This window comes from Carcharhinus amblyrhynchos, chromosome 22 (genome assembly GCF_965287045.1).
Source record: "Carcharhinus amblyrhynchos chromosome 22, sCarAmb.v2.hapA, whole genome shotgun sequence".
Taxonomy (NCBI): Eukaryota; Metazoa; Chordata; class Chondrichthyes; order Carcharhiniformes; family Carcharhinidae; genus Carcharhinus; species Carcharhinus amblyrhynchos.
Window position 1 is genome coordinate 47,052,002 of NC_137345.1, and position 144,179 is coordinate 47,196,180.

At 43.7% G+C, this 144,179-nt stretch overlaps 3 protein-coding genes across 7 annotated transcripts in view; 1 reads left to right on the forward strand and 2 right to left on the reverse strand.

Moving 5' to 3' along the window:
- Nucleotides 1-2,433: 2,433 nt before the first annotated feature.
- On the reverse strand, nt 2,434-36,687 carry fance (FA complementation group E). Of its 3 annotated transcripts, none has more exons than XM_080210270.1 (11): nt 36,660-36,687; nt 29,735-29,947; nt 25,115-25,760; nt 22,972-23,016; nt 21,618-21,671; nt 16,384-16,527; nt 14,435-14,558; nt 12,458-12,533; nt 7,534-7,600; nt 7,029-7,154; nt 2,434-2,862 (listed from the first exon to the last, which is right to left on the reverse strand). In XM_080210270.1, exons 2-11 carry the CDS (start codon nt 29,941-29,943, stop codon nt 2,746-2,748), a joined length of 1,608 nt encoding a protein of 535 aa, XP_080066396.1. In that variant the 5' UTR covers nt 29,944-29,947; nt 36,660-36,687; the 3' UTR covers nt 2,434-2,745. The 3 variants fall into 3 exon arrangements, with proteins under 3 accessions (XP_080066396.1, XP_080066397.1, XP_080066398.1); XM_080210271.1 differs by having other exon boundaries at nt 36,618-36,677; XM_080210272.1 differs by lacking the exon at nt 36,660-36,687 and adding an exon at nt 33,102-33,125.
- A 16,608-nt stretch (nt 36,688-53,295) lies between these two features.
- Nucleotides 53,296-83,360, reverse strand: LOC145357123 (NADH-cytochrome b5 reductase 1-like). Its single transcript, XM_080210273.1, has 9 exons — nt 83,243-83,360; nt 71,971-72,120; nt 71,810-71,882; nt 70,222-70,328; nt 66,820-66,949; nt 60,772-60,855; nt 57,769-57,854; nt 55,989-56,088; nt 53,296-54,766 (listed from the first exon to the last, which is right to left on the reverse strand). Exons 1-9 carry the CDS (start codon nt 83,255-83,257, stop codon nt 54,594-54,596), a joined length of 918 nt encoding a protein of 305 aa, XP_080066399.1. The 5' UTR covers nt 83,258-83,360; the 3' UTR covers nt 53,296-54,593.
- A 29,481-nt stretch (nt 83,361-112,841) lies between these two features.
- LOC145357125 (tetraspanin-18B-like) overlaps nt 112,842-144,179 on the forward strand; it is a 127,078-nt gene continuing 95,740 nt past the window's right edge. For 2 of the 3 annotated variants that reach the window (XM_080210280.1, XM_080210283.1), the window contains exon 1: nt 139,809-139,921. The gene's annotated coding sequence lies outside the window, so the exon portion shown is untranslated. Of the gene's footprint in view, nt 112,946-139,808; nt 139,922-144,179 lie in introns of those variants that run through there. The other variant, XM_080210281.1, reaches the window with a different exon arrangement.

Consider the following 144,179-nt stretch of genomic DNA (forward strand, 5'->3'; position numbering starts at 1 on the left):
CTGTGTGCAGTTTTGGGCGCCGCACCTGCGCAAAGATATTTTGGCCTTGGAGGAAGTGCAGAGGAGGTTTACTAGGCTGATACCGGAGTTGAGGGGGTTGAGCTATGAGGAAAGGCTGAATAAACTGGGCTTGTACTTGTTAGAGTTTAGAAGAATGAGGGGAGATCTCATTGAGACGTATAAGATGATGAATGGGATGGATAGGATAGAGGTGGAGAGACTCTTCCTGCTCAAAAAAGACAGTACGACTAGGGGGCACAGCCTCAAAATAAAAGGGGGGCGGTTTAGAACGGAGTTGAGGAGGAACTTCTTCACTCAAAGGGTGGTGAATCTCTGGAATTCTCTGCCCGTTGAAGTGGTGGAGGCTGCCTCGCTAAATATTTTTAAGACGCGGGTTGATGGGTTTTTGATAAGAGAGGGGATTAAGGGTTATGGGGAGAGGGCGGGAAAGTGGAACTGAGCAGCGACAGATCAGCCATGATCTTATTGAATGGCGGGGCAGGCTCGAAGGGCTAGATGGCCTACTCCTGCTCCTATTTCTTATGAAAGACATGTTGGTTAGGTGCTTTGGCTATGCCAAATTCTCCCTCAGTGCACCTGAACAGGCACCAAAGTGTGATGACTAGGAAACTTTCACAGTAACTTCATTGCACTATTAATAGAAACCTACTTGTGACATTAATAAACTTAAAACATTCCCCCTTGTTCATTGGTCAAGGCATTATTCTGGGCAGTGTATCTTGGTGCAGGCCTTTCCAATTCTGAGATTTGTGATCCTGCAATCCAATCTTCTCACTTTGACCAAGCTCTGGAACACCTAACTTCATCTCTGTGGCGTGTCAAAATGTTTGGTGACGCTTTTGTGATGTATCTTGGTGTATTTAATTGTGGAAAAAGAGCCATAAAATTACACTCAGTTGAATGGTGACAGGTCTTGCACCTGCTCCACCTGCATTGATGCTATAACTATAAATGTTACATTCAGACTGAGTCATTTTCTACTGCCAGAGGTACTGCTAACTGGTACTTTTTGAAGTCACAACCCTGGGTATGTTACAGTTTGGATGTACTTCTGAGGCTAAGGCTCTGGTTAGATCCTATTTGGAACATTGAGAGCAGTTTTGGGCCCCATATCTAAGGAAGGATGTGCTGACCTTGGAAAGGGGCCAGAGAAAGTTCATGAAAATGATCCCTGGAATAAAGAGCTTGTTGTATGAGGAACAGTTGAGGACTTTGGGTCTGTACTTGGACTTTAGGATGAGAGGGGATTCTATTGAAACTCGCAGGATACTGTGAGGCCTGGAAAGAGTGGATGTGGAGAGGATGTTTCCACTAATAGGTAAACCTAGAACCAGAGGGCATAAATCTCAGGTTAAAGGGCGGATCCTTTAAAACAGATGAAGAATTTCTTCAGCCACAGTGGTGAATCAGAAACTCTTTGCTGCAGAAGGCTGTGGAGGCCAGGTCATTGAGTGCCTTTAAGACAGAGGTAAATAGTTTCTTGACTTGATAAGGGGAGCAGGGGTTATGGAGAAAAGGCAGGAGAATGGGGATGAGAAAAATAGCCACGATTGAATGGTAGAGCAGATTCGATGGGCTGAGTGGCCTAACTCTGCTCATGGTCTCAGGATAGACAAGTGGAAATCTGCAGAAATTCAACCCTTAAATAAAAATCAAAGCCTTCAGGATCCATCCTCTGCACTATTATAATCCTTTAGTCCTAGGTTATACTGAGCATAATGGAAATGCAATTTGTTAATATAAAAATTTCAAATTGAAATGAAATGTGTTTCCTCTGATATCAAAACGTGCCTTTCTTTCATCACATTAGTACTTCTAGGTGAAATTTGAGGGTTAAATTTTGCACATACTGTTATTTCTTAGGGGGTTAGGAATGACATCTACACCAGAATTCTACTGTCTCACCCACCATGGAATTGGAACATGCAAGAGGTGAACAGTGGAAATGTTCATTGACCTCATTTTCCAGTCTCGGGTTGCGTGAAGTTGTAAAGTCCTGCTTCTTGTTTTTGGAAGGGCTTTAGCACAGCACAAATTATCTGCTAATGTCAGATTTAATGATCTGCAACCAGCACTGTCTCTAAAGGGTTAACAGCTAATGTACATCAATAGCCAAAGCACTTGGCTCTTGGAGGCTCATGCATATCTGTTGCTGTGTATTGTTAAATGATTGGAAGTTCTCAGATACTTTGGATGGAATTTTCCCATCCCACCCACCACGGGAATCATAGTGGGCAGGGCACAGACCGTGTAAAGGTCTACTGACCTCCAGCGGGATTTTCTGGTCTTGAGGTGAGTGTGGCTGGGAAATCTCACCCCATGTTTCCAATGCTCTCTGTCAAACACAGCCAGGCACTGTTTCTGATATTGCTTTGACCACCTTCAAAAGTACTCATTGACCATACAAACAAATGATGGAATGTGCTTTAGTTCCAGACGAAGTACAATTCATTAGCATAGGAACTTGCAGCAACATCAAGTGGTGAAAAGGTGCAACTACAGATGTGGTGAAATAGACAGTAACATACCTTCATCAGATTGCATATTTTTAGATACGTTAAACAATGCTATAGTGTCATAGTCCTCAACTTTATCCTGTACTTTATTCTGATAATCTTCACCCATTTCAATTCTTACTCTGGTTCTGAAGTATGTACTCCAATCAAATTGGATGTGTAATAAATATCTAGTCACAACCCCTCTCCACATCCCATGTTTGTGTCCTCAGAAAACACTTCCTGTTGTGGTGATGTGCTTTAGTGCTGCCTGCATCGACTTCTTCAGAAATGTCTTGTGTGATGTCAGGGCACAGGACAGCATGTTCTTGTGTGCAGGTGTTATCTGGAAAAAGAAACCAAAAAAAATCAATGTCTCCAAATCATTTCTTCAATTGGTTCCCTATTAGCTTTCGAAAAGGAATCTGATGGATCTGTGTTGACAGTGGTGGGGCTGGAGAGACCTTTAAAGCCTGTCCTCACCTGACAGGTACATGTTCTAACTGGGATCACTGGATAATTAGAAGTGGAAACCACACAACAGCTATTGTGAGAAAAGAACTAATTCAGTTGCAGAAGTTAGTTAGATTTAGTTTTTAGTTGTGGAGCAGTTTATTGTACAAAATAATCTCAGGAGCCCCAGTCCAGAATGATTGTTTATTAGCAAAGATGTTCACGAGGCAGGGTGTTTACTATCCCAAATAATGTTTTCCTTATCTCCCTTCAGCTCCTTGTAGTGTCTTCCCTGCTTCTGCCAGGCTCAGCCTTGCACAGTTAGCTAATTCAGGCTACCTAAATATTACATAGTCTCCAGGCATACTAGCTACTGCTACCCTGAAGATGTCTTGTATCTACTGCTACTGCTTAGGCATGCGTGCATTCAGCTGGCCACAGCAGCATGTTAGATGGGTGATGTTTTTACCCTCAGTGTGGAATGTCACTGAACTTTTCTAATACTTTGCTATATAGTTTTCAAAGCCTCCTAAAAAGTCTTCTGTGAGTTACCATTCCTTTTGATTGATTGTAATCCTTTCACTCTTAAATCCCTTAACAAAACCATGACTGCTGTTTGCCCAATAAATCATTGTAATAGTCCATATTCCATTTTATTAGTCTCCCTCTTACAGTCCGAAGTTAAATAAGTTTGGCTAACACCAGTCAAATTGTTCAGAGAAACCAGGCCAGAACAGAAGCAGGAATGTCCCTAACAGCCCTGTGTATGCTTCCAGCTCCTGTTCCACCCACTCACTCTTTATCAGAAATCCACTCAATAATGGAGCACCCACAAGCCTGTGGGGTAAAGATTCACACTAAAATTAAAGCTAAATTCTGCAGGTGCTGGAAATCAGAAATAACAGGAAATGCAGGAACAATTCAGCAGGTTTGGCTGCATCTAGAGACAGAAATAGTCAGTGTTCCAAATCAGTATGATTTCTACAGAGCTGAAACGTTAACTCTGTTTCTTGCTCCACAGGTGAAGAGTTTTTCCAGCATTTTCAATCTGCATCACTAAAGATACACAGTCCCAAGTGAAGAAACCTCTTGTCCACTCAGTCCTTGCACATGACACCTTATTGAATACTTTTTGGAAACCCAAGTATACAATATCGACTGATTCTCATCTACCTACTCCACTACTTTCCTCTCTCCAAGCGATGTCCTCGTGTTTGAAAAGTACAAGAGGCAGAGCCAAGCACTACTTGAATGGTTCAAGGTATTGAACCCATACCACTGGTGGTGTTAAGCACCACTTTCTTTCATAAAACCACACAGACTCTGCATGTTCATTATATCTTCAGAACATTGAAGATGGATAAGCGATGGGAGACATGCGCCAGGACCCTGCAAGTGAATTGCCTGGAAGTTTGATCTAACAATGGGCTGATTCCCTGTGGCCCTCCATGAACATCTTCAACCTTGAGCTCAGCCTCAAGCCATATGTGTGGGAGCCATATGTGTGGGAGCCATATGTGTGGGACCCATCTGTATTAACCGGTAAGTGTTAGGACACTTGAAAGCCTAGTCTAACAACTGGGTAAGATCGCATCCAATTCCAAACTGACCACCTGCTGAGATTTTTATGGAACTTTTTTTATAGAATGTTCAGGATCATTTTTTAAAATGTTTATTTAGCACCAAAATGTTTTGATGATTTAATCGATTAACCTCAGTGAGCTCTCCTTTTCTATCTGTGTACTGTGTTTTGCAGCAGCAGGGACCCTGGTTCGATTCCCAGCTTGGGTGACTGTCTGTGTGGAGTTTGCACTTTCTCCCCGTGTCTGCATGGGTTTCCTCCCACAATCCAAAAGACATGCTTGGTTAGTTGCATTGGCCATGCTAAATTCTCCCTTGCTGTACCCGAACAGGCGCCGGAGTGTGGCACCTAGGGGATTTTCACAGTAACTTCATTGCAGTGTTAATGGAAGCCTACGTGTGACACTGATAAATCAGCTTTAATGTAATTGACTTCATTTAAGTTGAAATTTCTTGTTATGGACCAGTGAGTGTTGCTCTCAAGCTTAATATGGAATTCAATTGTATTATGATCACTTTTCCCAGAGGATCTTTTGCTACGAGATTATAATCATCCCTGCCTCATTATACAACAACAGATCTAAAGCAGTTTTATCCCTGGTTGGTTCAAAGTATTCTGCAACCGCACTTTGCCAATCTGATTAGTTATTTTCTTAATGTTATAAATGCTATATTTGTGTAGGAATGTCTTTTAATCGCTATCAGACCAGTCTTTTTTATGATGGTTAGTATCTGCTTGGGAACAGTGCCCACCATTCAGAAGGTCAACACTTAAAACAGATTATATATTAGCCAAACATAGTAATTAGTCAACCATTTGTATTCACATCACTTGAAAAGTTTCCATTTCTTAAATGCTGTTTAATTGGCCAGAAACTGTTTACTTACTGATGATATTGTCTGGGTGGAGTCTACACAAAAAACTGAGGAGTGTTTTCTTAAAAGTTTATTTCAATTTATATCACCATGCGTAATAATCCAGGAAGCTGAACTGAAGTGCCCCAGTTGTGTGTTTGGGTTGCCAAAATAGAATCCCACAGTGCAAATGGAGGGCACTCCAAAACATCTTACCCAGGCCTCCCCCCTCGCCCCAGCCCTAATCCTTGTAACCCCAACACATTTAGCATGACCAATCCACCTAACCTGCACATTTTTGGACTGTGGGAGGAAACCGGAGCACCCGGAGGAAACTCACACAGACACGGGGAGAATGTGCAAACTCTACACAGTCACTCGAGGCCAGAATTGAACCCGAATCCCTGGCGCTGTGAGGCAGAAGTGCTAACCACTCTGTCACCCTTAATGGTCATCCTATTCCTGCAGTTTTCTGATGGCTGCAGCTAGGGTAAGATTGGAGCTTGGGATGTTTGGTCAAGTGTAGGATCTGACAATGAGCAAGTGCATTCAAGGAGCATTTCAAAAGAAGAAAAAAAATCATATGGCAGCAAAGATTCCTTAAGCACTTAGCCTGCACAATTATCTGGTTGAGTACATTGATTGCCATGACTACGAAGTTAATATTTCATCTCAACAATGCAACCCTTGGATTATAGTATTAAATTAATACAGAACATTAAACACAGGAATCTAAATTTGTCAGTGCTGCAGAACTGTGGGCATGGTGGCACAATGGTTAGTACAAATACCTCACAGCGCCAGGGACCAATTTCGATTCCGGCCTTGGGTTACCATTTGTGCAGAGTTTGCACATTCTCCCCGTGTCTGTGTGGGTTTCCTCTGGGTGCAGGTTAGGTGGATTGGCCAGGCTAAATTGTGCCTTAGGGTGGAATTTTCCAGCTGTACTCGTCCCAACATCAGAAAATCCCACCTGAGGTCAATGGACCATTGCATGATCCGCTTTCACCCACTACAATCCCACGGCGGGTAGGATGTGAAAATTCTGCCCTTAGTGTCCAAAGATATGTAGATTAGGTGGATTAGCCATGATAAATGCAAGGGGTGACAAGGATAGGGTGTTTGGGAGGGTGACTCTTTTGAAGAGTCAGCACAGAGTCAATGGGCCAAATGGCCTACTTCAGCAGTTCTATGTCCAGAATGGTGGGTTTTGTTCAGTCACAAAGATGTTTCTCCATCCCAGGTGATTTTCTGGCCTTGGGTATCAGACACATTATTCAGTGGTCTCTGTTGTATATCCCAAAACCAAGTAAATAGCAAGAAAGCTAATGCAATCAATCACCAAACTCAAACATTTCAATTTTGAATGCCCAGCTTGGCTGGTAATGAGTAGGCAGCCATGTGCCTGCATTGCTACAGTTCATAATAGTTGCCACCTCCGCTACCGCCCCACTTCAATCCTGGCAGGAAGGCCTTGAGGGGGAAAGAGGGGTCAGCAGGGAATCAGCTGACTATCGCATTGCCCCCACCCCAACTCTCTTGAAAAATAAACCTGCTGCCAAAGTCCCACCTGCCCCCTGCCCCCACCCACACACACACCCCGTGCTGAGTTGTGATACTCACGTAGATCTGGTACTTTGTAAGTACAGCCAGGACCACTTTGGCATATTTCACAGACTTGCTGAAAACTTCTGCATGCTGGCTCAGCTTTTGAACAAACTGCTCAAATATTTCAGACGTCACTTCCACCTATTAAGCAAAACAGAACGATAATTGTTTCAATAGCAAACTGACTCCTTCAGCCAACACCATCAAAACACAATATCTGGTCATTTATTTATTGCTGGACTTGAGATTCTGCAATGTTGGTGCTGTATTGGTTACAAAACAGTGACTGCAATAAGGAAAAGTAACCTCTTCTGTATAAAGCAACTCTGAATACCTTCGTGGAAGTGTAAGAGTTTCATAAACTTTATTTCAATAAGTGATGAGCCATTTCAGAAGGACTGGATTGTTGTATTAAGTTGCCCCCCCAGAGCTTTATTTCAGGCCATCAGATTAGAAATGTTGCTCAGTTAAACTACACAGTGTTGTGTGGTGCCTCCAACTTGCCGTTACCATCACTCACCTTCCTCTCAAGTAATGCATGGACCACGGAAAGTATTTCCTCACTCCACATGATGGACAAGATGTGCCTGTAAGTATTTCACAATAATTAATAGGAAGAGCCAACACACAAAAATAAAATCCCAAAAGATGATCCTCTTTGTGATTTTTATAAATGACCTGGATGAGGAAGTGGAGGGATGGGTTGGTAAGTTTGCCGATGACACAAAGGTTGGAGGTGTTGTGGATAGTTTGGAGGGATGTCAGAAGTTGCAACAAGGCACAGATAGGATGCAAGACTGGGCGGAGAAGTGGCAGATGGACTTCAACCCGGATAAGCATCTGGTGGTTCATTTTGGCAGGTCAAATGGGATAATGGAATATAATATTAAGAATAAGACTCTTCGCAGTGTGGAAGATCAGAAGGATCTTGGGGTCCGGGTTCACAGGACTCTCAAATCAGCTTCACAGGTAGAGGATGTGGTTAAGGAGGTGTATGGTGTACTGGCCTTCATTAATCGAGGGATTGAGTTTAGGAGTCAGGAGGTAATGCTGCAGCTTATAAGACCATTGTCAGACCCCACTTCAGTACTGTGCTCAGCTCTGGTCGCCTTACAGCAAGGATGTGGAAGCCATAGAAAGGGTGCAAAGGAGATTTACAAGGATATTACCTGGACTGGGTGACATGCCTTATGAGGATAGGTTGAGAGAGGTCGGTCTTTTCTCCTTAGAGAGATGAAGAATGAGAGGTGACCTGATAGAGGTGTATAAGATGTTGAGAGGTATTGATTGAGTAGACTCTCAGAGGCTTTTTCCCAGGGCTAAAATGGCTGCCACAAGAGGACATAGGTTTAGGGCGCTAAGGAGTAGGTACAGACGAGATGTCAGGGGTGAGTTTTTCACTCAGAGGGTGGTGGGTGCATGGAATCAGTTGCTGACGGTGGTGGTGGAGGTGGATTCAAAAGGGTCTTTGAAGAGACTTTTGGATGAGTATATGGGACTTAGTAAGATAGAGGGTTATAGGTAAGCCTAGTAGGTAGGGATATGTTCGGCACAACTTGTGGGCCGAAGGGCCTGTTTGTGCTGTAGTTTTTCTATGTTCTTTCACCCTCAAAGTTCAATCTTCTCCCTGCTTTACAGCCCTAGCACAGATTGTATTCTGCTTTCTATATAAATATTACATGCCTTGTCTTCACAACAAGCGATGAACTGATAGTGCAAATAGAAATTACTAAGTGCAATCAAATAGTTATTACAGAGACATGGCTGCAGGATGACAGAGATTGGGATCTGATGTTGAAGCGTATGTGACATTTAGGGAGATCAAGAGGTTGAGGGGTGGCACTGTTAATCACTTAGCAAAATAGAGTTCAGGAAACCAGGATATACAAGTGGATTAGTGGTTTGGGTTGAGATGAGAAATAATAAAAGAAGTCACTTGGAGTGGTATACAGGCTCTTCATTGTAACTGCACAGTAGGACAGAGAGTATAAGAGATAATGAGAGATTGGCTGAAAGGTAGAGCGATAATCATGGGGGTTTTTAATCTACATTTAGACTGGAAAAATCAAAGGTGATGGAGATGGGGGATGGGAGTTTCCAGTCATACTTGCCCTAAGACTGGAAAATACTGCCTGAAGATTAACAGACTTTTGCATAGTCTGTGTCGCACCAGCTACGATTCCCGTGGCGGGCAGTTTGACCCTGGAGTTCATAAAAGGTTTTTACAATAGTCCCTTAGAACAGCATGTTCTGCAGCCAACCAGCAAGCAGGCAATGCTAGGCCTGGTCATAGAGGTTTACAGCATGGAAACAGGCCCTTCGGCCCAACTTGTCCATTCTCCCCCCATTTTAAACCCCTAAGCTAGTCCCAATTGCCTGTGTTTGGCCCATATCCCTCTATACTCATCTTATCCATGTAACTGTCTAAGTGCTTTTTAAAAAGCAAAATTGTACCTGCCTCTAATACTACCTCTGGCAGCTTGTTCCAGACACTCACCAACCTCTGTGTGAAAAAATTGCCCCTCTGGACATTTTTGTGTCCCCTCTCACCTTAAACTTCTGCCCTCTAGTTTTAGACTCCCCTACCTTTGGGAAAAGATGTTGACTATCTAGCTGATCTGTGCCTCTCATTATTTTATAAACCTCTACAAGATCACCCCTAAGCTTCCAATGCTCCAGAGAAAAAAGTCCCAGACTTTCCAGTCTCTCCTTATAACTCAAACCACCAAGTCCAGGTAGCAGCCTAGTAAATCTTCTCTGCACTCTTTCTACTGAATTATATCTGTTCTATAATAAGGTGACCTGGACTGTACACATTATTCCAAGTGTGGCCTTAACAATATTTTGTACAACTTCAACAAGACGTCTCAACTCCTGTATTCAATGTTCTGACCAATGAAACCAACCATGCCGAATGCCTTCTTCACTCTGTCCACCTATGAACCTGTACCCCTCGATCTCTGTGTTCTGTAACTCTCCCCAACGCCCTACCATTAACTGAGTAAGTCCTGCCCTGGTTCAATCACCCAAAATGCATCGCCTCACATTTATCTAAATTAAACTCCATCTGCCATTCGTCAGCCCACTGGTCCAATTGATCAAGCTACCATTGAAATCCTAGATAACCTTCTTCACTGTCCACTATGTCACCAATCTTGGTGTCATCTGCAAACTTACTTACCATGCCCACTAAGTTCTCATTCAAATAATTAATATAAATGACAAATAACAGTGGACCCAGCACCAAACTCTGAGGCACACCACTGGTCACAGGCCTCTAGTTTGAAAAACAACCCTCTACAATCACCTGTCTTCTGTCATCGAGCCAATTTTGTATCCATTTAGATACCTCACCCTGGATCTCGTGAGATTTAACCTTATGCAACAACCTATGATGTGGTACCTTGTCAAAGGCCTTGTAAAGTTCACGAACACAACATCTGCCTTCATCTACCTTCTTGGTTACCCCTTCAAAATATTCAATCAAATTTGCAAGACATGATTTTCTACTCATAAAGCCATGCTGACTGGCCCTAATTCTTGACTCTCTAAATGCTTGTAGTTCCTGTCTCTCAAAATACCTCCTGACAACTTACCCACTACAGACGCGAGGCTCACTGGCCTGTAGTTCCCAGGCTTTTCCCTGCAGTCCTTCTTAAACAAAGGCACAACATTTGCCACTCTCCAATCTTCAGTCACCTCACCCGTGACTTTCAATGATTCAAATATCTCTGGTAGAGAACCCACAATTCCTCCCTAGCCTCCCACAATGTCCTGGAATACACTTCATCAAGTCTCGGGGATTTATCTACCTTGATGCGCTTTAAGACTTCCAGCAGCTCCTTTTCTGTAATATGTACACTCCTCAATAGATCACTATTTACTTCTCCAAGTTCCCTAACATCCATGCTTTTCTTAATAGTAAATACCTGGTAAAAACTTCATAATGGAGTTACTCCAAGATAGCAGTGATCATAATAGGATTGAATTTTACATTCAGTTTGAGGGAGAAGAGTATGTGCAAGACTAGTATTTTAAACTTAAATAAGGTAAATTACAAGAGCATGAACATAGAGCTAACTAAAGTGAACCAGGAAATTAGGTTAAGGGACCAGTCAGAACAGATGCAATGGCAAACATTTAAAGGTTTTTTTTAAGAATGCACAGAATAAATAAATTCCGAAGAGAAAGATTTACCGTCCGTGGTTAACAAAAAAAGTTAAGGACAGTATATTTAAAGAAAAAGCAGGTCAGGAGATTGGACAGAATGTAAAGAACAGCAAAGAATGATAAAGTTAAAAATTAGAGAATGAGTGAAAGATAAAAATATAAAAATAGAAAGAGTTTCTGTAGATATTTAAAAAAAAACTAACAAAATGAGTACTGATCCTAAAGAAAATGCAACTGGGTAATTGATAATGGAAAGTAGGAAATTAGTAGCTGTACCGTGTTAGTATCTGTTCTAACAAGAGACAATGAACATGGGAGGACATGAGGGGTTGATATACTACTGGTTAGAAATATAGCTATTATAATTGTGTCTGGAAGGTAATAGATAAATAGAAAGAAATAAGTGCTTGATGATATTATAATTAGGTCAACATGCATAAATTGTAATTGGACAACTATACACTTATGCTTACATTATGAGGGGCATCTTCAGGATGGCCACCTTAACTAGTGGAGTGCCACAGAGATCAGTGCCAGAGCCACAATTATTTACAATATACATTAATGACTTGGATGAGGGAGATGAATGTATTATTGTCAAGTTTCCAGATGACACAATCAGAGATGGGAAGGCAAGTGGTGAGGACACAAAGAGTCAACAGAGGGATTTAGGCAAGTTAAGTAAGTGGCTGAAAACATGGCAAACGGAATACGATGTAGGAAAATGTGAAGTTATGCATGTTAGAAGAATAAAGGAGCTGAATATTATTTGAAATTATTTAAATAGAGGAATACTGCAGAGACCTGCAGCTCAGAGGGATCTGGGAGTCCTCATGATAAATCATAAAAAGCTAGCACGCAAGTTCAGATAATCGGGAAGACAAATGAAATGTTGGCTTTAATTTCAAAAGGAATGGAGTATGTACAAGGCATTAGTTAGACCACACTCGGAATTGCGTGGAGAGTTTTGGTCCCCTTATCTAAGGGAAGATATATCAACAGAGAGTCTTTTATGAGGAAAGGTTGAGTAGAAGAACTGTACTTACTGGAGTTAAGAATGAGAGCAACCTTATTGAGACATACAGAATTCTCAGGGGACTTGACAAGGTAAATGCAATTAAAATCGGAAATGCTCAAGAGAATGTTGGTTTTTACAGAATGTGAAATATTTTATTTAATTACATGCATGGATAGTTTCAAATATGTTCTGAGAGAGAGGAATATACATGATATACATGCAATGTAAACTTTAATTATCAATAGAGTAACTCAACCCAAAAGTCACTGTTAGATGTTCTGGTTCAAGGCAGTCTTCTGTAAGTCTGCAAATCAGCTCCACTTGAATATATCCTGTAAAGAACACAGAAACATAAAACTTTAGGCAAAAGCATTTAACAAATACTGTATTTCATTACAATGTGAGATACACAACAAAACTTTATAGTTACTGATGAGGTGATCAAGACTGAAACTTCTTTCTCCCTCCATGGATGCTGCCAGACCCGCTGAGTCTATCCAGAATTTGCTGTTTTTAATGACAGAGATAACGTTTTGAGTCTGTATAACTTCTTTAGAGCTGGAGAGTGGTAGAAATCTGATGGATTATATAGAGGGAGAAGGGGTTGAAGAAGGTGGAGCAGAATAGAAGGTCTGGGAAAGCAAGACTAAAGAACAAGTGATGGATGGCCCCGTGGCACAGAGCAGTTGCATTGAGACAAACAAAAAGGGGTCAAGCTAAAAGTTCATTCTAAATTTGTTGGAATCACTGTTGAGTTGTATAGCCTCAAACTCAATATTAAATTCAACTATTTTAAACTGTGAATTTTGTCCTCCATCTTGATCTTTTCATCTGTTTGTCTCAATGCAAACTGCACCCCACTCCCTTACAGGACCATCTGTCTCTTGTTCTTCTGCTTTGCTTTCACTGAGCACTAACATTTGTTCTATTAACACATTCTGCTATCTTACCATTCTGGCACTATCAGCACCTTATTTAGTCTTTAATGCTACCATTAACACCCCATTTGTCTTGTGCTAATGACATCTTTGTCAATCTCACCTTAGCTCTCACCTATCCCTAACCTTCTATTCTGTTCCATCCTCTCCAACTACATAATTCATCACATTTCTACCCCATTTTAACTCTGAAGAAGTCATATGGACTCAATGTTTCCCTCTCCACAGATGTTGCCAGATCTGCAGAGCTTATCCAGCATTTTCAGTTTTTATTTCAGATTTCCAGCACCTGCAGTATTTTGCTTTTACATTAGTGAAATCTGTCATAATGCACAGGGTGGAAAGATACAGATATCTTAGCTGGACATCAGCGGAGTTTCAGAAAGAAGGTTTCCAAGTAAGATGAGGAAAGATTCAACAATGAGGAAAGACGCATGCTCTGATTGTTAACTGCAGTGACACTGTAAACACATCCTTTAGACGGAATTTAACATTGATACAACACTACAGCACAATGCAACCCTTAATGTGCCAACCCGAAGTACATTTCAACACCACCTAGTTACTGACTTAAGAGCAGAATCATTGTAGAGATGTTACTTCAGCAGATTTTACATTTATAACTGGTGACACAGATCATTTTACAGATTGCAACTTCAATTGTATTAGATTATTGAATTTGAAGATAACAGCAGCAGCCTATTGATATACAGTGGGTTTCTTTCAGAAGATCATATTTTGAGATACAATGTACGAGTAACTTGAGAAAAAATGTATACATGCAGTGTGCTTCCTATAGAACAAACAGGTGATATTGGACCTACAATCCCCTAAAATTTGCTTTGTTGCAGATTTACATTTGCTTCATGTGTCTAGGTGTGTTGTAGACTAATAAGAGATTGAATGCTGTTTGGATGATTATATTATGTGACTGTCAGGATGGTAGCAAGTGAAATAGATGGACACTCGTCATCTCCCATCCATCAATTTCTATGTACTGCTCACGTGTCTTGTTCCACAGAGTACAGATTCCCAGCCACAATCATGCAGACGCAAGGTGTAGATCAGTGCAGTGATAAACTGACTAGTCTTTCTGAATGGGAAAATTTTGACGGCAAATATCAGGTTGTTGTGCAGTTCGAAAGCGGAAAAGAAATAGAGGAGTAAAATAATTTAAGCAAGGACCATCAGTTCATGTGTGACTAAGGTCGGGGCTATTTTACTCATTCTCAGTCAAACCAATGACAACAGTCCTCATCAGTACATCTCCTGTAGTCTTTCAAATCTGACCATACCTATGTCTGGAGTTTGAAGGAGGGGTCCAATCAGAGCATTGCAGGCTGGACGTGCATATTTCTTGCAAAATGAAGTGATGGCAGCCATTAGAAAACGCGAGGCAGGCTCCGTCAACGAGAGTACCTAGATACACAATCCATTTGGTTATTTCTTATTTAACCCCCCACCTTTACCGATAAAGGCCGTGCCCTTTTGCAAAACATGATTTGACAGTTTCTGGTGCCTCATCTACTGCCTTTCATCATGTGTCAGTACAGAAAATGGGTGCAGATGTGCTATTTGACAGTAGAAGGCATCACCGTGCTGCATCCCTCTCCTCGTCACACTTTCAGCAGGGGATCACTGGATAGCAATGGAGATATCTAATGTTAAACTGATTGCAGTCAATTAATGCTCAGTGGCAATGACCTGGAACTTGCTGCCACAGAAGCAGAGATGATCAACGGTCTCAAAAGGAGAATGGATGAGCACTTGAGGGAATAAACTTACAGGCTACAGGGAGAGACAGAGGAATGGGAATGACTGGTTTGTTACACAGAGAATAGGCACTAACTGGATGGGCCGAAGGCCGTGCTTTAGTGGTGTAGAGCACTTATTATTTAAATAGAGAAGGATTTCAGAAAGCTGCAGCACAGAGAGATTGGAGATCCTAATGCTTAAATCACACAAAGCTAACACTAAAGTTCAGCAGGGAAGGCAAATGGAACGTTGGCCTTTATTTCAAAGGGAATGGCATATAAAAATAGGGAAGTCTTGCTGAAACTTTACAAGGCACTAGGAGAAAATACCTCGAATACTGTGAACAGATATGGTTTCTTCATCTAAGGAACAACATACTGGCACTGGAGGCAATCCAGAAAAGGTTCACAAAGTTGTTCCTGGACATGTAGGGATTTTCTCATGAGGAGAAGTTGAGTAGGTTGAGCCTCATTGGTGTTTAGATGAATGAGAGGCGACCTTATTGAGACATTTAGGATTCTCAGGGGCTTGACAAGGTAAATGCTGAGAAGTTGCTTCCCCTTGCGTGACAGTCTAGAACCAAGAAGGCATAAACTCAGAGGAAGAAGGTGGCCTATTTCAAACAGAGGTGAGGAGGAATTTCTTCTCTGAGAGTAATGAATCTGTGGAATTATTAACCAAAGAGAACTACAGAGGCTGGGTTGGTTAAGTATGTTCAAGGATGAGATAATCAGATTTTTAATCAGTAAAGGAGCGAAGGGTTATGGGGATAAGGTGGGAAAGTGGAGTTGAGGATTATCACATCAGATCAGTCATGATTTTGTTGAATGGTGCAGCAGACTTGATGGGCTGAATGGTTCTATTTCTGCTCTTATGTCTTATGGTCTCTTATTTGTAAAAACTAAGGAATCTTTATGGTTCAGTTAAACACTACCTTAATCACCTGAGCCGAAAGGAGAGCTATACATCATTTTTATCAGTACACATATATACATAAATCTAAATCTTCACTGCCCCTGCATGGAATCTAATACTTTGGAAGTTAGCCCAAGACAACACTCAACTGGTGCAGTACCCTAGTCTTGCTGTGAGACACCATTAATACATATATAAACTGTAGTGTCAGAGGTAGGACAAATCAAATATTAAAATTAGTTTCAACTTGATCCCACCCTCATTAGAGAAATTGGAACAGAGAAAACTTCTTTGGAACCACTATTCCCCTGGCTCCTTCTCACTCACTCTCTCCATTTGCAGGATTTCCTGCTGGGTCTAACACAGGAACCGCAATATGTCTGCCCATACCTAACCTTATTTAATGTTTCCTTGTCATTTGTATTCTCACAATCTCTGGTGTCTAATGTTGCTTGTAACGAAAGGAGCCAATTCAGGTTTCAGTGGCTAAAAGGGGGATACACTCAAAGTGGAGGAGCTGGGAGAGGGAAAACAAAACAGCGATCGCAAATGATGTTGCACCGAATGATCATACCCTTGTCAAGAAGAGGTTCCGAGTGAGGACAGTCGCATTACTGTAACTGAGATCAGATGACAAGGAGATCAGTCTGTTGCAGGCCAGGGGCAGAAGGTGTTCTGGGAGTTTGGACAGCCGCAACAATGAGCATAGTTTCTCCAGCTACAAGGAATGTAATGTGCAAATTAATTATTGAAAACCTTAAGAACAAAGATAAAAATTTACAGATTTATCACTGGAAAGATATACACACTGTGGTATTTCACTTTGCTGAACAAATGTAACCTGGAAATCCTGCTAATATGCTCAGTCAAACAAAGTCTGCACTGTCGCAATTCTGAAACTAACCCTGTGCTTCCATTCCATTCACTTGCTTACACAGAAATAATTGAATTGGGTTATGCAACATGTTTTCAAATTCAAATTAATTATCACAATAGATTAATTATCAAAATCAATCAGATGGAAAATTAAATCCTGATCATTTTTTCTTAAACATTAAGCACATAAAAAGCATTGGCTCTTTGACAAACCACACACTGTGGTCCCAATCTGCCAAACTGTAGATTTGGAATGGGTCTTTAAATTATTTTTGGATATACGTGTATGTCTGTGTGTGTGTGTGTGTGTGTGCGCGTGCGCACGCGAGGGAACTGGAGCAGGAGCTGGATGACCTCCGGATCATTCGGGAGAATGAGGAGTTTATAGATAGTAACTTCAGGGAGTAGTTAAGCCAAAGGCACAGAGCACAGGTAATTGGGTTACCATCAGGCGAGGGAAGGGGAAAGGGCAGGCAAAGCAGGGTTCCCCTGTGGCCATTCCTCTCCACAATAGGTATACCAATTTGGATACTGTTGTGCAGGATGCTTTACTTGGGACAAGCTGTGGCAGCCGGATCTCTGTCACTGAGTCTGTTTCTGCAGCGCAGAAGGGAGGGTGGAAGAAGAGGAGAGCGGTAGTGATAGGGGACTCGATAATCAGAGGTACAGACAGGAGGTTCTGTGGTCATGACAAAGACTCCCAGGTGCCAGGGTCAGGGATATCTCTGATTGCGTGCACAGCATTCTGAAGTGGGAGGGTGATCAGCCAGATGTCATGGTACGCATCACTACCAATGACGTAGGAAGGAAGAATGAGGAGGTCCTGAAGAGTGAATATAGAGAGCTTGGTATAAAGCTGAAAAGCAGGACCCCGAGAGCAGTAATCTCAGGATTACTACCTGTGCCACGTGCCAGTGAGGGTAAGGGTGGAATGCTCGGACGGATGAACACGTGGCTGAGGAACTGGTGTAGGGGGCAGGGTTTCAGATTTCTAGATCGTTAGGACCTCTTCTGGGGCAGATGGGACCTGTACAAGAGAGACGGTTTACACCTAAACTACAAGGGGACCAATATACTTGCGGGGAGGTTTGCTAGTGTTATTGGGGAGGGTTTAAACTAGATTTGCAGGGAGATGGGAACCAGAGTGCCAGAGCAGATAGTGGAGCAGGGGTGAAAATAAATGATAAATAATAATTAATAATAAATTAATAATTCATGCAAAATCACAAATAGAAGGGTTGTGTGTGGTGGTAATAATCTTCTGAGGTGTGTCTATTTTAATGCCAGGAATATTGTGGGGAAGGCAGATGAGTTGAGGGCGTGGATTGACACGTGGAATTATGACATTATAGCCATTAGGGAAACTTGGCTACAGGAGCGACAGACTGGAGGGGCTGATTGTGGACAAGTCCCCAGGACCGGATGGAATGCATCCGAGGGTTCTGAAAGAAATGGCGGAGGTGTTAGTGGATGCCTTGGTGGTTATTTTCCAGACGTCGCTGGATTCCGGGGAAGTGCCGGATGATTGGAAAACGGCTAATGTTACGCCGTTGTTTAAGAAGGGTGCCAGGCAAAAGGCGGGGAATTATAGGCTGGTTAGTTTAACATCTGTGGTAGGTAAAATGTTAGAATCTGTCATTAAGGAGGAAATTGCGAGGCATCTTGAAGGGAATTGCTTGATAGAGCAGATGCAGCACGGTTTCATTAAAGGGAAGTCGTGTCTGACAAATTTACTGGAGTTCTATGAGGATGTGTCTAGGGCGGTGGATAAAGGAGAGCCGGTGGATGTGGTCTTTCTAGATTTTCAGAAGGCGTTTGACAAAGTACCTCACAAGAGGTTATTGCAGAAGGTCGAGGGACATGGAGTTGGGGGTAGGGTGTTAGCGTGGATAGAGGATTGGTTGTCAAATAGGAGGCAGAGAGTGGGGGTCAACGGGTGCTATTCGGATTGGCGGATGGTGACTAGTGGAGTGCCCCAGGGGTCGGTGCTGGGGCCTCAGCTTTTTACCATTTATATAGATGATCTGGAGGAGGGAACCGAGTGTAGGGTGTCAAAATTTGCTGATGACACCAAGATTGGAGGGACAGCAAATTGTGCAGAGGGCGTGGAGAGTCTGCAGAAGGATCTAGATAGGCTGGGCGAATGGGCCAGGAAATGGCAAATGGAATTTAATGTTGGCAAGTGTGAGGTGGTCCACTTTGGTAGGAAGAATGGTAGGAAGGACTATTACTTACGGGGCGAAAAACTGCAGCAGGCGACGGTGCAGAGGGACCTCGGGGTCCTTGTGCATGAGTCGCAAAAACCCAGCTTGCAGGTGCAGCAGGTGGTCAGGAAGACGAATGGGATGCTGGCCTTCATAGCGAGGGGGATTGAATATAAAAGTAGGGAGGTCTTGCTGCAGCTGTATAGGGCATTGGCGAGGCCGCAGCTGGAGTACTGTGTGCAGTTTTGGGCGCCACACCTGCGCAAAGATATTTTGGCCTTGGAGGGAGTGCAGAGGAGGTTTACTAGGCTGATGCCGGAGTTGAGGGGGTTGAGCTATGAGGAGAGGCTGAATAAACTAGGCTTGTACTCGTTAGAGTTTAGAAGAATGAGGGGAGATCTCATTGAGACGTATAAGATGATGAATGGGATGGTTAGGATAGAGGTGGAGAGACTCTTCCCGCTCAAAAAAGACAGTAGGACTAGGGGGCACAGCCTCAAGATAAAAGAGGGGCGGTTTAGAACGGAGTTGAGGAGGAACTTCTTCACTCAAAGGGTGGTGAATCTCTGGAATTCTCTGCCTGTTGAAGTGGTGGAGGCTGCCTCGCTAAATATTTTTAAGACGCGGGTTGATGGGTTTTTGATAAGAGAGGGGATTAAGGGTTATGGGGAGAGGGTGGGAAAGTGGAACTGAGCAGCGACAGATCAGCCATGATCTTATTGAATGGCGGGGCAGGCTCGAAGGGCTAGACGGCCTACTTCTGCTCCTATTTCTTATGTTCTTATGAGGGGCAGGGATGGCAGCTCAATGTTCCAGGGTTCCAGACGTGATAGAGGCAGAGGGATAAAGGGTGGGGGGGAGGGGTGGCATCGCTAGTCAGGGAAGATGTTGCAGCAATGCTCAGGCAGGACAGATTAGAGAGCTTGTCTACCGAGGCCAAGTAGGTGGAGCTGAGAAACAGGAAAGGTATGACCACATTAACGCAGTTGTATTATAGACCACCCAATAGTCAGTGAGAATTGGAAGAACAAATCTGCAGAGAGATAGCAGCCAGCTGCAGGGAACATAAAGTTGTGATTGTAGGGAATTTTAATTTTCCAAATATAGATTGGGACTCCCATACTGTTAAAGGTGTAGACGGGTTGGAGTTTGTAAAATGTGTTCAGGAAAATTTTCTGAATCAATATATAGAGATATCAGCTAGAGAGGATGCAATATTAGATTTCCTATTAGGAAATGAGTTAGACAAGTGCCGGAAGTGTGCGTAGGGGAACACTTTGGTTCCAGTAATCATAACGCCATTAGTTTCAACTTGATCATGGATAAAGATAGATCTGGTCCTCGGGTTGAGGTTCTAAACTGGAAAAAGGCCAAATTTTAAGAAATGAGAAAGGATCTAAAAAGTGTGGACTGGGACAGGCTGTTCTCTGGCAAGGATGTGATTGGTACGTGGGAGGCCCTCAAAGGAGAAATTTTGAGAGTACAGAGTTTGTATGTTCCTGTCAGGATTAAAGGCAAAGTGAATAAGAATAAGGAACCTTGGTTCTTGAGGGATGTTGGAACTCTGATAAAGAAGAGAGATGTATGACATGTACAGGCAACATGGAATAAATAAGATGCTTGAGGAATATAAAAAGTGCAAGAAACTACTTTGCACTTTGGAAGGACAAACCAACATGGAACATGCAAGGTAAATGGTAGGACATTGAAGAGTGCAGTAGAACAGAGGATCTGGGAATACAGATACATAATTCCCTAAAAGTGGCATCACAGGTAGATAGGATCGTAAAGAGGGCTTTTGGTACATTGGCCTTTATAAATCAAAGTATTGAGTATAAGAGTTGGAATGTTATGGTGAGGTTGTATAAGACATTGGTGAGGTTGAATTTAGAGCAGTTTTGGTCACTTAATTACAGGAAGGATATTAATAAGGTTGAAAGAGTGCACAGAAGATTTACAAGGATGCTGCCGGGACTTGGGAAACTGAGTTACTGAGAAAGGTTGAATAGGTCCGAACTTTATTCCCTGGAGCATAGAAGAATGAGGGGGGGATTTGACAGAGGTGTATAAATTATGATGGGTATAGATAGAGTGAATGCAAGCAGGCCTTTTCCACTGAGGCTAGGGGAGAAAAAAACTAGAAGACATGGGTTAAGGGTGAAAAGGGGAAAGTTTAAAGGGAACATTAGGAGGAGGCTTCTTCACACAGAGAGTGGTGGGAGTGTGGAATGAGCTGCCAGATGAAGTGGTGAAAGTGGGCTCACTTTTAACATTTAAAAAAAACTGGGACAGGTAAATGGATGAGAGGGGTGTGGAGGGATATGATCCAGCTGCAGGTCAGTGGGACTAGGCAGAAAAATGGTTCGGCACAGCCAAGAAGGGCCAAAAGGCCTATTTCTGTGCTGTAGTGTTCTATGGTTCTATGTCCACATATGGACCAAAGCTGTGATGAAGTTTGGAACTGTGTAGGCCTAACAGAACCCAAACTGAGCTCTGCTGAGCAGGTTATTGCTGAGCAAATGCCCATTCTAAGCACTGTCATGTTAAATACCTGTGAGGCCCCAATTATAACCGGGGCCAGGAAAGCATCTCCTGAGTAGCGAGGAGTTTGACCCTATCATAGTTTCCCCAAAACAGAAGGTCTAGGCTGGTGAGACCTGGCAGAATACTAATTCAGCAAAGACAATGTGAAATGCAGTTGTAATAGGGTGAAACACTTTGGTCCTACCTGGCTTGGATCACATTCATTCAAGATATCTAGTTCTTGAGATGTCCCCAACTTCTGAAAGGAGAGGAGAGTAAAAAAAAATCATTAGGAGTAGCTTACAGAGTGCAACAACCACTTGATTTTTCGATTTGCAAACTGTTACAAACTATTAATTTGATTTCAGAAATAAATCAGGGTCATAACTAGGTTGCAATTAACAGGACAGCAGAATTCATTTATCAGGCCCAATTGCAAAAGAACTTTCACAGATAGAGAAGCAAATAAAAATACATCTGCACCTGGCGAGCAACTGGCTCTAATGTTCAACGCTCCCTTCTCCACTTCAACTGATGAGACATCATATAACTATAGCGCTTAATTCACATCATCAACTTTGTTTACATTGTTAGGCATCCCAGCAACCAGACATAGCTTCATAACTGGGAGAGGAAACTCCTTCCCTTCTCCCCTGTGTACTCTATGACCAGTATGTTTTGTCTGTATAGCTTGCATGAAACACTACTTTTCACTGCATATCAATACATGTGATAATAATAAATCAATTCAGCTCAGAGAAAAGCAAATGTAACCCAGATAACAAGTGAGAAAATGCTGGAAGATCTCAGCAGGTCTGGCAGCATCTGTAAGGACAGAAAAGAGTTGATGTTTCAAGACCAGTCAACTCTTCAAAGCTTTGACAGAAGGTCATCTAGACTCGAAATATCAGCTCTTTTCTCTCCTTACAGATGCTGCCAGACCTGCTGAGATTTTCTAGCATTTTCTCTTTTGGTTTCAGATTCCAGCATCCACAGTAATTTGCTTGTAACCCAGATAATCCCAGAACTGAATGGATGGGGAGGCATAATCCATTGAAAAACCCAATAGTTCTATGGGGAATACGTTAGCAGCATGTGTGGTGTCTTCTCCATCATCCTGGTTCATGGAACAAAGAACAACACAGCACAGGAAACAGGCCCTTCGGCCCACTGAGCCCGCGCTGCCATCTTAACAATGTGTTTTTCCTCCTCCACCCTTGACCTGTGTCTATGCTTATGCTAACCATTGGAAGGAGTGTGTCCTGAACTCACTTGTCTAGTTTAATTATTGGAAAAGCTAAATACATTGCATGTTTCTGCTGCTGGATGGCACGAACCATGAATGGGTCCCAAGATGAATGATATGAACAATCACAGTAGTAAAAGGTTATTTTCTGTCTAGTACTAATCTGACAGATGAGCCGGCTTTACTTTCTCAAAGTTGAAGCACTGTTGCACGTGGCCAATTAAACTGGAGACTCTAGAAAGTTTCTGTGTACAATTTGAATACAGCCTCCTCCAATTCGAGCAATTTTTTAAGAAGTTAACAGAACACTTACATCTGAGTCAGCCTCAAACAGATCCCTCAGTCTGGATACTGAAGACTTAAAAAAAACAGAATATACATCAATCAGCAGCTTTAGTAACTTGGAGACAAAATCAGCAAGGTTTGCTCTCTCAAATACCCCAGGTAATGATCTCCCATCTCTTTAAATAAGGGGCTCCAATTGATTCCTAAGCCCTTAGCTCTCCCTCCCTGGGGATTACTAGTCTCCATTTTAAGTACGATTTGATGTTTCTTACATCTAAATGTAACGTTTTTCAGTACGTAATTACACTAGTGAATCTCCTTTGATTGCACAGGGAGCTGGAGGAAACGTACATGTTTCAGCCTGTGAAGGACAAATACAGCGAAGTCCTTTTACAGCGTTGCCTCCGGAGCAAATGACAACGATGTGGAGATGCCGACGTTGGACTGGGGTAAGCACAGTAAGAAGTCTCACAATACCAGGTTAAAGTCCAACAGGTTTATCTGGTAGCACAAACCACAAGCTTTTGGAGCACTGTCTCTTCATCAGGTGAGTGGGAGTTGCATTCACAAACAGGACACACATAGACACAAACTTAATTTACAAGATAATGGTTAATCCAATTCTTACCGTGCAAATGACAATAACAGAACTTTGCACACTGAATTCAATGTAATATTCAGTGTTACTAGCTCAAGTATCTTGAGATATTAATAGAGATTTAATCTATTTACAACATTCAAGGGTAAGGTGAAAAGGCAGGGGAATGGCATTAAGTAATGTTCTTGTTTGAAGAGCCAGTGCAGACATGATGAGCCAAATGGCCTCCTTTTTTAAATTCATGGGACATGGGCATTGCTGGCTGGTCAGCACTTATTGCCCATCCCTAGTCACCTGAGGGCAGTTCACATGTAGGCCAGACCAGATAACGACAGCAGATTTCCTCCCCTAAAGGACATTGGTGAACCAGATGGGTTTTTCTGACAATCGACAATGGTTTCATGGTCATCAGTAGATTCTTAATTCCAGAGTTTTTTTAATTGAGTTCAGGTTTCGAACCTGGGTCTCCAGAACATTAGCTAAGTTTCTGGATTAGTGGTCTAGTGATAATACCACTAGGCCGTCGCCTTCCCTTAAACCAATGAAACCTGGAAAACCAGCAGGTCCTGACAAAGTTCCAGCCAAGCTTATCCGACTCTTTACCTATGTGTTTAGTGTTCTATTATACAACATCTTCATTACTTCATTCACTGAGGGAGATGCTCTATATCAACAGGAGCAAACAATGGCTCCAGTGCCCAAAGCAACAAGTAACTCTGGCAAACTACGTCCCATTGCTTTGGCAGACCATTTTCCCAAGATTGTGGAGCAGTTCATGACTAAGTGGCTCCTATGGTAGCCAGGCTGGAAGATTGGCAGTGGTTACTGTTATGAACTTGTTTTGTAAAAAACAATGATAAGCTGGGAACAACCAAAACATTAATACAACAGGTTTTACAAAGGCTTTCAGCAGGGGTGATCGTAAAGTGATGATTAAACACACGAGATTGCTGAAGAAAGGAGACATGTAAAAGTTTTTTTGCCTTGCATTCACTTAGCGTGAAGACCAGAATAAGGTGGAAAAAACTGCATGTGAAGAGAATACTGATTGGTTGATAAGTGGATTCTGATTGGCACAGGCATTGCAATGATGAATGCAGCAGTTGATAGTGACAGCACTGATGGTGTACTGCAGCACTGAAGGAATGCTGCAGTACAGGCCAAACAGTGCTGGAACACGTCTTGAATATAAAATCTTCTGACTCAGTCGAAAGCTTCATCATTGCACTAAACTGATGCTTCAAAATTGAGGAGCTAGATGGAAGGAAAGGAACTTTGGGTTATCTTCCATCCTCCTTCTCTCCCTCCCAGCTTATGCGTCTGCCTTTCCTTCCTATTGCAGTATATCAAAGATAACAACATTGTTTGTATTCTGAGAGTGACCAATCAAAGGCCTCTGCACGTCAGTCTGAAAAATGTGTATTTCCAAAATGTTAACACCAACTTTTAAAAAATCCAACTGTATAAGGGGCTAGAGAGATAAATTGCACAACACCGGATGAAATAAATCATACGTACAATTTGCAGTGAACTGCTTCTGTCCAACATACAACTGGATAAAGGTGATGTGTACCTTGATATGCTCTGGCAAATCAAGACTTTTCTCTGTGTTGAGAGGTGATTTCTGTTCCACCTCAACATCCAACTTGTTTTGTACTTGTGGACAGATAATTTGCTCATGTTCCAAACTCCCAGGCATTGTGGTGAGATCTTGCTTCTCGGTGCCAATAAGGGAGTTGGAACAGACGTCCTGTGTCAATTTGATTTTCTTTGTTGCACTTTGCTCACCATCTAAAGGAGATGCATCTTTCCTGAACATCTTCCGTTTTTTAGGGTTCTCTGTTAACACTGACTGGTCTTCCATATCTTCACGGAAGTCATTACTGTCACTCTTCTCTTGTTGACTAAAGTACCACCCAAACCTTTTCCCAGAATCTGAGTGCTCTTCAGAACCCCCACCTAACTTCTGGCAGAGGCTCTTCAATCGCTGCTCAGATTGCTCTGTACGTAAACGAGGCACCAAATGACACAGTCCCCCTTCCACATCCTGCTCCAGGACATCCATTAATTCCTGTGTCCAGAGATCAGCATCTGGGTTTTGCCTCAGCTGTATGATGAGGTGACGCAGACAGTCTTTAGGCACAACAGAATTCCCCAGGTGAAGAAATGATAAAAGATTTCTTCTGACCATCACTGGTAAAAGATAAAACAGTGGTTTTCTAAAAGAGAGCAAACAATAAAATCATTAGAACTTGGCTGTGAGTCATAGCATTATTACCACAATTTCTCTCAAACTCTAACATTTTTAGACATAACCCCAGTATACCTTGTTGCCTTTTGCAGAAACATTGGAAATGCCAGAGGATATCACTTACCCTATTTATAATTTATAGCCCAGCCAGTATTCCATATTTTAATTACATATCACTGACATAGGATAAGCAGAAGTGATGGGAGGGCACTTTCGTTTCTGGGACTTGAGTTCAAATGAAAATTGCACTGATCACTGAGAGCCTGGCCTATTGGCTACCTGTACAAAATGACTACTGATAATCTCGATCTAGTTTCAAATGAATAATGAAGTGACTTAAGAATTAAAACAAGGCTGGAAGAGCAGCCATTCAGTGCAATACCACACAGACAAGGTCAAAGACACCTTTAATCAGTTCCACATTGTAAGTAAATGCACTGCTATTGTGGGATTAAACCTTACAGACAAAGAACTTCCAGGTTCCGGTCCCGATCCCAACTGAGTTAGCTGATCTCATGATGGAGAGGTGTTGTGGGGGATCCACATGAAGGATTGGGAATCTGTCAGGGTACTCTACCTAACCCACAGTGATCAGTGCTGGCCATACATTCATATCAGTCATATCTAAAAGTGGGGTTGGCTCAGCTGGTATGCTTGATCGCCCTCGCCGTTCAAATTCAAACAAGAAGAATCAATTTGGGAAATTCAGAAGATGGCCACCGACAATAAAATTGTATTCCAGTGTGAGTCAGCACGATAAAGGCAGAATTCTGAAACTCATTTAGCCATTGCGTTTCTAGTTAGCCACCATTAGCCATGTAGGCTTTGGGATTCATGGCCAAAGAGTTGGCTTCAATCTTCCAATTCGCTTCTCCTTTTCTTTTACTTACTCTTTTGTGACATGTGAACATCAATGGCAAGACCAGCATTTGTTACTCATCACTAATTTTCCCAAAAGGTTGCTGGTGGGCTATGTTCTAGAACTTTTTTCTTTATTCATTTATGGGACATGGGAGTCGCTGGCTGGCTGGCTGGCCGGCCAGCATTTATTGCCCATCCCTAGTTGCCCTTGAGAAGGTGGTGGGTGAGCTGCCTTCTTGAATCGCTGCAGTCCATGTTCTGTGAGTTGGCCCACAATGCCGTGAGGGAGGGAATTCCAGGATTTTGACCCAGCGACTGCAAAGGAACAGCGATATATTTCCAAGTCAGGATGGTGAGTGGCTTGGACGAGAACTTGCAGGTGGTGGTGTTCCCATTTATCTGCTGCTCTTGTCCTTCTAGATGGAGCTGGTCATGGGTTTGGAAGGTGCTATCTAAGGATCTTTGGTGAATTGCTACAGTGCATCTTGTAGATATTACACACTGCTGCTACTGAGCGTCGGTAGTGGAGGGATTGAATTTTTGTAGATGTGGTACCAATCAAGCAGGCTGCTTTATCCTGGATGGTGTAAAGTTTCTTGAGTGTTGTTGGAGCTGCACCCATCCAGGCAAGTGGGAAGTATTCCATCACACTCCTGACTTACGCACTGCAGTTAGTCGATAGGTTCTGGGGAGTCAGGAGGTGAGTTACTCACCTCAGTATTCCTAGCCTCTGACCTGCTCTTGTAGCCACAGTGTTTATGTGGTGAGTCCAGTTCAGTTTCTGGTCAATGGTAACCCCAAGAATGTTGACAGTGGGGGATTCAGTGATGGTTACACCATTGCATGTTAAAGAGCGGTGGTTGGAGAGTCTCTTATTGGTGATAGTCATTGCCTGGCATTTGTGTGGCACAAATATTACTTGCCACTTGTCGGCCCAAGCCTGGATATTGTTCAGTTCTTGTTGCATATGAACATGGACTGCTTAAGTATCTGAGGAGTCTCGAATGGTCAATGTGCTGTAGGTACACCCACAGTACAGTTCAGGATTTTGACCCAGTGACAGTGAAGGAATATATTTCCAAAGACAGGATTGTGTGTGGCTTGCAGGTGGTAGTGTTCCCATGTACCTGCTGATCTTGTCCTTCCAGATGGCAGAAGTTACAGGTTTGGAAACGCTGTTGACGGAAGCTTAGCAAGTTGCTGCAGGGCTTCTTGTGGATGTACAAACTGCCACCACTGTGCATCAGTATTGGAGGCAGTGAGTGTTTAAAGTAGTGGATGGGGTGTGGCTGCTTTGTCCTGGATGGTGTCAAGCTTCTTGGGTGTTGCTGGAGCTGCATTCATCATGGCAAGCGGAGAGTATTCCAGCACACACCTGACTTTTGACTTGTAGATGTTGGATGGACTTTGAGGGATCAGGAGCTGAATTAGTTGCTGCTGGATTCCCAGCCTCTGATTTTGCTACGTATAGTGTTTTTACTATTCATAGATACAGCAATTTACATTTCTATAGCATTGTCACATCATAAGACGGAGGCGATAGCCTAGTAGGATTATCACTAGACTATTAATCCAGTAACTCAGCTAATGTTCTGGGGACCTGGGTTTGAATTCCGCCACAGCAGATGCTGGAATTTGAATTCAATTAAAAATATCTGGAATGAAGAATCTACTGGTGATCATCAAACCAGTGTTGATTGTCAGAAAAACCCATCTGGTTCACTAATGTCCTTTAGGAAAGGAAATCTTCCTTACCTGGTCTGGCCTACATGAGACTCCAGACCCACAACAATGTGGTTGACTCTCCACTACCCTCCAAGGGTGACTATGGATGGGCAATAAATGCTGGCCAGCCAGCAACACCCATGTCCCATGAATGAATAAAAAATAAATAAATCTGAGTCCATGAGGCAAAAACACAATAGACATCAAATAGGCTCAGGCAACTACAAAGACGATGGTCCCTAACAAATATAGAAAATCACAAAGAATCACTGAGAGACAGAAAGGCATTAACAATTCAAGGAGAGAATTAATATTACAATATATATTTTATGGATCTCCTCAAAGTTGAGTCAACAGCAGATGTCCAAGAACAAGTCAGTACCCATCTTGTCCTCTTGGCAAACATGTGGGTAAATGACACGGAGGGAAAAACTGAAGACAAAAAGAAAGACTTGAAATCAAAAGTTCAGGGAAAAAAACTTGCATGCATGGCACCTTTCAGGGAAAATACAAATTTGAATTGTAGTCATCATCCTAGGCAAAGCTGGCATTTTGTGCACAGCAAGATCCCAAAACAGCAATTTTTTTGTTTAATGGTTCAGGTTGAGGGATGAATATTATTCAAGATCCCTGCTCTTTAAAAGCACCAGCAAATCTTTTACATCCACATTAAAGGAGAGCTAAGGCCTCGGTTTAAAGACTGACCTTAAAGATGATATATTAAAGAATGTACTTCTGCATTTATATTTCCATATAAAGGAAACCCAGCAGACACGGGGAGAATGTGCAAACTCCCTGGCATATGAGGCAGCAGTGCTAACCACTGTGCCACCCCCATAGCACTTTTGAAGTGTAGTCACTCTTATAATGTAGGAAACATGGCAGCCATTACATTTACAGCAAACTCCCTCAAGTATTACTGTGATCATTACCAGACAATGTTTTCTGATTGAGGGATAAACATGGGGCTGGACATCAGGGATAACTCTCCGTTCTTTTTCAAAGTAATACTTTAGCATTTTTTACATCCATCTGAGACATCACACAGAGCCTTGTTTTAATGTACTTTCCAAAAGACAGTACCACTGTACTCCCTCTGTACTGCACTGGATTGTCAGCCTAGGTTATTGTACTCCAGTTCTGGAATGGTTCTTCAGCCCACAACTTTCTAACATATCGGCAAGAATGTTATCAACTGGCTGACAAGCCTGCGCTAGGTCAAATCTTTCATGTGAAGCTTAAACACTATCCATGTGCATGGAACTATAATTTCAAAGTTTGGAAAAAATGTAGGGGAGTAAATTTTACTAAACGTGCCTCACATTTGGTAGAAATGGTCACAATTAAAGTTCTTACAGACTAAGCGTTTGTGCCTTCCCTTCCAATGACGGCTCAGGCTGACACAGTGTCTCGGTAAAGGTTCTCCAATGGAGAGGTTGCTTTGATTGGAGACGATGCAGAATGTGAAAGGCAGCAGTAGCTCCCGATACACCCATGGTCAGTGTGTGAAGCAGGATTTGGAATGGTTTCTCAAACTGCTCCAGCAGCTCCTTATAGCCCTTCATGCTCCTAAAAAGGTCAGAGATAAGAAACAAGGTACTGATTTAAAATTATGTTGTACATGACAGCATTTTAAAATATCTTCCTCACAAACTACTGTTCTCCCATCTCCTCCACGATAATCCTCAACACTGGTGCCCCACATGGCCGTGTCCTCAGCCCCCTACTATACTCCTTACTATACTTCCTACACACCAATAACTGTGAGGCCATATTCCCCTTCAACACAATTTTCAAGTTTCCTGACGACACCACTATAGTGGGTTGGATCTCAACAATGATGAGATAGAGTGCAGGAATGAGATAGAGAATCTGGTGAACTGGTTCAACGATAATAATCTCTCCCTCAATGTCAACAAAGGAAATTGTCATCAACTTCAGGAAGCATAGTGGAGGACATGCCCCTGTCTACATCAAAGGGGATGAAGTAGAAAGGGTCGAGAACTTCAAGTTTTTAATTGTGCAGATCACCAACCACCTGCCCTGGTTCCCCCACGCTGACACTATAGTTAAGAAAGCCCACCAATGTCTCTACTTTCTCAGAAGACTATAGAAATTTGGCATGTAGCTACGACTCTCACCATAGAAAGCATTCTTTTTGGTTGAATCACAATTTGATACGGCTCCTGCTCTGCCCAAGACTACAGGAACTACAAAAGGTTGTGAGTGTAGCCCCAACCATCACATAAACAAGCCTCACATCCACTGACACTGTCTACACTTCCCACTGCCTTGGCAAAGCAGTCGGCATAATTAAGGACCCCACGTACCCCAGACATTCTCCCTTCCACCTTCTTCCGTCAGGAGAAAGATGCAAAAGTCTGAGGTCACGTACCAATCAGCTCAAGAACAGCTTTCTCCTTGTTGCCATTAGACTTTTGAATGGACTTACCTTGATTAAGTTGATCTTTTTCTACACCCTAGCTATGACTTTAACACTACATTCTGCACTCTCATTTCTTTCTCTATTAACGGTATGCTTTGTCTGAATAGTGTGGAAGAAACAATACTTCTCACTCTGAAGAAGACAGGGGGTAGCACTCAAAGGGTGCGTTTCTGAATGGAGGGTTGTGACAAGTGGTATTCCTCAGGGATCAGTGCTGGGACTTTTGCTGTTTGTAATATATATAAATGATTTGGGGGAAAATGTAACTGGTTTGATTAGTAAGTTTGCGGGCGACACAAAGGTTGGTGGATTTGCTGACAGCAATGAGGACCATCAGAAGATACAGCAGGATATAGATCAGTTGGAGACTTGAGTGGAGAGATGGCAGATGGAGTTTAATCCGGACAAATGTGAGCTAATGCATTTTGGAAGGTCTAATAGATAGGAAATATACAGTAAATGGCAGAACTCTTAACAATATTGATAGGCAAAGGGATCTGGGTGTTCAGGTACACAGGTCACTGAAAGTGGCAACGCAGGTGGAGAATGGAGTCAAGAAGGCATACGGCATGCCTGCCTTCATCGGTCGGGGTACTGAATTTAAAAATTGTCAAGTCATGTTGCAGCTTTATAGAACCTTAGTTTGGCCGCACTTGGAAATATAGTGTTCAATTCTGGTCGTCACACTACCAGAAAGATGTGGAGGCTTTGGAGAGGGGACAGAAAAGATTTACCAGGATGTTGCCGGGTATGGAGGACATTAGCTATGAGGAGAGGTTGGAAAAACTTGATTTGTTCTCACTGGAGTGACAGAGGTTGAGCAGAGATCTGATAAAGTCTACAAGATTATGAGAGGCATGGACAGAGTGGATGGTCAGCTTTTTTCCCCAGGGTGGAAGAGTCAATTACTAGACGGCGTAAGGTGCAAGGTTTAAAGGAGATGTGCGAGGCAGATCTTTTACACAGAGAGTAGTGGGTGCCTTGGACTTGTTGCCGGGGAGGTGGTGGAAGCAGATGCAATAGTGACTTTTAAGGGGCATCTGGACAAGTACATGAATAGGATGGGAATAGAGGGATATGGTCCCCATAAGGGCATGGCTGGTGCAGGCTTGAAGGGTCGAAGGGCCTGTTCCTGTGCTGTAATTTTTTTCTTTATTAATGTGACAATAAAAAAAATCAAATCAAAAGAATGCTTTCTCTTTTCATTTCTCAGCTGTTATTTTTCGTGATAGCCTTTCCCTCTATCAACACCTTATCTCACATTGCCTTATGCTATAACAAAGATCATATTTGCAATTAAAATAATTGGATTCTCAAATCTGAGCTTTACATTGTATTTTAGCATTTAATATTCATTTTAATATTAGATCCATTAAAACATCAATAAGGCAAGAGAGAGTAGTTGGAAACTGAAATGGGTAATACTGCTTTTTCCACTTTTTTTTTTACAAAAGGACTTTTATAGAATCCTTACAGTGCAAAAGAGGCCATTCAGTCCATCTAGTCTGCACCAACTCTCTGACAGAACATCTTACCCAGGCCCTCTCCCTGTAACCCCACACATTTACCATGGCTGATCCCCTAACCTACACAACTCTGGACACTGAGGGAGAATTTACCATGGCTAATCCTCCTAATCAGCACGTCTTTCAGGCTGTGGGAGGAAACTGGAGCACTTGGAGGAAACACAGGCAGACACGGGGAGAATGTGCAAACTCCACACAGTGACCCAAGCCAGGAATCGAACCTGGTTCCCTGGAGCTGTGAAGCGGCCGTGTTAACCACTGTACCACCCATTTTATTCCTAAAATACCTAAAAGAACATTCTAAAATGGTTGCCACACAAAGTGCGATAATATTTAAATTCTCTACAGGCGTTGCACAATGAATTTCAGTACAATGGTGATACTGTTTGTCTATGTATGTGTAATATTCATTGTGAATATTGAGCCAGTCATAAAGCCTGAGGGGTTCTATACAATTTCCAGCTCTTTCTCAATTAATTTGCAACAGACAACAGGTAAATACCACTCCCTCTCCGGTATTTACCCGCTCCCTCTCTCTCCGGTATTTACCCGCTCTCTCTCTCTCTCCGGTATTTACCCGCTCTCTCTCTCTCCGGTATTTACCCGCTCTCTCTCTCTCTCTCCGGTATTTACCCGCTCTCTCTCTCCCTCTCCGGTATTTACCCGCTCTCTCTCTCTCTCCGGTATTTACCCGCTCTCTCTCTCCCTCTCCGGTATTTACCCGCTCTCTCTCTCCCTCTCCGGTATTTACCCGCTCTCTCTCTCTCTCTCTCCGGTATTTACCCGCTCTCTCTCTCCCTCTCCGGTATTTACCCGCTCTCTCTCTCTCCGGTATTTACCCGCTCTCTCTCTCTCTCTCCGGTATTTACCCGCTCTCTCTCTCTCCGGTATTTACCCGCTCTCTCTCTCTCTCTCCGGTATTTACCCGCTCTCTCTCTCCCTCTCCGGTATTTACCCGCTCTCTCTCTCTCTCCGGTATTTACCCGCTCTCTCTCTCCCTCTCCGGTATTTACCCGCGCTCTCTCTCCCTCTCCGGTATTTACCCGCTCTCTCTCTCTCTCCGGTATTTACCCGCTCTCTCTCTCTCTCCGGTATTTACCCGCTCTCTCTCTCTCCCCGGTATTTACCCGCTCTCTTTCTCTCCGGTATTTACCCGCTCTCTCTCTCTCCGGTATTTACCCGCTCTCTCTCTCCCCGGTATTTACCCGCTCTCTCTCTCTCTCCGGTATTTACCCGCTCTCTCTCTCTCCGGTATTTACCCGCTCTCTCTCTCTCCGGTATTTACCCGCTCTCTCTCTCTCCGGTATTTACCCTCTCTCTCTCTCTCCGGTATTTACCCGCTCTCTCTCTCTCTCTCCGGTATTTACCCGCTCTCTCTCTCCCTCTCCGGTATTTACCCGCTCTCTCTCTCTCTCCGGTATTTACCCGCTCTCTCTCTCCCTCTCCGGTATTTACCCGCGCTCTCTCTCCCTCTCCGGTATTTACCCGCTCTCTCTCTCTCTCCGGTATTTACCTGCTCTCTCTCTCTCTCCGGTATTTACCCGCTCTCTCTCTCTCCCCGGTATTTACCCGCTCTCTTTCTCTCCGGTATTTACCCGCTCTCTCTCTCTCCGGTATTTACCCGCTCTCTCTCTCCCCGGTATTTACCCGCTCTCTCTCTCTCTCCGGTATTTACCCGCTCTCTCTCTCTCTCCGGTATTTACCCGCTCTCTCTCTCTCCGGTATTTACCCGCTCTCTCTCTCTCCGGTATTTACCCGCTCTCTCTCTCTCCGGTATTTACCCTCTCTCTCTCTCTCCGGTATTTACCCGCTCTCTCTCTCTCTCTCCGGTATTTACCCGCTCTCTCTCTCTCTCTCCGGTATTTACCCGCTCTCTCTCTCTCTCTCCGGTATTTACCCGCTCTCTCTCTCTCTCTCTCCGGTATTTACCCGCTCTCTCTCTCTCTCTCCGGTATTTACCCGCTCTCTCTCTTTCTCCGGTATTTACCCGCTCTCTCTCTCTCCGGTATTTACCCTCTCTCTCTCCGGTATTTACCCGCTCTCTCTCTCTCTCCCCGGTATTTACCCGCTCTCTCTCTCTCCGGTATTTACCCGCTCTCTCTCTCTCCGGTATTTACCCGCTCTCTCTCTCTCCGGTATTTACCCGCTCTCTCTCTCTCTCTCCGGTATTTACCCGCTCTCTCTCTCTCCGGTATTTACCCTCTCTCTCTCTCTCCGGTATTTACCCGCTCTCTCTCTCTCCGGTATTTACCCGCTCTCTCTCTCCGGTATTTACCCGCTCTCTCTCTCTCTCTCTCCGGTATTTACCCGCTCTCTCTCTCTCTCTGGTATTTACCCGCTCTCTCTCTCTCTCTCTCCGGTATTTACCCGCTCTCTCTCTCTCCGGTATTTACCCGCTCTCTCTCTCTCCGGTATTTACCCTCTCTCTCTCTCTCCGGTATTTACCCGCTCTCTCTCTCCGGTATTTACCCGCTCTCTCTCTCTCTCTCCGGTATTTACCCGCTCTCTCTCTCTGGTATTTACCCGCTCTCTCTCTCTCTCTCCGGTATTTACCCGCTCTCTCTCTCCGGTATTTACCCGCTCTCTCTCTCTCTCTCCGGTATTTACCCGCTCTCTCTCTCTCTCTCCGGTATTTACCCGCTCTCTCTCTCTCTCTCCGGTATTTACCCGCTCTCTCTCTCTCTCTCTCCGGTATTTACCCTCTCTCTCTCTCTCTGGTATTTACCCGCTCTCTCTCTCCGGTATTTACCCGCTCTCTCTCTCTCTGGTATTTACCCGCTCTCTCTCTCTCTCCGGTATTTACCCGCTCTCTCTCTCTCTCTCCGGTATTTACCCTCTCTCTCTCTCTCTCCGGTATTTACCCGCTCTCTCTCTCTCTCTCCGGTATTTACCCTCTCTCTCTCTCTCCGGTATTTACCCGCTCTCTCTCTCTCTCTCCGGTATTTACCCGCTCTCTCTCTCTCTCTCTCTCCGGTATTTACCCTCTCTCTCCGGTATTTACCCGCTCTCTCTCTCTCTCTCTCCGGTATTTACCCTCTCTCTCTCTCTCTCTCTCCGGTATTTACCCGCTCTCTCTCTCTCTCTCCGGTATTTACCCGCTCTCTCTCTCTCTCTCTCTCCGGTATTTACCCTCTCTCTCCGGTATTTACCCGCTCTCTCTCTCTCTCTCTCTCCGGTATTTACCCTCTCTCTCTCTCTCCGGTATTTACCCGCTCTCTCTCTCTCTCTCTCCGGTATTTACCCGCTCTCTCTCTCTCTCCGGTATTTACCCGCTCTCTCTCTCTCTCTCCGGTATTTACCCTCTCTCTCTCTCTCTCCGGTATTTACCCGCTCTCTCTCTCTCTCTCCGGTATTTACCCTCTCTCTCTCTCTCTCCGGTATTTACCCGCTCTCTCTCTCTCCGGTATTTACCCGCTCTCTCTCTCTCTCTCTCCGGTATTTACCCTCTCTCTCTCTCTCTCTCTCCGGTATTTACCCTCTCTCTCTCTCTCTCCGGTATTTACCCGCTCTCTCTCTCTCTCCGGTATTTACCCTCTCTCTCTCTCTCTCTCTCCGGTATTTACCCTCTCTCTCTCTCCGGTATTTACCCTCTCTCTCTCTCTCTCCGGTATTTACCCGCTCTCTCTCTCTCTCTCCGGTATTTACCCGCTCTCTCTCTCTCTCTCTCCGGTATTTACCCGCTCTCTCTCTCTCTCTCTCCGGTATTTACCCGCTCTCTCTCTCTCTCCGGTATTTACCCGCTCTCTCTCTCTCTCTCTCCGGTATTTACCCGCTCTCTCTCTCTCTCTCCGGTATTTACCCGCTCTCTCTCTCTCTCTCCGGTATTTACCCGCTCTCTCTCTCTCTCTCCGGTATTTACCCGCTCTCTCTCTCTCTCTCTGGTATTTACCCGCTCTCTCTCTCTCTCTGGTATTTACCCGCTCTCTCTCTCTCTCCGGTATTTACCCGCTCTCTCTCTCTCTCCGGTATTTACCCGCTCTCTCTCTCTCTCCGGTATTTACCCGCTCTCTCTCTCTCTCTCTCCGGTATTTACCCGCTCTCTCTCTCTCTCTCCGGTATTTACCCGCTCTCTCTCTCTCTCTCCGGTATTTACCTGCTCTCTCTCTCTCTCTCTCCGGTATTTACCCGCTCTCTCTCTCTCTCTCCGGTATTTACCCGCTCTCTCTCTCTCCGGTATTTACCCGCTCTCTCTCTCTCCGGTATTTACCCGCTCTCTCTCTCTCTCTGGTATTTACCCGCTCTCTCTCTCTCTCTCTCCGGTATTTACCCGCTCTCTCTCTCTCTCTCTCTCCGGTATTTTTATTTTTACCGGTTGTTTTGCCGAGGCCGGTCGGAAGTTTTCCTCCGTCATTTCCGTTCAGTTTTGGCGGGCTCCGCGCGCAGCTTCCGGTGCCTTTGGCGGGAATCCCGGACCCGCTTCCGCCCGGGTGGCGGAGATCCCGCCGGCGCTGTCCGGGTGGCGGGGATCCCGCCGGCGCTGTCCGGGTGGCGGGAATGGTGCTGAAAGCACAGAGAGATGGGCAGAGTGGCTGCACTGTAAACACAGACTGACTGATAATCTCAACCTGCCGGTCCCTGGAGACCAGCTCTAGGGTTTGTGCTGAACTCAGTCAAAACTGATCCCAGTGAAAACATATCTGCCAATTGGGTCTAAATCCTTCCCCTGACCCGAATCTTAAAATCCAGTGAGGCCTAAACTTTTGCATAAAACAAACCTGGAACGTACACGAATTTCCCATTTGATATTAATCTTCCCCCCCTATCCTCTGTGTGAACTTCCCTGTGTGAGCAATAGGTAAAGATGTTGTTAACACATATATTTGTAGAGCATAGAGAAATAGCTTGAAGTTAAATAGATTGGATATAGTTAGGCATATTGATAACCCACTTTATGGAAACAACTGTGAGTTTAGTCACAAACATAGGACATAGGGTTCGATGCTGCTAACACAGCAATAATTAGGGATAATAAAAAGACTGCCTGTAATGTAGAGATAACATCAGAGATGTGATGTGCAGTGAAGCATACACCACATCCTGCAGGAATGTAAGAGGCCCACGTTATAAAAAGCAAATGGTCTGCAAGATGTGTTGTTTCTACAACTAAGCATAAAAGGGGAAAAGGTCACTGAGATGGTTGGGACAGCAGTGATTAAGTTGGCAAAGGATTGATTACCGCCAATCTGAACTGGACATGTAACAGTATTGGATAAGATGGATGAGTTTGCTAATGCACTCTTGTGATAACAGGAGACATTGTTAGATGGGATAGGAACTTAGGGCACCTCGAGCCAATAGGAGAATGTCAACACATAGATGGGACAGGGACCACCAATTAGGAGAGAACATCACATTGCAAAGCCATCACAATGCTTGTAAAAAAGGTATAAAATGTGCTGTAAATCTATGTGAGGTGTGCCTATTTCGCTAGACACCCGGTCTTGCAAGAACGTCAAATAAAATCTTGCTCCTTCAGAACTTGACTTGACTAAATTGTTTAACTGTGAGCTGTGTTTCTCACAATTGGGGGCTCGTCCGGGATCCTAACATCCCTGGTAGGGAGGTTGCCGGTGGCAACTGGGAAGACGCGTCCCGTTCCAAATTGAACGGTCCCAGGTGCTCATCGGTGGGCTTCTCTGCCACTGACTGTTAAGAATCCTAGGAAAGTTGTTCTGAACGAGTAAGTGGGATACGATAGGCACCGTCGTGTGGTCGGGCAACGCTGTGCACGGACCAAGGTAAGAAAAGTGACTTTTAAGTATTGCCTTGGCGACCGGGTCGTGGTCGGTAAACCATGGAAAAATGGGGGTAGTTGGAAGAAGTCCCCCGGGAAAGGTGTCAGGATTGGGGCCCCAGGTAACATCCCTCCAGAAAGTCCGTTGGGAAGGATGTTGGAAGGTTGGAGCACTAGTAGCTGTACTAGGGATAAAAACAAGACGACAATGAGAGGATATTGTTGTCTTGTTTGGGTGAAAGAAGCAATCCGGAGTCCGTCTGTCTTCTGGCCAAAGTACGGTTCGGAGGAGGATTGGGTTTGTCATATTCTTAATGAATATGTGAGATAGAAGCAGCCGGTGTCCCAGAAAGGAATTGACTATGCAAGTTGCTGGATAATGTTAATTTCGGGGCTGCGGGGGAGGTTATGTGATGAGGGAGCAGAAAGAGTAGAGAGAAGTATGTCAGTGGAACTGGGAACCCTGACATAGGCTTTTACTGAGGTGCGGGGTGAATGCTAATAGCAGTTATGTATTTGGAATTGTGCATGACTATATGACTGTTTGAGAGAGAAGGGGATTTGTCACGGCATGGGGCACCCAAATCAAACAGGTCAAATTTATTAGAGGCCAGTGAGCTCCCACCAGTAAAGGGTTAAAAAAAAGAGACAAGCAGGCTGACTCTGTATGGTACAGAGAGAGAGAGAGAGAGAGAGGGTGTAACTGTGTAATTGAGACCCTCAGGTGATGTAATAGATATAGCCAATCAAAGTGAATTGCTTTAAGTTTACTAAATTATGTAGGGATCGGACAGAGATTTGAATTCTGCCAAGTGGGAAAGGTGGCATTACATTGCATCTTAAAGTTGTGAGGAGAGTTAACCATTTAGGCAAACAGTAGATTTGATTTTGTACTTGCCTGTGTTGGTTACAAAGGCAGAGCTGTAGAAATAATTAAACATGTAGATTGCACATTAGAATGCTTTCAGTATTTCTTCGTGCATCTGTGTTCCAAGTGATGTTTTGTTTTATTGTACCAGAATTGTACGAATGTGCAAGGGTCTTGATTTAGTGAGGATATTTAAAGGTGATAAAAATAAATCTTATTTTGGATTTTCTGAATCAGGCTTTTGTTAAATAAACTGCTGTACTTTGACTCACAATTGGATTCAGAGGTATCTTTACCTACAAGAATTGGTGCTGAAACCTGGGATCTGTTTACGGGTCCGGTTGAATGGCCACAACCGGAGCTCCGGAATAGATTACCGAATTTAAGGGAGTGAATCAAAGTACAGTAGGTGCTCATCTGTGATGAAAGAGTGTGAGTGTGTGAGAGGTCTGAGCTGAGCACGTGCAGATAAGGAGGTGTCTGTCTTTACACCCAGCCTTAGACCAGTTGTTAAGAGGGGTAGCCCCCTATGCGAAGCTCAGAAGTTTGAAGTGAGTGTAAAGGCTAGAAAAGGATGCCTGGGATGTGATGTTCAGATGAGAGTAAGAAAGAATCTGTCTGAGAGATCGCCGGAGTAGAAGGGAAAGCCGGCTTAATAGTGTGAGCTTAAGGGTGTAAGCCCACGAGTGTAAGCGGTGGTACGGAGGGGACTGATCACCCCTGATAGGTATCACCGGACTGTGATAAGAGCGACCTAGGGGTGGGATCCATTTCACCCACTAGATCAACAATGGAAATGATTGGGAAAAAAAAAGGACGGAATGGTTTTTTGGGTGGGGTTTCAAGGGTTGGAGTAATGAAGTGTCTTTATTAAAGTCACCTGGTATGGTGACACAACGATTAGCACTGCTGCCTCATTGCCAGGAACCTAGGTTCAACTCCTGACTTGGATCACTGTCTGTGTGGAGTTTGTACATTCTCCCCATGTTTGTGTGGGTCTCTTTTGTATTCTCTGGTTTCCTTCCCACAGTCCAAAGATGTGTGGGTTAGGGTGATTGGCCATGCTAAATTGACCCTTAGTGTCAGGGGGTTAATAGGGTAAATAAGTAGGGTTATGGGGATTGGGCTGGGGTGGGATGGGATTGTGGAGTTGGTGCAGACTTGATGGGCTGAATGACCTTCTTCTGCACTGGAAGGATTTGATGATTGATGATGATAACTAAGATAATTGGAATTCTCTTAGTTTGAATTAATTAAACAGGTTTAAACTGGATTAATTGAACACATCTCAGTCTTGGGTAAAAAAATTGGGCTGACGACAAGGAGAGAATTGAAACGTCAGAATCACAGATTAGAGAGTTAGAAAAGTGAAACCAAACAAAGAAAATAGCAGTATTGTTAATACATCAGTTAGCTGGACTAATTGAACAAGTAGTCACTTCCACTAAGAAGTGGAGTGGGGATAAAAAAAAAATTCAGAAAATAGAAGGGTGGAGTGAGAAGAAACATAGCAAATAGAAGCAGTAGCAGGCCATTCGGCCCTTCAAGCCTGCTCCATCATTCATTTTGTTCATGGCCAATCATCAAAATTCAATATCCTGATCCCCCCTTCCCTCCATATCTCTTTAGCCGCAAGAGCTATATCTAATTTCTTCTTGAAATCACATGACATTTTGGCCTAACTACTTTCTGTGGTAGTGAATTCACCACTCTTTGGGTGAGGAAGTTTCTCCTCATCTCAGCCCTAAAAGATTTACCCCTTATCCTCAAATTATGATCCCTAGTTCTGGATTCCCCCACCACTCGGATCATTCTTTCTGAATCTATCCTGTCTATTCCTGTTACTCAGGTCTAATGGCCTAATCTCTCAGATAGAATTAGACCATTACACCATTAATTATTACCATTAGTAAAGAGTAAATCAGACAGCAACTTCAGTGATTGCACACACACACAGTTAAACACAGAAATCAGGAGGTTTCTCCTCAAGAGTTGCTTCAGAAGGTGTACCTCACTAACATATCAACCAGAGACTTGGTAATCACATACCCAGAAGGGTGAGAACTTGTGGAACTTACGTAACAAATGTCCACCAAACATGTTAGAAAGTGTTAGGCCTTCTCCATTATTGGAATTGTTAAGAGAAGCACAGAAGGTATTTGTGAAGAGAGATAATGAGACAGAGAAACTGAAGGCAAAGATAATGGTAGCGACCGTAGATGAGATTGTGAGAAAGAGGGTAAATCCCCTAACTGAGGAAAGGACACGAGGGTATCAGTATGTTGAACGGAAGGTGCGCGGAAGTAGAAAAGGTGGGGCACTAAAAGGTGGGGTAACACAAAAAAACCCAAAAGGGGTGTTATCACTGTGGAATGGTTGGACATTTTAGAAGACAGTGCCCTGAATTACAAAGAGAAGAGAGGGTAGTGCCTCTCATGAGTATGGATGAAGATTAGGGAGGTCAGGGGTTCCTACCCCCGGGAATCCACCGGGAACCCTTGATAAATCTGCAGGTGGGTCCCCAACAAGGAGATGCGGTGTTTCTGGTGGATACGGGGGCCACTAGATCCTCTCTGAATTATATACCGAGAGGAATAAAGTTAATCGATAAAAAATTAATGGTATCAGGAGTGAAAGGGGAAGGTTTTACAGTCCCCATGTTTGAACCGATTATGCTTAAATATCAGACTGAGCGGATAGAGGGTCAACTCTTATACATACCAGCAGTTGGCAGTAATTTATTAGGCAGAGACTTAATAATTAAATTGGGTTTGGCAGTTGGAGTAGAAAAGAACCAATTAACAGTAACCATTGGCAGTATTAACAGACGAACAGGAACAGCAAATAGACCCGATAGTCTGGGCAGGGGAGGAAAACCGAGGGGGATTAGACGTTCCTCCTCTGCAAATAAATTTAAAAAAAAAAGGAGAGACGGTGTGTGTTAAGCAATACCCTATACCTTTGCAAGGAAAACAAGGATTACAGCCAGTAATTGAAGGATTGGTTAGAGATGGACTGTTAGAACCCTGCATGTCCCCTTATAATACCCCTATATTGCCTGTAAAGAAGCCTGATGGAACGTACCGCCTGGTACAAGACCTAAGGGCCCTGAATCAGATAGTGCAGACACGACACCCCGTTGTCCCTAATCCTTATACTTTATTAAGCAAGATTCCTCCTGATCATGGATGGTTCAGTGTAGTAGACCTAAAAGATGCATTTTGGATATGCCCACTGGTGGAAGAAAGTCGAGACTTATTTGCTTTTGAGTGGGAAAATCCTATCACAGGACGGAAACAACAGTTCAGGTGGACAGTGCTCCCACAGGGGTTCACAGGGTCCCCAAATCTTTTCGGTCAAGTCTTAAAGCAGGTGTTAGAAAGATTTAAAAAGCCTGATGAAATCACGTTACTACAATATGTAGATGACCTACTAGTAACAGGAGGAGGAAAGGAAAAGGTAATAGAAACCACAAATAGCTTATTGAATTTTCTGGGACAACAGGGATTCAGGGTGTCAAAGAAAAAGCTGCAGTACGTAGAGAAGGAAGTTAAATACCTTGGACACCTAATCAGTGAGGGAAGGAGAAGAATAGATCCAGAAAGAATACAAGGAATCCTAGATCTAAATATACTACGGACTAAAAAAGAACTTAGGAGGTTCTTGGGATTAGTAGGATACTGTAGATTGTGGATCAAAGGGTACGCACAGAAAACTAAACAACTATATTTGAAACTGTTAGAAGAAGAACCTAATGTTTTAGAGTGGACAGAGGATCTAAGCTGATAATAGAAACGAAACTCCCTTGGACTAAGTGCTTACCAATAGCGCTTTTGCGTATTTGTACACCTCCTCGAAAGGATTTGGGTTTATCCCCCTATGAAATGCTATTTGGACTGCCTTATATGGGGACAGTCGGGGAGTTACCGGTTCCTGAAATGAATGATCAATTTGTAAAGAAATATATACTGGGCCTGTCCTCCTCGATATCTTCCCTTAGGAAACAAGGATTATTGTCGCAGACTCCAGCCCTCGACTTCACGGTACATACAATTCGACCGGGAGATTGGGTCCTGGTAAAGTCATGGAAAGAAACTAAGCTGCAACTGGAATGGGAGGAACCATATCAAGCACTCCTAACAACCGAGACAGCAATCAGGACTGCTGAAAAGGGGTGGACACATCATACTATAATCAAGGGACTGGTAAAACCTCCAGATAATTCCGACACGTGGAAGGTCGAACCAACTGAAGAACCTTTAAAGCTGAAATTTAAAAGACTCTAAATAATCAATTTCTAGTAGCGGCGTGAGCGCGGGAAAGAAACTGTTTTGAATAAGTTCTCTCCTAAAAGGTAACGAGAAAGGGATAGAATGGAAGGGGTAACCTGGATAATGCTTTCCTTCCTCTTGTCTCAGAAAGTACTTACAAGTATGGGATATAATTCAGATAAATTAGAAAAGGAAAGGAAAAATACTATAAGCTCAATTACGATTCTGGATCTCCCTACAACACAGGTGGTAGAAACTGACCTATGTTCTTTGGTAGTGTGTGGAGATCTGGTGAGCCAGCGAAAATATTCGGTAGAATCCTTACAATTTTATGCTGATGGAAAATATCCTTGGGGTGGACACCCTTCCATAATATCCCTTCATCAGAAAAATATGCAGTCCAGATCAGAATGCTTAGATAAGAAATGCAATCCTATATATATAAAACAATAAAAGGGACCAAATGGACCAAAAAAAAATAAACGGTCCAGTTCTAGATCCTAAAAACCTCTCCCGGTACTCCATAGCTGGTGGACCCTTCCTTACGGTTAATTGGACCAGAGACTATCAACTGCACCAGGCAGTATTTAGAATCAGGGTAAAGGAGGGAGGAAAAGACAGCAAATTGAAATGCTGTTTCCGAATCTATGTAGATAAAAATTTGAAAACACCCGACCGAAATGATCAGGTTCCCCAAAATGACCCAAGGGCAGTAAGAATGGTAGAAGTAAACAACCTAAAACAAACCCTTGAAATAGAGACTGGGTATGAGGAGACCAATGCCTGGGTAGAATGGATCAAATACACTATAAAAAGCTTAAATAAAAGCAATTGCTATGCCTGTGCGTCTGGGAGGCCAGTGGCTCAAATAGTACCCTTCCCTCTGGGATGGAAACGCGACAGAAGAGGTGTGGAGTGCATGTTAGCCCTGTATCAAGAAAAGGAAGCATGGGGCAATCCGAACTGCACATCCCTATCCCTGATGTTCCCTCCCGTGGAAGCAAAGAACTTAAAAACTCCCCCTCAGTTTCTCACTGCTGTTGTGAATCACACTTCATGTGTGAACCGACAAGGGGCAGAGTTAACTCATTATATGGGGGAGTTAGAATCATGCTCAGAGATCAGGAGCATTACAGAGAACGGAATGGGAGGGAACTATTCATCATTGAAAATCCCCAGAGCAGATATATGGTGGTATTGTGGAGGAAGGGTACTGAGGCCAACTCTACCCCCCCAGTGGAAAGGTACATGTGCAATTGTCCAATTGGCTATACCATTTACCCTGGCATTTGAAGAATCGAAAAAGATAAGGAAAAATAAGAGATCAGTGATAGGAATTTCTTTTGATGAAAAGATATATCTAGATCCCATAGGAGTGCCTCAGGGAGTCCCAGATGAATTTAAAGCTCGAAATCAGATTACAGCTGGGTTTGAATCCTTGTTTTGGTGGGTGACAATAAATAAGAACGTAGATTGGATAAATTATATATACTATAACCAACAGAGATTCATTAACTAAACCAGGGATGCTGTCAAGGAGTTGGCGGAACAACTAGACGCCACTAGTAGAATGGCGTGGGAAAATAGGATAGCCTTAGATATGACGTTAGCAGAAAAAGGAGGTGTATGTGTAATGTTGGGGGGAAAGTGTTGTACCTTTATCCCAAATAATACGGCCCCTGATGGCTCTATAACCCGAGCCTTACGAGGACTAACAACCTTAGCAGAGGAAATAGCAGAAAACTCTGGGGTAAACAACGTATTCACTGTCTGGTTAGAATCCTGGTTTGGAAAATGGAAAGGAATGGTGGTGTCAGTACTAACTTCCTTAATAATAATGGCAAGGATATTGATAACCGTGGGATGTTGCATAATCCCCTGTGTAAGGGGACTGGTCCAAAGGCTTATTGAAACAACACTAACAAAGAAAATGTCTACGGTAGATCATGGAGAGAGAATGAATTTATTGAAAATTGGAAATGAACTGGATGATGAAGTAAATAAAATAGCAGAACAAATGCTCCAGGAATTTGAAATGTGAGGATGGATGGATGTGTCAACAACAAATTAAAAAGAAAAGGGGGGAATTGTGAGCAATAGGTAAAGATGTTGTTAACACATATATTTGTAGAGCATAGAGAAATAGCTTGAAGTTAAATAGATTGGATATAGTTAGGCATATTGATAACCCACTTTATGGAAACAACTGTGAGTTTAGTCACAAACATAGGACATAGGGTTCGATGCTGCTAACACAGCAATAATTAGGGATAATAAAAAGACTGCCTGTAATGTAGAGATAACATCAGAGATGTGATGTGCAGTGAAGCATACACCACATCCTGCAGGAATGTAAGAGGCCCACGTTATAAAAAGCAAATGGTCTGCAAGATGTGTTGTTTCTACAACTAAGCATAAAAGGGGAAAAGGTCACTGAGATGGTTGGGACAGCAGTGATTAAGTTGGCAAAGGATTGATTACCGCCAATCTGAACTGGACATGTAACAGTATTGGATAAGATGGATGAGTTTGCTAATGCACTCTTGTGATAACAGGAGACATTGTTAGATGGGATAGGAACTTAGGGCACTTCGAGCCAATAGGAGAATGTCAACACATAGATGGGACAGGGACCACCAATTAGGAGAGAACATCACATTGCAAAGCCATCACAATGCTTGTAAAAAAGGTATAAAATGTGCTGTAAATCTATGTGAGGTGTGCCTATTTCGCTAGACACCCGGTCTTGCAAGAACGTCAAATAAAATCTTGCTCCTTCAGAACTTGACTTGACTAAATTGTTTAACTGTGAGCTGTGTTTCTCACACCTGGGTTACAATTCCTCTGACATTTGTCCCAAATGGATAGTGACAAAATTTGAGAATTAGCAGCCTATTCCACTACAGTAACCATCACAGCGGTGTTAAAGTTTTGGCAGGGATTACTGGGTAGGTGATCATGAGTGGAAATGCGGCCCAATATTTCTTTTTTGCTCCCTGGTTTTAACAGCTGTAACCCTGTTGCTGTGCCCAAAACTTGTAGCTGGAATCAACTAACCCAATAAAGCTACAGAATGTGATTGAATAGACGGACATTGCACATACATAGCCGGTGAAATTGACTTAGCAATTAGACCATCACTTCAAAAAGGTCTGCAATGATGTCTGGTCGTATCAAAAGCAAACTCCTGCAGATGCTGGAATCTGAAATAAAAAATAGAAAGTGCTGGAAAACCTCAGCAGGTCTGACAGCATCTGTGGAGAAAGAATAGAGCCAACGTTTGGAGTCCAGAGAATTTGAAACGTTTAAGTCATTCAGACTTGAAACGTTAGCTGTGTTCTCTCTCCGCACGTTGTAAAACCTTCCATGATTCCCAGAATTTTCCTTTTTTGTTGCTGGCCTTCATTCATTGTTGGCATCACATAATGGCGATGCAGTAATCGGCCTGTCAAACCAAAAATGTTTAAACCTCAAAAACAGGCCATTCGGCCCAAATGACCTAATAGTGTTAATGCTTCGCAAATGATTAAGTTAAAAATGAATTTTCTTTAGGAAATTGCCTCTGCCCTACAGGAAAAACTGAAAGCATAGGGCGGGGGCTGTTGTGATTTTTAGTGTTTCATACAAATCAGGGATATTTTGCATAACTATTGCTTTAATTAATACTTATGTTCATCTGATTAGTGTTATGTTGTCATAATTTTAGTTTCTAAGTTTATCAGTCACAAGTAAGGCTTACATTAACACTGCAATGAAGTTACTGTGAAAATCCCCTATTTGCCACACTCCGGCACCTGTTCGGATACACTGAGTGAAAATTTAGCATGGCCATTGCACCCTAACCAGCACATCTTTTGGACCATGGGAAACAGCATTCTAAAACTCTTCTTCAGCTTTCAGTAGTTTTCCAGTTGCCATGTGCAGTCAGTTTAGGTCAGTATGTTGGACCTAAATTTCTCAATTTTTCTCCATTCACCCGTTTAGAAGGGGAAAGATGCAAGGAGAAGCTCAAAGGCTTCAATCTGTTTGATAAAGATAAGGAGTGTTCATGACCTAGACAAGAAATTGAATGAAGTTGCTTTTCTCATTTCTAACTGTGAGGGAGGATCAGCACAATAATTCATGCTAGCTCAGTCTTGAACACAACCAAAGGTCAGATTTACAAAATGAGTTACTGGAAGCTTGGCAGTAAGGTGTTAAATAACAAATTTCACTCGGAATGTAGCATGTGGGAGTAAACTTAACCAGAAGAAATGAAGAGCAGCTTTAAAAATTTCCTTTCTGCGATACCACCACTTATTTACAGGAAGTGTTTCCAACAATAGTTCTGACAAATGGAGAGGGAGAGGCTGTGAAAATGTTTTAAAAATTGAACTAAAATTTAGATAAAGCGTGACCAAAACGAGAAAGGAAATGATCAAAGTTACATTCATAACCTAGTTGATATTTACCACACTTTTCTCAAAGTTTGATCATTTTTCCTTACTTGCAAATTCTTATTTGTTTTAAATCATTCAGATTTCTGGTATGTTAATGAAATCAAACAGATTTAAAGTTTATTTATTAGCGTCACAAGTAAGGCTTACATTAACACTGCAATGAAGTGACTGTGAAATTCCCCTAGTCGGCACACTCTAGCACCTGTTCAAGTCAGTGCACCTAACCAGCACGTCTTTCAGACTGGGAGGAATTCAGAGCACCCAGAGTAAACTCACGCAGACATGGGGAGAACATGCAAACTTCACACAAGCAGTGACCCTAGCTAGGAATTGAACCCAGGTCCCTGGTACTGTGAGGCAGCAGTGCTAATCACTGTGCCATCCCTTACAACGTCTACAACTACTGAAAAATTTCACCTATCATTTTACCCCAAAAAGAGCAGTAAAATATCAACATAATGTAGGGCTGGATTACAACATAATGTAGGTCCAAAGAAGGCGAGCGGGGGATTTAAAAACCTATGACATTTAGACAGACTACATTTGCCCTACAAAAGTATGTACATTTACTTAAAAAGTTATGACTCCACGCTGCTGTTTAAGGCCCAAGTAGTAGCCAAAATGGGGTCTATTTCTATTCAGCCAGTTCAAATGGCACTACTGAGTTCGAGTTTCCTACCTGTGTGAATCACACCCTGTCATTTAACTGCTGCTGAAAAAATTGATCTGTTGGAATTGGGGGCAGGAGATAAAGGATATAGCAAGTAGACCAGAAAGTAGAGGGCACATTCAGATCAGCAATGATCTCATCAAATGGCAGAACAGGCCTGTGAAGTCAAACACTGCTCCTCAATCATCTGCTTATGATTCCTGCACCCGAGTTCCAGCTGCCATTTTTAAACGTCTGCAGAGTAAATGCATATGACATTTAAGCGATAACAAATCAGAATTTGTAAAACCTGAGAAGTTGTGCTGCCAAGATGAAGTGACTTTGGTATGTCACTGTCCCTGACTAAAGGTGCTGTGAGAGTGAATTAATAGATTTAGTAAAACGGGCAGGGACAGATCTAACACCCTTGCAGTAGAGGAAAAATCACATGTAGTCAGATGCTATCCTAAAGATCCTAACACCAACAGAACTTGCCAGCAAGGCTATTTATTTGTTTGAAGAACGGACAGTTTTCCAACTACATTACAGAAAAGCTTTTGGGTTAAACTTTAATAATAAACCTACGTAGACAAGATTGGAATTTTAAAACAATGTTCTGTGTACTGTGTATTGTACTGTGTACAATACAATGTTCTGTATTGGTGACTTCAAACTGTATCAGGAAAAAAGTTTATCTGGGGTAGTTCCCTCCATGCTCAAATCACGAATAAACTACTGCAACCTGTCCCTAGGTCTCCTGTGGTTAGTTGTATGAAGTCCACCACAACAGCGTGATGATGCACACAAAAAAAGAAATTTTTCTCTAAATGTATTTTCTGACCTGCTCTCTGTACATTTTTGTTTATTAGGATGGTGCAGCTGGCCTGGATTTAGCTGCCTTTGACTGAGGCTGTTTTTGATTAGGGCGTACATTGCAAACAGCATGAGATAAATCAGTAACTGGATTTTCCTTCAGCCAGGGCAGGCTACCTTGCTTCCAACATTCCAGTTAACATTGAGATAGACAATGAAGTAATGAGCTGCATTGCTCCAATGTTCTGAAATATAGTGGCTTAGTTTAAAAGCAAAATTTGTCCACCATAGGTAGCATGCTAAATTGAAATTAATATCTTGTACCTTACCTAGTTTTTCATTGATAAACAACGCTCTCCAATAAACTCCAGTTATCTTAATTGCACTTATAAAGTGCTCTATGGGCAGTTTGCAGGAACACACACAGACAAATATCGACTGCTGCTGGAGGGTCAGAAACTCAGTGAAGGACGCTCTTTGGTCTGCCCAAAACTTGACTTTCCAGTGCAAAGATTTATCTTCGACCGAGTGTTTGCAATGGGCACATTCCAATATCCAGAACTATGTGCTGAAGGACGCTTTCAAGCTCGGGGCAGCTGCTGCAAAGGCACGGTGGGGAAAGGCCACCATTTAAAGCCTTTTAACCAAGGCAGACCGAGGAGCCAAACTGTAAAAAAAACCCTCAGACTGTGCAAGTGTGTGTAACTCTAAAAATAACAGTGAAACATGAGGAATGTGTATAATCTGATGAACTGAACTGTAATGTCTTGGAACTGCGCACTAAAATATTGAGGTTAAGCACATTGTAAATATGAACATTTTTGCACTTTGTAATGAATTGGAAATGTAATTTCTGTAATGTTTTATGCATGAAGTATATTTTTGAAATAAAAAAACTTTGACCTTTTGGCTAAGATCAAGTGTAGTTTTGCTGTCCTGCACTTGATAGTTGTCAGAGATTACACAGAGGCTTCATTTGATGCAATTTTCTAAAAACATCTCAGCCTTTTGGCCAAGATGCAAATGAGATCAAGCACTGAAGGGGGTGCGATGCCTGCTCCTATCAGTTTGGATCATGTAAGAACAAGCCCAAGACAGGAAGAGGCTTGCCTATCTTGTCAACTTTGATCTGATTGAATTGGATATAACCAAAAAAAAAAGCACTGACTGGTCAAAATACATCAGGCATAACCATATAAACTCCAGATAAACGCTTCATCACAGGTTGAGATCTACTGTAAAGCAGTTACAAAACATACACCCGCAGTTTGCTACATTCATAGAGTTTATCCAGATGTAATATCAGCAACGAAAGAGAGAATAAGGCTCAGTAGTAACAGTAAGTGATTGGGGCAATGCCAAATGTGGTCATTGCTAAGTTACTTTGTGGATTTTACATTAGACAGGGGTCATGGGTAGAGAGGTGGATTGGCGGTGTTGAGATGGCGGCGCGGGCTTGTTGGGCCGAAGGGCCTGTTTCCCAGGCTGATTTTTTGTTCTTTGATTTTAAAATGTAAAATGACATCTAGACTAAGCAGTTTTGGAATAAAACCTTGAGTTGGAAATGAAGGATCATCCAGCAACATACAGGGCCAACCTCTCTCATTTGCAATTCTGAATACAAATCCAATACTTCTCCACATTAATTTTCCCCTCTCTCCTAAAATAGGACATTGCAATCCAAAATACACAACATTGCTTCAAATTTGCTATTAATCAAATTATGTCTGTTTGCTCTCCTGAAGATATCAGATTGGTGTGTGTGGGGATGGTGAGGGGGGGGAAGGTGGTAATTTTAACCTAAAAATAAACCCAGTGGCGTTTAGGTCAGGTAATATTAAATCCTGAAACCTCAAAACTCCCCAGTCAAATCACTCTTAAACCTTCCCATTACCAGTTTATGGTGGGCAAGCAACCAACTACAAGGAAATAGGTTGGCACTTGAATTGAGGTCAAATCTTTCATTGTTAGTCAACATTGTGAATTATGGACAGCCTAGACTCCCAATGCTCATAACAGGTGAGTACTGCCAAAGCCAGGAAGCAAATGCATTTTTACTCAACAGCTGGACCCAACTTGCCTGCCTGGGTCATCCCTCGCAGTCAGTCAGTCAATGTTAGACTCATGTTGAGTGTAAGGAATCTCCCCTGGTGGATCAGACAAATTAAAATTCAGCTGAGTTCAGTTGATGCTTCCCACTGTTAGCCATGTGGCATTCCAAACATGCACCAAGAATTTCAGCAAGTTATTTGCAGAAGAGGAAATGGATGGAATCACTAAGCCTAATTCTCTACTCACTTGATGTCACTGCATGCATGAAATTGTCCTCCTGAAATGCAAATATTCTCTTCCTTAACTCAGGTGGTGAGGCCAATGGTGAGAATTCCTGTTCATGTAATCTGGGCAATTAGCCAAAATCAAGAATAAACTGATAGTTGCCTGGCCCAACCTCATTATTCCCAATTTATTGATGTGAATTTCTAGTAACCTGGACTATAATATCCCTTATAAAAGTTTCACAAATTCATAAGTCCTCAGATGTTATGAACTGTTGTGCCCCCAGTGATTGGGGTTCCTTCAATCCAGCCTTTATTGGTCTCCGACGTTAGAATCTTACTTCATTACAAGATATCTTCAGATACATCTAAGTCTATCACTTCTTTCACTGCTCTGTACCCACATCAACTATTGGGAAAATCCATTTATTTGCAACCACAATGTCAACATTGAAGTCAAGCTTTTGACTGTATAATTTGCATAATTCCTCCGCTCAAACACATCCTCAACCCTCCTGTTGATGTCCTTGTTCTCACTAAAACCATTACACTCAGCCATTATTTCTGCTCAAGTACAAGGATCAACTTGAGCAGATATGGTGGACAATATCTATTCCTCTCCAAAGTCCTTGAAGATATTGTTATCTCCCAAATCCATGTTCATCTTGCCTTGAACTCTGAAGATGTAGGGGTTAGGTTGATTGGTCAATTTAGCAATGACCATATCAGGGGGATTAAAAGAATAAATACATTGGGTTGTCAGTGCACACTCAATGGGCTGAATGGTCCCCTTCTGCACTGTAGGGATTCTATGAATCACTGTTTCTATTACCACAATAACCAAAACAGCCTAGTTTCTTTCCAGGCTTGTTAAGCAATTCCAGCATCCACAATATTTTGCTCCATCATACAGTTAGCTATGACTGCACTTCTTGGTTTGACTTTTATCTATCCAGTCATAACCCAAGTGAATCAGTCAAATAACATCTTTCTCTCCTCGTCAACATACTACCTACTGATGTCAGTTGTAAATATAGCATTGGTTCCTACATGTACACTGACATTTAGGATCATTTCACCTTTTCCCAACTTACTGGTCAGTTCATTAGACAGTGGGTTCCTACTTAATTATGGCTTTGGTTTTCCCAATGTTTATTCCTTAGCCACTGATTCCCCCCTCCTTTTCAGCTGTTTGGGACTGAACCAAGACATTTGCCATTTTGCTACCATAGTTGATCCCAAAATGAGCTTCCCTTAAACTTATCCAGCTCTTACCAAGACCATTGCCAACTGTTCACCTGACACTGCCATTGGCCCATTTGCTGATGAAATTGTTAGTTTTACATTTGACTATTCCAACCCATCTGGCTGGCCTTTCCTCCTGAATGTTAATCAAAACTGTTCGTCAATGTCTTAACTTGCACAAAGTCGCATTCATCTACCTTTTGAGTGCTTGTCAGCCTGTGGGCAGTGTCTCAATTTTCTGTTTTCAAATATCTCCATGGCCTTCACATCACCTGTAGCCCTACAACTGATTGAGGTATCAATGTCCTTCCAATCATGACATCTTGAGCATCTATTTTAAAAACCATTCCACCATTGGTAGATGGGCCTTTGACCCTTCCTTAAGACTTCTGCTGCTCTTTCATCCTTAAAGATGTTCTTGAAAGCTTACCACCTTGACCAAGCTTTTGGTAACATGCCCAATATAGAATATGGCTTGCTATTAAACTCTATGAAGAGCCTTACATTCAAGGTGCAATACACTCAGGGCTGGTTCACCTTTTTGCACCTCCACTACATCTCAGAATCCAAAATATAGTTTATATGAAGTGCTCAAAATGTTTTCTTTAATAGTCCTGTTACACTTCAACACCTTAAAAAAATCCAAGTCATTACAATACACAAAAAGAATTTTATTTGTTTTGTGCCATACGTTTATACTTCAGAATCATCCAAATTCACAATATTCAGGTGAAATCCCAAAATTTATTATCCCATTATTACTTCAATTATTAATTGAAGTATATTTGTTTTTGTCTGAAACATCTTGAGGCAGTCATCAAATGCAACTTGGAGGAGTTGATGATATGGCATTGTTCCTCCAACTGAATGACTGGAGTTCAGATCCAAGTCAAGCTCAGTTTGGAGTTGCAGATATTTTAAGCAAACATTACAGTGCAAAAAACATGCAGGACTGCAGACTTTACCAGAAAGCCTTCAAGACACCCACCAAGTACAATTAAGTAACTGTTTAGATCATTTTCTTAAGGCACAAGTACTTAATTTAGAATTACAAGTGATCATGGGTAACATGGCAGTACAAGGCCCAAATCAGACAGAAGAGGGAAATTATCTTTTGCACAGGCATTACTAGACAATGATTACAAGTATCCAGACTATTGAACTACATCCAGATGGCATGATACACTGTTTGCATCCTTAACTTTGAATTTATCATTGAGATGCAAGTTTAGCAATGTGTCCTAACAGATTCATGCAAGCATTAAAGGGACTGCTGAATTGAAGCTAAAAATCATCCAAGTGATTTTTAAGCAAGATTACCAGTTATGGGTAGTCCTCTTTATATAAAAAAGATCAGGCTGATGTGCCCACTTGAGGAAACTCAGGCCTTTAAATCATTGGAAACATGAGAAATTAGTGTGCTCATCCATTACATGCCTAGCCCAACACTCTTTGGTGGATGATAAATGCTTAAAAAAGGTAAAAATTATTGCATTGCATGATGCTGCATCACTTTGCCACCAACAGTTCCATGTGAAAAATCAGGGACTTTCACACATTCTTCAGTGCCAGGTGTAGTACAGTAGTGTGTGAAGTGCAAATAAAAAAATGAAACAAAGATGGCAGCATACCCACCAACACCACTGCTCTTATGAAAAGCAATTGGACATCCAAAATGTTTGCAGAAGAGACAAGGTTTAAACCTATATAATGGTTATGTACACACTAAACATGAAGCTCAATTTTATGCTTTTCAAACAGATTAACTGACAGTACATTACACATGTTCAAATACACACTTGATATGGAGAACATTAGTATTAAATGCAACTTGCATACAAACCAGCTTATTGTGTATATCAATAAGGCAAACACCACTTGTTTGAAGTGCAAATATTTCCATTTAGTTTGCGCATCACCTCCTCTTTTCCCTCAAGCCCAATCTCACTTAGTAAACAAAGCGCATTCTTTGTGCGTATCCGAGTTTATCCAAGTTGGGGTTGCATGCAAACTGAATCATGGGAGGTGGGCCACACATGAGAATCAAGACATCATCACCAGGTGCAGGCAGATGTTCCCTGATCATGTCAGAATTCAAAAAGCCTTCACTGAAATCCCAACCTAGAACAGAAAAATAATTTTGCATCAAAACAGATTTCTATTTGGGTAGTTCAAAACAAAAAGTGTACAGTGCCTGTCAAGAGCTAGTTTCCATTATTACCCGACATCAATTCCCAGCAAGTGTTTGAAGCATTTGGTGGAGCCCTGATCAAGGCCAAGTAGAATGAGAGAGTTACTAAAATCACTGTCATCTTGCAGGCAATTAGGGATGGGCAATACTGCTGGCCCAGTGATGTGCATATCCCATGAATGAATTTTAACATGTTTCTGCAAGATTTCAAATGGAAATAGACAAAGCACAAAAAAAGGGACAACTGAAATTGAGTTTAGCCCAATTAATCCAACATTGCACTGGCTAACACTTGTGATCAAGCATTTGGAGTGCCACTCCAAAAACTCATGCTATCAAATAAACCTGTTGGACTTTAATCTGTTGTTCAGACTTCTTATTGTGCCCACCCCAGTCCAACACCAGCATCTTCACATCATAACCTTTGATCATTGTGGAGGGAATCTATAATGAGTCCTTGAGCTTCTAGCTGGATGGTTTTAAGAGCAACTCTATTCTTCTGAATCAGTTGTACTAATTAAAATACAAATGGTGAGCCATACCAGGAAGATCAGATTCTGTAGAAATTTCAGCACAGGAGGCCACTCAGCACACTGAATCCTAACCTGATGTTGAGACTTCTTACTGTGTTAATTCACCCACAGCAAGAAAATACTTGATATTGAGATGCATGAGCTTTACAAATGAAGCTAAACAACTTAGTTGAAGAAAGTCTCAGAACAGGAAGAAAAAGTAACTCATTTAAAAAGATAGGACTTTTGGAACTTGATCTACAGTAACTATTAACCCATGTGTATCAAAATGATACAATCCTTAATCTGCACAAATTGTAAAGATTCTGGTCTCTTTTTGCTGCCTTTTTTTCCTAATGATCTGTTCTTCACCCTCCTCTACAAGGAGTGTATTTCATTAAAGATTTTTGCTTAGAGTTTGATTTTTTAGCCACTCATCTCCAAGGGGATGTTGAAATGAATAACCCCAAAAGAACAAGTTTGCATACCTATCATGAACAAATTAACAACTGAAAATTTGGCTCCAATCCCAAGTAGTCAAATTAAGAAACAAGAATATTTAAAAGTTCTCTCGTTGGCCAATACCAAAAGGAATTCATTGCAATTTTACTTGAGCTACAAAGAAAAATTTTGGACCTACCTTCAGGAGCCTTATCCAATGTATACCACAGCCTAAAGCGATCAGCATACCGAGCTTGAATTTCCTCCAGGTCATCACGAAGTAGAATGTCCTTTTCAGTCTAAAAGGAAAAGAAAATATTGAAAAATGTTTTATTTAACTTGCATTGAATCTAAAGAGTGCAGGAGGCCATCTGACCCACTGGGTCTTCTGATTTTGACAGAGCATCTTATCCAGGCCTTATCCCCATAACTTCATGTATTTACCCCACTAATCCCTCTAACTCACATCTTGGGACACTAAGCCAATCCACCCAACCTGTTCATCTTGAACTGTGGGAGGGAAACCCAGGGAGAAAGTGCAAACTCAACAGACCAGTCACCCAAGGTAGGAATTGAACCCAGGTCTGTGGCATTGAGGCAGCAGTGCTAACTATTGTACTGCTGTGCCACCTTGAAAGACAGCAGCAACCAATGTATGCATACAACTATAGAGTTAAAATTAATAGTAAAAAGGAAATGCCATTTTAAATGAATAACTTAATTACCCATAACAAGTGTATTTTCTAATGCACACCAAGTCACATCAGCCACTGACCTACAATGATTCTTGGCTTACAAATGCCTCAATTTATAATTCTCTTGTTAAAATCCTATTGTCTTGATTCTTCCTATCTCTAATTTGCATCAGCCATTCAATCCTTCAGTAACTGGATTCCTCCACTCCTTCCCCTTTGGAACATTTGCAATTTTCTTTCTTCCATTACTGACAATTGTACATCGAGCTGTAATGGTCTGAAGCTCGAATTTCCCTTCTAAGTCACTTTCACTTTAAAGGTGTTATAAAACCCTTCCAAGCTCTTGGTCAACTGCCCCAATGTCTTTGGTTCTGTGCCAATTCTTTCCTAATTATGTTCCTATAAAAGCACTTTGCAATCCTTTTACTATCCCAAAACAGTGGCATATAAATGCCAGTCACTGTTGAATGGTTGACTAAATTTGATTTGGCCTCAAAAAGGATGTAGTAAGTTCTCACCAAATATCCACAGTACTGAATTGCTGCTGATTTTACATTAATATATTCTAAGAGTGGCTTAGCATCTTTTCTGGGTTATTCACCCAAAGTAAAAATGTAGTACAAGACAGTGGTCATGAATACATTTGATAGATGTGACATGGACTGCAATGGTAAATTTAAAATAATTTTATTAGCAAAGGCTTTTTTGTTAGAAAACCACTCTAAACATATAGAAGTCTGCCACTTCTATATTCACAATTTAGTTACTTTTTTCCATCTAATGCAGTTCCACCCACCAGAATTGCAAATGCCAAAAATTGTATGGTGGAGTAATTTTGTATAGACATGTCACAAATGCCAGCTAAGCAATACAATTCAAATTTTAAAGCTCTTTTTAAAATAGGACCATCAGTTACAGCTTACCAGTTGAACTTGAGTCAGAAGACTGTACAAACCTAATTTGAGACAGACACTAAACATTAGGTCTGCTGCACAAATGTGCCATTTTTCTGAGACGTTAAAACAAAGTCCTGCCTGCCCTTCTGGGTAGATATTAAACACTTCACTGCAACGATCTTCAGAAAAGCAGGGCTTCAACCAACATCAAGACAAGCAATTTTACCTCACTACCACTTCTGGGTTCTTATTGTGCACAAAACGGCTGCCACATTTTCCTACATTAGTATCTGGTTGGGAAAAGTGCTGTCCAAGTTCTTGCTTTTAATACTCCCACTACAATGGCTTAGTCTCATTTCAACACAAGTGAACATTTTGGTCTACTCACTTGATTAGCGAAAAGTAAATAGCACAAAGTTGGGTCTTCCTGATCCTTCATGATGGCACGAATTAATTGCAGCATTGGAGTAATACCTACAGAAGGCAGCGAGTGAGTAAAACATGTTCAAGCAAAATTGAATGTAGCTGAATGTGCTAGTATTTAATCTGGTCCTGCAGGTGTACCAACATCTCATGTTCTGTCAGTTTGAATCACTTTACTTCCATGCAAAATATTCTATTTAACTGGAGAATAAAGTCTTAATTTCTTTAATCCTCCCTGCATGCAATTTATGTTAAAACTGTGCATGGCTGTCTTTAAAGAGACCTGTGCAAGCATAATGTGGAGATGCCAGCATTGGACTGGGGTAAACACAGTAAGAAGTCTCAACACCAGGTTAACATAGTACATAGAACGTTACAGCTCTCAGTACAGGCCCTTCGGCCCTTGATGTTGCGCCAACTAGTGGAACCAATCTAATGGCCCTCTTAAGCTAAACTATTCCAGTATTATCCATATGCCTATCCACTGACCATTTGAACGCCCTTAAAGTTGTCGAGTCCACAACTGCTGCAGGCAGGGTATTACACGCCCTTACTACCCTGAGTAAAGAACCTACCTGACATCCGTCCTATAATTACCACCCCTTAATTTAAAGCTATATCGCCTCATGTTAGCCATCACCATCCAAGGTGAAAGGATCTCACTATCCACCCTATCTAACCCTCTGATCACCTTGTATGCCTCAATTAACCTTAACACCTCTTAACCTTCTTTCTAATGAAAATAATCTCAAGTCCCTCACAGCCTTTCCTCATAAGACCTTCCCACCATACCAGGCAACATCCTGGTAAACCTCCTCTGCACCCTTTCCAATGCTTCCATATCCTTCTTATAATGCAGTGACCAGAACTGAACGCAATACTCCAAGTGCGGCTGCACCAGAGTTTTGTACAGTTGCAACATGACCTCACGGCTCTGAAATTCAATTCCTCTACCAATAAAAGCTAACACACCGTATGCCTTCTTAACCTGGATGCCAACTTTCAGGGATCTATGCACATGTACACTGAGAACTCTCTGCTCGTCAACACTACCAAGAGTCCTTCCATCAGCCCTATATTCTGTACTCAAAGTGAATCACCTCATGCTTTTCCGCATTAAACTCCATTTGCCACCTCAGCCCAGCTCTGCAGTTTACATCCCTCTACAAACTGTAACATCCACCCTCACTGTCTACAACTGACGACTTTGGTGTCGTCAGCAAATTTACTAACCCTAGGTCATTTTTTAAAAAAGACAAAACAGTGGCCCCAAAACAGATCCTTGAGGTACACCACTTGTAACTGAACTCCAGGTTGAATATTTCTCAACCACCACCCTCTGTCTTTTATCAGCTAGCCAATTCCTGATCCAAACTGCTAAATCACCCTCAATTCCATGCATCTGCATTTTCTACAGTAGCCTACCATGGGGAACCTTATCAAACACTTTGCTAAAATCCAGATACACCACGTCAACTGCCTTACCCTTATCCACCTTTTTGGTCACCTTTTCAAAAAGCTCAATGTTTGAGGCATGACCTACCCTTCACAAAACCATGTTCACTATCCCTAATCAATTTATTTCTCTCTAGATGATTATAAATCCTATCCCTTATAATTCTTTCCAAAACTTTGCCCACAACAGAAGTAAGGCTCACCAGTCTATAACTGCCAGGATGGTCTCTACTCCCCTTCTTGACCAAGGGGACATTTGCTATCCTCCAGTCTTCCGGCACTATAGATATGTCAAGAATAAAAGGGCCCGATTAGGGCCAGAGACAGTAGTGGGAAGTTGTGCGTGGAGCCTGAAGAGATAGGGGACGCACTAGATGAATATTTTGTCAGTATTCATGCAGGAAAAAGTCAATGTAGTCGAGGAGAATACTGAGATACAGGCTTTTAGACTAGATTGAGGTACATAAGAATTACTAACACCTCCTCCTTGAGTTTGAAAATAGATAAGTCCCAGTGACGACAAGATGATCAAAGCCAAAGGCTCTGCAATCTCCTCCCTAGCCTCCCAGAGAATCCTAGGGTAAATCCCATCCAGCCCAGGGGACTTATCTATTTTCATACTCGAGGAGGTGTTAGCAATTCTTATGTACCTCAATCCAGTCTAGTCTAAAAGCCTGTATCTCAGTATTCTCCTCGACTACATCGACTTCTTCCTGTGTGAATACTGACGAAAAATATTCATTTAGTGCGTCTCCTATCTATCTCTTCAGTCTCCACGCACAACTTCCCACTACTGTCTCTGACTGGCCCTAACCAATCTTTTATTCTTGACATATCTATAGAAAGCTTTAGGGTTCTCCTTGATCCTAACTGCCCTCTTCTAGCTCTTAACACTCTTTAGCTCCTTCTTGGCTAATTTGTAACTCTTCAGTGCCCTAACTGAGCCTTTATGTCTCATTTTTACATGAGCCTCCTTCTTCCTCTTCAGAGATTCAACTTCTTTAATACACCAGTGCAACTGTTTATTTGGTAGCAAATGCCACTAGCTTTTGGAGCACTGTTCCTTCATCAGAAACCCCCACTCACCTGACAAAGGAGCAGTGCTCCAAAAGCTAGTGGCGTTTGCTACCAAATGAACCTGTTGGATTTTAACCTGGTGTAATAAGCATAGTGAGCCATGTAGACAAGGATTTCAAAGTAAAGGTTGGGATGGCTTTCAGGGCAGGAAAAAAAACCAAACAATGTATTTGTACCCTCTACATCTGCGAGCATTCCCTCCTACTATTCATTTTTACAACAACCAAGTTCAGATGGGGGTTTCATAAAGACCCCTATTTGACAGTACAAGAGATGGATTAAATAGAGGAAACTGTTGAAGGCATTTGTATTTATATATTTTAAAATTAGCAAGGAGGTAGTAGTCATAGTTGTCATAAGTACAATAGTCACACAACAGAACCCCATTAAATCTGCAATAAAGCTAAAGTAGTAAATAATATTTTCAAGTACATACCAGATCCACCTGCTATCATAGCAAGTTTTTTGGCATATTTAGTTTCTGGGGGTGATTTCTTGTCAGGCTGGATGGCAAATTCACCTAGGGGGAAAATAAAACAAAATAAAATCATGGCAACTGTTCCACTCCACTCAGCCAACCCCCACAAGAGGAGTCATGACATACTTGAGCTCCAAACCTGAGACATGTGCATTTCAATGGTCAACTGCTTGTGAAATGCAAAGCAATTATGCAAAATACTCTTCTCTTTAGTTTACAGATGTAGTTCAAACATTGTCTCCCCTACACCTGCTCTTTTGATGACACAACCAGGGTTGGGGAGTGCGCTTTTGACCATTTCCACTTCATCTCCATTTGATGTAGACGGGCATGTCCTCCACTACACTTCATGAAGTTGATGACTACCTCCTCCATTTTGTCACACGTTTCACTAAATTCTCTTTCTGTACTCCGTCTCATTGTTGTTCACGATCAACTCATTAGTGCTGTCACCCACAAACCTGAAAAATGCCTATTCCACAGGCAAGAATACAAAAACACTTCCACCTACATACAATTGCTCAGACAGGTTTTGTAACCATCACAAACCTCAATTATAAGAACGCAAGAAATAGGAGCAGTAGGCCATCTAGCCCCTCGAGCCTGCCCCGCCATTCAATAAGATCATGGCTGATCTGTTGTGGCTCAGTTCTACATTCCCACCCTCTCCCCATAACCCTTAATCCCCTTGCCTATCAAAAACCTATCAACCCGCATCTTAAAAATATTGAGTGAGGTAGCCTCCACCACTTCAACAGGCAGAGAATTCCAGAGATTCACCACCCTTTGAGTGAAAAAGTTCCTCCTCAACTCCGTTCTAAACCGCACCCCCTTTATCTTGAGGCTGTGCCCTCTAGTCCTACTGTCCTTTGAGCAGGAAGAGCCTCTCCACCTCTATCCTATCCATCCCATTCAACATCTTATACGTCTCAATGAGATCTCCCCTCATTCTTCTAAACTCTAACGAGTACAAGCCCAGTTTATTCAGCCTCTCCTCAGTTCAACCCCTTCAACTCTGGAATCAGCCTAGTAAACTTCCTCTGCACTCCCTCCAAGGCCAAAATATCCTTGTGTAAGTGCAGCGACCAAAACTGCACACTACTCCAGCTGTGGCCTCACTAGTGCCCTATACAGCTGCAGCAAGACCTCCCTACTTTTATATTCAATCCCCCTCGCTATGAAGGCCAGCATCCCATTCGCCTTCCTGACCACCTGCAGGCTGGGTTTTTGCGACTCATGCACAAGGACCCCGAGGTCCCTCTGCACTGTCACATGCTGCAGTTTTTCACCACGTAAGTAATTGTCCTTCCTACCAAAGTGGACAACCTCACATTTGCCAACATTAAATTCTATTTGCCAGTTCCTGGCCCATTCACCCAGCCTATCTAGATCCTTCTGCAGACTCTCCACACCCTCCGCACAATTTGCCGTTCCACCAATCTTGGTGTCATCAGCAAATTTCGACACCATACACTCGGTTCCCTCCTCCAGATCATCTATATAAATGGTGAATAGCTGAGGCCCCAGCACCAACCCCTTGGGCACTCCACTAGTCACCAACTGCCAATCTGAATACCACCCATTGACCCCCACTCTCTGCCTCCTATTTGACAGTGAATCCTCTATCCACGCTAACACCCTACCCCCAACTCCATGCCCCCTGACCTTCTGTAATAACCTCTTGTGAATTTTATAAAATCACTTGTGCCAAGTTACTAAATTCCCAAAAGGGAATTATTGCCCAATTCATTTTAGAATTGCTGATAACAAAGAACCAATCTATAGGAAATAGCTCCATGGAGTGGGAGAAGCTGAAAATCCTGGTCTGGCAAGAACTCATGGGACCATTAGTGCTTTCAAAGCACATCATGGGTCACAGCACATTGCATTACAGAACTATATTGAGGATTTAACTACATCTCCCAATTTTATAAATAATCCAATCTTTGGTTATGTCTCATCTCAGAGGATAGGCCCACTACTAATGTGGACCCAATGTTTTACTGTTGGGTGAACACAGCATTGTGTTCTTAGAACAGATTCCATTCCATGGTTTTAGCTTCTGATTACATAAGGTATTAAAACTTCCTGATTAAACCCAACTGATAAATCTGAGGAAAGTGAGGGCACAAAATATACTCTGATTGGAGCAATGTCCACAAAGTGGCTCTCAGTAGCACATCATATGCCTGAACCACAGGTGGTGGTAGTAATCTACCTGTTGTAGACACAATGGGTGGAATTTTCAGTGCCCTTACACACCCCAGTGACAGTGGACACAGCTTGCTATGGGCTGGGTTTCCAGTTGTATGCACCCCTCGCCAGAGGGGAACCTGTGACAGGGACTCACTATCAGCAGGAGCAGAAGAAACTAGCAAGAAAAGCTATTCAATTCCAGAGACTGTTCAGGACAATGAGATCTGCACAAGTAAAGACAAAGTCTGGCCTCCAAAATAGGCAAATCCCCCTATAGTGGTATGACAGTATGCTAAATAGCAGGTAAGGATAGATTAAAGAAAATCTCAGCCTAAATATGCATTGATCAGAGCTACAGATCAGTAACAGTACCGCTACAACTTGTCCGAGTGGAACATCCTGCATTCCTCCACCAGCATGAATTCAGGTTCACTGGAGGAGTGTGTAGAGGGGAAGGTCCATGCGTACAGATCAGCAAAATGTTTATTCAGGTGGCTAAAGGAAATGTTTTAGAACCATAGAACCATCCAGTGAAGAAAGAAGCCCTTCAGCCCATCGAGTCTGTACCAGACAGTACCCCACTCAGGCCCTATCCCCATGTCCCTACATATTACTAATCCCTCAAACCTCTGCTACCCTGGACACTAAGGGGCAATTTCTTAGCTTGGCCAATCAACCTAACCCGCACATCTTCGGACTGTGGGAGGAAACCCGAGTACCTGGAGGAAACCCACAGACACAAGGAGAATGTGCAAACTCCAGAGTGACCCGAGCCGAAAATCGAACTAGTTGGCCCTCCTTGATTAAGGATCCTGATACTCTGAAAGTTAGTGCCAAATAAACCTGTTGGATTTTAGTGTGGTGTGAGACTTCTTATACAAGGTACTATACTCATTAGTAATCAGCCTCAATTTTTATTCACCCCCCAGATGTATTACTTACTGATACCATATAACTGGATACAAGGGATGAGCAAGTGACATAGGCTTTGTTGCAAAGCAGCATGGGAGTTTAATGACACCACCCATAGAGCATACCCAGTGTGGCAAATGTCACAAGATGGCAACCTTCCACACCAGCAGTTCACCAGCTTATCAGTCAACTCCATCATTTAATGTATCAATGGTTGACTTATACAATGCGGCAACATCCATGGTAGGTTACAGATCAGCCAAGATCTCACTGAATGGCAGACCAAGCTCAGAAGGATGGAATGTCTGACTCATGTTGCAGTGTATGCCTGGTGCAGCACAGGGTATACCATAAGCAGACTGAAATTACACAGGACAACTTGTATACCAATACCCAAAAGTAATTCCATAAAAATAGATCAGGCCAAAATTCTGTCACCCAGTTAAGGATGATGGGAGATAATCAGGGTAAAAATGAAGAGGCAGCTCAGAATACCTCCATACTCAGTCATGGTGCAACCAACCCGTTGCTGCAATGGAATGGGTGGAGTGTTGAGGCTGATCCTAGTTGGCCCTCAATCGGCATGAAGTAACATGCATAAAACTTGTCATAATGATCAGTTTGGGTTCTGGCAGAGGTGCTCAGCTCCAGGTCTCATTGCAGCATCAACCCAAACACGAACAAAAGAACTGAATGCTGGATAAAGATGATCCTTCATTACTGACTTTTGTTGCAGTAGTTTAACCACAATTTCAGTGAACTGAAATACCATTTTTAACGATGAAACAGCCCACTCCAGACTATAGCAGTAGTAATGTCTATATCACAAAACTGGCAGTTAAATGATCATCTGCAAAAAGAAAGTTGCCACCTTCCCATGATATCCAAATAGTACTACCATTGTGGAGCCACACAGACATCTTGTCATGCTTGTGACAGTCATCTGTGGCCAGAAGCTAAAAAAAGTAGTAGGGCAGAGACACTACAATAAAATGGCTCACCTCCTGACCCCTCAAACTTTTCACTACCTACAAGACTAAATCAAAACTCACTGCCTGTTTGGGTGTGCAGCTGTAACAATATTCAAGAAGTTTGGTATTATTCAGGTCAGACTGGCCCCCCTATTAGCCTCAATATCCAACCCCTTCCCCCATTATAGTAAATATTGCAGCAAGCTGCAGTGCGCTTTGAAATCAGCAGCCTCCTCTACAAATTCCACCATTGAGAACAAAAGCAGCAAGTTCAGAACTTGGACAAATAAAAGTGCTGTTCCTTCACCCTGGTCCATATTTTGGAATTCTCTACCTAATCATTCTTATGGTGCTCCTACAAATGGTGAGGCAGCACAACACCATCTGAGTCACTAAGGATATGAAATACACCACCACTGCCAGGGCCACACCAAGGATAACAAATCAAAATAAGAATGTTCAAAGTTACATTTCAAGGTTTAACAATAGCAATAAAACATCTAGAAGGATACTGCAACCCCAACAATTCTGGATCAAGTAACATTAGCTGTACTGCTGTGATATAGTTGAAGGACAAACAACCCATTCATGCATAACAAAGGGAATAATTAGAATCAGAATCCCTACAGTGCAGAAAGAGGCGATTTGGCCCATCGAGTCTGTACTAAACACAATTCCACCCAAGCCACACCCTCTCAAGCACATCTATTCACACTGCTAGTCCCCTGACAGTCAATTTAGCATGGCCAATCAATGTAGCTGGCACATCTTTGGACTGTGGGAAGAACTTACTGTGCTTACCCCAGTCCAATGCCAGCATCTCCATGTCTGTGGGAGGAAACCCAGACACAGGGAGAACGTGCAAACTTGACCCAAGCCGGGAATCAAATCCGGGTCCCTAGTGCAGTGAGGCAGCAATGCTAACCACTGTGCTGCCCAGTTATAGCCTCTTGTTTGCAAAAAGGAAAAGGTTTTGACGAGGACACCTGACATTGTACCTTATTTTCTTCCCCCCAAACGAGTCTAAACATTTAGCAAGATCAGAAGTGGATGAGTGCATTTTCCATAGCCCCAAAAACTTTGTAGAAACCAATTATCTGGACAATATGGAAACTCGCACTGCTACATTTTTGGTCAGTTTGTAAAAAGGTCAAGTGCACGTAGCAAGCCAAATCATCACTGGATGTGATAAACTAGAAAGCTTCAAATGCTACAAAAGTAGCTAGCTGAAAAACTATTTCAGCAGACTGGATGCCATCACTGTGCCTATGAGAAACTGCACTTTGCTCAGTTTTAATAACAGTAACAAAAAGACATACATCAGTTTAGAATTTAAAATCACAAGAATACATTACTGGCAGAAGTGATGCTTTGAACTTATTAAGTTACAAACACCCAAGTACACAAGTTTTACTGGTTATTAGTACAACAGCTTTGTAATAGGAAGAATATTCATTTTATGGGTCAGATAATTTACTTTATGGATCATGCATTCAGAGTCAGTTTATGGTATACAGTGCGCTAAAAGTGAGCATGCTAGCAATGATTTCCAAAGAAACTTGTACAATGAGTTCAACACCAAATTCTCAACTTGTATGCTTGCTAATCAAAAAATTCAACAGGAAAGTGCAATTACATGATGCACCTAAATACAGATGACCTTCCAAAAGTGTTGTTCAAAATTCAGTTGTTCGTATTGCAAGAGTTTTAAAATCACTATAACCTGATAGTACTTAGGTCTCTTCGTGTCCCAGGCACATCTCACTCATTACTATTCCATGTCATACTAAGGTTACATTGAGCAGATTAACAGGTATTGGTTGTTTCTCTTTCATTTACCATCACCCTTCTCCCTCGATCACAAATACTAATCCTTGTTTCAGGTTAGTATAATGCCAGTAAAATGTGAATTGCAAACAAATTTTACCTTTTCCTTTATAAGTCAGCAATCCGCCTGGCCCTCTGAAGTGAATGGTATCCCCAATCTTCAGGTCTTCCAGGTACTGAGACATCTTACCACCTTCTGGGAATTTGGGGTTTACCCCTTTAAAATAGATCTGCAGAGACAATAAATGTTAAACTTTGTAAACTTGGAAGGCTAGTCGGCCCATTATGAAGCTGCAAGGAAGTAAAAGCAGCAATGTAAAACAAGCAAGACTATTCATCCAAATGGGTATTCATCCTTGGGTAATAAGGGCATAGAGGGATATGGGCCAAATGCAGGCAGTTGGGAGTTTTATAAAAGGCAGCATGGGCAAGTTGGGCTGAAGGACCTGTTTCCATGCTGTAAACCCCTGTGAAAAGCTGTGATGTGGAGATGCCAGCATTGGACTGGGGTAAACACAGTAAGAGGTCTGACAACACCAGGTTCAAGTCCAACTGATTTATTTGATAGTATAGTTTGATAGTTTACTATCAAATAAATTGGTTGGACTTAAACCTTGTGTTGTCAGACCTCTTACTACGAAAAGCTGAACATCTCAAAGTGTTTGAATTATACAGGCACAAAATGGAATTGAGAATCACAGATGCTCATTCCATGTGCAGGAACACAATCTAAATATGAATATAAATCTTCCAGACAGAGTGGAAAATTAGGCAAAGTAGTCAGGATTACAAATGCTCAATTAGACTAGCAAACGCAAAGATATTCAGCCTTTTGAAAAAGGTACATAAGCTGCTGAGTATGATGCAGACCAATTCTTTCCATCATTTACTAATTGTCCAACTGTCTGAATGCTAATTACAAGAGCTACGTAAACTCATTAGTTCTCAGTTTAAGTTACTGACCCAGATAATTTTACACTTGTACATGAACTATGAACTATTGGAATGAGGCTAACATGACTACAAACTCCAATGATTAACACTTAAAATTGATGAATTCACGAGGAACATTGTGATTCATCTTGTCTTTTCTCTTGTCTCTTTCTCCCAAGGGTATCCCTGTACTAATTCCTTCTACCAAATGTACAGCAATTTTACAGCATGCGTATATAAAGGAGTGAAAGAGGTAAAAGGACACAAACTATGAAGGAAGCATAGAAGAAACAATTCAATTTAAGCTTTTAATCCTTTGAATAATTTATTGATAAATAAGGTAACCAAGTGACAGTAACACTATCACCTGAAGCCCAAAAAAGGACCTCAATAAGTGTTGATTACTGTTGAAGTTTAACAAGTGCACAACTCATCCTCAGTTCTTAAGGGACTATTGGAAGCGCATGATCAGTAAGATTCACACATGAGCAGTTAGAAGAGAGTATATCCTGGGTCAGACAGCCAGACTGTGTGTGTATTCGGTGCAGAGGGAAGAGAGGCAAGGTGCTGTTTGCTTTCTAATTTTTAAAAATCTTCAGGGTGATTGTGCCCTACCTGAATGAATAGAGGCTACAAGGGAGACTGCTGATTGGCAAGTAGCTTCTCAAATTTAAAGCAACACTACAGAAAGGCAAGAGTTCTAACTTTTAAAACAAAAACACCTTACATAATTCAGGTAGGAGTCTTTTAAAGACGACTGGGGAGCTCAGTCCTGTGTTTTGCATGGTCTGCATTATGTGGACATTGTGCAATCTGGATCAAGTATAAGAATAGGAGAATAGAGCAGATGAATGTGTGGCTGAACACATGATACAGAAGGAAGGACTTTAGTTTCTGGGGAAGGGGGGGGATCTGTACAAATGAGTTGCACCTGGTTTTTTGGGGGGGGGGGGGGGGGGAAGGAGAAGGGGGGGTTAAACTATGAGGTCACATTGTGGAGGTACAGTGAGGGGGAGGGAAGAGTAATGCAGAGCCAAATTAGGTGAGCCTGGAAGATAGTGGAAAGAGTGACATGTTAAGGCACAAGGGAATATGGCAAGATAGATGGCATTTATTTTAATGCAAGGAGTCTTGTAGATAAAGCAGATGAACAGAGTGTGTTGATTAACACATGGGAGTCTGATTTATTACTGTATACTGCAGAACCTCCCCCCCTCCAAAGTCAGGAAGACAAAAGCAGAAATGTAGGCAAATCTCAGTTGTAAAAAATAAGTTAATAATAGTTGGGGCTTTCAACTTCCAATATTTGAGATAGTTTATGAAAAAAGTGAACATTGGTCCTATAGACAAGACAACCTTGGGAGATGGCAGATGTACTGAACAGGTAGTTATTTTAAATTGGTCTTCACCACAGGAAGACACAAGGAACATCCCAGAATTAACCTTAAAGTCAGGAATTGGAAGGGAAAGTTGAACAAGGAAAGTGGTACTGAGCAAATAACTGGAACTGCAGGCTGACAAGTCCCTGCATCCTGATGAACTTCATTCTAGTGTCTTAGAGTGACTGAGGTAGTCGATGCATTGGTTTTAACTTTCCAAACTTCCCAGACCTGGGCAAGGTTCCATTAGTTTGGAAAATGGCAAATGTCACTGCTTTATTCAAAAACAGAAATCGGAAAGCAGGAAACCATGGGCCAGTTATCTTAACTTTTTCCCTATGACAAATGTTAGAAGCTAGTTATTAGGCAGAATCAACATGATTTGAGAAAGGAAAATCATGTTTAACCAATTTATTGGATTTCTTTGAAGTGACATGCTGTGGATGAAGGTGAACTGGTGGATGTACTGTAATCACACAAGACAGTGCAACACATTTTTGGATGATAAGGGAACGAACAGAAATGGGGTCAATGTGGGCAAGTGAAATCGAAGTAGATCACATTATGGAATGGTGGAGCAAGCTTATGCCCTTGTGTAACAAAGTCAACATTTTGAAGTCAGCTGGACATAAATGTCAAGGCTCATTCTGAACAGAGTGAAATGGACTGGCTCTGTACTCAGAATTTAGAAGGATGAGGGGGGGGATCTTATAGAGGCGTACAAGATAATGAGGGGGATGGATAGGGTAGAGGTAGAGAGATTCTTCCTGCTTAGAATGGGTAGCAGGACTAGAGGAAACAGCCTCAAGATAAGGGGGGCAGTTTAGATCAGAGTTGAGGAGGAACTTCTTCACTCAAAGGGTGGTGAATCTCGAATTCTCTGCCTGTTGAAGTGGTGGAGGCTACCTCGCTGAATATATTAAGTCATGGTAGATAGGTTTCTAATAGACAGGGGAATTAAGGGTTATGGGGAGAAAGCAGAATTGAACCACTTCAGATTGGCCATGATCTTGTTGAATGGCGGGGCAGGCTTGAAGGCCTACTCCTGCTCCTATTTCTAAGGTTCTTATGATTTATGAAAAGATTTTTCAATCTATATGCTTGCTAGTAAATTCCACTATGTTCAAAGAATCTGCCACATTTAAAAATGCACTTACATTTTTAAAGATGATTAAGGAACAAGGCATTACCTTGACAACAAGATCCACATAGCCTTTGTCATCATCACTGCTAACTGGAGTATATGGTCGCACAACAAGATTTCCATCAATTGTTGCAGAGAGATACACATGTTTTCCTGCATTGAAAGATCCAAGTCAAACAATTGATGTTTAAACATTAAAACAAAGAACCTCTAAAAAGTAATGCACAAAACTGAAGTAACTAGCTGATGTCCTGGGATATTAAAAGCTGAACAAGAGTGAGCAGTGCCTGCACAAGAGAAAGTAGAAGAACAGCAATGGAATGGAAGACTAAAGAAAGCATAGCCGGGCAGACAAAGCTACAAGATGTGGGGCACAGTACCCACAGATGGAGTACGATATTGGTAAATGAGGTCATCCATTTTGGTAGGAAAAACAGCAAAATGGACTAGTTAAGTGGTAAAAAAATTGCAGCATACTACTGTGCAGAGGGACCCAGCTGTCCTTGTGCAAGAATCACAAGGAGTTGGTTTGCAGGTAATTAAGGCAAATGGAATTTTGTCCTTCATTGCTAGAGGGACAGTTTAAAAACAGCGAGGTTATGTTGCAGCTGTATAAGGTGCTGGTGAGGCCACACCTGGAGTACCGTGTACAGTTTTGAGAAAGTATGTGCTGGCACTGGTGGAGGTGCATAAGAGATTCACTAAGTTGATTCTGGAGTAGCAAGAGTTGGCTTATGAGGAGAAACTGAGTAGACTGGGGCTGCACTCATTGGAATTCAGAAGGGACCTTATAGAAATAAAAGATTATGAAGGAAATAGATGTTAGAAGCAGGGAAGTTGTTTCCACTGACAGAACTAGGGAGCATGGCTTCAAAATAAGGGAAAGCAGAATTACGACTGAGTTGAGGAGGAACTTCTTCACACAAAGGGTTGTGAATCTGTGGAATTTACTGACCAGTGAAACAGTTGAGGCTACCTCATTAAACGGTTTTAAGGCATGGATAGATAAATTTTTGAACAGTAAAGGAATTAAGGTTATGGTGAGCAGGTGGGTAAGTGGAGCAGAGTCCATGAGAAGATCAGCCATGATCTTATTGAGTGGCAGTGCAGACTCAAGGGGCCAGGTGGATCCTACTTCTAAATCATATTGTTTTGGGTTTCTATTAGTTTACTGGAAAAGAATTTGCAGGTAAAGATTTTTATTCTTGGGATCACACGAATCCTAAATATATGTAGACTAACATTTAAAGCAACATCAATCAAAATCTTTTAATTGGATAATAGTTAGGGAGTGCCATGGAAGTTCTACTCAGTTTCTTCCCCCCGCCCCCCAAAGTGGCTCTAAACAAGAACATTGCACCATGTGAATGGCTGCTGACAAAAAGCAAACATGAAGATCTAACCAAATCACAGATAAAATGGAAGCACTAACAATGATGCACAAGAGCAAATAAAAAGCTCAAAAATAGCATGCATGGGTACAAGTAACAAAGAATGTGGTACTGTATGAGTACAAGTATTGACTAGATCTTCAGCAGTGAAAACTTGCTCCATAAAAAGGGAGAAGTCTCGTGACCAGTCAATCCAGGAGTTTGCAGCCAGTAAAGCAGCTGCTCAGGGTTTAAATAACTTACCAACAGGCAAACCAAGAATGTGATCGGCTGAAGGAAGAGCAAATCGAAATCGCCTGGTGTCATGACTCACAACCTGTTTAAAAATCAAAAGGAAAGTGACAGTCCTTCCACCTTTTAGTAATTTTTGAAAGACTGAATACTTTGAAAAAAATTGCACTCACTTCCTTATCTATCAGTCGCAGTGGGTACTTCTCATTGGCATCTTTCAAAGTGATTGCAGGTTTCTTCTTTTTGGAAAGAACGTAATGTCCCACAATAATTCCGACTGTCGTTACAAAAGCAGCACCAATTGCAAAAAATACTCCGGAAGTCTGTAACAACATGTTTACATCCACCTTTAATATGAAGTTGGATCAGGATTACTTAGTTCAGGTGGCAGAATCAAATGGAGTTTGTACTTATAAAGATCAGTGTAACAAAAGCCAACACCAGTATATACTTAGTTAAAATGGCAAAGAACAAAATCACAGCTAAGAATAATTTTACATGAACATAAAAGATGCACTAAGATTGCATAGCTTAACTTCAAGGAAACTGCTTTTGCAGTTGGAAGCCTATACAATTACTTTGCCTAACATTTTATCAAGAGCAATCTGCACAGGCAAAGGAAACATGGATTCCCAGTTCATGTTTAAAACAGCTTGCCATTAGAGCATTAGTTTTATCATGATGATTCATTAGGTAATTTCTAAAGTTAATGGGCCAGAACTTCCTGTAATCGGCAAATAAACAATGTCATCCTTCAGACTGACCCAGCCAATTTCAACAAGTTTTAATTGTCTGCCCAAGAATAGTGTGTTATAAAAATGGAGATCTGGAGGCAATTGAGAGGGGAGGTATCAGATCAGATATAGTTGGGATTACTAAGAAATGGCTACAGAAAATCAAGACAGACTTAAACATCGCAGGTATAACAGAAAAGACAGACTGGGAAGGAGATTTGAAAGTTGATTTCAAAGCCACTAGGGTGGCTTTACTTAGGGAAAAATGGAAGTGCAGCTATTAGAGAGATAGAAGCGGTTAAAATGATCTGCCACTAGTGGGGACAAAACTAGAGCAGAGCTAGCAAAAGTAGGGAAACATCTAAGCAATAGCGATCATAATATAAAGATAAAAGAACGAGAGATCAGGGTAGCCAATTATAGGAAAGTTGATTGAGGCTAAACAGAAATAGGGAGAATAAATATTGACAATGATGTAGTACAATTGGAAAAATTACGTGAAACAGGCACATGGAGGAAAATGGATATGAGAATATGGTCATTAAAGGATAGTTGGGATCAGAAGCAGGAATAATGAAGTGGCAAAAAATTACTATTTCAGTATTTATCAGGGAGAAGTGGGAATGACAGAGGGTAGCAGTAGAAGGGTGCATTTCTGCATGGAGGACAGTGACAAGTGACATTTCTCAGGGATCAGTGCTGGGAACTTTGCTATTTGTAATACAGACAAATGATCAAGGGAAATGTAACTGGTTCGATTAATAAGTTTGCGGACGACAAAGGTTGGTGGATTTGCAGATAGCGATGAGGACCAGAGGACACAAGTCAGTTGGAGACTTGGGCAGATGGAGTTTAATCTGGACAAATGAGGTAATCATTTTGGAAGGTCTAATTCAGATAGGAAACATACAGTAAATGGCAGAACCCTTGAGAGTATTGATAGACAAAGGGGTCTGGATTACTGGTACACAGGTCACTGAAGGTGGCAATGTAGGTGGAGAAGGTAGTCAAGGCAGCATACAGCATGTTTGCCTTCATCAGCCAGGACATTGGCAAGTAATGTTGCAGCTTTTCGAACCTGTTAGGCTGCACAGAAATAGTATTCAATTCTGGACACCACACTACCAGAAGGATGTGGAAGCTTTGGAGAGGGTACAGAAAAGATGTTGCCTGGTATGGAGGGCACTAGCTATGAGGAGAGATTGGAGAAACTTGGTTTGTTCTCACTGGAATAATATAGGTTGAGGGGAGACCTGAGAATCTACAAGATTATGAGGGGCATGGACAGAATGGATAGTCAGAGGGCTTTTCCCAGGGTGGAAGAGTCAATTACTAGGGGGCACAGGTTTAAGGTGCAAGGAGCAAAGTTTAAGGGAGATGTACGAGGCAAGTTTAGTTTTTTTTTTTAAACACAGGGTGGAGGAAGCCTGGAACTTGCTGCCGGGGGAGTTGCTGGAAGCAGATAAGATTGTGACTTAAGGGGCATCTTGACAAATACATGAATAGGATGTGAATAGAGGGATATGGTCCCCAGAAGAGTAGGGGTTTTTTTAGTTCAGTCAGACAGCATGGTTGGTGTAGGCTTGGAGGGCCAAAGGGCCTGTTCCTGTGCTGTAACTTTGTTCTTTATTGATCATTGCATTTAACATAAAGGATGTCAATTCATAAACTGACAAAGCTGGAGGATCAAACTCCTGGTTCAGACAGATTGTACTTATGCATTCTGAAGCTAGGGATGAGATATCATTCATTAAAAAAAAACGTGTAGTGCTACATGGACAGGCAAATAACTAGCATTATGGGGCAGTTTAACATCAATAGTAGGAAAAAAATAGAATCTCTTAAATGGCAAAAATAAAAACAATGAATAGTTAAGAGGAAACTGCAACATTAGCCAAGAATAATAGATTGCCAAAAGGACGTGGAGGCTCTGGAGAGGGTTCAGAGGAGGTTTACCAGGATGTTGCCTGGCATGGAGGGGCTGGGGTACGAGGAAAGGTTGGAGAAACTGGGACTTTTCTCCTTGGAAAGACGGAGGTTGAGGGGGGACACGATAGAGGTATATAAGATGCTGAAGGGAATAGATGAGTCAATAGCAAGAGACTGCTCCCTAGACTGGGTACAAATACGAGAGGTCATGATTTAAGGGTGGGGGAGGTATAATTTGGATGTGAGAGGAAGGTTCTTTACGCAGAGAGTTGTGGGGGTATGGAACGCGCTACCGAGGAGGGTGGTGGAGGCAGGAACGTTGGACTCGTTTAAGGTTCAGTTAGACAGACATGAGTGAAACGAGGATGGAGGGTTATAGTAGGGGCTATTAAATAAGGTCAGAACCTCGGGAGACACCGGAAATGCAGACTTGTAAGTTAACATTTTTGCCTTTTTATTCCACAGGTGGAGGTCCACCTCGTTGTCAAACGAGGGGCATGCACATGGTGGGTCGTGCGTGGGCTGCTCTTGGAGGTTCCGGGAGTGGCCTAGTACTTCGTGTTGGCGTGTGTGCTTGATCGTGGACCAGTAGACGGGCGCCGCAACAGCTCGGTGACTAGCACTGCTGGCTGTGCAGATACATGGATTTGGGCCTGTGTCTGTGGGAGTTTGTGCATTCTCCCTGTGGTTGTGTGGGTTTCCTCCGAGCGCTCCGGTTTCCTCCTACACCCCAAAGATGTGCTCTTAGGCTGATTGGTTTACTAAATTGACACTATTCTCCCTTGAATCTGGCTAAGTTAGGGGTTCCATTCGTAGACACGCAGGGTAGAATAGGTGTAGGGTGATGTGGTGGCGCGGGCTCGTTGGGCCGAAGGGCCTGTTTCCCGTGCTGGGTTGTTCTTTGTTTGTTCTAAAAGGCCTTTGATTAGGTACTACATTATAGATAACATAAAGGTCAGGGAATGTAGAGTCAGAGATGGAGTGGCAGTATGGATAGCAAACTGGCTGAAGTATAGAAAGAACACAGCTAAGGGGGCAGCTACTCAGACTGTGGCAAGTGGCCACAAAAGGATCAGTGCTATCAACACTTGCTCATTAATGATTTAGAGACATTGGAAATACTGACTGTTGCTCAAGACGAGATAAACATCAAGTTAAACTTAAAATCAGAGGAACAGATATTTTAGGCTGAAGGATCAGATTCTATGCTGTACATTTCATTACCCAACAAATACCTGGGGTTTGTGCAAGGAGGGCAAGTAACTCAACCAGACTGACAAATTTAACAATGTTTCCTGGACAGCAGCTTCTGGATTTTACAGTTTAACTGCACATTTGTATCTGCCCGAGGATGTTGTCTAAATTGCACATAAAGTGCCGAATGCCCTCGTTCCACTGTTGAACGGTCAATTTTAGCCCATTTGCATAGACTGCAAGTCTGGTCAACAGTATTATGCAAATAAGTCAGCAGTTCAGTACTAAAAACAAATTCAATTTGATTAATTTTTTTATTACAATTCAATCAAGTCCAATTCAGAGTCTCAATAAGTGAGACATTCCCAATCCAAGCTGACAAGACAGAGCTTTCACCTCCTGTCCTGGGCTTGATCTACATGATCCAGACTGATTGGAGGAAGAGCTATGCCTACTCCAAGGCTTGATCTCATTTACATCTTAGCCAAAAGGCCGAGATGCTGCTTTTAAAAGTTGCTTCAAATGAAGCTGAAATGTAACCTAATGACTTCAACCAAGCACAGCTTATTGATACTACACTTGATCTTAGCCAATAATCAAGCAGGATAAATCTGACAATTTTTATAAAAAAATTGAGTTTCACCTACAGTAAACTTTAAGAACACGAATAAGTCACTCAGCCCCCCAGGTTTGCTCCATTCAAATAGATCATAGCTGAGCTAGTTCAAATACCATTTTCTCCCCACACTATTCCCATATCTCAAACTCCTTATCATCCATAATCTAGCAACCTCTGTCTTTAATAGAAAGACTGAACTGCCACAGCCCTCGCAGGGTAGAGAATTCCAGATATTCACTGCCCTGTGTGAAGCAGCTCCCCCTCATTGGAATCCTAAATGACTTGATTATGCCAAAACTTGTTCTAAAGAATGCTACACAACTGAAATTGCTCAATGAGTATAGTAGCCAAACCTCATGCACCATAACTTTAGTTTATTTATTAGTCACAAGTAATGCTTACATTAACACTGCAATGAAGTTATTGTGAAATACACCTAGTCACCACTATCCAGCATCCGTTTGGGTCAATGTACCTAACCAGCACGACTTTTAGATTGTGGGAGGAAAGCCACAAAAACACAAGGAGCGTGCAAACTCCATCCAGGCAGTGACCCAAACCAGGAATCGAACCCAGGTCCTTGGCAGAGGCAGCAGTACTAACCACTTGCTGCCCCTGTGAGGCAAAGTGCCAATGATAAGCAAGTGATGGGTACATAATGAACCCAAGATGTGATTGAATGGACTACCACAACACTGCAAAAAGGAACTGCCTTACAGTTTGGTGCATTTAAATAATTCCATGCAATACAAGTGTGCATCATGTCAATATTATAACATGAAAGAATGATCATTTAAAACATCCAAGATCACGTTATTGAAGTCAGTTTAAAAACAAAAGGTAACTGACCCAAGGTTAGTACTCAGGACAAGAACATGTAAACAGGATAGGGTGGTAAACCTGAATCCTGTCACTTAATACATGAGTTTGTTCAAACTCAAATATTTCCAATCCAGTTTAAAAAATTTCCAATCTGACCCGACATGAACATAATAACTACCTGATATTTATTCTCTCTCTTACTATATATTGAACATCTGCACATGTAAAACTACAAATAAAGTAGCACAAATGACATTAGATCCTATTTTGTACCCAACTTGGCTATCGTTTGAAAACTTGGGTGCCAGACATGTTTGGCTGTTGCCAAGGGTCAGTATGGGCAGGCGGCTATTCCCACTGACATTTAAAATAAGGCTGGTACAGCTAGGCAACTTTTATTGTGTCAATGTTGAAACTTCTCCCTAGGAGGAGGAAATGGGAACCCGTTAGCAGTTACAGACCTGCTGGAATGTTGACAGATTCACCTAAAGTAAGACTGTTGATTTGCTGAATTTAAGTTTGTAAATCATGATCAGAATACGATATGGAACTGCACAGAATCACTGATGATCTAGTTCATGAAAGCTGTCCTTGTCTGACCTCAGTCTCATAATACTGACTATCAGCTTACAATTCTTCCGTAAGAAGCTGGATCAGTTCCCACCCGCCACCCCCTCAGCTGCTTCGACCACTAGATCCAAACTCCAGCACGATGTGTCAAAAATTCCACTTTACACAAATACAGTCAAGCTGGGATCTTTATACAATCAAAAGCACCAAACAAATTTCAAGTGGTTCGTCCTAGATTCTGCCAGAACCACTTGGCTCCCCACTCAGTCCATATTTGGACCAAAGCTGTAAAAAGCTGATTCCAGAGGTGATTGATAACAAGGCAGTATTTAACCAAGTACGACATCAAGGAGCCCCAAATCCCTAGTTAATGGGAGTCGGGGAAAACACTCCCCTGGCTGGAGTCATACCTAACAGAAGCAGATGGTTGAGATTGTTAGAGGTCAAATCACAGTCCCAGATCACAGGATAGTCCAAGGCCAAATATCCTCAATGACCTCTCCTCCAGATCAGGGGGTGTTTGCTGATGGATGTTCAGTGCCATTTACAACTTAAACACCAGAGCAGTCTGTGCTCGCATGCAAGACCCAGACAACATTTAGGCTTGGACTGGTAAGTGGTGAGTAACATTCAAACTATGCAAGTTCCCAAGCAATGACTGTCTCCAGCAACCAAATCCAACCATCTTTCCATAAAAGCTCAACACCACCATACTGGAAGTTATCATCCACAAAAATACAAGAGGTTGCAAATTCTGTAAGTATCTCAGCTTTTAACTCCCCAAAGCCTGTTCATTATCCCAAGCACAAGTTAGGGGCATGATGAGATATTCCCCACTTGTCTGGATGAATACCATTTCAATACTCCAGCAGCTCAGCACCATTCACGGTAAAGCAGCCCACCTGATCAGCACCCCAACTATCACCTTAAAAAACACTACTCAATCACTGTAGCAACTCACCAAGAGTCCTTTGACAACATCTTACAGACCTGTGGTCTCACTTAGAACAAGGGCAGCAGACACATGGGAATATGGAGCAGCACATGGTTAGCACTGCTGCCTCACAGCACCAGGGACCCAGGTTCAATTCTGGCCCCAGGTGGCTACTTGTGTGGAGTCTGCATGTTCTTCCCATGTCTGCATGGGTTTCCTCCCACAGTCCAAGAGATGTGCAGGTCAGCTCCACTGACCATGCTAAATTGCCCCTTAGCATCAGGGGGAAATCAGGCCTCAGTGGGATTTTGTCAGAGCAGACTCAATGGGCCAAATGGCCTCCTGCACTGTAGGGATTCTATGATTACTTGTCCAAGGCATATACCATCTTGACTTGGGAACTTTCATGCCATTCCTTCAACAGTGGGCCAAAAATCATGGAACTCTAACACCGTGGGTGCACCTTCACTAGAAGGATTACAGCAGTCCAACAAAACAGCATACCATTATTTTCCTCAAGGGCAATTAAGGCCAGCCTTGCCAACAACGTTCACATCCCACAAACGAATAAAGCTTAAATTCTCATTCACTATTTGAGGGCGGGGAATTTTTAAACAGAGGACCACACCCAATTACTCACTGAAAAACCTTTAAAACTGCAGGCCAATAATCAAGTGTTCCAATTCAAGTTCTGTAGTACTTAAAAAGGGCATTATATATAGCCTAAAGCCGAAAATAGCTAAGACGGCAGAATGAGTCAGATTTTGCATGAAGCAGACAACTGGAAACACTCCCAACACTCCTAGCCCACCGGCGCAAAAAACTGAGGTTTGTTACTGATAACAGGATCTATTGCTGCCCTTAATACTAACGAACAATTCATAAGAATCGATTTGACATCACAAATCTGATCACACCAAAACAGCTAAAGCTAGTTTTAAAAGCTGATCTGAAAGGATAGCGTGATAAAATAGTGATAACAGCATACATATTTACTGGTGAGCAGGACAAAGAACAGATGGCAAAAAGGGAGAGACATCCCCAACCTGGTAAGTAGTGATCTAATTCTGAGCACTTTCCCCAAGTTAGAGGTACAGAACAAGACAACCCATTTCATAATATGATGCAGGATGGCTACAAAGCAGACAGACTATCTCCTACTTCAATACTGCAAAAAGATATTGAAAATATTAAACTGCCACAGGTCTGTACAGTTGGGACAGCTCTCAAACTGTGCAAAGCAATGACATTTTGAATTCTGGGTTTAGCAATGTTCAAAGTACTTCTTGCACTGTTGCTGTAGGATTATGCACACTACTGTGCACACTAGATAACAGCAAATGTTACATTTAACACAAAGGTAGGATGCAACTGTTTAGACATCTTTGTAATTGCCTGCAAGTCAGCACAGGTCTGTTCTCAGGAGTCTCAGTACAGAAGGCCTATCAAGTCTACACTAAACCCATTTTCTAGCACTTCGCCCACAGCTTTGAACTTTATAACATTAAGTGCTCATCCATGTGGTTTCTGAAAGGTTGAGAGGCTTCCCACCTTTAATATGCCCCCAGGCAGTGCATGCCACACTCCCGTCACCCTGGAGTGAAATTTTGTTTTCTCAAATCACTTTTTTCCCCCAAAGCTCTTCCCCACAGATTTACAGGCGAACTGCCAGTTCCTATCCATACCCCTCAAATCATGTCCCCTCACCCCACCCCCCAGCCTTCTCTGCTCTAAAAAGAAAACAACCCAATTTCAAAGAAGCTTCAGAAACCTGACAAGAAATGGTCGAGATAAATCAATAAGATATCTCAATGCCAAATGTATGTTCATCACAAGTGTTTTGTGCATGCTTTGCTTATTAGCTCAAACACTGCAAGTTACAGCTTACATTTAAAAACAAACATCTATGTTGGGACCAGTAACTTTTCAACTCCTGACTCTACAACATCAGCACAAAATCCAAGTTCAGGTCTGTTGGAACTGCTAATATTGCCACTAGAAGTATATAGTGACAAACAGCTACTGGATATACCCTAAATTTCCTATTAAAAATAAAAAAAAGCTAGAAGTAGACAACAGATCCATCACCTGAAAAACAAGAGTAGTTTTTTGGGATGGAGCTGCTCTAGAAAAATGTCATAAACAAATAAATTTAACCAACTGCCACTGATGGAAACCATTTGTCAGAAATCCAACCATGCTTCAGTTCCAAATCATTGGCACAATGCAGTGCCGTGACTCTTATTACAGACAGTAGCACCACTATTTGTGGAGCAGACTTGGAGGTTTCAATAGCCCCCACCTGTTCTGTCTGTACAGTATTATATCAATTCCTTTAATCTCATGGGCTGACCAGTGGAACTGTTATTTATTAAGCACAGAGACAAATCTTTCTGGTCAAATCACTGAGTGCATAGAGTGCTTCCACTCAAATAAAAGTTTACTTTAAGTAAATGTTACAAAGCCATACAACAACTATAGCAGCTTGTCACTATCAAGTGAAATATAGCACTTCCATCAACTTCTAAAGCATCGTTTTCTTTGTTGTTTTCAAGAATTCATGCCTTCTCCTCATGGAGGAGATCTTCACACAAGCCTGTTTCTGGTTTATACATTCGTATTAGGGGTAGAGAGGAAAATAGAGTTGAAGATGCTCTTTATCAAAGTGTCAGAGAAGTCAATTAGCTGAATAGCCACTTTCTGCACTGTAAGGATTCTATGAAAATGGTAGAGCAGCCTTGAGGGGGTAACTGGCCCTTAATAAGTTTAAAAATGCATGTGCACAAAGTTTTGACATGAGCCACTGTTTATGCAATTAGGGCAACGTAGTGGCTCATGCTGTTCAGTGCCAGGGACCCAATTCCAGCCTCGAGTTTGCACATTTTCCCTGTTTGTGTGCATTTCCTCTAGGTGCTCCAGTTTCTTCCCACACTCCAAAAATGTGCAGGTTAGATAGACTCTGCATTCTAAATTACCCATGACAGGGGGATTAGCAGGGTAATTACATGGGATTATAGGGATAAGGCCTTGGTGGGATTGTTGTCAGCACAGGTTCAATGGGCCAAACAGCCACCTTCTATATTGTAGAGATTCTATAAATAAAATGAACAGGGATACTTATTCAGGAACTGAACAGAAATAATTCAGAAAAATGCAACAGCAAGCTCTTTACTGTTATAGCTGTTGCCTTAAAAATGGGTTCCAGCATACAAGTGAATCAAAACAAATTACTTAAGGCCTTACACTTCAACTGATAACAAGAACACAATAGTCATAACTACTTCAACATTTGTTACATAGACACTGTCATCTTCTGGGGCAGTTTGAGCAGAAATCAGTTAAAAATCAAAATTCAAACCAAAACCTTTGAAGAGAACTATGCCTTGGGGGTCAAACGCTTGTAGTTTCTTTTTATAAAGAAAGGAATTCACAACAAAATACCCTCTCTAGCTCAGAGATGGCCTGCAAGTACTATTTTCCATCACACTGAAGTGAGTTTAAACAGACTCAAACCATAGTGCCACAATATCACATTGATAGGTCATTGGATCAAAAAAGGTATTCACTTGAGGCATTTATAGCTGATCAAGTACAGTATTATCAATTTAAAGAAATGGCTATTTCTAGAAATGGAAACTCAATGTTTTTTCCCCCCAGAGTTATACCAAAACTGTGATCTAAAATATTTCCCCCTGATCTCAAGGACTATAAATTGGAAAATAAAATTACCAGACTGCATTGAAAGATATGAACAGAATATAGTTAGAATAAATGTTAACTTTCCTGATCTCCCTTATTGATGTATTTTCTTCCTACCATCTTGATTACTTGTTCAATGAGCACTACTGTTACCATCAATTTATTCTAACCAAGTTTAATAAGGTAGCAGCCAGCCATCACATCAGCCCCTCCTCTATCCAAGCACACAACTTAGAGAATTAGTTCTTTCAATAAAAGGGAAAATTCTTTAATTTGAGCCAACATTTAAAGCAAATGATTGTCATTAATATTTTCCAGTAGCAGTGTCAAATTCTTGAGCAAAACATTTTAAAGCAGGCTACTGTGGTGTAATATTATTTGATAACAGTTGGACTTTGTTCCAACTCATTAAAGTTAATTGTAATATCCCCTAATTGATTGCAATAGCCATTTCTTCAAAAGGCAAATTAACTTTCAAACTGATTCAAGGACATCCTGCCACAGGAACATTTTTAGATCCTGCAGCATTTTTGGCAGTATTTTCCACTATGTCTCACCCACTAGTCAAATATTCCTGCACAACCTTCCAGGTGCATTTATTTAAACTCAGGGCGTTTCCCCCACCCCGAATCATACCAAAAAAATTTTTTTTTTTCCACAATATTTTTCCAGTGCTGCTGGCGAATTACAGAACACCCACAGAGTGACCAGAACCAATATTCAAACCTGCTTCCACAGCAATGAAAGCCACTCTGTAAAAAGCAATAACTTTGCTGCCAGACAGCCTGTTTACACAGGGGAATGGTTGTTGATAACTAGCCGGTGATGAAAGCTCTCTGCACAAAGCCCATTCCCCCCACCCTCACAATCTCCCACCACAGTGAACGGTGCCTGCGCCGCTCCGTGTGGCCTGTAAAGCCGCGGTGAGCGGTATTCTCACTGACCAGTGAAAACCCCATCGCCAGGCTGGATCCAGGACAGCGTCTCCTCCCCAACAACCAGCCTTCACTCTCCCACAAACCCCTGCGTCTTATACGCACGCGCACTCCGCCGGGCGGCACCCGCCAGGGCGGAGACAGCGCCAACTCTCGCCTGGGAGGACTCGGCGCAGCTCGGAGGCTGCGCAGGAGGGCGGGCCGGGAGGACTCCTCTGTTCAGGGATGGCGCCACCCGTGGGCTAGGAGGACTCAGCGCAGCTCGGGGACAGCGCCACCAGCGGCTGGGAGGACTCATCTCTGTTTGGAGACACTGTTGGCACTATCTGTAACCCCCATAACTTGCCTGGGTTTGCTAAACCTCACTTACTGTCTGGAGTCAACACACATCTCTTTAACCTGTGCTCAGTGCTCTTTCCACTCACATTGTTGGCCACTTTAAGACTTGAATAGCAGGTTAGGTGTAAAGATTCGCATTCTAATCAGTACTCTGTAAATTTTCTGTGCTGTTATCTGCTCTGTCTGAGGCCAGAACTCTCCATTCACCTGACAAAGGGACAAACCTCGAAAGCTTGTGACTTTACTATCAAATAAATCGGTTGGACTGAAACCTGGTGTTGTCAGACTTCTTACTGTGGAGACACTGCCCCCAGCGGCTGGGAGGATTCATTGCAGCAGCAAACAAACACTGTTGTTTGCATTTACCAGAGCCCCTTTACTGCATGAGGACACCCTGTTAGGTCTGGCCATGTACGGAACACGCCTATTTAACCAGATTCCATACATGCTGGAACCTGAAACCTGGGGCAGCATCACAGTAATGTCCAGAGGTTCTGGCTAATACTGTGGGGGCATTGGTTCAAATCCCACTGCAGCAGCTGGTGGGAAGGATTTGGGGGCAGCATTGTGGCACGGTGGTTCGCACTGCTGTGCCACAGCGCCAGGGACCTGGGTTTGATTCCAGCCTCGGGTCACTATTGCACATTCTCCCTGTGTGGGTTTCCTCTGGGTGTTCCCATATCCTCCCACAGTCCAAAGATGTGTGGGTTAGGTGCATTGGTCACACTAAATGTTTGGGGTTATGGGGATAAGATGCTCCGTTGAAGAGTCAATGCAGGCTCAATGGGCTGAATGGCCTCCTTCTGCATGGTAAGGATTCTATGAAACAACAATAGAAAATGCTGGAAAATCTCAGCAGGTCTGACAGCATCTATGGAGAGAGAATAGAGCCAACGTTTCCAGTCTGGATGACCCTTTGTCAGACACTATGCACTGTTGACACATTCTGGGACGGTGGAGAGAGAATGGGATTCCAGGGGACAGATTTTCAACTTGTCTCTGGTGCCGCTGGCAAATTTTGCATGTATTGTCCAGCCCCAGTTGGCTGCCTCTTGCCACTATGTGAATAGGAATAGTTTCTTCCATGTATGCTGTCCAAACTCTTTATGATTTCCAACACCTCCAAATGTCCTCTTAATCTTCCCTTTTCCAATGAGAACAGCACAGCTTCTCCAATCTATTCTCATCACTGAGGTTACATCTGGAACCATTCTTGTGGATCTTTCCTGATGCTTTGCCATTACCTTCACATTTTAGTTGCCCATCAACTATTGACTCTAAATGTTGCATTAAGTTTGAAATCATCAAAACGAGAAGCAGGAGGAGGCCATTTGGCCCTTCGATCTTGCTCTGCCATTCATTATGATCATGGCTGATCATCAAATTCAATATCCTGATTCCCCCTATGAACTCTTGATCCCTTTAGCTCCTATTTTCTTGAAATCGCACAGTGTTTTAGCCTCAATTACTTTCTGTGGTAGTCAATTCCATCCTTATTTTCAAATCTCTCCATGGCCGAACAATATGGGCAGGATCGACCTGAGGCTGGAAAATCCTGCCTGAGGTAATGGACCTTCCCATTGTCCGCCCCATCGCCCGCTCTGATTCCTGTGGTGGGTGGGGTGGTAGAATTCCAGCGTATATCTGTACAACTTTCTCCAGTATTATTTTCTTTATCCGACCCCTCAGTCCTCTGCCTGCGTCCTCTAGCTCTTTCATTCCACTACTTCCTGCATGCTGGCACTAATTCCAGGTGCACCCACCTTGAATCCCAAAATCTCTCCAAGTTCTTTTCCAGTTTTAAAATGTTTTCAAAGCCCACTTTCAAACAAACCTTTTGTCACCTCTGTTTATATTGCTCCGTGGCTTAACATCAATTCTTCTTCAATCTCTACTTGTATTTTCAGAGAACACTATGGTCCGTAACTTCCCGGCTCTCCAGATTTGGGGGATACTGCAAAGGTGTACTGGGGAATCCATCTCAGAGGTTCTCAGGTAAGGCTGTATGGGGCAATTGTCCAGAAGGGTTAACTTCCCCTGGCCAATTATGCTGAGCTGGGAACCATCCTATCGCTAACTTTAGGTGGTTCTGCTAATAGTTGCTGGATGGCCTACTCCTGCTCCTATTTCTTATGTTCTTATGTTCTTATGTGAAGAGACTGAAGAGGTGAGGGCAACACCAATAGTGGTGCACAGTCCCTGATATGCCACTCTGCCAGGGCAGACAGGTTCCACCCTCCATTTCTATGCTGAGCTGGACAGCACTGTGCTGCTGGACCCACTCCTGTGTCACTGTCTCTGTTCAGTATTGCGCCTGGGGTTGGGGAGTACAGAGGTCTCCTTCCCCGAGGTGCCACACTCCAGTGCCTACCTGGACAGCGCTGCGCTATGGACACATGCAGCCACCACAACAAAGGTTCAAAGGATGACCAGGAGTGGAGTGTTAGTCCTGGGAGAGGCAGTGAAGGGAATGTGGCCTAATGAGGACAAGGGGGGCACTGTGGAAGGACGGCTGTGTAGGGGAGTTGGGAGAATGGGGAGCTGCAGAGGGGAATGTGCGAAGGCTCACGCTGGCATGGAGAGGGGCAAGGAGATGAATGAAGGAGGTGAACAATGGACGGCAGAGGGAAGACCGAGGAGAGGGAAGCTGGGCCCCGACAAGGCTGCATGTAAAGCTCATAAACAAGAGGGTCAAAATGATACCACATTGTTTACTGGAAGGGGATGCAGGAAGACACCTGATGTGGTGGACAGATGTCCAACTGGGACATGGGCACCTCACAGGGCTCGACAGGGAGGTAGTTGAATCAAGGAACAGATTCCTTCTTGAGGCTGCTGGCCCCTCTGGGCTGCGAACACCCTGAGCGGACTGGTGAAGACAGGTGGGCTGGAGAGAGTGATGTGAGTGTGCTGGACTGCTAATTAAATATGGCGCTGCGACCCTTTGAACACATCAGCCGAGGGAGGGTGGGCGAATCAGCTGCTGGCCTGCGAGGTGACCCAGAGGGAACTCCCTTGTGCACAGAATCTGGTGCAGGATCTGCCATTATGGACATTTACTGTCAGAGCCACCCACCACACCACACTTACATCTCAGCTACGACTCTCACCAACTTTTACAGAGGCACCATAGAAAACATTCTTTCTGGTTGTATCACAGCTTGGTCTGGGCTCCTGCTCTGCCCAAGACCGCAAGGAACTACAAAAGGTTATGAATCTAGCCCAATCTATCACTCAGACCAGCCTCCCATCCATTGACTCTGGCCACACTTCCCACTGCCTCGGCAAAGCAGCCGGCATACTTAAGGACCCCACGCACCCTGGACATTCTCTCTTCCATCTTCTTCCTTTGGGAAAAAGATACAAAAAAGTCTGAGGTCACGTACCAACCGACTCAAGAACAGCTTCTCCCCTGCTGCTGTCAGACTTTTGAATGAACTTACCTCGCCTTAAGTTGATCTTTCTCTACACCCTAGCTATGACTGTAACACTACATTCTGCACTTTCTGGTTTCCTTCTCTATGAACAGTATGCTTTGTCTGTACAGCGCTCAAGAAACAACACTTTTCACTGTATGTTAATACATGTGACAATAATAAATCAAATCAAATCAAATCAAACTTAGTCTCAAGATGGGGAAATTGTATTTGACCTGATTCTCAGTAATTATTCACCTAACATGCATTACACAGCATCTTTTTCTTTGATTCAACATAATCTATCTCCCTCGACATCCAAAGAAGCCTAACTTTAGTTCCCCTATTTTTCCCTCTCATTAGAATGTATCGAGCCTGTAACTGAAACTTCTCTTCCTTCAAGATCACCCATTGTTCCGTTATAGTTTGTCCTTGTCTTGCCTCTCTTTCCCGGCGTTATCGTACCTTCTCTAATCAACACCGCCTGCCTTTTTTGTTCCCCTGTTTTTTCTGAACGCAGTGAATGTGATGCGCCCAGCCTGCACCATTGTTAAGCCATCTTTCTGTTATTGCCACTGCCTCATATTCCCACACGGCCATTTGTGTTCACCAACCATATTCACCATGCTTTGTGTGTTTATATCACAGTGCCAGTCACTGCGGTAATCTGAGAAGGAGAATATGTGGGTTAGGTTGATTGACCACGCCAAATTGATCCTTAGTCATGAGGACTCGCTAGGATAAGTGCATGAGGTTATGGGATAGGACCTGGGTGGGATTGTTGTCGGTGCAGGCTCAATGGACCAAATGGCCAAGAAAGATGAGTGGGGATCTTCTTGAAACTTACAGGATACTGCGAGCCCTGGATAGAGTGGACACGGAGAGGGTGTTTCCACTAGTAGGAAAAGCTAGAACCAGAGGGCACAACCTCAGGCTAAAGGGGATGATCCTTTAAAACAGAGATGAGGAGGAATTTCTTCAGCCAGAGAGCGGGGAATCTGTGGAACTCTTTGCCGCAGAAGGCTGTGGAGGCCGGGTCATTGAGTGTCTTTAAGACAGAGATAGATAGGGTCTTGGTTAATGAAAGGATCAGGAGTTATGGGGAAAAGGCAGGAGAATGGGGATGAGAAAAATATCAGCCATGATTGAATGGCGGAACAGACTCGATGGGCCGAGTGGCCTAATTCTGTTCCTATGTCTTATGGTCTTCTGCACTATAGATTCTATGATTCTGAGAAATCAGAATAAAAGTTTGATGTAATACACAACAATTGTAGTTCATTGGTTAAGCACTGGATGTCACTGTTCAGCTGTTTATTCAGAAGACCCTGAGGCATGCTCTTAAACAGACAGTAATGGTTAAAGCAAAAGATTTATTGTAGGATTTTGCTTCTTAACATTCAAAAGCCCTCACTGCATTTGGGACTAATTATACAAAATTACACAATTAGTGCTCTTAAAATTGCTGGTTTACCTTAGGGTTCCTGAAGAAATAAAGATTATGCTCTGTGAATCACCACTTATTGAACTACACAATTATAGAGTGAAGGGGAGTTGGTGGCCTCACTGGACTGGTAATGTAGAGATGTAGGTCCTGGGAACATGTGTTCAAATTCCATCATGGCAGCTGGTGGCATTTAAGTTCAATGAATAAATCTGGGATATAAAGCCAGCTTCAGTAAAGACCACCATGAAACTATCACTGACCCATCTGATTCACTAGTGTTCTTTAGGAAACAAAATCTGCCTTCATCATTCAGTTTGATTAACATGTGATTCCAGATCCACAGCAATGTTGGTGGCAAGGCAGCACAGTCATTAGCACTGCTGCCTCAGGGACCCGGGTTTGATTCCCGGCTTAGGTCACTGTCTCTAAGGACTCTGCACATTCTCCCCGTGTCTGCGTGGGTTTTCTCCGGGTGCTCCGGTTTCCTCCCACACTCCGAAATATGTGCTGGTCAAGTGCATTGGCCGTGCTAAATTCTCCCTCAGTGTACCCAAACAGGTGCCGGAGTGTGGTGATTAGGGGATTTTCACAGTAACTTCATTGCAGTGTTAATGCCAGCCCACTTGTGACAATAAAAAACAAATTTTAAGATCTTTTACGTGGTTGACTCTTTGCTCTCCCTTGAACGCACCTAGAAAGTCATCCAGTCCACAGGCAGTTAGGGACGGCAACAAATGCTGGCCTTGGCAACAGTGACCACATCACATGAAAGAATAAAAACAACTCACAGACTGAGAGAGGCCCCTGTGGTGGCTGTATTTATAAGCCAGTCTGTACTGGAAAATTATATGTCTTCACTTATAACAAGTTACTAAAGAAAGATCATAGGAAGATATACAGTATTATTACTCTGAAAGAAAATCTCACCGTGACTTCTCGAGGGGATGGATGGAAATCATTAACTTAGTCTAATTTTGGGAGGAAGTTACAAAGTTAGTGCATGATGGGAGCCCAGTAAATTTCCATATCTTAAAAATAACTTTCACTAAGATGCAGCAAACAGACAGAACAATGAACCACCATTTTAAAACTTCATTTGTGGGACATGGGCGTTGCTGGCTAGCCAGCATTTATTGCCCATTTCTCGTTGCCCGAGGGTAGCTGAGAGTCAGCCACATTCCTGTGTCTCTGGAAACACATGTAGGCCAGACCGGGTAAGGACAGCAGATTTCCTTCCCTAAAGGACATTAGAGAACCAGATGGGTTTTTCCAACAATCGACAATTGTTATCAGTAGATTCTTAATTCCAGATTTTTTTTATTGAACTCAAATTTCACCATCTGCCATGGTGGGATTCGAACCCGGGTCTCCAGAATAATTGCTGAGTTTCTGGACTAATAATCTAGCTATAATACCAACAGGCCATCACCTCCCCAATGCATTCGCTTCAACAGGAAGTAGTTATTAATGGCAGAGACTGTACATGGTGACCAGCCTCATATAAAATTCTGATGTGGAGATGCTGACATTAGACTTGGGGTGGGCACAGTAAGAAGTCTCACAACACCAGGTTAAAGTCCAACAGGTTCATTGGAATCACGAGCTTTTGGAGCGCTGCCCCTTCATCAGGTGATATAAAATTCTGAGAGGGCTGGACAGGCTGGACGCAGGGATGTTGCTCCCTCTGGCTGAAGACTCACTGCCTCAGGATATGGGGTAGACCATTTAGGGCTGAACTGGGGAGAAATGTCTCCACTAAGAGGGTGGTGAACCTATGGAATTGTCTACCACAGAAAGCTGTGGAAGCCAAATCACTGCATATATTTATAAGGGAAATAGGTAAGTTTCTAGACTCTTAAGGAGTTAAGGGATATGGGCAGACTATGCTGGAGTATGGTGTTGAGATAAAGGAATGGCCATGTTCATACTGAATGGCAGAGCAGGCTCTAAGGGCTGAATGGTCTACTCCTGCTTCTACTTTCCTATGTTTCGATGTTTCCATATCACTGACAGAACCCCATAGGGATCAGAGTTGGGCCACTGCTTTTCATCTCCTTGATAAACGAGCTGAATGACAACGGGGGAGTTAATATCAAGATAGGTAGAAGGGGAAGTTGTGAAGGGGACTTACGGAATCTGTTAAGGGATGTAGGTAGGTTAAGTGGGTGGGCAGAAATCTGTCAGGTGGAGGGAAATGTGGGAAAATGTGGGGAAATGTGACCTTGTCCATTTTACAGGAAGAACAGGAAAGCACTACGCTATTTACATGGAGGGTTATTGCAGAACTCGGCAGCGCAGAGGGATCTGAATTGTGGTACATGAATTAGTACTCAGGTACAGCAGGTGATCAGGAAGGTAAATGGAGATTGTCATTTATTACATTGGGAATGGAATATGTGAGTCAGAATGTTCTGCTACAGTTATACAGGGTGCTGGAAAGACCACATCTGAAATACTTAGTACAATTTTGGTCTCCTTACTCAAGAAAGCTGAGCTTAGTGAGATATATGTAAGGTCCTGAGGGGACTGGACAGGGTGGGTACTGAGGGGATGTTTCCCCTTGAAGAGGAGACTAGAACCAGGGGGCACAATTTTAAAATAAGGGGCCTCCCAATTAAAGAGGAGATGAGGATTTTATTTTCTCCGAGTGTTGTTAATTTGTAGAATTCTCTTCCCAAGAGAGGAGTGGAGGCTGGGTCATTGAATATTTTTTAAGGTTGGGTTGGATAACTTCTTGACTGATGAGGCAGTCAAAAGTTATTGGGGTTCATAGAGTCATAGAGTCAAAGAGTGCAGAAGAAGGCCATTCGGCCCATCAAGTCTATACCGACCACAATCCCACCCAGGGTTTGACAGGGAAATAGAGTTGAGGTCACACTGATCTGATCATGGATCAGCCTCAAGGGGCCAAATGGCTTAGCCCTGCATCCATATTGTGTGTGTATGCTTGTGTATAATGCAAAGCTATGTATGCATGTAAGGAATTTGGATGAGAAAGGTAAATGGGAGACAGATCTGGATGCAGTGGGTGAATGGGCTGAAAGCTCACAGATCTGGAGATCTTTCATCCTAGCGAAATGAATGGAAACTTTAACCATGGACACGCTGTGCAGGATTGCCCGTTCAAACCGAGAGTGAAAAGGTTCTTGGCTTTGTGGTACATGATTCCTCAAAGGTCCATAACCAGTACTGAGACTTGTGGAAGCGTGTTAGAATATACTTCCAGGGCAATTAAATATATCACAAGAAACACTATCCTTTATTTGTACATCCTTTATTGTCAGGCTATGTCTGGAATCTATAAGGAGTGATGGGTCCCATCACATGGTGGGAGGTGAAACTGCTGGAAGAGTTTGAAAGGAGGGTGACCAGTCCATATTTAGTTTAAGCGACCTTTCCAAGTCAGCTCTGAGAGCTGGGGCTGTTCAATTTGTAACAGTGTAGGTTTTGAGAAAATTTGATTGAAATCTTTGAAAGAATGAAAAGATGAACGCAGGTCCAAGTGTGCTAGGGGATTTTCACACTAACTTGTAGTGTGAATGTAAGCCTACTTGTGATTAATAAATAAACTTTAACTTTAAGTGTACAGGATAGTTCAGCTGATAGATTAGTGAGGACTCTGAAATATGTGGCCCAAATCATTTGCCATACTTGTATTCTGTATTGACTGATGCCAGCTTCAAAATGAGTGAAACATTGACAATACTTCAGCACAAACCACAGAATTATTTAAGAGTGCAGCTTTGGATACAAGGCAGATTGTGCATATGTTCCATTCAACAAGGATAACTCATTTTCTTTGAATAAATGATGTATAAAACATGTACATTCATCACATTGAATTTTTTTTTAATTCACTCATGGCTGGCCAGCATTTATTGCCCATCCCTAGTTGCCCTTGTTCAGAGGGCAATTGAGAATCAACTACATTGCTGTGGATCTGGAGTCACATGTAAGCCAGACCGGGTAAGGACAGCAGATTTCCTTCCCTAAAGGACATTAGTGAACCATGGGCGGCATGGTAGCGCAGTGGTTAGCACTGCTGCTTCACAGCTCCAGGGTCCTTGGTTCGATTTCCCAGCTCGGGTCACTGTCTGTATGGAGTTTGCACATTCTCATCGTGTCTGTGTGGGTTTCCTCCAGGTACTCCGGTTTCCTCCCACAGTCCAAAGATGTGCGGGTTAGGTGAATTGGCTGTGCTAAGTTGCCTCTCAGGGTCAGGGGACTAGCTAGGGTAAATGGGGTTATGGGGATAGGTCCTGGGTGGGATTGTGGTCGGTGCAGACTCGATGGGCTAAGTGGCCTCTTTCTGCGCTGTAGGACTCTACGACCCCTTCATCCTTCATTTTAGCTTAAATAAAGAGTCAGTCCCAAGTCGCAACAATCAAATAAACTTCATACTTGTAACAAATTGGTTAGATATTTGGAAATGAAAAAATTGCAGAGCTACAGGGAAACAGCCGGAATATGGGATTAATCGGACAGCTCTTTCAAATAGATGGGCTGGGCATCTTCTTTCCACGCTTATGATTCCATGAAATTATGTCCTAAATCTGTTTAATATTTTCTCCACATCGTATATCTTCTCCTGATTGAGTGGTGTTGTACACAATCTGCTGCCAGATCTTTGCTGAGTGTTCTATTGACCTGACTAACTGCTCGAAAATGTCCAAGAACAGCTTGGTGTTAGGATGTGTGCCAACTCTGCCCTGCACCTCGCTAGTGTAGCAGATGCCACATTGCAGGCACAGTTACTTTGGCTCAGACTGGGAGAACCCTGTTGCAGTACTGTTACGTGTGGGAAATTGTGATACTTTCACAAGGCAGGTTGGAGTTTATGAATTTTTGGGTAAATTAAGTGCAGTGGAATATTGGCATGACACAGTGGCTTAATATGACGTGATTTAATTAGTGAGAGCTTGGGTTTTAAACACAGCCCTGGGTGATAAGATTAAAGAAATATCAGTTCAGGAACATGGAATACTTTTCAACATTCAGAGTCAGCTTAAAACACATCTGGAAAGTAAAGACCTCATCGCTTTAATGCATTAATGTTCTGTTGTTATAATCTCCAATGGTTCACTCGCTGCTACACTATGGGGAATTATTTTCCAATTCCCAGCCATCTCAATTTGCTTTGACAATACAGATTGCCACTTGACCCAAAACCAAGAATGTTTTGTATTTTGCTTAGTTGGAAATGTTCTGAGAAGCCAAAATTTATTTTACAACTGTCAGAGAGCAGGTGAGCGATCAAAGCTTCTCAGTCTGGACTTAATCCAAGGTCACAGAAGTGAAATACTGGAGAGCAGAAGTGCTGGCGTGCAGACGAGAGGACAACTTCAATCTCTGGAACGTTGCAGCACAAATAAAGTATATCAGAAATTTCTGATAACAAAGGGAGGGATCTTCCGGCAGCGCTTGCCCGAAGACCAGGAATTCCCATGGGAATGGGAGCGGGGGGAGGTTGATGGACCTGGAATGGTCTGATTCCTGTGGTGGGTGGGACGGGGAACTCTGGTCAAAGTGACATTAAAAGTGGAAAATGTGATTCGCTTAGATTTGCACAAGTCTTTGATAACGTTCCTCGTGACAGATTGTTACTGAACTGGAAAGTATCAGGCGGGCGATTCCCCAGTTAGAGCAGTTAGAACAGCGCAGTGGGCCAGGTTGGTCTGAACCGTGCTGGGATCAGAGTCCTGGCGAATCGTGTAAATAGGACTGTAGGTAGGGCTTTAAACTAATTGGGGGTGGGAGGGTGCGAGGGTAGGTGACATTACGGGGTCTAAAGTAAAGGAGAGGGTACAGGTAAAGGAAGAGGCCAAGGATGTCCCAATAATAAAGGGAGTAGGGGGCGTGAGTATGGTCGGTGGCGTTCTGGCAAATAGGGTCCAGGTGAAGGCTGGGATGAAGGCGCTTTATCTGAATGCACGAAGCATTCGGAATAAAGTGGATGAGCTGGTGGCGCAGATCGACACAAATGGATATGATCTGGTGGCCATTACAGAGACGTGGCTGCAAGGTGACAGGGACTGGGAGCTGAATGTCCAGGGGTATCAAGTGTTTAGGAAGGATAGGCAGGAGGAAAAAGTGGGGGGGCGTAGCTCTGCTGATTAAGGATAGCATCAGGGTGGTAGCAAGGGATGATATAGGAACCAAAGAGCAGAAAGTGGAGTCGTTGTGGGTAGAGATTAGGAACAGCAAAGGGAAGATGACGCTGGTGGGTGTCGTTTATAGGCCCCCAAATAATGATCTGGAGGTGGGGCGGGCTGTTAACGCGCAAATAAGTGCGGCGTGCAGGAATGGAACGGCGATAATTATGGGGGATTTCAATCTACATATTGATTGGCTGACCCATGTTGGACGCGGTGGGCTTGAGGAGGAGTTCTTGGAATGCTGCCGGGATAGTTTCCTTGAACAGTGTGTGTTGGAGCCGACGAGGGAGTGAGCTATCTTGGATCTGGTGTTATGTAATGAGGCGGGTAAAATTAGGGACCTTGTGGTGAAGGATCCCCTTGGGAAGAGTGATCATTGTATGGTGGAGTTTCTGATGCAGATGGAGGAGGAGAAAGTGGGTTCCTGGACATGTGTCCTTTGTTTGAACAGAGGGGAGTACGGTAGGATGAGAGAGGAATTGGCGAATGTTGATTGGGGGAGCGCGTTGGAAGGTAGGTCTGCTGAGGAACAGTGGAGGATCTTTAAGGAAATCTTTCTTGGTGCTCAGCAGAAATTTATTCCAATGGTTAAAAAGGATCGTAGGAGGAGAGGTAATAAGCCGTGGATAACGAAGGAGGTGAAGGAAAGTGTTAAATTAAAAGCAGAGGCGTTTAGAGTAGCTAAGAGTAGTGGGCGAGAAGGGGATTGGGAGAGGTTTAAATGTCAACAAAGATTGACAAAGAAGTTGATAAAGAAGGGTAGGAGAAACTATGAAGCTGGGCTAGCGCTTAACATAAAAACGGATAGCAAGAGTTTTTATAAATATATGAAAAGGAAGAGGCTGGCTAGGGTGAACGTTGGACCCTTAGAGGATGAGAGGGAGGACTTAGTGGTAGGGGATGGGGAAATGGCTGAGGCCTTGAATAACTTTTTTGTTTTGGTCTTCACGGAGGACGACGTGAATAATTTGCTGGGTGTTAGAGATGGAAAGGTGGTAGGAGTGGAGGGCCTGAATGACATTATTGTTACTAGAGAGACAGTGCTCGACAGACTGGAGGGACTGATTGTGGACAAGTCCCCAGGTCCGGATGGAATGCATCCAAGGGCTCTGAAAGAAATGGCGGAGGTGATAGTGGATGCCTTGGTGATTATTTTCCAAACGTCGCTGGGTTCCGGGGAAGTGCCAGAAGATTGGAAAACGGCTAATGTTACGCCGTTGTTTAAGAAGGGTGGCAGGCAAAAGGCGGGGAATTATAGGCCGGTTAGTTTAACGTCTGTTGTAGGTAAAATGTTAGAATCCGTGATCAAGGAGAAAATAGTGAGGCATCTTGAGGAGAATTGTTTGATAGAGCAGACGCAGCATGGTTTCGTTAAGGGGAAGTCGTGTCAAACGAATTTATTGGAGTTCTATGAGGATGTGTCTCGGGCGGTGGATAGAGGAGAGCCGGTGGATGTGGTGTTTCTTGATTTTCAGAAGGCATTTGACAAGGTGCCTCACAAGAGGTTATTACAGAAGGTCAGGGGGCATGGAGTTGGGGGTATGGTGTTAGCGTGGATAGAGGATTGGCTGTCAAATAGGAGGCAGAGAGTGGGGGTCAATGGGTGCTATTCGGATTGGTGGTTGGTGACTAGTGGAGTGCCCCAGGGGTCGGTGCTGGGGCCTCAGCTATTCACCATTTATATAGATGATCTGGAGGAGGGAACCGAGTGTATGGTGTCGAAATTTGCTGATGACACCAAGATTGGTGGAACGGCAAATTGTGCGGAGGGTGTGGAGAGTCTGCAGAAGGATCTAGATAGGCTGGGCGAATGGGCCAGGAAATGGCAAATGGAATTTAATGTTGGCAAGTGTGAGGTGGTCCACTTTGGTAGGAATAATGGTAGGAAGGACTATTACTTACGTGGCGAAAAACTGCAGCAGGCGACGGTGCAGAGGGACCTCGGGGTCCTTGTGCATGAGTCGCAAAAACCCAGCTTGCAGGTGCAGCAGGTGGTCAGGAAGGCGAATGGGATGCTGGCCTTCATAGCGAGGGGGGTTGAATATAAAAGTAGGGAGGTCTTGCTGTGGCTGTATAGGGCACTGGTGAGGCCACAGCTGGAGTACTGTGTGCAGTTTTGGTCGCCGCACCTGCGCAAAGATATTTTGGCCTTGGAGGGAGTGCAGAGGAGGTTTACTAGGCTGATACCAGAGTTGAGGGGGTTGAACTATGAGGAGAGGCTGAATAAACTAGGCTTGTACTCGTTAGAGTTTAGAAGAATGAGGGGAGATCTCATTGAGACGTATAAGATGATGAATGGGATGGATAGGATAGAGGTGGAGAGACTCTTCCCGCTCAGAAAGGACAGTAGGACTAGGGGGCACAGCCTCAAGATAAAGGGGGGGAGGTTTAGAACGGAGTTGAGGAGGAACTTCTTCACTCAAAGGGTGGTGAATCTCTGGAATTCTCTGCCCGTTGAAGTGGTGGAGGCTGCCTCGCTAAATATTTTTAAGTCGCGGGTTGATGGGTTTTTGATAAGCGAGGGGATTGAGGGTTATGGGGAGAGGGCGGGAAAGTGGAACTGAGCCACGACAGATCAGCCATGATCTTATTGAATGGCGGGGCAGGCTCGAAGGGCTAGATGGCCTACTCCTGCTCCTATTTCTTATGTTCTTATGTTTCGGAGACACCGGCGGAGACCATTTTGCAGGTTTTCCGCTGGGCATCATGACCTCCGCGTGTCTCCCAGCCAATGATTTCCAGCGTCATCAGCTCTGTGCCGAAAATCTGGGCCCACTAGTCTTTCACACTCCCCCATTGTCCCTTGATGCCCAGGGCCATTTTGGCACTGCCAACTAGGCATGGGGTAGTGCCAAGAAAGTGGGGCCTAATGGGGGCATGTTCTGATGGGGGTGGGGCCTCTGGGTGGAGATTGGTGGGGCCGGGGGGTTCTGCTGCCACTCTACAGCCAGGATCGGTGGGCGAGGGAGGGAGGATAGCGATCGTGACTAGCCATCGGTGGTGGGGGTTAGGGGATGTGTAGCCAGCTGGTGGGAGGGGGACGGTGGGGCGGCTGTAGGGGGGGATCAGCACTGTGAGGGTGGGTGTGTTGGGACTGCTAGTGGAAGGGGGGGGTGGGAGAGTTAGGAGTGTCAGTGGTGGAAGGGGAGGGCGGGTGGAGAGGGATTGAGGCAGGCTGGGAATGGGGATGTCGGTGCTGGGCCCAGACATGTCTGGGGGTCCAGTAAGTGGACCATGGTGAGCGGGGGGGGTGGGGGTTTGCACAGCCAGTGAAGCGGGGGTCATGAGGCTGGCCAACTATCTTGGCATGGACAGTTCGGCGCGTGTGCAGTGGCCCATTCAGTGGCAATAGATTTTCTGTGTGGTTCACATTAATGCACTCAGCAATGCACAGATTGTGGGACATTCATTTTTAAACTCCTGCTGAAAAAAACCAGCATGATTTACTCCAGTTTTAACGCAAGTTCGACACTTGGAATTTTTTTGGGAGATTCACCCCCCTGATATCAGATCAACTGACTGTTTTAAACATGTTCTGACTATATTTCCCAGACTTCAAACCATTCACAAAGTAAATCAGTGGACAGCAGGAATAAACAAAACATTTAAATAATTAGTCATAACTATCAGACCAGTTGAGTATCATTTAGGAGATTTGATTTGATTTGATTTATTATTGTTACATGTATTAACGTACAGTGAAAAGTATTGTTTCTTGTGTGCAATACAGACAAGGCATACCGTTCATTGAGAAGGAAGTGAAAGAGTGCAGAATGTAGGTTACAGTCATAGTTAGGGTGTAGAGAAAGATCAACTTAATGTGAGGTTGGTCCATTCGAAAGTCTGACAGCAGCAGGGAAGAAGCTGTTTAGAGTCCGAAGGTACATGACCTCAGACTTTTGTATCTTTTTCTGGACGGAAGAAGGTGGAAGAGAGAATGTCCGGGGTGCGTGGAGTCCTTAATTATGCTGGCTGCTTTGCCAAGGCAGCGGAAAGTGTGGACAGAGTCAATGGATGGGAGGCTGGTTTGCGCGATGCATTGGGCTACATTCACAAACTAAAATTGTACCATGCCTTGGTCAGGCCTGCACTGTGTTGGGTTTTGGGCACCATGTTACAAATCAGTCAAGTTACGTAAGTAGGGCAGAGAAAATCGATAACTCTTGATCTCTTAAAGATTGAAAGTGGACTTTCTTGAAATGGAGAAGGTGCTAAGGCTAAATTTAGAGCATTGGATCATTAAACTATTAGACCAAGAGACTTAAACCAGTGATGGGGATATTTATGGTAGAAGACAGGAAACATTTTCTCATGTTCAAATTAATCAGCATCTGTCATGTATTCATGTTATCCTAGTGGGAATGGGAATTACAGATTAATTCAAGGGTTAGTGATGGAGGAATCTTGATTTGTCTTATATCTGGCAGTAATGAACCAAGATAAGTTTTACGACTTTTCTTCTGTGATATTTCTCCTGTGATGTTGCACAGGAACTGTCAATCAGGAATTCCTGCAATCTGGATTGGAGTCAAGGAACATTAGGAGAGAATTCCAAACATCCTGAGATGTTTTTGGGATAGTTGACATGTTATAAATCAAACTAAAAAAAGCAATAATGTTTGGCATGTAAGGCATGTGCTTGTTTGAAAAGAAGCACTGGTGGTGTTTTTCTTCCGTTCGTTCACGGGATGCTAATTGGGCATTACTGGCAAGACCAGAATTTGTTGTCCGTCCCTCACATGCTCTTGAGAAGTTGGCATGAGCTGCTTTCTTGAACCACTGCTGTCCATCCACAGTAAGTAAATGTAGAGTTCCAGTGGGGAGGGAGTTCCAGGATTTTGATCTGGCAACGCTAGATGTAATTCCGAGTCAGGATGGTGTGTGGCATGGAGGGGAACTTGGAGGTGGTCACATTCCTATGTATCTGCTGCCCTTGTCCTTCTAGATGTTGAAGAAGCTTTTAATGTATCTTGTGTATGATACACACTGCAGTGAGCCAGTGATGGAGGGAAGGGGTGATTCTATGAGTACGATGACGTCAGGCTGTGTCTTAACCAGCCTGGGGGAACAACTCTTCTAACTTTAGCACAATTTTCCAGATGTTAATGTGGAACCATTGGTAGGAGTCACTGGACATTGTAGATGGAATTTTACTGGTCTGTCCGCCCAAAGTTTGTACGATCCCGTCCAAGGCCAATGGAGAATGTCATTCTCCGAGCCTTGCCCGCCCCCAGAATTCGGATGGGTGTGCAGGTAAAATTTTGGTCGGTACCTTCATTGGTGGCGAAGGTGTTGCTGTTGTAATATGCCTTTAAAGACTAGCAACATGATATCACCCGAAGGGAAGAATGTCATGTGATCCAGTTTTTGTTTCAATTATACCTGTAAGCAGAATACAGCACTGCTTGGATGTCTTCAAGCTTTTTATCCATGAGTATCAGTTCCTAGTCTTAATAAATAAACTCATCATATCTTTATCCAATCCCTTAGCAGTGATTGGTACTTTTATATCGTTATAACAACACAACATGGCATTCTGCAAGATTAATTTCAGGTAGGACATACTGAATAGCCTTAGATCATGCTGCTTGGCATCAGATAATGTTTGACATTCTGGTCAGTTGGCAATGGAAATGCAATTTCGGAGAGTGTTGAATTTGGATTGTGGTGACTGTACTGCTTGGAAGATGCAGAGCTCAAACTAAAAGCTGCAAAGAAGCTGGATCCCTTAAGGTGACATAACCTGTCAGTCCAGTGAGTGGAATAGCATGTTGAGAGGACCAGCACTGGGTTCAATTGGGAAAAGTGAGTGACCAGTGTGTGAGTCGGATTAATAGTGATTGCAGCACGGTGGCACAGTGGTTAGCACTGCTGCCTCATAATGCCAGGGACCTGGGTTTGATTCCGGCCTTGAGTGACTGTCTGTGTGGAGTTTGCATGTTCTCCCCATGTCTGCGTGGGTTTTCTCTGGGTGCTCCTCCCACAATCCGAAGATGTGTGTGTTATGTTAATTGATCGTGCAAAATTGCCCCTTAGTGTCTGGGTGATTAGCAGGATAAATATACGGGGTTACAGGGATGGGGCCTGGGTGAGATTCTTGTTGGTGCAGGCCCGCTGAGCTGAATGCCCTCCTTTTGCACTGTATGAAGGCAAATAAATAAACCATGATAACACTGGGCCAGAGGAGGTTAGCATTATGACAGGTAGCTTCAGGGAGTTACTGAAACAAATGGGAAGGTCAATTGGAGAGTGTCGGAATGTCCACAAAATTCCTCAGTTTGAATGGGGGTGCAGAGGACCCAATATCTCTCACGCTGATGCATCACAGCCAAGAATTACTCCTGGGCCGATTGAACTTCATAAAGGGAGGTGTGTGTTTTTAAAAGAAAGACAAGCAAAGATAGTTTAGTTTATTAGTGTCACAAGTAGGCTTACATTAACACTGCAATGAAGTTACTGTGAAAATCCCCGAGTCATTACATTCCGGTGCCTGTTCGGATACACTGAGGGAGAATTTAGCTCAGCCAGTGGACCCCTAACCAGCATGTCTTTCAGACTATAAAAGGAAACTGGAGCACCTGGAGGAAACTAACGCAGACACTGGGAGAACGTGCAGACTCCACACAGACAGTGACATAAGCCGGGTCCCTGGTGCTGTGAGGCAGCAGTGCTAACCACTGTGCTCCGACCCCTCCCAGCTCTCTGCCCCACCCTTCCCCTGCCCAACCCTTCCTCCCCACCAACTCCTACCCCTCCCAATCTCTGGCCCCAAGTCTCTCCCCCACCAGCTCTGACCCCTGACCCACCCCCTGCCCCACGCCTGTGAGCTAATCATGTTTTTTAAAAAAGCCTTTCTGTAAAGGTACACTAACACTACGGATGTTAGTGGGACACAGAAAAGCCAGCCATCTCCTGCAAAGGCAGCTTATAGGAAAAAGCTATCTTTCTCTCTCTCCCTCTGTTTATGGAAGAAATCTGAAAAAAAGCAACAAGCTAAAAGAACTCGGAAAGCCTTTCAGTCCCCCTGAAGAATCCAGTGTCCCTAGACTAATTGCTAACCTGCCAAAGTCAGCTGTACTGGAATCACCTAATTTAATGGCTGCAACATTTTGTTACATACGCTCATGGGCAAACCAAAGACTAATCCATTTAAGAAAAAATTTTTATCCGGACTTTTAACTTCTCATCTGATCTGTGTGTGATTATGTATTGCGTGCTTTATTATTTCCTTATCTTTTTGACTAATGACGTTTTGACTCAAAAAGGCCTTGGCTACTTCTAAGAAGTAAATATGTTTGGATTGAAAAAAGTATTCATGGGGAAGGAATTCCTTTTAGATTAACCTCGTTTTAAATGAAGCTATTTTGATCCCCTTGTGATCAAAGGAAGCAATATAGAACAGTGAATAAAGAAGGAAAGCCAGCTAATACCTCCTCACCCAGGAGAATAATAACATTGGGGTCCCACCTGAGAAGTTAAGAAATTTAGGATTTATTTGGAGAGCAGTTATATCCAAATTCACAGTGTTGAAACCGTCTACAGAGCTATGGCTTCTCAAGTCAGGTGTGTTTGAACCAGACAAGCAAGCCATTAAAATTCACCCAACAATTGGGAATGAAGGTCTATACAGGCTGTAAATGTTAGGAATAATAGCAGAAGAACTAAAGGATCCCCAAAAGATAAGGAGCACATTGGAAGGCCAGTTCAGAATCAAGTTAAACCTCCGTATTCATTGACCAGAGTTCATGTCATTTTGACAACTGCCTATAAAATCTATAGACCACTTCAAGTTTGTCTCCAGGATCCCATGGAATGTACATGGCAACCTGTCAAAATGACAAGATTTGCGCAGAACCAAGGTCCTATGACATCATTACACACAAACGCGCAATAGTGATGCATAACTGAGGATTAAATCAGATCCTTTCCATTTCTTCCACCACCCTACAGTCCCATTGCACCAGGACTAGATTTCAAATACAACCAGAAGTAAAATCCAAAAACAACAATCCCACAGATCACTTTGAACAATGAAAGAAACTTCCAGACCAGGTTACCATTGCACGGTCTGGGTATGCTAGCAGATTACCCTTCACTATAGAGAATCATGGATTCATCAGTTCCATGTGCTGATGTAATAGTAAGTTAACAAGAATATGTATTGCAAATAATTCCACCTTTAAAAAGAAAGGGTTATATTATGTTATGCCTTTAAAGGATAACAGCATGAAGTCACTAGAAGGGAAGTGTGTCGTGAGGTCTAATCTTTTAGTTTCACGTTTACCTGTGAGCAAAACAGAGCATATCTCTCATGCTTTCAGGCATTCTATTCATATTTATCTGTTTTCATGTGCCTGGTCTACATTAATGAACCCACAGCATGTTTACCCCATCCCCTATGAGTAATTGTTGCTTTTATATTATTATAACAACAGGACAGATGCTAGATGGTGCAATTTTTACTCTAGTTTTGCATAGTCATTTGATACAACCATGTAGTTGCGAGGGTGATTACACACACCGACAACCCCACAGCTACAGGTCACATATAGGTTACACTGGATGTACATGTCCTTCCTTAAAGGACATTCGAGAACCAGATGGGTTTTTGCGATTATTTGGTAGTTTCATGATCATCGTTATTGATATTTTTTTTTTTGCTAGAATTATTTAATTAACTGAAATTAAATTCCCCCCGCTGGCATGGTGGGATTTGAACCAATGATTCCTGATCATCAGGCCAGGTCCCAGGATAGCTTAGCACAATAACAGTAATGGTAACTAGTCTAGTAAGGCAGCGGCTATGGCGTAATGGTATATACTGATCACTATATCCATAAAATTCTGATCCAGGACCCTGATCCAAAATTCTGATCCATAGAAACATAGAACATTACAGCACAGTACAGGCCCTTTGGCCCTCAATGTTGTGCCGAGCTATGTCCAATCCCAAGATCAAGCTATCCCCTCCCTATAATCGCCTCCCTGTATGATCCAGATCCTATTAGTGACATTTGGAGTCTTTCCTCCATTCTCTATTCTAACACAGGCATCAACTTATTTTAAATAGATTAAATCTCATGGTTGAATGTAATAGAGCCAGCAATGTGATTGTTTTACACTAATATAGATAAAAGGGAGAGCATATCACCTTAAATAACACCAGGCAATATCTGGAGAGTTGGGTTTTCCTGTAATTGTGATTTAGTCAAACACACTTTAACACTGATAAATAGAAAAGCAGCCTTGATGGGCACTCAGCTGTGACTTGCTTTAAGGATCTGATATTCACGCGAGACACCAGGAACAGGACATGAGAGGCAGGATTTTCCTTTATTTCAGTGGGCTTACTGTTGATGGCAGGCTGCACATTGTAAAAAAAATTTGGACCGGGATTCATTATGTTGGATCTCTGCCCATTTGTGCGCCCAATCAGCCTTTGTAGCAGCACTTTTACTGCTGCCAGAAGTGGAGTTAGTGCAATGGAGCTTATGTCGCAGGATTAGTAATCCAGAGGCCGAGAATAATGTTGCGGGAGACAAAGACACTGCTAAGGGCACTGGGAAATCCCAGTCAAGTGTTAGCCAGCTGGGACATGCCCATGCCCACTTCTGGTTTAACCCAGGAGGGTTTTCAGGCAAGTAGAGAATGCTCGTGCCGTTGTTGAGTAAACCATTATCAACTACAAAGAGGCAATTAACTCCAAACTTAACCCAACAATCTAGTCAGTGCAGTCGTTTCCTGAACTGTGCAAAAATTGCCAGGGTCACTGAGGTGAGAGTGTGGCAAAGAGCTCAGTGAGACTGACGCACTGGGAAGCCTTTAAAGAAAGAAATTGCGAATCCAGTGACCAGTCTAAGCCAGTGCTCGCAGGTTTTGTGTTAAGTGCCTGAATTTGGTGGTTTGTGAGTCAAACAGGCACGGTGGCACAGTGGTTAACATTGCTGCCTCACAGCGCCAGGGACCTGGGCTCGATTCCGGCCCTGGGTTACTGTCTATGCGGAGTTTGCACGTTCTCCCCGTGTCTGCGTGGGTTTCCTCCGAGCATTTTGGTTTCCTCCTACAGTCCAAAGGTGTGTGGGTTAAGTGGATTGGCCACACTAACTTACTCCCTAGTGCCAGATGGATTAGCTAGGGTAAATACATGGGGTTATGTGCTTAGGGCCTGGGTGGGATTGTCGTCGGTACAGACTCGTTGGGCCGAATGGCCTCCCGTTACACTGTAAGATTGAACGAATTCTTTTTATTCTACGAACTTTCTCAAATTTTTGTAAGAGTTTTCAACTTGGAGTTTATTCAGCTTCATATCAGGTTTCTTGCTGAAACTCTCACTGCTTATACGGTGATAACCTGGAACTCTGATCAATAGCAGCAACACTGGCCTCCCCTATAGCCGCGTGCCGCAGGGTAGTGGGAGTGGACACGGTGCTCGAATGAGGCACAGGGTCTACACACAGCGGGTGAGCTTACCCAGCGTGACAGAGCAGCAGGAGGCAGGTCCTCACTGACACAGAATCATAGAATCCCTACAGTGCAGAGGGAGGCCATTCAGCCCATTAAGTCTGCACCAACAACAATCCTATCCAGACCCACATATTTACTCTGCTAGCGCCCCTGACACTAAGGGTCAATTTATCATGGCCAATTGACCTCACTTGCACATCTTTAGACTGTGGGAAGAAACCAGAACAGGAAACCCACACAGACATGGGAAGAACGTGCAAACTCCACACAGACAGTGATCCGAGATTGGAATTGAACCTGGTGCTGTAAGGTAACACTGCTAACCACTGGGCCACCCCGACATCTGCCGTCTCCAGGAAGAAAACCTCCTTCCACCTCATACAACACATGGAGAGAGGAGCTGCAGGAAGAGGAAGGTGCAGAGTGACTGGAATCCTTTGTAGGGAAGGGGGGAAGAGGAGGGGGAAGCAGGTGTAGCCGTGGTGCCTGCTGCCTCTCACCTCTCCGCTAGAGAAGCTCACGATCGATTATTCCGGGTATGTTTTAATGAATACAGATGCTGCCAGACCTGCTGGGTTTTTCCAGCATTCTCTGTATGTTTCCGATCGGCAGTTTCGATGCGCCACAGCGAAAAACCGCACCGATCTCCTCAGAAGACAAACACGGGACACAGTGGACAGAGTTCCCTTCGTCGTCCAGTACTTCCCCGGAGCGGAGAAGCTACGACATCTTCTCCGGAGTCTTCAACATATCATTGATGAAGACGAACATCTCGCCAGGGCCATCCCCACACCCCCACTTCTTGCTTTCAGACAACCACACAACCTCAAACAGACCATTGTTCGCAGCAAACTACCCAGCCTTCAGGAGAACAGTGACCACAATACCACACAACCCTGCCACAGCAACCTCTGCAAGACATGCCGGATCATCGACATGGACACCATCATCACACGTGAGAATACCATCCACCAGGTACATGGTAAATACTCTTGCAACTCGGCCAACATTGTCTACCTGATACGTTGCAAGAAAGGATGTCCCGAAGCATGGTACATTGGGGAGACCATGCAGACGCTACGACAACGGATGAATGAACATCGCTCGACAGTCACCAGGCAAGACTGTTCCCTTCCTGTTGGCGAACACTTCAGTGGTCACGGGCATTCAGCCTCTGACCTTCGGGTAAGCATTCTCCAAGGCGGCCTTCACGACACACGACAGCGCAGAGTCGCTGAGCAGAGACTGATAGCCAAGTTCCGCACACATGAGGACGGTCTCAACAGGGATCTTGGGTTCATGTCGCACTATCTGTAACCCCCGTGACTTGCCTGGGTTTGCAAAACCTCACTTACTGTACTGTCTGGAGACAATACACATCTCTTTAAACTGTGATCAGTGCTCCTACCACTCACATTATCAGCCACTTCAGGTCTTGAACAGCAGGTTAGGTGTAAGGATTCGCATTTTAATCAGTAATCTCTAAACTGTCTGTGCTTTATATGCTCTGTCTAAGGCCAGAACTCTCCATTCACCTGACGAAGAGGCTGTCCCCTCGAAAGCTAGTGAGAATATTATCAAATAAATAGGTTGGACTAAAACCTGGTGTTGTCAGACTTTTTACTGTGTTTACGCCAGTCCAACGCCGGCATACCCACATCATGTTTCCGATAATCCCATGGATGTCAGTTGACCTTTGAAGCCTTGAAAATTCCATTCAAAAACAGGAGTCAACTGTTAAGTATAAAAATGAAAGATTGGTTTTGGGATGGGTGTCGTAATCTTTGTCATTTACCGGGTGGGATCTGCTCTGAGTGAATGTGTGTTAATCCCCTGGGCATCTTCACAACGTAGTCTATTGCTTGTTCCCTTGTGCCCAGTTATAAGGCGCCGATAAATAAACATTCGTTTGTGAGGTAAAGCTTTGAAACTGATTACTAAGGGGAGTGTAGCAGGTTGTGGCTGCCTCATGCAATGAGCACATGCAAAAACATAATGTTCAGGGGAGGGGAACTGGGACACTGAGCCGACATCTGCACAAGGATCTATAATTACAAAAGGAACTACAAAAGGTCGTGAATGTAGCCCAATCCATCACGCAAACCAGCCTCCCATCCACTGACTCTGTCTACACTTCCCGCTGCCTCGGCAAAGCAGCCAGCATAATTAAGGACCCCACCCACCCCGGACATTCTCTCTTCCACCTTCTTCTGTCGGGTAAAAGATACAAAAGTCTGAGGTCACGTACTAACCGACTCAAGAACAGTTTCTTCCCTGCTGCTGTCAGACTTTTGAATGGACCTACCTTGATCTTTCTCTGCACCCGAGCTATGACTGTAACACTACACTCTGCACTCTCTCGTTTCCTTCTCTACGAACGGTATGCGTTGTCTGTATAGTGCGAGAAACAATACTTTTCATTGCATGTTAATACATGTAACAATATTATATCAAATCAAAATAGTATCGAGGCTGTTTTACAGTGCCGTCAAAACCTCTGGACACTCCCTCAGCTCAGACAAAATTCAATCCAACAGTCAAAAAACCTGATCATACCATTAACCTGTCGGTTATTGTCCGGAGTCCATTGCAGCTGCAACAAATGTAGAGGCCAGGAAAATAAAGAGTTCAGAGAGAGTGTTATTCTAACGCTGGTTATATTGTGAAACAAACCCAAGTGGATCATTTTGTGCAACCGTTAATATTCGTATTTGCTTCCCCTTCTCCTCCTGATCTGCCTCTGGTTTAGCTTTGGTAGATCCTTGGGACAGACTGTCCTCTCCCCAGATCTGACAGCTGTGACGCCCATGGCGGATGTCCTTTGGATTTTGGAGCCTGCCCCACCTGCACCAGTGCCGGGGCAGATCCATCACTGGGGAAGAAAGCAGCATGTGTGGCCCTGTCCAAGGGTAGGGATGGGGAGGAGGGTGACATGGGACGAGAGGTCATGGAGGGGAGTTGTGTGTGGGGATGTTGATCCAGCTGCAGTCAGCGTGTACAGACTATTGGTCTAGACCACAATACATTAAGCATCCTGCCCCCTGTACTTCTCCAAGAGAGCAGTCACTCTTTCCATGGAGGTGATCATCAGTATGAATCCCTGAGACATCATGGCATCCGTGCTAATGATAGGCTCCTCCAATCTCTCTCCATAGTTACATGCTGCCTCTGGAATTGCTGAGAGCAGTAATATATGTTTGCTTTCTCTGCTCCACAACTTCCTTTTCCATTGGAGGAAGCTCAGTGTTTCCATCCAGCTGAGGAGAGGTTGGAGTGCCCTGCATCCTCAGACCAGGGCTCAGCTGTTCCAGTCTCCGGTACCTGCTCCTGCTCAAATGTAATGTTAAAAGGCCATTGTTCCAGATGATCACAGGTTGCTTTCTCTGTCCCCTTTGAGCGGGAGAGCTGACTGGTGGTGATTTCACCTGAGATGAGGGGCAAAGTTGGGAAGGCATGAATAACCTCAGCCTTGAGTTGATCCTGCGCTGTTGGCATTGCTCTGCATCACTCACCAGCCGTCCAGACAACTGAGCTAAACAATTCCCTGCAATGTTCATCCAGTATGTGACAACCTGTCTATCTCTATTTCTATATCCAATGAGAGTGTTTGGTCAGGATGGCTGACCTCTGCCCCCATCACCTGTCCATAAGGAGGGGGACTTCCATTCTGGCCCTCACTGTCTCCAGTATGAGCTCCAGAAAAGAGAAGTGAACAGGAGAGCTTCCTTCTATTGTCTTACCTTTAGTTTACTGAAGAAGCTGCTTCCTGCAGGCATTTTGCCCCTTGCCAGAGTCTCATTAAATGCATCACCTTCATTGACAGAGTACACCGTCCCTGAATGATCATTGACAGAGTACACCGTCCCTGAATGATCATTGACAGAGTACACCGTCCCTGAATGATCAGGAGACCCTGAAGTAGGATTTGAATGACTGCATGAAGGAGCCAGGTTTAAACTTGCTTCAACTACAACAAGTTCCTGACCTGCTGCCTCCCCTCTGCTATGTGTGGGTCTATTCTGTTTCCAATGTGTCCATGAGTTTAAATCTCAGCATGGCAGCTGGAGAATATTAATTCTGATAATTAAATACATCAGGACTGGTGACGATATAACTACCGTCCTGGAATAAAAAAAAACCATGTGGTTCACTAATATTCACAAAGGGGTGAAATCTGCTATATCTAAATGTGATCCACAACAATGCTGTTAACTCTTAACTTCCCCCTGAAATGGTCTAGCAACGCATGTAGTTACCAAGAAGATAGTTCACCAACAGCCTCTTAAGCGACATTAGTGATGGACAGTGAATGTTGGCCTTGACAATGATACCCACACCCTGTGAATGAATAAACAAAAAGCTGACCAAACAAGGACAATAAATATTGTAAGAATGACCACACGCATTTCTTCCATCACCACCTCAGTGACCCTGGAGATTACCACCGCCTGGGTAGAGCAGGTGTCCAGTGCTGTTAGGTATTGTAGCGTGAGGAAGCTTTCAATCACAGTGGTGATTTATTAAAGAACAGCAGCAATGCAGTATATACCAGCTCAACACTGATACAGTTCTTCCTCTGACTCCCTGGGCTTGCAATGAGGGCTTCCCAGACCTGGACTCTACCACTCTATAGGCCAAAATTCGCATGCTCCATTCCAATAGGCCCAGGCAGATCACATGACGCACAAACTATTGCCCCTTAATGGGGCCTCACAATCACTTTACAGTTTGGAATAAAAAAAACAAATGTCTACGACACAGAATCCAATCAACAGAGTGACTGTAACATGCCAATCCCACACGTTGTTTCATTGAATCTCTTCCTGGTGCAGCAATGATTGAGACTGGCTGCCCCTTTGAGCTGTCACTGGTGTCTTAACTCCACAGCAGCAAACTTTTATTGTCTATACTTGGCAAGTGGAAAGCATGTCTTATTAAATTTAAACCCTACTCCAGGGAACTAAACCACCGTCCTCTATGAGCCACAGTGTTACACACAAACTTAGAGACATTTGGATTTGTTACTTCTGAGGAAAGGTCACTGTCAAAACTCGACCAAATTAATTTCTTTTGAACATTATTGTCCTGCTGAGCATTCAGCTTAAAGTTTATTAGTATCACAAGTAAATTTACATTAACATTGCAATGAAGGAACTATGAAAATCCCCTAGTTGCCACATTCTGGCACCTGTTCGGGTACACTGAGGGAGAATTTAGCGTGGCCAATGCACCCTAACCAGCACGTCTTTTGGACTGTGGGAGGAAACTGGAGCACCCAGAGGAAACCTATGCAGACATGGGGAGAATGTGCAAACTCCACACAGGCAGTGACCCAAGCTGGGAATTGAACCTGGGTCCCTGGTGCTGTGAGGCAGCAGTGCTAAATCTGTGTTGCTTTAAGGGTTTGTGTGGGAGTGGTGTGGAAATGATGTTTTCCCTCCTTTTTCCTCCTTCCATGTGAGGAAGTTTTTGCTGTGTGGGGCCTGTGGCTATTTGTGAACATTCGTTGGTAACTCATCATGTTAGAACCATACCCTGATAAAGGAACCCCTTTTGTTAAGTGTATATTATTGATAAGTAGATAATGCACAGTACCAGAATCCTGGATAATAATCTTCAAATAATCTGGAATACTGTAGTTAAAACTAACCTAATATCATATGTTTCAAAGAATATTGTAAATACAGAACAGCAGTAAACTTCAGAAAGTAGGTTCCCAGCACAGTGTAATACATAGGGACTCCTCCAACTTGAAAACCTTTAATGATTTAAATTGTTATGCCCAATCAAGGTATGTTCTACTCATCACTTTAAAACATGTACTGTGCTTTTATGGAAGTTTCTGAAAGTGTTTTTTGTTTTTTTTACAATGGACACTGGCCAGGTGACCATGATGGCTGCCAAGAGTTAGGTAACTTCTAAATTCAACTCCGACCACATCAAGTTTCTAGAAAGTTTCGAATTGAATCAAGCTCAGTTTAACATTTTTGCATTAGCCTCAACAGTTTCTACCATGTTTGGGCAATCTATTTGACAGAATCCTGTCCAGTCACCAACATAAAAGATTACCCTCAGGTGTAGGACTTTTATACACTGTATTCAACGGAGTTTAGAAGGATGAGGGAGGATCTGCCAGGCCATGGGAGGGGGGTACCAGGGTACACCTGGGTGAAAAGTGTTTGCTGGTTTGCTTGCTGTGCGCTGGGATAGTGTTTAAAAACAGTGCCCAGATCATAAGTGTCAGATTTGATGGTGGTTCCAGGGATTCGGAGCTGCTTGTCAGTGATGGAAGCTCTGATTGCGAGTTCTTTTTCTAAGTTCCTGACCACATGGCAGCAAAAGCCGACATTTCTGTTGGTGGCCTCAACACAGCTTCTCCGTCCGACATCAGTCTTTGCCGAGGATATCCCGGCCTACATCCTGGGACATAGCTGCCACTTACACTGACCGACCTCTATCAGAAATTGGAGCCCAGTCAAACCAAAACCAGCTGAGTGTAATTACTTTTATATTTATTCACATTTACTGTATTGTATTTATTATGTTTTGGTAATTTATTTGACTTTGCAAGTTATGCCAGCCAGGAATGTGCTGTATGTACTGCACATGTATGTTACAGAATTTCAACTGCACATAGTTTGCCCCAGGTGAGAAATGTCTGACGGTACCTAACTCTGGCTTTAACATTAATGTCAATGGGAACCGACGATTCACTTAAAGTTGTTTCACTCAAAGTCGTGATGGCCAGGGTACCGTAATCCAAACTACCAATCCACGTTATTCTTGCTGGGAGAGATCGAGATGATAATCTAAACATTGACACTGCAGGTAAGTGAAGGTAAACCGTGTGTTCAGTTCAATATCTTGCTATGTAATTTTTTGAAAATTGTGTGTATTACACATTCCAGTTTGTACTAGGCTATATCCTAGCCCAGGGCCAAGAGGTATTTGATTTATTATTGTCACATGTATTGCGCTGGACAGACAAAAACATATTTGTTCATAGAGTACGTAGGAGAGAAGGAAAGGAGAGGGTGCAGAATGTAGTGTTACATTCATAGCTAGTGTGTAGAGAAAGATCAGTTTAATATATGATCGGTCTATTCAAAAGTCTGATGGCAGCAGGGAAGAAGCTGGTCTTAAACTGTTAGACATAGGAGCAGAATTAGGCCACTTGACCCATTGAGTCAGCTCTGCCATTCCAAATGGCTGATAAGTTTCTCAACCCTATTCTTCCACTTTTTCCTTGTAACCTTTGATCCCCTTAACAATCAAGAACCTATCTATCTCTGTCTTAAATACTTAATGATTTGGGTTCCACAGCCTTCTGTGGCAATGAATTCCATAAATTCATATGCTCTAGCTGAAGAAATTCCTCCTTTTGAGTCTGTTGGTACATGTTCGCAGACTTTTGTAAATTTTCCTGATGGAGAAGGGTGGAAGTGAGTATGTCTGGGGCGCATGGGGTCCTCGATAATGTTGCCTGCTTTGCTGAGGCAGCGGGAAGTGTAGACAGGGTCGATGGATGGGCTTGTGTGATGGATTGGGCTATGTTCAGGTATGAGGACAGCAATGAATTCTCTGGGTAAAGTATTCTGCTCTGTAAAGTGAGGCTGGCCTAATTTCCCAGCTAAGGAATAGTTGGATTCTGCAGCAATTTCTCTGAGGTTAGAATTGCACTGAATCATTTCCTGTATCACGTGCCTTTCCCACTATCCCAGCGGCGAGCAGGCCAAACAAATCTATTTTATGGCACTGCTTACTTCCCAGATGCTGCTGGAGTCAGTTATGGCACAGATGAGCTCAAGCACTGGAGCAACATACAGGCAAATCGTGAGGTGCCAAAAGAAATCGGACATACTGCAGGGGTGTAAGTTTAACAACTGGGAAGGTGAGTTGTGTTTGTGTTATTCTCACTTAAAAGCTGTTGATTGATTGTGTGCATTTGTTAATTTTAAACGAGTTGTTGTGGCTGTAAGGGAAAGTCTGCCTCTGTGGGACATGATTGTGAAAGAAAACGAAAACTTCTCCTGGACATCTCCTCAAGACATTTACTTTTGTCAGGGTAACACAGTGCAGATGTTTATGTAAAACTTCCTTGAACGCTGCAATCTAAACCTCTAATCCATCTAAATCTGTTTCTGTATGTGTGGATCCTCGTGTGGTGCTGAACATTTCCAACTCCTGTTACTTTCCTCTTCCACATCATCAGATTAGATATGTTCAGCTCCAAAGGTTTACAATTTCAAACCAAAGTCCCAGAGGTGGGAGAAGTACGGTTTTTAGGACTGAGACTGATCATGAAACAGCTGTTAAAGGAACAGGCAAGTGAGAATGTTCCAGCCTGAAATAATACTCGCCGTAGCCCATATTTACACCAGCCCATCCTTGTCACATTGCGCTGGCTTCCGTGCCCCAGGTCCTCATCCTCACTTTCAAATCACTCCATGGTCTCACAACCCCCTACTTCTGTAATATCCTCCAATCACAGAGCATCCTGGAAGAAAATGCTGGAAAATCTCAGCAGGTCTGGCAGCAGCTGTAAGGAGAGAAAAGAGCTGATGTTTCGAGTCCAGACCACCCTTGGGTCATCTGGACTCGAGACGTCAGCTCTTCCATCTCCTGCTGAGCTTTTCCAGAGTTTTCCCTTTTGGTTTCAGATTCCAGCATCTGCAGTACTTTGCTAGAATCCTAGAATCTTGTGGCACACAAGAAGGCCATTCAACCTGTCATGCCCATGCCAGCCCTTTCAAGCCTTGCAGGTTCTGCAGCTCCAACACACTGTTATTGTCCATTCCCCATTGCCTCTGGGCTTATGGGCAGTGATCCATCAGCCACCATATCAATACCTCTGGATGTCTGTCTGTAGGAAACAGTGTGCAGTGGCAAAGACCTCAAACCTAGCACCATGTTCACGGTCTATGGGACTGCAATGCTTCCTGCCTCCTGTCGCAATCAAAGATGTGGACAACATACAGCACACATCTTAAATTCCTGGAGAAATATCACCAGTGATGCCTCTGCTAATTCCTGCAAATTCAGTGGCAGGATAGGCAGTGCCCTCTCTCGCTGACGTCCATAGTGACGAGGTATTGGTTATAGGTAATCAGCTATATTGGCTGGGCCACATCATCTGCAAGACTGGCATTCCAAAATAAGCTCTGTACTCCGAGCTTCACCACGGCAAACGGTTACCAGGAGGGCAGAGGAAATATTTCACGGATGGCCTCAAAGCCTCTTTGAAAAATACAACATCCCCACTGATACGAGGGAATCTCTTGTTTGACGCCACCCAAACTGGAGAAGAAGCGGCTGCGTAAGTGCAGGCCCAGGTGGGAGGCCAGCTGCAAACAGCAGAAGGTGCGTATCAAAATCCAAGCTTCCCAACTACCTCATCGAACACAACCCACCCCCACCGATTGCAGAGTGTGTGGATCCAGCACTGGACTCTTTCGACTCCTCGGGACTCACACCCTCGGAGTGGCAGAAAACCATCCTCAGTTCCGAGGAACTGCCCGGGAAGAAGAGGAAATGACCCCCTGGGAGCAGCCGCCCCCCCCCCCCCCGCCCCCCCGCCCCCCCCCCCCCCCACTTTCTGCTTTGCCACCTTCTTCCCTGTTTTCATCAGTCTCTTCCTAATCCCCCTCTTCCTGTGTGCATCGCAGTCCATCACCTAACCTACAAACATCTCTGTGTACACCAAGCCTGCTGTGTAAATGTAACTTGAGACAGTTGATGATAAGTTAATGGATCAGTTTTGGGTTAAGGGCACTGCATGAAATATTAACCTTTCTTCTTGAGGTATTGACTGACCTCCGGGCCAAGATTTGTTGTCAAAATAATAATGAACCCAATGTTCGTTATTTGTGTGTAAACGGTGGAGTGACTTGAGGTAATGAGCAGATCCCCGGTTAAATGCAAATACCCAAAGGTTGCTGGTGAGTTGTGTCACTCTGCTCTTTGTGACAATGGCGTTTCTTTGTCACATCTCCCTTAAAATGCGCTGAATGTTGTGAACCTGGCTGTATCTGCAAAGAGAGCTACAAGCTAAATGCACCGCAGCTATTTAGAACCCGTGATTAACGGTGTAAGTAATTATGTGGTAATTGCTAATTACCGCCAGTCAACATCTCTGGCACTGAAAACTAACTACTACATCTTCCATTACTTCAGACTTTTAATTATTTTGGGGAGATTCTAAAAAACGCCAAATATAATTATTTTCTCATTCTTCTTTTTCTGTCTCTTTCTTCCCGCTCTTAATCTAACCTCTCTTTCCCTCTCTTTGTTGCTTTCTCTGTTCCAGATTTAACATTAAATTCACCCTCCTCGAAGTCCTTCCACTATTTGTCTCCCAACCCATTAATCTTGTTGTTTAAGGAGTTGGTAACTTTGATCACCTGGATCTCAGGCGCCCTGGTTCCCTCGCCACCATGCTATCAGCTCACACTGGCTGTAACTTTGTGGTCAGAAAGAATTTTGAGTTGCAGATTACGTGGCCAAGAGTAGGTAACAGGAGATGGTCTGCTGCAGCAAGGTCTGGTGTACAGCTAGTATTTTCTAATTTTATTACAGATTTCTTGCAATTGTTCTTATTTTGCCTTTGATTTGTTAATATTAAATGCTTTGGCCACCAGATGTCAGCAACCATATTTTGTAAATATTAGATGATAAACTATTTGTTCGTTGTCTCGTGACTGCTAGAAGCCAGGTAGGTGTGATTGCATTAAGGAAGGGTCAAAGTAAGAGCTTCTTTAAGTGTAATTCTGTGGTTGAATTAAATAATCCAGCAATCCAAATTTACAGTGTGTTCCTCTAACTCTGAGTAAATGCAAATATCCAAAGGTTCAACATCAAATCCCTTCTTTTTGATTTGATTTATTATTGTCACATGTATTGGGATACAGTGAAAAGTATTATTTCTTGCACGCTATACAGACAAAGCATACCGTACATAAGGAAGGAAACGAGAGAGTGCAGATTGTAGTCTTATAGACATAGCTAGGGTGTAGAGAAAGATTAACTTAATGCAAGGTAGGTCCATTCAAATGTCTGATTGCAGCAGGGAAGAAGCTGTTCTTAGATTGGTTGGTACATAACCTCAGACTTTTGTACCTTTTTCCTGATGGAAGAAGGTGAAAGGGAGAATGTCCGGGGTGGGTGGGGTTCTTAATTATGCTGACTTCTTTTCTGAGGCAGCAGGAAGTGTAGACAGAGACAATGGATGGGAGATTGGTTTGCGTAATGGACTGGGCTACATTCATGACCTTTTGTAGTTCCTTGCAGTTTTGGTCAGAGCAGGAGCCCATACCGAGCTGTGGTAAGCCCAGAAAGAATGCTTTCTATGATGCATCTGTAAAAGTTGGTGAGAGTCGTAGCTGACATGCCAAATTTCCTTAGCCTCCTGAGAAAGTAGAGGTGGTGGGCTTTTTTGACTATAACGTCGCCATGGAGGGATCAGGACAGGTTGTTTGTGATTTGGACACCTAGAAACTTAAAGCTGAAAGACCATTTCCACTTCATCCCAGTTGATGTAGACAGGGGGACATCCTTCACTACGCTTCCTGAAGTCGATGACTATCTCCGAAGTTTTGTTAACACTGCTGCTCATCTAGGTACTGCACCTCAGTGATAGAATCCGTAGGCATGGGACCAGCTTACGCGACTTAACTCTATCCTTCCATTGACTGTTGGGCTGCTCTCGCGACATCCGGTGTTTGTTGATTGAAAATTTTCTTCAGCTCAGGGTGAGAGAGATTGAAGTCATTGTTTTGAGATCCTAGCCACAAATTTTACTCCCTTGTTACTCATTTCATCCAACTCTGAGCCACTGAGTCAGATTGAGTTAGACGGATTACTATTTGGAGTCATCTCTGCTCTGAACTGACCTTACAAATCTGTATCGCCTCAACCTAATGTACATCTATCACACTCCTCCCCCTCTTAACTCTGAAAAGAATCATACAGACTCGGAGCATTAACTGTTTCTTTCTCTCCACTAATGCTGCCAGACCTGCTGAGATTTTTCACAATTCCTGTTTTCATTTCGGATTTCGAGCATCCACAGTATTTTGCTTCTAAAATATGCATCCTTCTATCTCTGCAATATCAGCCAATAACCTCCTCCCATCAAACTTTCTGAAACCCTTGTGAATGTTTTTGTCACCTTCAACTTCTCTGTCAATCTCCGCTCTGGCCTCCAATCCTCAACTATTCAACAAACTCTGCTGTACAGTCCACTAAGCCATTACCTCACTTCCTTTTGTCCAACAAAACATTCAATTTAAAATCCTCACAAGACCATAAGGGCAGAAGTAGGCCATTTGGCCCATTGAATCTTCTCTGCTTTTCAATAAGATTATAATTTATCTGATATGATAATCCTCAACTCCATTTTCCCTCCTTATCCCCTTGACTGCCTTACTAATTAAAAATCTGTTTATCTCAGCCTTGAACATATTTAACAATCCATCCAAAAACCTCTGTGGAAAAGAATTCCACAGATTCACTACCCTCTGGGAGAAGTTCCTCCTCATCTCTGTCTTCAATGGGTGCCCCCTAACTCTGAATGTATCTCCTCTGGTCCTAGACTCTCAATACCTACCCTGTCAAGCCTTCTGAGAATCTGATATATCTCAATAAGGTCGCCTCTCATTCTTCTAAACTCCAGTGAGTACAGACCCAACCTACTCAACCTTTCCTCATGAGAAAATCCCACCACAACCAGGATCAACCTAGTAAGCCATCTCTGGACTGCCTCCAGTGCCAGTGTATCTTTCCTTAGATAATGGGACTGACCCAGAATGAGTGCAGAGAAAGGGCTGGGTGGAAGGACCTGTCTCTGTACTCCAGCACGGTGTTTTATATATAATAAAAAAGAACATGCCATACATCATTCCTGACTAGGAACTATAAATCCTCCCTAACAGCACCATGACTGTATCTACACCATATAATCTGCAGGGGGTGGAGAAGACCAACTTCTCAAGGGCAACTGTGGACGGGCAATAAGTACTGGCCTCATCAGCGACACTCAGTTTTAAGTCTATTTTCTAGTGTCACAAGAAAGGCTTACATTAACACTGCAATGAAGTTACTGTGAAAAACTCCTAGTCGCCACACTCCGGCGCCTCTTTGGGAAGGGAGAATTTAGCAAGCCAGTGCATTTAACCAGCACCTTTTTCGGACTGTGGGAGGAAACCGGAGTACCCAGAAGAAACCCACACAGACACGGGGAGAATGTGCAGACTCTGCACAGACAGTGACCCAAGCCGGGAATCGAACCCGGGTCCCTGGCGTTGTGAGGCAGCAACACTAACCACTGTGCCGCCGCACCGCCCAATCCCATGATGGAATAAAAGAAATGGAAAAAAAAAGAAGCGACTTGACAGTTGTGAGAGAATTGATGGTTTCTTTTACCTCAGGATGCTTGTTTAAGAAGTCTGTCCAAAAGCATGAAGGAAATGGCAGATTGTTCGTGCAGATGTAAATGTTGACATGCCAGGAGCAAAATACTGCAAGTATATTGTCCCACCTGGACATGGGGTGGGTGGGGTGTCTGGAAACTGTGTGGGTAAGAGGGATGGCGATGGGTAGGTGATGTTAGGACCCTTGCTGCGCTGTTCTCTGAAGTGCCAACGTCAGATTCTTTTCTGAGGATATCCATTCTGTAAGGCCCCTGCTACACGGAGCAGTTTAGCAAAGTATGCAATTTGGTGCTAAAATGTGTTGCTCCTGCCATATCATTTCAAAACTATTTCCTGTCTGACTGTTTTGTATGCAATTCTAAAATAGTTACAGATGTCGAGGTGGATGCCAGATCTTGCAGTCTTGTGATGAGAAATGTATATGCTTTGGAAACTCTTGGGGGAGAGTAAAACATTCTTGAGGGAAATAATGTTCATTGGCAAACATTCGGAACACGGTCATCAAGAAAATTATTCCTCATTATAAACTTCTCTTAACATGCTCCTTCCTGGCTTTGAAAAGGAAAAAAAATATCATTAGTGTGCAATACTTACACAAATACATTAACTCGGTACACGGATTTAGATCATTTCTGTGATTAATTAAGTGTTGTTTTTTTTAAACTCATTATTCTTCAACAGGAGGATTGGGCCAATTATTGTCTAGTTATGGATGGCAGGCTCCCTCAGTTATTCGCACAAGTTTCAGCTATTATGTGAACTGAGAGGTGGGCCTAAGGGGGGATTTGTTCTGGACGCTGTGTGTAGCAACATTGCAAATGTGTTTGTAAGGAACATCCTTGTGAAAGCATTGAGAGTCAGCATTGCCGCTCCTCCCCGTCAACCAGTAGACTTCATCGAAGATTTGGACTTCCCACCAACTTGTATCATGGAGTCCCTGCAGTGTAGAAGAAGGTCATTTGGCCCATCGAGTCTGCACTGACCACAATCCCACCCAGCCCCTATCCCCATAGCCCCACCCTGCTAATCCCCCTGACATGAAGTGGCAATTTAGCATGGCCAATCTACCTAACCTGCACATCTTTGGAGCGTGGGAGGAAACTGGAGCAACTGGAGGAAACCCACGCAGGCACAGGGAGAATGTGCAGACTCCGCACAGACAGTGACCTGAGGCTGGAATCGAACCTGGGTCCCTGGCGCTGTGAGGCAGCAGTGCTAACCACTGTGCCACCGGGCCATCCCAAACTCCTGGCAGACATTTCCAGCTAAGGCCATTTTGAAATGTTTCAGCTTGCACGGGTACACATGAACAAAAAATGTCTAGCCGTGATCTGGGATCTGATTTATATGATGGAGTGGATACTGTGGAAATTAAATTGAGTGAGGTAGCCTCTGATTTTTAGGCCCTTTGCCACCTCAACAACCTACACTTACATAGCACCTTTAACACGGTAAATGTGATTCACAGGAGCCTTGTATCAGAACTCTGGCATATCCAGGTTTAATCCAGTGTGTTCAGCCCTGTGTGAGCAACCCCTTTGGGTTAATTAGCACATTTTAATCACTCAACGAAAGTGAATTTAACTCTGATTTTTGATTCTCCTGTGCGATTGATGGATTTCTCTGAATTCTGGAACTCGCTATGGAAGGTGAGTGAAAGAGTTATCGATCTCTGAGAATATGGCATTCCTTGCTCAGCACTCACAGCTTCCCTCCCAATGGGAGAGGGTTTGTTCACAATACCCCTCCTGGGAGTTGACTTCCTACACGTGAGAGGTTTCTTTCACAGGGCGGATTGCTCTATCAGATCAGTCTGGGTGTCGCTGCTTTAATTTGGACCTCAGATGAAGAGAAAGAGGAGTAAGAACGATATAGATTGGTGGTCACAGCTGTACAGGAGAGAGAGGGGAAGCTAAAAGGGCAGCAGCAAGGCAGCAGAGAGGGGATTGGCAGATAGGAGGAGCAGTGATGGGAGGAGAGGCAGAGAGCAGAGGAAGAGGGGAAGGGCCGAGAGCGGAGGGGAGGAGGGGCAGAGAGCAGAGGGGCAGAGGGCAGGGGCAGAGAGAGCAGAGGAACAGCGAGGGGAGGGGCAGAGTGGGGAGGGGCAGAGCAGGGAAGGGTAGAGAGCAGAGGGGCAAAGAGGGCAGGGGCAGAGAGTGGAAGGACAGCAAAGGGAGGGACAGGGAGGGGATGGACGGTGACATAGGGGATGGTGAGTGAAGGGACGTTGCGGGGAGGGACGATGAGGGGAAGAACAGTGAGGGGAGGGGCAGAGAGGGGAGGGGCAGAGAATGGAAGGATAGTGAGGGGAGGTGATGAGTGGGCAGAGATTTAAATGTGGGTCTCACCTGCTGGTTGGATAGCCAGCAAGAGCCCCACATTGCCTCTTTATTGGGAAGGTCCATCACATGAATTGCCATCAGGCAGTTAACTGGGCAGACTTAGTCCTTCCCTGGGATCAAGGACCTGGGGATAGACAGCTGAGAGCTGTCAGCCAATCAGTGGCTGGTAACTGGGCCTCGCTTGACCCTGCCACCATGGGTAGCTGCTGCCAGAACCACGTTCACCCAAGGCCCCAGGAGGTGGTGGCCTTCCGTCATTATCGCTAGATGCCAGAAACTCGGCTAATGTTCTGGGGATCAAGATTCGAATCCCGCCACGGCAGATGGTGGAATTTGAGTTCAGTAATAAATATCTGGAATTCAGAATCTACTGATAACCATGAAACTATTGTCAGTTGTCAGAAAAACCCATCTGGTTCACTAATGTCCTTTAGGGAAGGAAATCTGCCGTCCTTACCTGGTCTGGCCTACATGTGACTCCAGAGCCACAGCAATGTGGTTGACTCTTAACTGCCCTCTGAGGGCCACTTAATAAATGTTGGCCAGCCAACAACGCCCATATCCCATGAATTAATTTAAAAAAACTCCATAGAACCCAGGAATCATTGTCTTTGACCCCCACATGCTGCATATGGGACTCTGTAGCAGATATAAATCAGCACATGCAAAGTAAGGATTTTATAAGGATTGATTATGAAGATAGGTATATTTCACTAGCTGTTAATATCAAATCAACATAACTCAGTGCCGTATGACACATATCACCTGGACAATTACAATCCTCCCATTTCCAGCTCCAGGCAGGCTAAAACTTCACTGCTCCTCCACCTCATCCTCTGTACTTGTGAGCCGCAGAGTGGCGGAAGGGTCACCTCCGGCTCTCTGCCTCTTCCTGGTTCTCTCTGCTCTCTTTTCCTGAAAGGCAGGAAAGAAATAAAGCTGTGATTGAGTGCAATGGCTTGTGTTCACCTGATGGATGGAGAACATTTGTTAAGGGTGATTATGAGAGTGAGGCATGATGTTGCGTAAAGATGAGGGTGTGTGTCAATGACGGACGGATAGATGAGGATGTGATGAAGTGCACAGTTGGGGAAGGATGGCAGTCGTTGCAAGCAAGTGGATGTGAAAAGTGATGAGATGGAAAAGGTTTGGGAAGACAGTGTGAGGGAATGGAGTGAAACAAGATGTCTGTGAATTTGCTTTTGAAAATATTACTCTGCTTTTCAAGAAAGGAGAGAGAGAGAGAAGACAGTGAACTACAAACCGTTAAGTTAACATCACATGTTGGGAAAGTGCTGGAAGGTAATATTCAGGAAGCCTTAATAGTGCAGTTAATAAAGCAGAGCATGATTAGAACAACTTCACATTGTTTTTCTGAATGTAAATCCTTTTTAATCAACTTACTAGAGTTTTATCTGAGAACGTAACTGGTAAGGTAGATAAGAGAAACCAGTAGATGTAGTATGCCTGAATTTCCAAAGACATTTGATAAAATGCTAGACAAAATGTTAGTAGACAAGGTAAGTGTGCATGAAGTTGGAGGTAATAGAAGATTGCTTAACAGATAGGAAGCAGAGACTGGATATAAACTTCAATTTGACAGCTAGTGAATGGTGGAGTAACACATTGGCTTGGATTCTGTGGATCCCCAGACATGTTTCTCAGCCCACCATTGGTCAGCGGTGGGATCTCCTTGGCCTGCCACTGTCAATGGGATTCCCCATTGAATCCAGCCCCTCCTGCTGGGGATCCCACATAGGGGGTACACCATTGGCAGTACCAGAGGATCCTTCCAGCATGAACGACCCAAAGATCTCATCCAATGGTCAGTACTGAAGCCTCAGCTTTTTGGAAACTATATTAATGACTTAGATGAACATAAGAACATAAGAACATAAGAAATAGGAGCAGGAGTAGGCCATCCAGCCCTTCGAGCCTGCCCCACCATTCAGTAAGATCATGGCTGATCTGTCGCTGCTCAGTTCCACTTTCCCGCCCTCTCCCCATAACCCTTAATCCCCTCTCCTATCAAAAACCCATCAACCCGTGTCTTAAAAATATTTAGCGAGGCAGCCTCCACCATAGTAATAGACTGAGGTTTGCTGATTGTGCAAAGGTTGGTGGAAATATAAGCTTTGGGGAGGATACAGAGAGGCTGCAAAGAGATATAAGTGAGTGGACACAAGGGCTTCTGCTGCTTAGTGTGATTGTGTGTCCTCTCTCTCTCTATCCAGGCCCCTCATGGTATTGCACACCTCTATCAACCCTGCTCTCTACCTCCCCTTCTCTAAGGAGAACCATCCCAGCTTTCCCAGTCTATCCCTGGAACTGAACTTCCTCTGGCTTCTCCCAGCTCTCAGCAGCAGGTCCAGGAATCATTGTATTAGCCTCTGCACATCTCATCCACATCCTGCGCCTTTCTCCTCTTGAATTATAATGCCACAAAGTTGCATATTTGCATTGAGTGTTTAAATATTGGATAGGATTGCATCCTGTGGGTTTTCATCTTGCTCACTCTCACCTGATTGGATGGAAAACCCGGAAGCAAAGTGATAATGAGGTGGCTGTACTAAACAGCCAGGCTCTGATTTTACCATCGCGTTGTGCTCGTTTTTGGGTGTGCAAACTTGGTAAAGGCGGGCATAAGGTGAGTGTGCCAATTCCCCCTTTACCAAGGCCCGAAAATGTCTGTGATTGGGCGATCAAATGGTTTTGCATACATTTAAATTGATTTAATGAGTGCGCACCCAACCTTAACGGCATCCCCCCCCCCCCCGCCCTCTTTACCACTGTGTTCGCCCATCTAGAATCGGTGTGAAACAGGCACACTCCACAAAAGTCCGATTCGGGTGCTCCAGTTAGTGAGGAGGTGGGTGCTGAGCATCTGAAAGCTCTTTACCTGACATCGATGGGGGCGGGGAATCCACTGCCACTCTACCTGTGATCGGGAGTGGGGGAATCCACTGCCATTCTACCTGTGATCAGTGTGTGGGGAAGGGGGGGGAGGGGCCCATGTTCAGTCTGGGTGGCAGGTGGGATGGGGGGGATAAGGGGGTCAGTTATGCTTTGGGGGGGCAGGGCAATGTCTGTGGGGGCCAGGAGGAGGCACTATCCGGCCGGGAGCCGTGTGGCAGGGGAGCAACATTCGATCATTTTTTCTGCGCGTGCGCAGTTGGAGGCACCAATCGGAGTGCAGGATTTCGGGTGCATTAAGCCCCGCCCACAGGCTTGTGCAGCACAATTTGGAATCGCTGATATTTTTTTCAGGCAGTCTGTGTATGGGGGAGCCTGAGAACGGGTCTAAAAGTCAAATCTGAAACACTCCCAGTTTCAAATCCACCCAGCACTCAGAATCAGAATGGTAAAATAAAGCCCCGAGTGACCGGCACACTTCGTACACCTCTGGGTCTCTCGCACACAGAATCTCTCCCAGATAAAATCAGAGCCTTGAGCTGAGCATTGGGCCAAGTAGAAGCTAATTAAACAAAGTCCCTTGTGAATATGTGATGGAGAGGCCGTGTCAGGCTGATCTTGTTGAATTTTTTTGAGATAACCAGTTGCTTAGTTCATAGGAAAGTGCCAATGGGTTTATCGCAATGGACTTCAACACATTTGTGATGTGAATTAGTTATAGAATAGAAGGTAAGAAGGAGAGAGTACAGACAACAAAAATGGACTTTGCCTTGTGAGACATAACTGGTGACACCCGCAGACATCCATACTGGGGCCTCAACCCTTCATGAGAACATAAGAACATAAGAAATAGGAGCAGGAGTAGGCCATCTAGCCCTTCGAGCCTGCCCCGCCATTCAATAAGATCATGGCTGATCTGTCGTGGCTCAGTTCCACATTCCCGCCCTCTCCCCATAACCCTTAATCCCCTCTCTCATCAAAAATCCATCAACCCGCGTCTTAAAAATATTTAGCGAGGCAGCCTCCACCACTTCAACGGGCAGAGAATTCCAGAGATTCACCACCCTTTGAGTGAAGAAGTTCCTCCTCAACTCTGTTCTAAACCGCCCCCCCTTTATCCTGAGGCTATGCCCTCTAGTCCTACTATCCTTTCTGAGAGGGAAGAGTCTCTCCACCTCTGTCCTATCCATCCCATTCATCATCTTATACGTCTCAATGAGATCTCCCCTCATTCTTCTAAACTCTAACGAGTACAAGCCTAATCTATTCAGCCTCTCCTCATAGCTCAACCCCCTCAACTCCGGCATCAGCCTAGTAAACCCCCTCTGCACTCCCTCCAAGGCTAAAATATCCTTGCGTAAGTACGGCGCCCAAAAACATCAATGAATTGTATGAATTAAGCAATAAAAGGTTGTACATCTAAATTTTCAGGTGATACTGAGACACAGCAGATTGACAGCAGGAAGTTACAAAGGGACATATAATCTAAGAGAAGTGGACTCTAGTGGATGGACTTCATTGTGGGGTGATCTCACTGAAACATATGACATTCTTAAAGGACCCCTGATTGAAGAGTCTAGAATTAGGGGGCTTAGTCTCAGGACAATGGGTTGGACATTGAAGACTGAATACTGGAGAAAATTCTTCACTCAGAGAGTTGTAAGTTTTGGAAATTCTGCTGTTGGCTTGGATGCTGTCCCTTGGTTTGAGGATGATGTTTGCTCAGGATTGTGAGTTTCTGTTGTGGATCTTCATGTGACTGAGCAAGCTGATTCTTGATCTTTAGATATTTGGGTGGATGGGGCAGGATATCCAGGAGGCAGTGGATCCAGAGTGCAGGATTTGCTCCCTCAGGGGGGTTTGGTGAGTACTCTCCGGACAGAGATCTCTGCACACCAAGGAACATGGGAATGATGCAGGGATGGACTTTGTTCAGAAATTTGGCCAGATTCTTAGTGAATAGTGTGGCAGCCTTGAGGGGCCTTATAGCCCACCCCTGCTCCTATTTCTTACCTTCTTAATCTAGAACCAAAGGTACATACATTCAAATTAAAGCTATGACATTTCTGTGCAAAATTGTGAAGGAATTTTCACACAAGTGGGGAGAGGAATTCTGAGTGCCAGAAGGCTGATTCAACTGAACTTTTCCAGGTAGACACCCTTAGATTTTGGTCAGTCTTTGGGTATTAGGAGATACAGAGCAACTCAAGCGGAAGTACAGGTCAACCATGAATTTATACACTGGCCCAGTTGTTAGCATTGCTGCCTCACAGCGCCAAGGACCCGGGTTCAATTCCGGCCTCGGGTCACTAGCAGTGTGGAGTTTGCACATTCTCCCTGTGTCTGTGTGGGTTTCCTCCGGGTGCTCCAGTTTCCTCCCACAATCTGAAGATGTGTGGGTTAGGTTGATTGGCCGTGCTAAATTGACCCTTGTGTCAGGATGACTAGGAGGGTAAATATGTGGGGTTACGGGGATGGAGCCTGGGTGGTATTGTGGTCAGTACAGACTCGATGGGCCGAATGGCCTCCTACTGCATGGTAGGATTCTATGATTCTATAAATTGAAAAGTATAATCTCCTCGACAGGTTAATTGGCAGCTGCTGTTCCTATTCAGCTTCAAAACAACAGTGACTGCATTTCAGAAATAACTCATTGGCCATAACTTGCTTGGGGTAATGTCCTGAGACTGCAATTGGTGCTGCGTGCGTGTAAATTCTTTTATATCACATTTTGAACATGTGTTGCTTCCATTTGACTGTTATAAATAGAACGTTATTTTTTGCTCATATTCTTGTTGCCTGCTTAAAAAACATAGGTTTTTCTTCAATCAAAATGTCTGCAAAGAATACCAGGCAACTAGATCGCACTAACCTGCCTCTCTGGAGTCTCTGTGACACAATCAAGATGGTCCAAAAATACTCTGGGTTCCCAGACTGAACAGGGTCAGTTCCGCAGCTGAAGAACGATCAGTGCAGAAAAATAACAGTCCTTTGATTAGAGAAATATTCGGATTACATAAGCATTGAATTAAGGGTTGTGAAATTGCCTAAACATTCCCCTGAAATGTTGACAATGTGCTTGACCAGAACTGGGAGCAGACAACAAGAAATTTATGGCAGTGTTTTTCGCCAACGCATTCGGAATATTTGCTCGTGAAAGTTATGAACATTTCCCTCGAGAGCGTCTTTACGCTTTTGTACATTTCAAGCATGATCGTAGTAACAGCCCCACACAGCCGGAGTTGTCACTATGGGAACTGTATCAATTAAGGATAAGCAAGTCTGATGTGAAGGGCAGACTTGAGGGGCAACTATAGCCTCACAACCGAGATTTGCATTTCCACCCCAATTCTCTTGCCTCTTCTCCTGGAGAATTAATTCATGGCATGTACCTTCAAGGATACCAATTCCTTTAGAAATATTAACCAAAGGGCGGGGGTGTGGGGGGTGGGGGTGTTGTGGTACAGTGGTCAGCACTGCTGACTCCTAGTGCCAGGGGCCCGGGTTCAGTTCCAGCCTTGGGTGACTGTCTGTGTGGAGTTTACACATTCCCCCTCCCGTATCTGCATGGGTTCCCTTCAGGTTCCTCCCACAGTCTGAAGGTGTGTGGGTTAGGTGGATTGGCCATGCCAAATTGCCCCACAGTGTCAGGGAGATTAGCAGAGCAAATATTTGGGGATAGGACCTGGGTGGGATTGTTGTCAGTGAAGGCTCGATGGGTGAAACGACTCCCTTCTGAACTGTGGGGGTTTATGATTCTATGCTCTGATTCTAAGTGGCCACTATTCAGGCATCAGCCTGGTAGGTAAGTGCTGTCGATTTGCTGTCACCTGGAGGTTGATTTTTTAAACAATGCGCATTAAGCATAAAGAAACAGCAGAAGTGGCTGATCACACTGTTTTTCTGAACTTTCTGTTGATCATCTGTTGAAGTAATAGCAGGAGACTGGGAACAACAGTCCTTGAAAAGCCCAAATGTGCACCTTCTGGTAATAATGGTGATCTGGAGATGCTAATTTGGCTTAATTGGTAGGTGTCTCCTGAGTTTCTTTGGTGGAATGATATGGTGACTCAGCTCCCTGGGCTCTGGGCCAATTCCACTGCCCACCCCTGCCTATCAGTGGACCATTCGACCACATCCCCAGAGGTCAGTGTTCACTAACATCTTGAATAGATTCACTGTTTAGGTAAAACCACCATTGTCACGTTCTTCCTTAAAGAGACCAACCTTGGACTGTTTGTCTCTTCCAACTACTAAACCTAACCATTGCTGTGAATCCAGGATCTGTAAATGTGCCATTGTCTCCCATTTGTGTGCTCAGCTTTTCCATAACTCACTGACTTCTTTCAATTCTGTTTCCACCCTAACCACAGAACTGAGATCATCCTGGTTAAAGTCACTAATTATATCCTCTCTAACTGCAACAAAAGACACTTTATTCTGTCTTGTCCTCAATACCCTGTATGACAACACCAAACATGACTTCTCCTGATGTCTTCCTTTTGTGATTTACGCCCATGGAATTGTTCGCATGTTTCCGCTCTTCCCAATCCCATCACTCCTGATGGCTTCTCCTCCATATCCTGCAAGGCCTCCTGTTCACTTCTCTAAAGATCAATCCTTTAGCACCTTCCTTCTCATTCTCCACATGTTATCCCTGGAATGTTATTCACAGACATGTGGTCAGTGTCCACGTGTATACAGACAACTCAATCGACTATCAATTTTGATCCAATGCCCATCCTGTGCTTAACTGATGTTAAGGGTGGTATTTTACCATTTTTAGTCTGGGTGGGGAACTGGGAGAGTTCCAGGTCAGTATTTTTGGGCATGCTTTAGCACCCACCCCCACCCCATATACACAAATTCTGAGTGAGCTTGTTGCTTGCTGCAGAAGCCTCTGGGTGGGGCTAAACCTGCCCAAAAGCTGCAGAGGGAGCTAGTGCGCACGTGCAGGCCTCTGATACTGGCTCATGCGCGTTAGCAGTAGCAGGGCCCTGACAGACAAAGAGAGACCTGTCACACCCCTGCTACTTCAGCTAGCCTGAAGCAGCTCCCCACCCCTGCAATCCTGGGGGCCCGCAGTTATAGATGCAGCCCATGCTGAGCCCCACTGCCACCCAGACCTTCCTACCCACTAATCACAGCCCCGCTGTCCTCCCATCACCTATTGCTGTAGAATGGCAGTGGACCCGTCTCCCCTTAGCTCCACTCCCACTGGCTCCTGCCCCATTAGCCCCTCCCCACTGGCCCCTTTCCCCACTGGCTCCTCCCCTGGCACTGCCCAGTAGGCATTGCCCAGGTGCCAGGGTGGCACTGCCAGTCTGGTACTGCTCAAGGGGCACCCCCTTGTCCTTGGCCTCCTCAGCGGACCCCAATGGCCTCCTGTTCCATAGGCGAGGCCAAGTCCATTGCTCCCTGTTGATGGGGGGACGTGTCTACTCCTTGCCGGTGAGAACCTTTCCTGGTGAGGTCATAAAGGGGGTGGGGCACGGACAATTGAGTGCCAGACTTGCTAATGGCATTGAAATTCTTATTTAAATAAATTTCAATAATTTCCGGTGAGAGGTTGACCATACCAGGAATCCTATTGTTGTAAAATAATGCCAGTTGTGAAAACCAGCGCCAATCACGCTAATCACTTCACGCCCCACTTTACGACCATGTCACACCCAAAAATGGGAGCAATGTGATAGTAAAATCCCGGCCTAAAGTTAGAGTGTAATCAGTGACAACTTTGTATTGGATGCAATGTGACCAATGGGAACAAGACGTAAGGGTCAGCTGACCCAGTAAACCAATTACACAGTGATGTAATAGTCAGCTGATTCACTATAAATAAATAACTATGTAGAACTGTGGAGAGTTTGGAGTGGCCCAGGGCGAGGTCCTAAGCTTGGAGTAATGATGTTTCTTTATCAAACCCTTCCTTAGATTTATAAGTTGGAGTAAGTTTTGTTGTATTTTCATTAACTGCATTTTGAAGAATTCCTTCTAAACAAATACCTAAGACATAAATAAGCCACAATTTGTTACAACAGAACATTGGGAGTATCAAACCTATCATTTACCACTCTCAACTTCAACAATTTTGACCCAGAGTTGAACCTCAAACTCCATACCGTATTTAATAATTGCTTCCACCTTCGCAACATTGCTTACTTCCATCCAACGGTTCTCCTACTACGGCCTACTACTCCTTTATGTCTTGAAGACACCTTTACACTTAACCATTCCAGTGCCCTCCTTGCATGACTCCCGCCTAAATGAGCTTCTAACTGTGTAAAGCTCTGCTGCCTGTATCTCATACTACTGTAATCTCTACTGTAACCTTTGTCCTCATGGACCTACTTTGGCTTCTGTCTCTGCCCTTTGTATCCTTTCCTCCCACCAGCTCCGAGGCAGCATTCTCAGTCACATCCATGTTACCCATTGAAACTCACTTCTCAAACCCCTTCTCTACCTCCCACTCCTCACCTTTAAAAACCTTCTCACAACATACCTGTTCAACAAACCTCTAGCTGCTCCTCCCAGTCCTTCCAGAAAGGCTCCTTTTCTGTTTGATGCAATGAGTTGGGGTGTTTTCCTAAATTAAAGTTATTAGAAACAGACAGTTTTTATTGTTTGACTGATTTGAGATCCACGTCAGCGCTAGCTTGAAGGAAGTCTTGTGGCTCAATAGGTAGTACCCCTTCCTCGACTGGATGCTCTGGATTCACGTCTCACTCTGTGATGTCTAACTATGTTAGGGGCTGTGGATTTGACACAAAAGTAGAAGGTATGTGCCGGAACTCTACCTCCTCACCCGCCACAGAGTTGGAGTAGACAAGGGTTCGACAACAGAAATCTCTGTTGACCCCAGACCGGTCTCGCTTGAGTGAGGCTGTAAAATCTCACCCATTGTTTGCACACATAGAATGGAACTTCCCTGCCCTGCCCACCAAAGAAATTGTAGTGGGCGGAACACGGATCGTGCAAAGGTTCGTTGACCTCAGGTGGGATTTTCCGACTTTGAGGTGGGCGCATCCGGAAAATCCCGTCAGTAGATTCAAACTAACACACGTCAGGTTTTATTGAAAGAGATGCTCTTTACACTGCACAGAGTATTAACTGAAAGTAAAACAGCAGCCTGTGGCAACACCCTAATGACATCACCATCAAATCATGCAATCAGCTCTAAAAGCAATCTGCAACTCTTTTAAATATATAACATGCTCCAAGACGTGCTGGCTACAGCAGTAGCATTCATGATATGGGTTCATCAGTTGTCTATCAACCTGCTGATGATTTCAATATATTCCCACTATTCTTCAAAGGGGAAAAGAGCATGTGTGAAGTTGTGAAATGTACAATCTGGACTGATACTCTTATACACTACTGTGGGAGTGCTGCATTGTCAGAGGTCAAGCAATATGGATGGAGTGTCAATCTGAACCTCCTTGTCTACCTGTTCAGGTGCACATTAACAGGCAGGGCCTCCGGGAAGATGGTGCTGAAGAGCCCTTTCATCGTTGAGGCCAAATGTAATATCTCCACTTCTCCTGTAGCTGAAAGCAGACCGTGTTAGAGAGAGCAACAAGTCTCCAATTTTAGCATCTGTTTACCATGTTTAAAAAGAGATTGGATGAAGTTCTCCCATCTGGCAGGGGTGGCAACATAGAATGTTTCCTGCTGTGAAGGTTGGCGGGAATCCCATATCCTCTGTCTCTAACCTCATTAATTATCTACCTCGGAGTTTTGCACCATACCCTGCGATGGGGCAAACCTGAGCCCTGACATCATATCCTGGTGCCACATTGAAAGGGTGCCCAACATTACTGACCCACCATTGAAGAAAGTAAATAGATCTCCAGCAACACTCAGAGACTGGAAGAGGACCCACTCCAGGACACTGAATCTGGAATGTCTGCCTGTAAATGCTCTCTCTCCCAACCCACTCCACCCACTGCTGTGGTTCCCCTGGGTTCAAGCCTCCATCCTGAACTCAGGAGGCAGCCCTGGCACTGATCAGGTGAGTCCTGCCTTCTACACGGTACGTTACTCCAGATGTGTCCTGAACTGATGCATTTTCCTGCCGGCGTCCTGGAGAATTAGGACTGGAGGTAAGAATCTGATCGAGCCTTATTCTACACCCCATTGGCAGGATGCAAATCGGTTTCACAACAGCCTCCACCAGATCACTTGATCATAAGATCCCTACAATGCTCACTGAGGAATATTGAGGCCACAGCAGGCAAGCATGACAGTTTTCCTTCCTTGAAGTACAGTTGTGAACCAGTGGGGCTTAATGGCATGGTGGCAACTTCTGTCCATTTTACTGATAGCCATCATTTTATGCCAAGATTTTGTCGCCTTCCTATTCAAATTCTCAGAAGGTCAGCGTGGAATTTGAACTTGTGCGCTCTGAGTGTTTACCTCCCTTTTATTTGAGATTATTCCAACAGGATAATGGTGAAAAGCAAAGCTATGTTTTAGTAATTTTTTTGAGAGGCTCCAAACTCTTTGTGGATTTTATAAACTTTTCACCGCGGTGACAGGCTCGTTGCCCCAGTGTAAATTCCGTCTATTTGTTTTCACAGCAACAACAAAGGCATTAGTAAGTCATCTCTTTCTGCAAAAATAAATCATGACTGAACCCTCCAGGGAGGTTCAAAGTCGTGGATTTAAAGAGAATCGTGGGACAACCTTGCTGGAAGTGGAGAGAATTATCATAGCAGCAGTGTGTACTCCGGGAAAGGGGTGCGTGAATCTGATATCTTCTTTCTGGAAGAGCTTCAGGAAGAAGCAGCTTCAGTGATATCTGTCACGAACAGGCAGATGGGGAGTATAAACATTAACATAGACTGCTGGGCCAAATACATCTGTTTCTATGCTGTAAACCTCTCCGTAACTCTCTATATCCTGGATCAGCCCAGGGTTTCAGAGGAATGGGGCATTTGCTTCTTGGGCTGGAGTTTTATACGGGGATGGTTCACACCCACCTCCCCCCCCACCACCTCCCCGGCTCTCCCCCACCCCCCCCACACCCTGTTGATGAAAGACTGGGAGCAAGCCCACCTCCCATAGGCCAGATCGTCCTGCCACGATTAAACAGCCATTAGGCTCAGGGCAGGATGTCCACTCTCACCCAGGAAGAGCTCCTGGGGTAGAGGTCACTGCTGGGTTTGCAGATAGGCCCCATGGAAGAGAAGCCATGTTGCTGGGTGCTTGGGTAAATCTCAGGTTTCAACAGAGCCAGTCTGGCCGCACCCCCCCCGTGAGTCAGTAAGGTGGGAGGGTCGAGTTTGTCAGTGTATGGGGTGGAGAAACATCTACCTTTCGAGGGGTATGGGGGGTCTTCACAGGGCACAGGGTGCTCGGGCAGGAGAGAACAACTTCAACCCACCAAAGTGCCCTTTACCATTGGCAACAGGAGGAGGGCCTTTACTGGCCATCAACCAGCCCAAAACAAAGTGAGTTTGTGTGAGTATGTGTTGTGTGAGTCCATGTGTGTGTGTGTGTGTGTGTGCGCGTGCGTGTGTGTGTGTGGCTGTGTGTGTGTGGTATGTGTGTGCATGTGTGTGGTATATGTGTATGCATGTATGTGTGTGCGCGCATGGAGTATGTGTGTCTGTGCGTGGTGTGTGTGTGTGCTGTATGCGCCTGTGTGCGTGTGTGTATGTGCATGTATATGTGCACATGTCTTTGTGCATGCGTGTGTGTGTGTGCATGTGTGTGTATGTGCGTGTATGCGCCTGTGTGTACGTGTGTGTGTGTGTGTGTGTTTGTGTGTGTGTGTGTGTGTGTGTGTGGATGTGTGTGTTTGTGTGTGTGTGTTTGTGTGTGTGTGAGTGTGTGTGTGTGTTTGTGTTTGTGTGTGTGTGTGTGTGTGTGTTTGTGTTTGTGTGTGTGTGTGTGTGTGTTTGTGTTTGTGTGTGGATGTGTGTGTGTGTGTGTTTGTGTGTGTTTGTGTTTGTGTGTGTGTGAGTGTGTGTGTGTGTGTGTGTTTGTGTGTGTGTTTGTGTGTGTGTGTGTGTGTGTGTGTGTTTGTGTGTGTGGATGTGTGTGTGTGTGTGTGTGTGGATGTGTGTGTTTGTGTGTGTGTGTTTGTGTGTGTGTGAGTGTGTGTGTGTGTTTGTGTTTGTGTGTGTGTGTGTGTGTGTTTGTGTTTGTGTGTGGATGTGTGTGTGTGTGTGTTTGTGTGTGTTTGTGTTTGTGTGTGTGTGAGTGTGTGTGTGTGTGTGTGTTTGTGTGTGTGTTTGTGTGTGTGTGTGTGTGTGTGTTTGTGTGTGTGTTTGTGTGTGTGTGTGTGTGTGTGTTTGTGTGTGTGGATGTGTGTGTGTGTGTGTGTGTGGATGTGTGTGTTTGTGTGTGTGTGTGTTTGTGTGTGTGTTTGTGTGTGTGTGTGTTTGTGTGTGTGTTTGTGTGTGTGTGTGTGTGTGTGTTTGTGTGTGTGGATGTGTGTGTGTGTGTGTGTGTGTGGATGTGTGTGTTTGTGTGTGTGTGTGTTTGTGTGTGGATGTGTGTGTGTGTGTGTTTGTGTGTGTTTGTGTTTGTGTGTGTGTGAGTGTGTGTGTGTGTGTGTGTTTGTGTGTGTGTTTGTGTGTGTGTGTGTGTGTGTGTGTTTGTGTGTGTGGATGTGTGTGTGTGTGTGTGTGTGGATGTGTGTGTTTGTGTGTGTGTGTGTTTGTGTGTGGATGTGTGTGTGCGTGTATGAGTGTGTGTGTGTGTGTGTGTGTGTGTGTGTGGGGTTGGGGGTGAGGGTGGGGAAATGGATGCTGCAACATTCACCCTTGATTTCAATCGGGCTGGATCTAGATATGATGTTTGTGTGCGGAACCCACCAACCAGAGCTGTAGATTATTGGGAACAGATTACCTCTTGTCTGTCTCTGCCGGGAATGTGGTGCAGAAGGAAGATCAGAAATGTCAACAAAAAGTATGTGTGGATTGTGTGGTGTCTGTTCTACATTGTACATATTTGTTTTTGTGTATGTGTGTACGTGTAATGTGTTGGGTGTGTGTACTGTCTGTGTGCACTGTGTATATTGGATGTTTGCAATATATCCTGGCTAGAATTCTCCAGTCTTGCATACCCTGCTACCGCTGCCAGCGAGAATGGAGAATTTGGCATTCAGCCAAATCTCCATTCACTGCAGCGGGACTGGAGAATCCCAGCTGCAAGCGAGGTTGCAGATTTCCGGTCCTTCTTTCTGCTTGTGTATTGTTTGTATCTGTATTGTAGGTTTTCTGTATATTTTGTGATGACGGTTGTGCATTTAATATATGTTATATGGACAGGTGAAGTGGTAGCAGGAGTTATAGAGGAATACAGTTTATCTTGGGTAATGATACAGCTGGGTCACAGGGAGTGTTGCCTACTGTGGTCGAAAAGCCAGTGAAAAATCAAATGACTAAGGTGTTCACGAAGCGTATCCTGGGATATTTCCTGACTGTGTGTTAACAAGACCATAAAGCCTTAACAGGAGGAAGATAAAACAAGGCGTGAGGGTAAAGAGACTGAGGTTCAGTTATTAGAAGCAATCTTTGACCAGTTGATTGATGAAGAACAAGAACAGGTGGAAAATGAAGTGTGTATCTTTAGTTCAGGAAAATTGGCAGAATTACGATAGAGAGATGCACAGATAAAGTAGTTGTTTCAGAAAGCATGCATAGAAGAAGAATCTGAGTGTATACTTGAGTGTTATTACATTAGAAATAATGTAGGAAGTGGAAACTGTTACATATTCAGGCGGATAAAAAATGGGTTGAAGTTCATCAAGTTGTATTATCTGTCGGCTATAACAAGGAATTTTCAGTTGTCCTTGAGATTGCAGTAGGAGATCATTTAAGGCAGAAATACTAAAACATTTTTTATTGGCGTGGGCTGCATTAGGGTGTGATTGAAACTTGCCGGTCATGTCCTGCATGTCAAGTATTGGAAAAACCTCAAGCAGTAACCAAACCTTAATACCCATTGCAACATTTGAGGAACCTTTTATTTGGGTCCGAATTGATTGTGTGGGATCCCTGTCTAAACTGAAAAGTGAGAATCAGTATTCATTGACCATAATGGATGTGTTTACTAGATTTCCAGAGGCCATTCAATGATATAATATTACAGCTAAGAGGTTGGAGAGAAGTTACTTCAATTTTTTACCAGCTATGAACTGTCCATAGAAATCCAATTAGATCAGGGATCCAATTTAATGTCAAAGTTACTCAGGGAAGTTATGGATATCTTAGAAGTAAAGCAATTTAAGTCAGCTGTGTATCGTCCAGAATTGCAGGGAGCATTAGTACAGTTGTATTAAACTTTAAAGAGGACCTATAGTCTGGAGGATTGCACAATGCAGTAGTTAGCACGGCTGCCTCACAGCACCGGAGACCCAGGTTCAATTCCTAACTTGGGGTCACTGTCTGTGTGAACTTTGCACAAACTCCCCACGTCTGCATGGGTTTCTTCCGGGTGCTCCGGTTTTCTCCCACACTCCAAAGATGTGCGAGATGGGTGGATTGGCCGTGCCAAATTGCCCCTTAGTGTCAGGGGGATTAGTCGGTAAAATACTTAGGATTATGGGGATAGGGCCTGGGTAGGAATGTTGTTAGTGCAGCCTGAATAGGCTGAATAGCCTCCTCCTGCACTGTAAGGATTCTATGATTAGGTTAATGACAGGGTGTTGGGAAGAGTTACAGAACAAAGCGATCTAGGATACAGGTTCATAGCTCCTTGAAAGTGGAATCATAGGTGGACAGGGTGATGAAGAAGGCATTCGGCATGCTTAGTTTCATTGATCAGAACATTGAATATAGGAGTTGGGATAGACATTGGTAAGGCCACACTTGGAGTATTGTGTACAGTTCTGGTCATCCTATTATAGAAAGGATATTATTAAACTAGAAAGAGTGCAGAAGAGATTTACTAGGATGCTACCGGGACTTGATGGTTTGAGTTACAAGGAAAGGCTGGATAGACTGGGACTTTTTCTCTGGCGTTTAGAAGACTGAAGAGTGATCTGATAGAGGTCTATAAAATAATGAGGGGCACAGATCAACTAGATAGTCAATACCTTTTCCCAAAGATAGGGGAGTCTAAAATTAGGGGGCATAGATTTAAGGTGAGAGGGTAGAGATACAAAAGTGTCCAGAGGGGTAATTTTCTTCACACAGAGGGTGGTGAGTGTCTGGAACAAGCTGCCAGAGGTAGTAGTAGAGGCGGGTACAATTTTGTCTTTTAAAAAGCATTTTGACAGTTACATGGGTATGATGGGTATAGAGGGATATGGGCCAAATGTGGGCATTTGCGGTTAGCATAGGGGTTTAAAAAAAGGGCGGCATGGACAAGTTGGGCCGAAGGGCCTGTTTCCATGCTGTAAACCTCTGTGACTCTATAAAGAAATTCCATTTGTACTTTTTGCAGTGAAGGGTCCACCTAATGAATCAACTAGATTCAGTCCATTAAGAAGGTGGGACAAGCAAATTTCATAACCAAACTTTTCTTACTGAAAGAATACTGGCAAGGAAGGAAGTTTCAGCTTTTGTGAAGCCAAATGCCCTGTATCAGTTTGAAGACATGTCATTTGGAGTGAAGAATGCACCAGCAACATTCCAAAGACTAATGAGCAAAGTTAATTCTGGACTAAATAATTGTGCAGTGTACATCGACAACCTGGTAGCTTGTAGTCAGGCGTGGAAGGAGCGTTTGGAACATTTAAAGGAATTGCTTATTTGACTACAAGAGGTGGTAAGCTTGGCTAACAGTGAATTCGCAAAAACTCAAGTCATGTTTTTCGGCAATACAATTAGATGTGGGCAGATGCCCTCATAACAGAAGTTATTTGGGAATTCCCAAGACTGTCAATGAGAAGAGAAGTGCTGAGGTTCCTGGGCATGGGTCGTTTCTCTTAGAAATTTGTGCCTAATTTTAGCAGTGTGCTAGGCCCATGGACGGAACTGCTGAAAAAGCACAGGAAATGTCAGTGGATATCTGAATGCGCTGCCTGGGAGGGTGATAGAGACGGGTTACCTCAGTTCCTTTAAGAAGTACCTGGATGAGCACTTGATATAACATTCAAGGTTATGGACCAAGTGCTGGTCAACAGGATGAGGTGGGAGGTCAGGTGCTTCTCACATGTTGGTGTAGACTTGATGGACTGAAGAGCTTCTTCTGCACTGTATGATTCTACGATTCTTTGGGTGTAATACCATGTCCTTCGATAGTGCCATACCGCAGGGAATTCAAGTTGACACAGCAATGATGGGCCATGGGTTTGGAAGGTGTTGTTGGAGGAACCTTGGTGAGTTATTGTGGTGCATCTTGCTACTGTGCACAGACTGTGGAGGGTGTAATGCACGGACAGCAGTTTAGATGTCCATCTGCAAACTTTTCCAATATATCCAATGGAATGTGAAGTTGATGTTTCTACAGTCACTCAGACTCCCAGAGTGATTGTTAACATACCACCACTGTTTATAATGCAGCTGCAATGTGTCTTGGGATGTTTTATTACATTGAAGGTGCTATCTAAGCACAAGTTGTTGTTGTTGATGTGTTGAGTATGTAGTGTATGAGTGTTAGCTGAGAGCCAACCAAACAATACATTAACTGACCTCCGCTTCTTTCGTATCGTATCTCACAAATCTGCTAATGGGAGATCCACTGGTTTCTATCTAAAGTTTAATTGGTCATCTGGTGTGTAACTAAACCATCTAAATCAGAAAATTCTAGGTTCAAGTGTTGAATTAACCAAACTCAGCCACAGCAGAGGAAGCTGTGATATCAATAGCTTCGGGATTGTTATTCAATGACCTTTGTTTAAAATATGTGTTTTTAAATGTTGGATGAAGACGTGATGAAAATCAGTAACTTTGTTCCCCAAAATAATGCAGCCTGCCAATATTCATTGTCTAGGTTCACACAAGTACAATGTCACACACAGCAACATCACACACACACACACACACACACACACACACACACACACACACACAGAAACATCACACACACACACACATTCACACAAACTCAGACACTCACACACCCACACACTCACTCACACACACACACACACACACACACACACACACACACACACACACACACACACACACACACACACACACACACACACACACACACACACAATGTCCCCAAAAGGGGCAGGAGAATTGAGAGTGGCAAATAGTCCTGAGACTCCATAGAACCGTAGCAAAGTTACAGCACCAAAGGAGGCCATTTCGCCCATCTTGTCCATGCCAGCCCAAGGACACCCAGGTGCCCTTTCTAATCCCACATTGAACCTGGTCCATAGCCCTGTTGATAAGTGTATCGCTTAAGATGCAGATTCAGAACTTTTTAAAAAGTTTAGGGTCTCTGCCTTCACCACCAACTTGACCAACAGAGCTGTGGAGATGCCAGTTAGGAGATTGCAAACCCAGAGAATATGGTGGGGGGAACATGTAATGTGACATGAGGCTGTCTTTGTCTATGTCTGCTGATGAAGGGGCAGTGCTCCGAAAGCTCGTGATTCCAAATAAATCAGTTGGACTTTAACCTGGTGTTGTGAGACTTCTTATTTGACCAACAAAGGCAGACAAATTTAAGAACAGAAGAAATTGGAGGAGGAGCAGATTATACAGTCCCTCGAGCTACTGCCCCATTCAGTAAGACCATGACTGACTTTTAACTCTATCACCCAGCCTGTCACCGTATCCCTTAATCCCCAATCAGTATCTGAAATGCCGAGTGACAGCTCTGGCCTTCAGTCTCAAACAAACAAGCAGTGAATAACAACTTGTCCATTTTAACCAGCGGAGTGCAAAGTGACCAGCAATCTTGTTCAAAGTTAAATCTTCAACTACTTGAAACTTCCTCCCAACTATTTTCGACATAGTAGGAACATTCTAATGTTTCTGTAAGTTGGACGGAGTCCTGAATGCTGGCTGGCTGCAGTGTCATAAATATGACTTGACAGAGATCTGCTTCAAAGATCGTTCTTACAGAACCAGTGTATATTTTGCCAAAATAAACAGAGCACACAGGAAAATATCATTAAACATGCTTCGAAGTGAGTGCCTAAAGCCTGCAAAGCTGGCCAAGACCTTCTCCTGCGTACAATACACAGTGCACACAGGAGCAGCAACTGCTTTTCGACATGTCTCTGAAAATGTGGGTGATATATGCCTCCCCCAGTCACTGAGTTACCAGGTTAGTGAAGCCATTTCGGGAACTGTACTAACTGACTGTGGTTATGGAACTGCGCTGAGATAGCTGCTTAATGAGGAACAGGAGGGTATTCATGTTCATCTCACTGTTGCAGAGGATGGGGGGGGGGACGGCATTAGAATGAAATTCTTTCCGCTGGCTTCTTCCTGGCTTTTCGTAGGCCAGTGTCAGAAGCTCCAAAAAACATGAAGCCTGTGTGACACCACCCCCCCACCCCCCCACCCCACCTCCCTCCCATTCAATATTACCAATCTGATGGAGTGCAAGGACAGAACGTGGCTTAGCTTGTTTTGGAAAATAAGTTGTATTAAGAAAAAGGATTTGCACTTGGACTCAATCAACTGTAACAGTGATTGCCAAAGTAGCTCATTAGTTGCTAAGTGCTTTGGGATGTGTGGAGTGCAAGGGGATTTTCTCAGTAACTTCATTGCAGTGTGAATGTAAGCCCACTTGCGACTAATAAATAAACTTTTTACTTATGTCCTGAGGTTGTGAACGGTGCTATATAAATGCAAGACATTCTTTCGTTTCCGAGGGTTAAGCTCCTTTCAGCTCCGTGTCCTCCTGTCGGCACTGACTCACTTCAATCGGTTCAGTAGCGGGAGAAACAATTCAAATCCAGGCTACTATTTTTTATTTTATTGTAAACCACCCGATACTAGTTATTTTTAGGTATATTAAATGGATGTAAACTTAGAACACTAGAAGTTAGCTGTTCTCATTTGCATTGCAAAGTAAAATAAAAGCTTGATGTCCATGTGTGTGGTGTTGAGCAGAATTGATGTGGAGATGCCAGCGTTGGACTGGGGTAAACACAGTAAGAAGTCTGACAACACCAGGTTTAAGCCCAACCAATTTATTTGATAGTAAACTCACAAGCTTTCGAGGTTTGCCCCTTCGTCAGGTGAATGGAGAGTTCTGGCCTCAGACAGAGCATATAACAGCACAGAAAGTTTACAGATTACTGATTAAATTGGTTGGACTTAAACCTGGTGTTGTCAGACTTCTTCCTGTGTTGAGCAGAAAGGCAGAGAGACAGAAATTTGATCATCTCAAACAAGTCCATTAAAGCTATCAGTGTCTGAACATTTTTTGAAAATAACGCAATATTTCTGTGCATTGAGGCAATGGACGAGAATGCTGAGGAGTGTGTGATTATAGAATTATAGAATAGAATCACAGAATCCTTACTGTGCAGAAGAGGCTATTTGGCCCATCGAGTCAGCACTGACTCTCTCTAACAGAGCATCTTAAACATTCCTCTCTCCCGCACTATCCTGGTAACCCCACACATTTTGCATTCCTAATCCATCTAACCAACACATGGTGGCACAGTAGTTAGCACTGCTGCCTCATAGCACCAGGGACCCGGTTTCGATTCCTGGCTTGGGTCACCATCTGTGTGGAGTCTGCATGTTCTCAGTGTCTGCGTAGGTTTCCTCCCATGATCCAAAAGGTGTGCTGGTTAGGTGCATTGACCATGCTAAATTCTCCATCAGTGTACCTGAACAGGTAACTAGGGGATTTTCACCGTAACCTTGTTGCAGTGTTAATAAAAGTCTAGGGATGCGTAGGTTAGAGGGATTAGTGGGGTATAATATTAGGGATATGAGGGTAGGGCCTGGGTGGGGTTGTGTTTGGTGCAGACTCAAAGGGCCTCTTTCTGCACTGGAGGGTTCTGTGATTCTGTGTAAGCCTGTACGTGACACTAATAAATAAACTTAAACGTCTTGGGACACTAAGAGGCAATTTACTATAGCCAGCACATCTTTGGACTGTGTCAGGAAACTGGAGCAGCCAGAGGAAACCCATGCAGACACGAGGAGAATGTGCAAACTCCACACTCAAAACCGGAATTGAACTCAGGTCCCTGGTGCTGTGAGACAGCAGTGCTAACTACTGTGCCACTGTGCTGCCCAATGATGAGATTAACCAGGCAATGACTATTTTATTATCTTACCAAGTGTCTGATGCCATACGCTAATTATGTCTTTGTTTAAACAGATATTGGGGGAAGATATGAAAATTTGAACTTTGAGTTGGCAGAGACTGTTGCAGTACAAGTTAGGTGATTAACCAACATGTTCTCAAGGGCAGATAGGGATGGGAAATACATGACCTAACCAGTGACACCCACATCTCCTGAACAAATTAAAAAAACGCTTTTCACTTTCATATTCTCACAGATAGAGATGCCACCAGCTGATGGTAAATTCTCTGCATAATTTCATAAAGCATAGCATTTAAATTTCTGCAGTGATGGTTTGACACCTGTCTTGCGTTGTCGTGAATTATATTTACAATATTCTCGAAGTGTGGAGTGGAAGAAAGACTTGCACCTACTTTTACCTGGAGAGCAGAAGTAGAGAGTGTACCCGATATTCCTCGCACAGTTTGACAGCGCTTCTAAAGTACCACAGGCACCACAAAACCATCACGATTCCCTGTGTGTAGTTGAATAGAATCAGCGCTCAGGAGCGTGCAGAGAACAGCATCGATGTAACAAAAGTAAGATCTGTCGTTCCAAAATTAAACTCAAATACTAATTCACTGTTGAAAGCTCATTATGTTGACTGGAAATAATTGGCAAAATTGATAAATGGCTGTTGTGGGAGCTTGTTTGAGCAGCTTTGGTGTGTTTTACACTTTTAATTACTTCTCTCATGTTTCTTGTAATGAGGCAGAATATAATCGGAATATAATGCGTAGGATCAACTGTGAAATGTAGCTTTTTGCTACCACTGATGTCCAGAGATGTGCGGGTTAGGTTGATTGGCCATGCTAAGAAATTGCCCCTTGGCGTCCAGGGATGCGTAGGTTAGAGGGATTGGTGGGTATGATATGTAGGGATATGGGAGGGGATTGTGTTTGGTGCAGACTCGATGGGCCGAAGGGCCTCTTTCTGCACTGTAAGGTTCTATGATTTCACTGAGTGATCTGGAATGACCACCTCGAATCTCTTCCCAAATGCAGGCTGGAATTTTACTGCCCTGCCCGTCACGGGAATCAGAGCGGGTGAGGGACGGACCGGGGGGAAGGACTGTTGACCTCTGGTGGGGTTTTGGGATGAGCCAGGCTGTAAGATCCCACCCATTGTGTTTTAATGGGAATAAAGACAGGCACGACCGCAGCCAATCAGGGCCTGATATAATGGCTGCCCAGTTCAGTCAGTAAAAAAACCGGGATGTTTTGCCTCACTGGTGATTAGACGAGAATATGAATACACAGCTCCCTTCGATCTGTTGGTGGGTGTAATGTCCATGGGTCAAGGGCGGAGAGCTGACAGTCGGGAATGAGTCACCCATTAGAAAGCCCACCCATTCTCCTTCTCGTTGACTATTGCTGTTTAAAGTATTGTTTATTATCCCGAATTAAGGCCAACACCACTTACAGTAAAAGACAAGAACAGCCCAAAGGCTGTAATAGTATTACTGGCTGCAGCCAAACCATCGTCTCACTCTTCACCCTGACCTGGGACCAGAATTTCAGGACCTTCATAATTAATCTCCTGAGGGGAATCTTTCAAAACATCCAACTGTGTGAACTTTCTCTCTCACTCCCTGAAGAAATCTAGCAAAACTTGAGGACATTGATCTAACAGTCACAGGTTACATTATTCAACCCTGGCCAGCTGTACTCACAGATGAATTTTCCATCATGGGAACCGATGCATTCCTCCGAGTATTTCTTCATTTATGTTTGTGCTTGTTGGAAATTTCCGAGCCGTTCTTAATCAAATATTTTCTCAGCACCTTTTTTAATGGGATTAATTGAAATTGCGTTAAATACACTTACAGACCTTTCGAATGTATAAAAATCTCTCACTTTGCTTGTGGGTTCTTTGATTTTTTTTTGTACTCAGCCCGATTTGAAAGGCCGCTCTATGCACAATTTGTGTAACTTCCAAATCTGGCCTTGTCAATCACCCATTCAACTCCAGTGAGTTTTCCTGACTTCTGTAGCCGTCCTGTTTGCTTCTTTCCAGAACCTCGGTCTCAAAGATGGTGGGAATTCTCGAGCCGTTCACACCGGCAGGGTTTGTCTGGTCCCGCTGCAGTGAATGGAGATTCGGCTGGGGAACCAGATTCCCCATCCTCTCTTGCTGCAATGGCAAGGTGTGAACGGCTGGAGAATTCCAGCCATGAGCTGGAAGTGTGGGAATATTGTAAGAGACCATCACTGACACAATTCTTTTTTAAAATTAATTCTGTGGTCATGGTTGCCAAGATCAATATTTATT

Coding starts and splice junctions, on each gene's coding strand:
- fance (XM_080210270.1), bottom strand. CDS start 29,943: ATGAAGGGCTATAAGGAGCTGCTGGAGCAGTTTGAGAAACCATTCCAA. Junction 14,559..16,383: donor GGAACCTCTTCTTGACAAGG/GTATGATCATTC, acceptor TTGTGTATCTAG/GTACTCTCGTTGACGGAGCC. Junction 2,863..7,028: donor TTACAAAGTACCAGATCTAC/GTGAGTATCACA, acceptor TTCTTTTTCCAG/ATAACACCTGCACACAAGAA.
- LOC145357123 (XM_080210273.1), bottom strand. Junction 60,856..66,819: donor GCTGACTTATAAAGGAAAAG/GTAAAATTTGTT, acceptor TTTTCCCCCTAG/GTGAATTTGCCATCCAGCCT. Junction 54,767..55,988: donor ATTGGATAAGGCTCCTGAAG/GTAGGTCCAAAA, acceptor TTTCTGTTCTAG/GTTGGGATTTCAGTGAAGGC.